Source organism: Urocitellus parryii, chromosome 3 (genome assembly GCF_045843805.1).
Source record: "Urocitellus parryii isolate mUroPar1 chromosome 3, mUroPar1.hap1, whole genome shotgun sequence".
NCBI classification, from domain to species: domain Eukaryota; kingdom Metazoa; phylum Chordata; class Mammalia; order Rodentia; family Sciuridae; genus Urocitellus; species Urocitellus parryii.
In genome coordinates, this window is record NC_135533.1 from 13,748,072 (window position 1) to 13,891,806 (window position 143,735).

The following is a 143,735-nucleotide window of genomic DNA, read 5'->3' on the forward strand; positions in this document are numbered from 1 at the left end:
AGGCTTAGGAAAGTAACTTGCCCAAGGTCCTGCAGCTCTCAGAGTTCACTGGAGTTGGAACCTGGATCTGTCTGGTTCCAAATGCTTTGCTTTAGCCCCTATGATATTCCATCTCTCCTGCTCCTTTCCCAGAACCTGGGAGCAGCTAGGGAAGCAGCCTCTGCTCAGCTCTCTTGTGCTGGCCCCGTGGATGGGGATGGGAGATGACGTCTCCCTCTAAGATTGCTGCCTTTTGTCCAAATGTGCTGGCGGAGGGCCAGGCCTGGAAACTCTCTGCTCATGGAAAGAAAGAACAAGAAGCCAGCAAAAGAGGGTGGGAAGGAGTCTGAGGGGGAGGAAAGGAAGAGGAGGACAGGAAGGAGAGAGGGAGAGAGGGGGTAGGGAAGCAAGGAGTGTTCAGGCAGCACAGCTGGAGAGAGGTGGCTGCCAGGAAGCAAGTGAACATGAGGTGACCTTCAGGTGCATTCCATTCAAGGGGCTATTTGGTGATGCAATGTGAGCCTTCAGCCCTGGCTGGAGTAGGCCCTGGGGCTGTCTGGGTGCCCAGAGGCCAGGACAGTCAAGCAGAGTGGCCCTTCTTCCCTTCTCAGTAGTACTGTTTGGTGAGGTCGAGTTAAAATGAACATCAGGAAAGCCTGCAGGGAGAAAAGAAGTCACAAGATGGTAACTGAGAGGGGCCTCTGGGAGTGCAGCAAGCCGGCCAGGCTGTGTCTTGGTGCCAGGGCATGCACGGTGGGCAGGGAGGTAGAGGAGGGCTAGAGAGGGACTGGCTGCTGGCTGCTTGGAATAAAATCAGCTCTTAACAATTCACAGAGTCCCTCCTCTGGATCCAGGAATGGAAGACTGTACCCTGCCTCTTAGGCACACACACGTTAGGCATCTGAAGTCTAATCCGATAGTATTCATTCAGCAATCATGTAGCCATAGGAAAAGTTCATCCCTCCAGACATTGGTTTCTATAAAGGGGGAAATAGTGGGGCTAGCATAAAGATGCAGTGAGCTAGGTGCGGTGGCACAAGCCTGTAATCCCATTGGCTCAGGAGGCTGAGGCAGGAAGATCACAAATTCAAAGTCGGCCTCAGAAGCTTAGCAAGTCCTAAGGAGTTTAGTGAGACCCTGTCTCAAAATAAAAAAGGGCTGGGGATGTGGCTCAGTGGTTAAGCGCCCCAGGGTTCAATCCCTGGTGCAAAAAATAAAAATGAAACAACTTATGTCCAACCAATAATGTTAGACATTCATTCATGATTGCAGTCTCATCTGAGATGTCAAAACATAAATATGTGAAACCTTAAATAAAAATATTTAAATAATATTTGGGGGCTGGGGATGTGGCTCGAGCAATAGAGCGCTTGCCTAGCGCTTGCCTATCATGTGAGGCACTGGGTTAGATTTTCAGCACCACAAAAAAATAAAATAAAGATATCGTGTCCACCTAAAACTAAAAAATAAATATTAAAAAAATATTTAAATAATATTTGAAGCCAACAACAAGAGAACACAAGGCACATATATTTAATCAAGTGTAGATACGTTAATAGAAATTCAGATGAGGGAGGAAGAACTTTAGCTTGGGGTAGTCAGGATAGCTTTTATGGAAAAAAGTTGGGATTTCAGCTAGACTTGGTGGGGAATGTAATAATAGGACACTCTATCTATTCTCTTTTGCGTGAAATGAATTTGGTCATGGTATTTTGTATGTACATGTCAGCTGCAAAAGCGTTGATCACCAGGTGCTGTGTCAAATGGAGAGGACTTTTGAGTGTGAAATAATATGGCCTCCTACTCAGTCTGGCATAGGTGGATTTCTGTTATGACTGCTTTGGTCTATTCTCTGTTTCCTTGTGGAAAAACATTTAATAGGAGCTCATAGTTAGTATTACCTGATAACTTGATAACTGGGCTTTTTTTTTTTTAATGTTTCTGGGACTTGGGGCCTGGGGATGTGGCTCAAGTGATAGCGCGCTCACCTGGCATGTGTGCAGCCTGGGTTCGATCCTCAGCACCACATACAAATAAAGATGTTGTGTCCACTAAAAAGTAACTAACTAAATAAGGAAATAAATATTGAAAAAAAAAATGTTTCTGGGACTCAAACCTAGAGACTAATACATTTTAGACAATAAGCACTCTACCACTGAATTATACTCACCAGCCCTTGGGGTTTTCTTGCTTAAAACAAAACAAACAACAACAACAACAACAAAAACCCTCAGCATCCTAGTAACAAAGAACATTTCTCAGTTAAAAAACAAAAATACACTAACTCCAGAAATCTGTCTGGATTGTGAAGAGCCTGGCTTCTCAGCTGACAAAGAGAAGCTTTGGGGGTGGGAAGAACAAAGGAAAAGGAAAATAAAAAAGAAAAAAAATAAATAAAAAAGAAAAAAAAAGATTTGATCAGATTTTTTACTGCAGTGATGAAAAGATCTGACAAGAACAATTTTAGAGGAGGAAAAGTTTATAGATGGCCAAGTCCATTGCTCTGGGCCCAACATGAGGCAGAACATCATGGCAGAAGAGTTGGTGGAGGAAAGCAGGTCTGGACATGGCCACCAAGAAGCAGAAACACTTCTGCTGTTGAGACAAAATATATACCCCAAAGGCACACTTCCAATGACCCACCTCTCCCAGCCATACCCTACCTGTTTACAATTACCATCCAGATAATTCCTATCCTCATTGTATTAGGTTAAAGCTCTCATAACCCAATCATCTCATTTGTAAGCATACATTGTCTCACACATGAGCTTTGGGGGAATATCTCACTTGGAAACCATAGCAAATATCTACAACAAGAATATGTAACCAAGGGACCCCAGTCCTCCTAAGAAAACTTCTCTACAGAAACGTGAATTACTGGGTTGGAGGGTGGAAGAGGTGAATGAGCCCTGGATAGGGCAACAGAACCTTGGATTCTGCTTCTGCCTTTGTTGGCTATACAGCCTAAGCTAGGCAAGCCACAACCCCCTGGGCCAGTGTGTTCATTCCAGCCCTGATTTCTTGCCTGTCACCATCCTATGTGCCTGTTCCGGAGCATCTTCATGACAAGGGCTTTTCTAGCTTCATTATATATCGCTTTTTGCATTCCCTTTTTGAATTTCCTTACTGGACTGGGACCTCTAAGAAGCACTGTCATTTACAGGCTGGATTCCCAGTGACCTACTGGGTCATGAGGAGAGAGCTGTTGAGGCCAGGAGGAGGATGTGGCAGGCTGGGTCAGCCAGTGCAGGCGTCACTCCCAACAGGGTCCTGGGAGAAGGGGCTCAGCATTTCCTGGAGCCAAATGACTACCATAAATAGAGGGATGGGAAAAGGATTCAGTCATCCCTTTTCCTCCTGTCAACTCAGCTCTTCCTTCTGGTCGCCAGACTAGGCCGCCTCTTGTAAATGTTTTTCATTCACATGCATTCCCTGCCAGTGGGGGATGGGGATGTGAGATCTGCTTTAGCAAACACTGTAGATCCAAAGCCAGAAGGCATACATGCATTTGTTATCCACATTAACTTCTCATCAGGCCATTTCAAATACACCAGAGTTTAAGCAGTGGGGTTTTATTGGGAAGAAAGGAAGGAGAGTGTACACCTTCTGATACTGTGGCCTAGTTAATTTCATCCGAGGGTTTGAGTTTTGTAATAACATCCCAGGTCCTCAAAAGGTTAGGTCTCTTGACATGGGCCATACTGACTTCAGATATGTCCCTAGCATCGCCAGTGTCATGAAGAGTCAGTCTCCTGAGGGCTAAAAGAGGACTTCTTGAGAGCTGCTCTAGTGACCTCTGTAGTGTAGAAAATGGTGGCCTACACCCAACCCTCTGTGCAGGCTGGACGAAAACTGGGGCTTCAGTTTCTTTAGCTGAAGTTTGCTCAGCTTCAGCCACCTGGAAGCAGATTCATCTTTAAAACAGGGACACACACACAGCGGTGGCTTTTTCTTTCCTTTTTTTCCTCACTTGGGTAAAGTAACCGAACGCAGATTGAACATGAAGCTATGGGTTAGTGTAGTATCCTTGGGTTGTTTAAGAAAAAGGAGGGCACAGGGTACCTTGTGGAACCGTGGGAACCGCGGTGGCCCGGTCAGGAGTGGGCTGGATCGAGGTGGTACAAAGCCACCTTCCCACCAGCGTGGGTCCGTTTCCACTGCCCCACTCACGGCTCCCACCGGGGCCCAGGGTGCAGAGCGCTTCCGGTTCCAGGAACGCAGAGATGGATGCCGCTCTCCAGGAGCGGACTCTGATTGGCTGGATTCGACTCAGGCCTCCTTTGCAACCAATCATCTGTGACCAGGGGGGTGGGTCCATTGCTCAAATATGGCTGCCAGCGGCCTTGTGTCCCATGGTGGAGGGAATGGGAGCTTGACGGAAAGGAGGCCTCCTTGTGCGGTAGGCGGCTGTACCTCATGCCTGCCGTATTCACTGCCTGTGCTTTGTTTCCTCGACCATTTTGCTCTCGTGTCTTAATGTCTGTGTTCACAGGAACTCTAGTCCTAAAGTTCGCGCTAAGTACTTTAACAAAACTGGAAGTTGCTCTCGAAGGACATAATGGTGCAGTACAGGAAGGGCTTCGGGGCTGGACCCAGCTTTTTTTTTTTTTTCTTAAATAATATTTTAGTTGTTGATGGACCTTTATTTTATTCATTTATTTATATGCGGTGCTGAGAACGGACCCAGAGCCTCATACGTGCCAGGGCAGCGCTCTGCCACTGAGCCACGACCCCAGCCCCTAGACCCAGCTTTTAAAGCGCAGTGATGGTATTTGTCAGCTGTGTGCTTCAGTCTCCGCTTGCCCACGTGCCTTCTTTTTCTTCCTTCCTCTTTCTGACCATTTTATTTTGAGCTATAATTCACATACAATAAAAATTCATCAGGTGTGCAATTTAATTTTTTTGTATGTATAAAGTTGAGCAATCATCATCACAATTGTGGAACACTTTATACCCCTTAGCTACCCCATCCCCCAGTTCCTTTAAATCCCAAGCAACCACCAAGCTATCTATGAATCGGCCTATTTGGAACATTTCATATAATGGAATTACATAATAGATATAATTTTTTCCCCACTCCAGTACTGGCGATTGAATACATAGGAGCATTCTACTACGGTACTACATACCCAGCCCTTTTTTATTTTTATTTTGAGAAAGGATCTTGCCAAATTATCCAAGCTGGCTTGAAATTTGCGATCCTCCTGCTTTAATCTCAGGAGAACTAAGATTACAGGCATGTGTGATGTGGATTTTTTAAACTGGTTTCTATTTGCTTAGCATGATGTTTTTAAGGTTCATCCATGTTGTGGCATGTGTATATACTTTATTTCTTTATGACTGAATAACATCCCTTGTATGGATATACCACCCTTTATTTACTTAGCCTTCTGGGTTATTTCTGCTTTCTGGTCATTATGTATAATGCTACTGTGAACATTCCTATAGAACATATGTGAACACATGTTTTTATTTCTCTTGGGAGCTGCATTATTTCTATGAGTAACTATGTTTGTGCTTAATACAGTGCCTGACAGATTTTAACAGTGTTAATTTCTTTACCCTGACCTTTCCAGAAGGTTATGAATGAAAGTTATTTCCTGCTTGCTGCCCTTAGAAGAAAGTCAGGCTGCCCCCAAAAGCATGACCCCTTAGGGTCACATTCTGAGGTTACTGTCCCCAACATCACTGAATAGAAGATTCTTGCATCAGACATGAGAGGGTGATGATCCCAGATGAGTCTAATCAAAGGTATTGAAAGAGCAAATATCAAGTTTTGAGGGGTGAAACAGAATTTGGAATAGAAAGATAAGGATTAGATTCCCAATTCTCCTATTTAAGTACTATGATAATAGGCAAGTCTGACCTTTGATCTTTTCATTTTCAAAGTGAGGATAATGGGAAAATTGAAGTGGTGGCTGTAAACTGCTCAGACTGTAGCCCATTTGTGAATCTAGTTCTTGCCTGCAGCTGGCTTTCTTGCTCTGAGGAAGAGCTAGGCCCATCTCAGAAGTTCACAAGGTCTTCAGGCACATCCAGATTTTCAAGGGTGATCGTAAATGGGTGCTATTCATTTGGGCTCTTCAGTTAATTTCAGCACCATTTATTAAAAAGTCCATATCTGAAGGTGGAACTCAGTGGTAGAGTGCTTTCCTAGCATGTGTGAGATCCTGGGTTCAGTCCCCCATACTGCCAAAAAAAAAAAAGAAGAAGAAGGAAGGTCCATCTTTGCCCTAGTGATTTAAGATGTTACCTTTGTCATACATAATAAGTTCTGTATGTCTTGACTTTTTGTTCTATACCACTGGTCTGTTTATTCTTGTGGCTATCCCACACTGTTTTAATTATAGAAGCTTTATAGTGTGTTTCATATGTGGTTGGAAAGTCTTCCCCACAACTTCCTCCCATCTCTGTTTGTTTTAATGTTTTTCTAGCTCTTTTTGCATGTTTGGTAATCTTGGCCTAAGGTATTCAGTGTCCACCTGGAGGGGCCTGATGGATGGCAGGGGTAGAATAAGGGTTGAGTTGTCTCTTGGACCTGGATGGGCTTACTTTGGTAAACTGGTTTTGTTACATTCTGTTTTCTTTTTAAAAAATTTTTAATTAGTTAATTATTTCTAATTAGGTATATATGACAGCAGAATGCATTTTGATTCATTGTACACAATTGCAGCACAACTTTTCATTTCTCTGGTTGTTCACATTGTAGTGTCACACCTATGTCCAGTCATACATGTACCTAGGGTAATGATGTCTATCTCATGCCACCACCTTTCCTGCCCCCATGCTCCCTCCCTTTTGCCTAATCACAGTTCCTCCATTTTCCCCATGTCCCCACCCCCATTATATTCTGTTTTCTTTTTTATTCATGCTCACTGGAAGCTTCTAGGGACTGGATAGCTCTCATTTTTCCTGAACCTCCAAAAAATCATGTAAGACTGTTTTTGTTTTGGCAGTACTAGACATAAAAATCAGTGCTTACCACTGAACTACACCCTGTTTTAATTTTTTATTTTGAGACAGCTCATCAAACTTGCAATCCTCTTGCCTCAGCCTCCTAAGAAGCTAGGATTACAGGGGAGCACCTCTACCCAGCAAAACAGTCTTTAATAGATTTGGATAAAGGGCATATGAAAGTTTTCTGTACTCTTCTTGCAACTGTTCTGTAAGCTTGAAATTATTTCGGAATAAAAATGGTTAAGGTCATTATGCTTCTGATATTTTTTTTTTAAGAGAGAATGAGAGAGAGAGAGAGAATTTTAATATTTATTTTTTAGTTATCGGCGGACACAACATCTTTGTTTGTATGTGGTGCTGAGGATTGAACCCGGGCCGCACGCATGCCAGGCAAGTGCGCTACCGCTTGAGCCACATCCCCAGCCCTGCTTCTGATATTCTTGACAAAAGCTTTCAGAAAGTCTACACAAGTTATGTTCATAGATCCTGCCTTGGTTCACATGTTGATTGACCCTACAAAGAAAGCCCACAAATCAGGTAGACAGAATCTGCGGTTAGGCAGGATCATTGTTGCTTTTCATGCTTCCTTAAGTGCTGATCATCCTGAAATTATGCAGACATTTGTGCTATTTACCCATACAGCCCAAAGGAGATTTGGTCCATCCTCCAGCCCAGCTCATGGGCTGCTCTTCCACAAAGGGCCCTCACCTCCACCTGTTCTACTTATCATATTGTGTTTTGTATTATAGACATTCATGTGCATCTTGTGTTTGAGAATGAAAACTCTTGGAAAGATAAATCTATTTTGCATTTCTCCCAGGCTTTGCTCCTTTCCCTGTGCAAAGTAGACACAACTATTAGTTGGAGGTATGAATTAGATAACTCTTTCCCTGTTAGCTGTCGATCCCTGTATAATCTCAATTTTGGACCCATTGATATATCAATACTGGGAAATGATTACTGTGGACCAGGATCTAAGTGTTGGTGGTCACTAATGGAGAAGAGGTCATGAGAATAAACTTTACCTGTTCCTCCGTTCAGGAAGTACTGTGGCAAAGCAAAATAGTTGTGGAGCAAAGAACTCAGAGAGCTGAGTGCCTTGCAGCTGTGGTGGCAACTGGGGGCCTTGCTGAGGGTGCCACAGGTTAGAGGGCTTGCTGAGCATGTATGAAGCTCTGGGTTCAGTCTTCAGCACCACATGCACGCACGCGTATACACACACACAAAGTATAGTTTAATGGTTTATAATATTCATGGAGTTGTGTAACCACCACCACAATCCACTCTATTTTTAAAATTCTTTCTTTTTAGGCAGTGCTGGAGACTGAACCCAGGTTCTTGTATGTGCTAGATAAGAGCTCTACCATTGTGCTGTATCTCTAGCCCTCACAACAGATTTTAGGCATTTTCATCACCTCAGGAAGAAACTCCATACCCATGAGCAAGCACTCCCCATTCTTCCACCCCCATTCCTGAACTCAACAGTCACCAATCTACTTTGTTTTTTCAGGTGGGGGGGGAGTTACTGGGAATTGAACAGAAGCATTTAACCAATGAGCTTCATCCCCAGCCCTTTTTTTATTATTATTTTTTATTTTGAGAGAGGACCTTGCTAAGTTGCTGAGGTTGGCTTTGAACTTGTGATCCTCCAGTCTTAGCTTCTCGAATTGCTGGGATTATAGGCATGCACCGTCATGCCCAGTGCCTCAGCCCTTTTTTATTTTTTATTTTGAGATAGTCTCACTAAATTGCTCAGGGTCTTGTTAAGTTACTGATGTTGGCTTTGAACTTGCAATCCTCATGTCTCAATCTCTCAATTCACTGGGATTACAGGAATGTGGCTTGGTGATTAAGTGTACCTAAATTCAATCCCTGGTACCAAAAATAAATAAATAAATAAACAAACAAACAAATAAATAAAATATGTAGGGGCTGGGAGTGTAGCTCAATGATAGAGCATATGCTTGGCGTGCATGAGGCCCTGGGTTCAATCCACAGTGTAAAAAAAGAAAAAGAAATGATTTATCTGAATTCAGACTATTTAGCCATATTTTAGCAGCATTAGCATATTTCATAACTTTGTAACCTTTTTTTTTCTGGTACAGGGGATTGAACCCAGGGCACTTAACTACTGAGCTATAGCCACAGTCCTTTTTATTTTTTATTTTGAGACAGGTTTCTTACAAAATGGCTGAAGCTGGCCTCAAATTTGTGATCCTCCTGCCTTAGCCTCCCCAATTGCTGGGATTACGGGTGTGGGCTACCACACCTGGCCTTTTGTAACCTCTATCAGAGATATAACACCAGCATTAACTGGGGAGGAATGACCAACTCCCTAAGCCTTCCACATTGTAGTAGTGTACACTTGCAAGAAAGCCATATATTATACATTCTCTGTCTTTACCCTCTATAGAATGGTGAACCCAAAGGCAACATATGGAAGTATTTCCACATTGCCAATGATCAAGGGGGAAAACATGATTTGCAAATGTTGTCAAGTAGAAAATGTGTTTCTAGCTACCAAGGTGGCCAAATTCATCTATATATAAGGATGTTCTACAGATGTGAGAAAATCCTTTCTGGGCTTACAAAAGTGAGAACAAGACCTCTTGAGCTGCCTCTGGCCTCAGGACATCACCAAGTGTGGTCCAGTTTGTATTCTTAGACTGCTCTGGCTACAGATCCCAGGGGCTTCATTTGTCAGACTGACAGGTGCAGGTCAGGAAAATACTGACCAGGTGGTTAAAAGAAAATATTTTTTGTCAGTCGCCAAATATTCACTACCAAAGGAAGTCTTGACATTACTCAGATTGTGTTCTTGATCTTGAGGCCTCTTTTAGAGTGCAAAGGAGCCTTGATATTAAAGCCAGTGTAGGGAAGTGATAATCATCTTATAAAGAAAAAAGGTTTACTTTGGAGCCAGAATAGAATTTAGTGGTTATAGTCCATGATTGATTGGTTCTGTTGTTTTTGGTCAGGTAGCACATCATGACAGGAACATATGGTATAGGAAAATCACTCACCTCATGGTCATTGGAAGTCAAAGAGAGCAAGGAGTGGGCCAGGGTCCCATTATCCCCTTCAAAAGCACACCCCCAATGACCTAAAGACCTCCCACTAGGCCCCACCTCTTTTAAAAAATATTTTTCTTTAGTTGTAGATGGACACAATGAATGACTTTATTTATTTTTATTTGGTGCTGAGGATCAAACCCAGTGCCTCACACATGCTAGGCAAGTGCTCTACCACTGAGCTACAATCCCAGCCCTAGGTTCTACCACCTCTTGATAATACCAAGCTGGGAATCAAACTTTTAACACATCGGCCTTTTGGGGACACTGAAGATCCAAACTATAGCAGAAAGAATCAGTGGAATAGCATCTAGGAGTATCTGTATCCTGGTTCAAGGAAGAAGACCAACTTGCTTTGTGCTGATAACACCTGCATCAGCTTCCTGGGATACTCTGAAATAGGAAGAATTTGATGCTAGAGTGAAATACAACTTTACAAGAGCGGGCAAAATCAATATTTCTATGCTGGTTGATATTTTTTTTTTTTAAAGAGAGAGTGAGGGAGGAGAGAGAGAGAGAGAATTTTTAATATTTATTTTTTAGTTCTCGGCGGACACAACATCTTTGTTGGTATGTGGTGCTGAGGATCGAACCCAGGCCGCACGCATGCCAGGCGAGCTCGCTACCGCTTGAGCCACATCCCCAGCCCCTGGTTGATATTTTAAATGACATGAAAATAAACTTCGTGGTTTAGCTGTATACCAACAACTCCTATGCCTTTGAATTCCCTGGGGAACTTCTGAATGCAGATTCCTGGGTCCTACTTTGGTGACTTGATTCATTTTGTCTAGGATGGGGCCATGATTCCTCACTTTCAGAAGTTGTCTCTGCTGAGTTTGTTTTTTGTTTGTTTGTTTGTTTGTTTAAGATGGACACAAGGGGCTGGGTCGCACGCCTGGCATGCGTGCGGCCCGGGTTCGATCCTCAGCACCACATACAACAAAGATGTTGTGTCGGCCGAGAACTAAAAAATAAATAAATAAATAAAATAAGATGGACACAATATCTTTATTTATTTATTTTTATGTGGTGCTGAGGATCAAACCTAGTGCCTCACATGTGCAAGGCAAGCACTCTACTGCTGAGTTATAATCTCAGCCCCTCCCTGCTGAGTTTTTTGTTGTTGTTTTGTTTTTGGTTTGGTTTGCATATATATTTTTTTTAATTGGTGATTGATCCCAGGGCCTGGTGCACACTAGGCAAGTGCTCTATCACTGAGTTACAGTCCATTTTACTTTATTTTTGAGATAGAGTCTTGGTATGTTTCCAGGCTGCCCTGGAACTATCCATCCTCCTGACTCAGACCACTGAGTAGCTGGGATTATAGGCATGCACTCCTAGTACTTTTCTTTTTCTGTCTTTCTTTTTTTTTCCTTCTTAAAATACAATCCTTAGTATCCAAGGGGATTGATTCCAGGACCCTACTGGGATACCAAAATCCAAGGATGCTGAAATCCTCTTACTAAATGGCATAGTGCATGATATAACCTATGTACACCCATAAGCTTTAAGTCATCTCTAGATTACTCATAATAACTAATACAATACAAGGAACATGTAAATAGGTGTTATGCTGTATTTTTTAGAGAATAGTAATAAGAAAAAATTCTGTACATGTTCAGTACAAATGCAATTTTCCCCCAAATATTTTGATCTCTGGTTGGTTAGAACTGAGATGTGTTTACTTCAGATACAGAGAGCTGCCTGCATGTCCACCAGGTGTCATGTGGTATCCCACCACCACAGATTCCTCACCTGTTTTAGAGTTCTCTGTCTTATTCCAGATGTGAAAATATTGGTTTGTTCTTGAAAATACAAATAAACGAATGAATAAATAAATAAACTGCAACCCATGCTAATTTTTTTTCAAATCTTTTTGTTGAAGGAGGATTATGAAAAAAAAAACAGGCACAGAGGTGCACGCCTTAATCCTAGCTACTCAGGGGTGTGAGGCAGGAGGATCGAGAGTTCAAACCCAGCCTCAGCAATTGAGCTAGGCTCTAAATAACTCAGCGAGGCCCTGTCTCTAAATGAAATATAAAAAAGGGCTGAGGATGTGACTCGGTGGTTAAGCACTCCTGGGTTCAATCCCTAGTATGAAAAAAAAGGAGGGGGGAGGAAGGAAAGAAAGAAAATAAAGCATCAATAGGTTCAGCAGTGAACTTCACTGTGCAATTAGATATAGCAGCAATCTTACTATGTGGCTACAAGTTTTGGGGCTTCCTTTTCTCAATTATTTATTTATTTATTTTGTGTGTGTGTGTGTGTGTGTGTGCTGGGAATTGAACCCAGCGGCACTTCACCACTGAGCCACATTCTCAGCCCTTTTTTGAGACAGGGTCTCATCAAGTTGCTTAGGGCCTCAACAAGTTGCCTGGCTTTGTACTTGACATCCTCCTGCCTCAGCCTCCTGAGCTACTGGGATTACAGGTGTGCACCACTGCACCTGGCTCAACTTATTTTTTTTTAAATATTTATTTTTTAGTTGTGGTTGCACACAATACCTCTATTTATATATGGTGCTGAGGATTGAACCCAGGGCCTCGCACATGCTAGGTGAATGCTCTACCACTGAGCCACAACCCCAGCCCCAATTTATTTTGGGGGATACAAATAGCTTTTGGGTATGTTTGCTAAGAAAACTGCTCAATTCAGAAGACAATTGTGTTTTATAATTGTTATAGTGTCTTCTCTATTTTTTGCCTTATTTTCATAAGCTGGGAAAACAGAGATATTAGACTATTTAAAGCTGAACACCCTGTTGGCTTTATTTGTAATGCAAAAACTATTTAAAACTTATTTTATTGGTGTATAATCTTTTATGATCTAAAAAATAAATAAGTGTGTATGTGTGTGTGTGTGTGTGTGTGTGTGTGTGTGTGTGTGTCTTGGGAGTACTGGGGATTTCACACATGCTAGGCAGTTGCTCTACCACTGAGCTACATCTCCAGCAACTATATTTTTTAATCAAGTTACCCTTAATATACATTATGCTTCAGAACTAATAAACCAAGATTCCAGCAGGAAAGGGCACTAGAAATTTTTAATTGCATGTATTTTACTCCTCACTCCACCTCTCCCCTATTTTTTTTTATTGAATAAAGTTAAATTTTAATTGAGAAATAATGCACATAAAATTCTTCTTCTTTTTTTTTTTTTTTTGGTACCAGGGATTGAATTCAGGGGGACTGGATCACTGAGCCATATCCCCAGCCATATTTTGTATTTTTTTTAGAGACAGGATCTCACTGAGTTGCTTAGCGCCTTACTTTTGCTGAGGCTGGCTTTGAACTCGCCATCCTCCTGCCTTAGCCTCCTGAGCCGCTGGGATTACAGCTAAAATTCTCCATTTTAAAGTGTAGAAGTCCAGTGGTTTGTAGTGTATTTACTGTATTGTGCAACTGTCAACAGTATCTAACTTGAGTATCCTCCAAAGCAACCCTTACCTGTTAGCATTCAAGGTCTCTCTGCCTCCCTTTCCCCTGGAAACCTCACTACCTTCTGTCTCTGAGTTTGCCTCAGGACATTTCATAGGAGTGGAACCATAGCATGGTCTTTTGTGTCTGCTACCTTGGCTTGTATGGTTCCTCTGTGTTGTTGTGTGAAATAGTACTTCTATCTGTTTTCAGGGCTGATTCCATTGTGTGGATAGATCACTATTGTTTATCCATTGGTCAATAGGTCAACATTTCCTCATTTCATTTTTTATTTAAATCACTTTTTGTTTTAGGATTTGGAAAATTTTTCTTGTTATTTTCTTCCCCTGTGGCTTAAACATGTCCAGATTTACTTTTTCTAGTCTCTAGCTCAGTGATGTCCAAACTTCTTTTTGTAGGTGACTTGAACAGCAAAACTTCTGTAAACGTGTACAGCATACATGAACTCCTTTATGGTAGTCACCATTAAACCCCAACAGAGAATGTTCTTACTGTTGGTGTGATCTTAGAGGCATCCTATTTAATTCATAATGAATAATTAAAGCCAGAATAAATATGAACAATGCTGTATTGTAAGTAGACTCATGGGCGAGGCTGAGCTTTGGACCTAGAGTACCCACCCCTCTGGTCTGCTTGCACTGAAGGCCACGTTGGCTTCAACAACCTGCTGTTTCCACAGTGTCTATGCTGGATTCCTCCAATGGCAGTGGAGGAAAGTGGCAGGCAGGCAAGCAGGCTGGGGCAGCACCCTTCCCCAGATGCTACTTTCTCTCCTTCAGATACCTGCGGGTCTGCAGCCCCTTGGTGAAAACTGCTCTCAGGAAAAGATCTGGTATCAGTCACTTGCTATATGTGGGGAAGCTCTTTATATGTGTTCAAAAATCTTCATCATTGGACACCTGTAATCCCGGCGACTCAGGAGACTGAGGCAGGAGAGTTGCAAATTGGAGGCCAGCCTCAACAATTTAGTGAGGCCCTGAATCTACTTAGTGAGACCCTGTCTCAAAATTTAAAAAGGTCTGGGTATGTGGCCCAGTGATTAAGTGCCCTGAGTTCAATCCCTGGTACAAAAATTCAAAGCAAAATTTTATCTATTTCAGAGAAGTATTTGACATTTTAGTACTTGAAGTCACTTTTAGAAAGAAAAATAACAGGGGCTAGGGTTATGGCTCAGAGGTAGAATGCTCGCTTAGCATATGCGAGGCCCTGGGTTCGATCCTCTCAGCACCACATTAAAAAAATAAAGGTATTGTGTCCAACTACAACTAAAAAATAAATATTAAAAAAAAAAAAAAAAAGGAAAGAGGGGCTGGGGATGTGGCTCAAGCGGCATGCATGTGGCCCGGGTTCGATCCTCAGCACCACGTACAAACAAAGATGTTGTGTCCACTGAAAACTAAAATAACGAAAGAAAGAAAATTGCATATTGAGAGATTAGACTAGAACTTTAAGCCAAGTGGGTAACACTTTAAGGAACTGTAAAATAATAATTTTTTTCCTCTTTAAATCTAACAGTGGCAGTCTGTAGCAATTAAGTTTTCCATGAGCTTTTGAAACGGGGACAGAAGCATTTCATATGAGATTTCCATCTCCCTCTTTTTCTCCATCAGTGTTAAAGGTAATTAGGGGAAGGCTCTCCCCCGACTTCTTAACCTCACCTAAGCCCTCTAATAAATGTGATGTCAAAGCTGAAAAAGAACCTTTGAGTCAAGAAAAGATTTTACAGGGTTCACTTTAGCAAGAAGATATAGGATTAGATTAGGACTTGACTAATAAATAGACTATAAATGTTAGAATTTTTAAGATATTTAACATTTTTCTCCAGTTTTTAAGACAGTTTTAAAGAAATGTTCAAACATACAAAAATATATGAGCTCTTATATACCCATCCTCTAACTTCAAAGTTTTTTGTAACATTTTAAGTCTAATTAAAATTATTAGTAATAATTAAGCCCATCTGGCTAACAGGAAGTTCTCTTTTTATGGAAATCGATTGAGTGGGAAAATATGTGATTAGCATTCATTCATTCATTCATTCTCCCTCTTGGTAAGCATTCTGAATCACAAAGCCAGATTGTCTAGGAATAAATAAAGAATGCTGGGTAGTGCAAACATCTTCTAAAACATTTTTTTTTTTTTGAGCTGGGGACTGAACCCAAAGGTGCTTTACCACTGAGACATATCCCCAGCCCTTTTTAATTTAATTTATTTATTTATTTTTGGGTGGGGGTGGTGCCAGAGATTGAATTCAGGGCACTGAGCCACTAAGCCACATCCCCAGCCCTATTTTTTTTTTTTTAAAGAGAGAGAGAGAGAGAGAGAGAATTTTTTAATGTTTATTTTTTAGTTATCGGCGGACACAACATCTTTGTTTGTATGTGGTACTGAGGATCGAACCCGGGCCTCATGCATGCCAGGCGAGCGTGCTACCGCTTGAGCCACATCCCCTATTTTTTTTTAATTACGTATTTTATTCATTTTAGTTGTTGATGGACCTTTATTTTTTATTTATTTGTGGTACTGAGAATCGAACCCAGTGTCTCACACATTCAAGGCAAGCGCTCTACCACTGAGCCACAACCCCAGCCCCTTGTATTTTTTAAATTTAGAGACAGGGTCTTACCGAGTTGCTTAGCGCCTTGCTATTGCTGAGGCTGGCTTTGAACTCGAGATCTTCCTGCCTCAACCTCCTGAGCCACTGGGATCACAGGTGGGCGCCACCATGCCCGACTATTTTTCTTTTTCTATTTTGAGGCAGGGTCTTCCTAAGTTGCTAAGGCTGGTCTTGAATTTGTAACCCTCCTGCCTTCTGAATCTCTGGGATTACAGGCCTGTTTCACTGCTCCTGGCTAAGACTTTTGATTTACCATATTTAAGATTCCAGACCAGCCTCCAGACAGTTCGTTTTGGTACATAAAAGAAGTGCCTAAGAATTTTCATGTCTGCCAGGGTTTCCAGGTTAACGGAACAGATCCCTAGTGGACCCTACTTTGAGAAATGGCTCCATCATCTAGACTATAAATGATTGTAATGTTTGTGGCAGTAGTTTAAGTCACAGAGCAAATTAGGCTAGGTTTGTCACCTAATTAATGGTTGTCAATCATCAGAGGCAAAAAAGGAAAAGTCAAATTTAATGGAAGCAGCTTCTTCCATAGCTCTGGATTCCCAGGTGTTGGTATACTGATTGCTGAGTGTGCAAGGGCTTCTGTGCCCTCCTGACTTCCAGCCTCTGAAATCCACTTGAACTTGCTCTCAGAAAATAGCATCAGTTGTTTGTCAGGAGCCTGTGGTTTTAGTACTAGAAGTTATTACTACCCGATGGGAAGCTAGTTCATTCAGCACCATGTGTTTGGAGGTTAAGTGCTTCTTGTGGTCTTAATCTTGAAGTTCATATGTGGTTCTCTGTGCATTTAGACAGTGGGCTTTCCTTTGGAAAAGCTCTGCTTCCTGAGATGAGTAGAGAAACTGTTCCCTTGGAGGGAGATGAGAACCTGGTTACAGCCTGATGGTGACCCAAGCACAGTCCTGGTACTCTCCCAGAGAACAGAGGCTCAGCCTTACTCATCTTTGAGTTCCCAGAGCACTGTGTACACATAGCCTGGCCCTAGTCATGATGCTGGTGATGAGGGTGTCAGCTTGAAGGAAGAGGGTAGGTAGAAAGTCCTCGCTCACATGGAACAGAACTTGGTCTGTGTGGAGCCAGAGTGCAGCCCATGGAGAGCAAGGAGCAGGGGTGTAGAGTGGCTGCTCCCTTGCTGTCCCATGTGGCCCTCTGCCAGAAGAGGACAGAAGGGCACTGTCTGTGGGCCCACTACATTGGTAGGCTCCAGAAGTCTCATCTGTGCCAAGCATTATGAGAGGGACAGTGAGTTCCTTCCTGTCCCTGAAAGGCCTTTCAGGGCTCTCCTGCATCATAGGATGGGTGAGCCCGAGAGCCTGGCTTCTTCCAAGAACTGGGCTTAGTTACAACACAGATCTATTCCAGAATGTACGGTGCTCCAGAGTTTCTGAGTAAGGGGACATCTGAACTCATGGGCAGGCCATAGCTTCATCCCCTCTCCAAACCCATCCAATTTGGTAAAGCTGACTGTCCCAGTCCTAGTTGTTCAGCTCAGGGCTCCCTGCCTCCTGTTTTCTAGTGTACAGCCCATATTCACTTATTTCTTTGTCTTTTCCTCTCTGACCTTCCCAAGAGTTATGTGCAGGTCTTAAAGCTCCGCCCTTTGATTTCTTGGAGGCAGAGGTGGCCAGGCCAGAACACTGGGCAGCTACCTTGTCACCTGACATGTATGCCAGCATGGGAGAGGGTAGAAGTCTTGGAAACTTGAAAAGGAGTTGGGAGAGGGATTCCCTAGAAGTTCCCTGGAAAAGGAACATGAGTCCCCAGTCTCTCAGTGCTCCTTGGACTGTAGTCAAGAAGGTAGCTCCTGTCCATCAGGAGAGACTGGCTCTGAGGTGTTTGTGCTTTCCAGAAACTCATAACTCATCTTACTGCCTTTCTCTGGTGGATGTCGTCTTTCTCGCCACCTCTATCGGAGTAATGTCTACCTGTATTGGAGTCAAGAGACTTGCTGTAGAAATCAGCAAGTCAGTTACTTGAGTTTATTTAGTGTAGGACACCTCTTCTTTGGCTTCCACTTGGTCTTTTTTTTATTTTTAGGATTGCTAAGATGACCTCCTAGTTTTCCTTGGACAAGACAGATGACTAGTGACCAGGGGTTTCTCCTCCTTGGTTGAGAGCAGCTGGGAGACACTCTCCTGGTGGGACTCCATGGACAAGGCGGGTGTGGGTTTACATGAACCATCAGGCCAGAAGAGTAGAGTAGCCCAGTGGAGAGATTTCCATTTTGGTGTGGGATTTATTTATACTCTTCTTTGGGGACTGTTAGCTCATCACAGTGGTTCTTAGCACCTAGTTATGTTATATTTAAATTTGGCTTTCTAAGGTTCCAGTCATCCCACAGGTTTCACTTTCCATGGTTTTAGTCACCCACCTGGTCAACCATGGTCCCAAAATCTAGTAAGTGCAGTGAGATATTTTGAGAGAGAGACGATATTCATATAAATTTTATTACAACATATTGTTCTCTTTTATTATTAGTTATTGTTTGTAACATCTCACTGTGCCTAATTTTAAATTAAACTTTATGTAGGTAAAAGAAAAAACTGTTTACATAGAGTTCCATAGTAACTGTAGTTTTAGGCATCAACTGGGGGTTTTAGAACATATCCCCCTTGGATATGGGGAGGATACTGTTTTCCTAAACTTGTAGATGACATTGGCTAAAAGATGCATATAAGGAGGTTGGTAGGGGATCTGAGACTGGGTAGTCTCAACATTGTTTCTCCTGGGGTGGGAATTTTGAATGGCACATTCCTCTTGTCCCCACTCCTGGGTGGAATCTGTCAGGGATAAATAGTGTGGAGTGTGGGCCAGAGATCTGCTTCCCTGGGAGGGTGACCCGGCTGGCAGGGCTCACTGAGTGTGCATCCCTGTTCCCCCAGGCCACCTGGAGCTCCTCTCATTGCTGACATGATGACAGTGTGCAGGCCAGCCAAGGGCAGCCAGAGCCAGACTGCAAACCTGAGCTACAGATTGGCTGACAAGTAAGAACCACCATCTCACACCCCCCCAACTGAGAGCTTGCTCTTGGTCTCCTTCCTTTTTCCACCACCTTTCCTCCTCACTGACCCCGCTTCCTTGAGCTGAGTAGGTTCAGTTAAATCCAAAGAGCGCTTCTGACAAACCATGCTGTGTTCCTTCTCAGAGTCCAGCTAGGGCCTCAGTGACTGACAAGTCATTCCAGGTGTTTGGGATCTTATATAACAAATGGAATGATTATAATGACACAGTTGCCACTATTGATATCAAGATTTATAATGTCTACTGTACTCTGGGAACATTGTGTATATTAACTTAGCAATTCATTTATTCATTCATTGACTGAATACATATTTACTGATTGCCTACTATGTACCAGGAACAGTAAACAAGATCAGTTTGGCCTCTGCAGTCAGAAAGTTCCAATCTAGAGAAAGGAGATAGGATTCTTTTTTTTTTTTTTTTTTTTTGGTACTCTGGGGGTTGAACCCAGGGGCACTTAACCACTGAGCCACATCCCTGGTCCTTTTTATATTTTATTTTGAGACAGGGTTTCACTAAGTTGCTTAGGGTTTCGTTAGGTTGCTGGGGCAGTCTTTGAACTTTTCTTTCTTTCTTTTTTTTTGTAATATATTTTTAAAAAATGTTTTCTAGTTGTAGATGTACACATTACCTTTCCTTTATTTATTTATTTTTATGTGGTGCTGAGGATTGAACCCAGTGCTCACATGTGCTAGGCAAGCATATTACCCCTGAGCTACAACCCCAGCCCAAGGCTTTGAACTTTTAATCCTCCTGCCTCCCAAGGTACTAGGATTACAGGCTTGTACCACTATGCCCTGCAGAACTCTATTTGAAGAATAAAAAAATAAAATGGAGCAAGACTGAAACCTAAATTCTACTGACTATAAAACCCATGTATTTATCTACTGTTCAATATTGCTCAGTAGCACATGATGGTTATATATTCTATCATCACTTGTCGCCAAGCATGCACTAACCCTAATTGTGTTTTTGTGTGTCTGTCCTCTCATTACGTCTTGCTTCTGTCATCATAAGAGCAGGGATTCTGCCTTTTGAGCCCTCAGGAAAAAAGCAATGGTCTGATTGTGATTCTAAAATCTGAATTCATGTTAATGTCATTAGTGTTGACAGGACAATTTAAAATGTTTTTCTCTTTTGTAAGCACTCTGTTATGAATACTAATTGTTTATTTAAATAAGGAATTCTGCTTTCATATCCATGGAAAATGTGTTTGCATTTTCACAAGTTTCTAATTTATGCTGTGTAACCAAGAACACCAGCATAATTTGTATGCCAGTGTCTCCATTGAGGGACAAGTTTTTACATAAACAACTGTTAGTCTTTGGAATGAACAGTTATAGTAACAGCATGCATGAAACTGCTGACTATTCATCCCTTACTGTGAACCTTCATGGAGTCTCAGGATCCCTATACAGTCAGATTTATGTATATTTAGAAAATGTGCCATGAGGCTGGTCCATGAATGTTCACTAATTTCAGCACTTCTAAGATCACTGTGTTTGGTTTTGTAACCTTTGCTGGTGGAAGAATGTTTTGTATTTCAAAACACATATATTCTGAGATGAATTTAAAAATGTTTTTCTTTCAAAATATTTTCTAGCATCTTCATGGCAGTATCTAATCTCCTCAGATCACACTTGGAGGTTTATATCCCCACGTGTATGACTAGGGGATAGTCAATGTCTGCCATTGTGGAGATGTTCATTCTTCTGCTCTGCCCACTACAGAGCCATTAGCTACACGGGGCTACTGAGAGTACTTGACTTGTGGCTGATTCAACTAAGGGACAGAATTTAATTTAATTGGATTTAAGTTTAAATATCCACATGTGGCTAGTGGCGAGTATATTGGACAGTGCATTTCTAGGCCATGTGTAAAATTCAGATCTGCCTATTTATGCAGACATTCGTTTAAGTAGCAGATATTTATTGGCTACCTGCTGTGCCAGTGTTGTTTTAGGTACCAGGGGATCAGCAGTAGCAAAAACAGGCCTAAACAACAAAGCATTTTCATTGCCCTCAGTGAAAGTTCACCCCAGTAGTGCTCACAGTCTATAGGAGGCTCATTCCAAGTACACCCAACTCATCATGGCTTTACCCACTCAACTCAGGATAGTTATCAAGCCCGGAATTAGCAAAGCTTTGTGACTTATTGTTCAATTTTGGGGTACTTGGGAATGGAACAGGGGCACTTAACCACTGAGCCATATCCCCAGTCATTTTATTTTTATTTCTATTTTTGGGGGTATCAATTGAACTCAGGGGCGCTCAACCACTGAGCCACATCCCTAGCCTTGTTTTATATTTTATTTAGAGACAGGGTCACTGAGTTTCTTAGCACCTTGCCTTTTGCTGAGGCTGGCTTTGAACTTGCTATCCTCCTGCCTCAGCCTCCCGAGCCACTGGTATTACAGGCATGTGCCACCATGCCTGGCAGTCCTTTTATTTTTTATTTTGAGATGGGGGTGAGGGGGTGGAGAGGTGGGTCCCTAAGTTACTGAGGATCTTGCTAAGTTGCTATGACTGGCCTTGAACTTGTGATCCTCCTGCCTTACACTCCTGTGGTGCTGTGATCACAAGGTGTGCACCACTATACCTGCCCTTTTCAGTTTTTAAATAGTCATTGTAAAGAATAAGAATAAGAAAGCAAGGATGGGGCTGGGGATGTGACTCGCCTGGCATGTGTGCGGCCCGGTTCGATCCTCAGCATCACATACAAAGATGTTGTGTCCGCTGAAAACTAAAAAATAAATAAATAAATAAATAAATTGTTTTTTTAAATTAAAAAAAAAGAAACAAAGCAAGGATGGGCTGGGGCTCAGTGGTAGAGCGCTTGCCTAGCATGTGCAAGGCACTGGGTTTGATCCTTAGCACCACATTAAAAATAAATAAATTTTTAAAATGTCTATCAACAACTAAAAAAAAAAAAATTTTAAAAAAGCAAGGAAAACTTGGACTATATAATCTTTTCCTCATGAAATTGCTCTAGGGGCTAGGAGTGGCTCAATGGTATAGCACTTGCCTGGTTTGTGTGAGACCCTGGATTCATTCGTCAACATCACAAAATAAGTAAATGAAAGAGAAAGGAAAGAAGGAAGGAAGAAAAGGAGGGAGGGAGGGAATTAAGGAGGGAGAGAGAAAGAGAAAGAAAGAGTTACTTGTTATTTGTCAGGGAAAAAAAATAACAGCCCCACCATTTATTGTATACTCATAACACACTAGATACTTTATGTGGACTGGCTCATTAAATGTTTATAGCCACCTCATTAGATGCATGTTATTATATTTTTTTTTAAAGAGAGAGGGAGAGAGAGAGAATTTTTTAATATTTATTTTTTAATTATCAGCAGACACAACATCTTTGTTGGTATGTGGTGCTGAGGATCGAACCCGGGCCGCACGCATGCCAGGCGAGCGCGCTACCGCTTGAGCCACATCCCCAGCCCATGATGCATGTTATTATAGTCTCCATTTTACAGGTGAGGAAACTGAAGTTTGGCAGACTTAAATTTAAGTTGCCCATGGTTAGTGGTTGAATTAAGATTCAAATCCAAGTCTGTCCGACTCCAGAACCCAATTGCTGCCTTTTATTCCACCATGCTGTCTGCCCAAGAGAACATGAAAGTAATTTTTTTTAAATGATGACCTCAACGTTTATGGTTTACAACTAGCATGTAACTAAGTTCTAGTCAGTCTCCATGATCAGCCAGGCACAATTAAGAATCCCTCACCCCATGTTTGTCTTTCTGACTCAGGGTCAAGGTGGAAGGTCCAACGATTGGGGAAGCCCCTCTAAGGCAACTCTTTCAGTCCTACATTCCTTCCCCCAAGACTGATCGAGAGTCACCCTTCAGAAGGAACCCCCTGGAAAGCCTAAATAACCTCATGCTGGAGGCAAGAATGGACATGTTCAGCTCAAACATGATCATCAGTGGCCCAGCTGTAGACCTTGGCCCCAACGAAGCCAGCAGGGCTGGGAGGAAGCAGCTAGGTGGTGTCCAGAACCTGCGCCCTTGCACCCGAGCTGGAGCCCGGCACAAGGCTTTTAGCATAAAGGACAAGATATCTGAGTGGGAAGGCAAAAAGGAGTTGCCCACTGCAGCACCCAGCAGGCTAGTGGATGAGCAAGAGGATTACGGGCCGTCCTGCATGTTGGAGAGAGGTAGCAGCGAGGTCGTGAGAACTCGGGTCGCAGAGGGTAAGAATGGAATGAGGCCCGAAACAGAGAGCCTGGAAAGTGAGAGGTGGAGAGGGGCAGTGAACGTTGGGGGTCCGGACATAGAGAGGAGGCCAGACCTTGGCCATCTCGAAGGGGAACCAGAGGCCTGTGGGAACAGAGGCCGGGAGCCGAGGCTCTGGAAGCCACACTTCCAGAATGACCACCTCTCGGTGCTGAAGCAGGTCAAGAAACTGGAGCAGGCATTGAAGGACGGGTCAGCAGGCTTGGATCCCCAGTTGCCGGGGACATGCTATTCCCCACACTGCCTGCCTCACAAGGCAGAGGAGGAGCCCCAGCCTCCTGAGAACCACCGGGGTGGCGTAGAAGCTGGCCGCAGGGGCCACCACTTGGATCTAGAGGACAGGGAGCCCACCTCTGAGGCTACAGAGGGGTCCCCTACAAAGCCCTTCATCAACCCCCTGCCCAAACCCCGGAGAACGTTCAAACATGCCGGAGAGGGAGACAAGGATGGGAACCCAGGCGTTGGCTTCAGGAAAGAGAAAAGAAACCTGCCTCCCCTGCCTTCCCTGCCTCCCCCACCGCTGCCCTCGTCTCCGCCTCCTGCCTCTGTGAACAGAAGGCTCTGGACCGGAAGGCAGAGACCCAGTGCTGACCACAGGTAGGTGCTGTCTGGCTGGTGCCCCTTTTTGTGACTGTGCTGTAGCTTAGATCCCATCCCAGCTGCCTGTTCTCAGCCTAATTATGTCACATTAAGTTGAGGGATCTCACTTGGAGTTATTGGAAACTGTTCATAGCATAAGGTAGTTTGGTGATTTACCTGGAAATGTGGTTACCATGCATGTTCTGTTTCTTCTCTCTCCTAAAAAAAAAAGAGTATTGGGCTGGGGATGTGGCTCAAGCGGTAGCGTGCTCGCCTAGCATGCGTGCGGCCCGGGTTCAATCCTCAGCATCACATACAAACAAAGATGTTGTGTCCACCGAAAACTAAAAAATAAATATAATTCTCTCTCTCTCTCTCTAAAAAAAAAAAAAAGAGTATTTACTTTTAAAAATTACCTTTCAAATGTGTTAAAGTCTTATAATTGGTCAGTGACTAAGAGTTAAGTGAAGAATTTGTTTGAAATTTGCAGTCTTCTAACTGGTAGTACCTGGTATCTACTTGGATCTTCCAACTCTCATGTTTTTTCTTGGAGTGGGCTTGGGAAGCACATTGTCTGGGGCTACTTTTGCCTCTTGTTTACCTTTGTAACCTTGAACAAGTTACTTCTTGAAGCCTTATTTTCCTCATTTATATATACAGATGCATCATATGATAATATGAAAATGACATTAAATAATAAAGTATGTTAATGCTTAAAAGTAAACTCTGTTCTTTGGAAACAATTGCTTTCCTGCTTTGAAACATAATTTGGGGTCCATTTCTAATTGATTTGATACCCACTAACCTAGAAATCAGGTTTAGAGCAGAACTTCTCAAAACAGTTATCTGTACTTATTGTCCTTCCTTCTTTGCCTTCTGCCTTTTCTTCACCCGCTCCTCTTGGGCTTTGGCCCTTCATCCTGAAGCTGTTCTTGCCCAAGGCCACTGGCAACTTCCATCTTGGTAAGTCCAATTTGCGAATTCTCTGATCTTTTCTTAATTGACCCCTCTTGGTATTTGAGGACTTGCGCCATCTTGAATCACTGTCTTCACTTGGCTTCTGAGTCAGCCACTTCCCTGCTGACCGGGAAGTCCTCTTCTCTGGCTTCTGTCCTTCTACAAGTCAGGATAGCACTCCTTCTCTTAAGCCCCCACACTCCAAACCAGGAGCACACTAGGATCAGACTTCTCTCCTTTATCTCCCTCCACCCTTTAAGTGATCTCATCCAATTCCATCACTTTAATGTCAATTACATGCTTACGATTCCCAAATTTAGATCTCAGCCCTGACTCCTCTCAGCTTCAGGTTTGTGTAGTCAACTTATGCTTGGGTCTACATTTGGTTGTGTGATAGTTGGGATTTAACATGTCCCATCCTATATTCCAATTCAGACCACCTCCCAAACTAATCATCATCTTGTTAAATGGCATTACCTTTCATTTAATTCTTAGACCAAAGAGCTAGGAGTCTTCTTTGATCTTTTCTTTCACACAGTCCTTCAGTTCTGGTTTTAGAACTTTAACTTGCATCTGACTACATCTCCTCCATTGCTACCCCTTTAATAACTTTGGATCCATTGCCCACCCCCAGGATATTCCTCCCTCAGCAGTCAGAGGAGTCTTCCAAAAAATATATATAGATCATGTCACTCCCCCACTCAGTGTGGTCTGTCAGGTAGGAGTCTCTTACCTTCAAATAATATAACTTCTTATGTTCTCTTCCAAGGAAAAATAAGTTTCATATTCTAAAATTTTATATATTTACATAAATTATTTCCTTTTAAAAATGAAATCATGCTGCATATACCATTTTTTTAAATATTTATATTTATTTTTTAGTTGTAGTTGGAACAATACCTTTTATTTTTATTTATTTATTTATTTTTATAAATTAAAAAAATGATTTTTATGTGGTGCTGAGGATCGAACCCAGGGCCTCACACATGCTAGACGAGCGCTCTACCACTGAGCCATAACCGGAGCCCCTATATACCATTTTTTATTTAGTGTATCATTGAGCTCTTTCAGTGTTACCACCTTTCTGTTTTGGGAGGTAGGAGGTGTACCAGGGATTGAACCCGGAGGTGCTTTACCACTGAGCTACATCCCCAGACTTTTTTATTTATAATTTTGAGACAGGGTCTTGCTGAAGCTGGCCTCAAACTTGTGACCCTTTCTTAGCCTCCTAAGTTACTGGGATTACAGGCATGTGCCACCACATCCAGCACTACCTTCCTTTTTTTAACTACCACATTCTTTCTAGCATGTTGATAAACTTATTTTATTTATCCATTCCCCTAATGATGGACACTTAGGTTGTTCCCAGGTGGCATATAATACTGTATTATGCAGCATATAGTATTAGAGAGGACTCTAAAACCAGAGTACTTACTAGTTGTGCTACTTATTAGCTGGGTGGCATTGTACAAACCACTAAATTTGCATTGGTCTCATTTTGCTCATCTGTAAAATGGTGATAATTATAGTATCCACTTCATAGGGTTTTTTAATAATTATATTATAAATCTCCTATTTATTTCCTTATTATTTTTCAAAAATGTCTTGACAATTCTTGCATGTATTTATCAAAATGTTCCCTATATCACTATCAAATTTCACACAAAAAGTATGCTTGTAGTTAATTGCAGTTCTGTGCATTTGCTAAGTTTATTCATAAATGTTTTATCTTTTTCTTGCAATTATTAATGAAATTTTTTCTCATTAGAGGGCCTGGGAACTATTTATAATGTATATTATATTTTTAAAAGACAACTTTAAAGAAATACCTTTTATTTATTTTTGTTTTTACTTTTTATTTTTTGGTACCAGGTTGGAATCCAGGCCCTGCATATTCTAGGGAATTGCTCTGTCACTGAGCTACATCCCAGTGATTTTGAGACAGTCTTGCTAAGTTTCCCAGGTTGGCCTTGAAATGTGCCACTGCACCCTGCCCATTTGCTGATATTCTAAGGTTTTTATACTAGTATTCCATATTGGAGACTGGTCAATAAAGGCCTTTATTGTACTGCCTTTATCAGGCTTTGGTACCAGTATATGTTAGGTCTGTACTTAGAAACTCATCCCATGAAATATCCAATGTCCAAGAGATGAGTGTTGGGGAAAAAGAAAGGTTGATTCAGTGGCCAAAGAATGAAGAGGGAACTTTGCTCACAAATCAGTTTCTTCTCTTCAAAGGGTGAGCGGTTATAGTATAGGAAAAATGAGGGAGAGGGACAGGCTAATAAAGGTGAGGAAAATTCTTTTCTTTTCTCAGAATAGCTGGAGATCTTCAGGAACTCAGGTGTCATCTCTTTACTCATTTCATGGTCTGGCATTTCCAGTCATGGTGACTGGTAAGAGTCGTCAGCCTTGAAGTAGGTTAAGAGAGAGACTCGGCAAGTCTAGGTCAAGTTAACCCTACATTATAGCTCTGGATAAAACATGTCTCAGATGGTCACTTGTCCATATGCAGAACTGAATAGAATCTGACCCAAAGGTTAGGGCAGCAAAGGAGACGCGTGCAACATGAAGACAGATGCCAAGCATTTTCATCCTGTTCCAGTCACTGTGGAACCTCTGAGGACCCAAGTGAAGAGTCACTGTTTTAAGCAAATGGCATTCACATTCATTCCTAAAGGGTAACCTTGGCAACCATTATCATCATAACCCCAGGTCAGAGTGTGTGGGAAAAAAAAAAAAAGCTATTGGGAGACTAATAATTTATTGCCCAGCCTTGTGACTTCTGAAATTGGTGATTTTTAAATCAACTAAGAGCAAATAAAGTTAGAGAGTCTGTTTCGGTTTACCCCTGATGACATGTAGAATTTAGAGGCTTCCTTCTTTATGTTTGGAATCCTTCTACAGTTCTTTTTTTTCGGGAGGGGAACTAGGTTTGATGATAGAAATTGAACCCACGGGCTCCTGTGTGTTAAGCTTGACTGAGCTACACCCCAGCCCTCCAACTCCCAGTTCTACATCCTTTCCCAAACCATCACCAAAGCCCAGCTTCCTTGATAGTGTCCTGACTTTTCTTGCTCCTGGTCTGTGACTTCCCATGTAGTGCTTCTGGGGCATTTTGGGGCTGTTCCTCCAAGGGGCCTCACTCCCCAGGGGCAGGTTGGTTCTGGTAAACTGGAAAATTTCATTTGGGCAGACAAATCGTCCTGGTAAATAGTTATTCCCACTATCTTTTCTCCCTCAGCTACCATCTGCTGTTTTCAGTCTTTCAGCATTTTCTTTATAACCAGCTAAAGTTACTTAGTTTCAGTCCAAAGATGAAATTTTTCTTGGCCAGTTTGAATATGGTTGCATCAGCTGTGTTTTAAGAATTTTGGCTGTAGGTTTTTCATTTTGTTTAACATAGTATAATGGAGGTGGTTAGGGCAAGATGTTCATTTTCTATTCTTTAAAAAAGGAGGGTAAAGAATGCTCTTTTTTGTGGTCCTATCTCTTAAAAAAAAAAAAAAAAAAGCCTCAACCATGCACTTGGCAGACTTGCTGCCTTCTCTGTGGCAGGAAAGCCAAGCCAAGGCTGGAGAAAGAAATGATTAAGGATTTTGAGGTTCTGAAGGTTTAGAGTTACACAGCTAAGCTGTGAGCTTTAGAGATTGTATCCAGCTTATTTTCACTGGCCAATTAGTACACCTCATCAAGAGCCAGACTAGTGGGTTCAGATCCTCAGTTTGAGAAAATGTGTTTTTCTTTGCCTTTTCTTTCTCTTCCCCTTCTTTCTACTCTTCTCTCTTCTTCCTTTCTCCCTCCCTCTTTCTCCCTTTCTTTGCTCTTCTTTCTTCATTTCTCTAAAGCCTCAGGAAATTAAATGCAAGGATTCATGCTTTCAGTCTTAAAATGGAAAATGAGAAATCCTCAAATGTCAGGAAATTCCAAAGATAAGGTTCCTACAGCAACATTAACTTGGTTATGTATGCTTTATGGCATACCTTTAATAACGTTGGCAGAAAAGCCTTAGGCCAATATTTAACAAGAAAAGTTATTTAAAGATTTCTAAGTATAAGCAACATCCAGAATTCACATGCATCTACATACTCAAAATATTTCAACTTAAGATCTGAGGATGTGGCTCAGTGAAGAATACCCACCTAGTATGCGCAAGGCTGTGGGTTCAATCCCCAGCAACACACACACAAAATTAAATTTTAAAATGTTGCATTTTAGTTTAATTTGATCATATGACAATGTTTGGATTTTTATGAAACCAAATAACTACATTGGCCAAGATTTCAACTTATCAACTGATTGCTTTGGCTATGGATTCAGCCTTTTCTTGGAGCTTTAATGTAAGACTTCAGAACTTTTTGAGGATATGGGCTTTTTGGGTCATGTGTTCTGCAAGTCATATTTTGCAGTATTGATCCCATCATTCACCTTCCGTAGGACCGAGTTTTCCCCATAGCTCCCTGGCTGGGTAGCAGTGCTCGGCTATCATTGGTTTAAAACAGTTAAAGGTAACTTACCAGCCTCACTGCAGTCTCTCTCTGTCATTATGAGCCTGTCTCTGTCAACATGGATGTCAGTCCATGAGATAACTGAATTACCATGGCTAAAATCCAAACGTTTAAAATCTTCAAAGGAGCAAATTATTTATTTGAGGTTCAAATCAAAAGTTACTCTGAAAGCTGAGAAATTTGATTTAGTAAAATCATTTATTTAAATAGTAGTTGCATTGGAAAACAGACCATGATTGCCATTATATATTATAAGAATAGTTGTCATGTGTACTTCTCGTTGGAGGGTGGACACAATGGTGGACAGAGATGGTTTTTTCTTATAACATTTCTACTTTGGATCCAAGGTAGAGAAAAGCAGAAACTCAACTTTAATGATCATGGGCATAAGTAGAGGGAAACACTGGAAACAGAATGTAAACTAAGAGCCTCCTACTGGGAACCACCTGGTGGGATGAATGGCCTTCTGGGAGGTCAGCTGGGCCCTGGGGAAGAGCTGCCCATGGCCACTTGGGATGGATAGGCAAAAAAAGAGATTCTGGCAGCTTAAGTGGGTTCTGCCCTAGCAGAATGGTTTGAAGTGGTGGCTAGGCCGTAGGCTATCCAAGCTTACTTGAGCCATTATTAAAAAGAATTCTGAGGGAAGTTTGCTCTAAAAATTTGACTAACTCAAGACCATAGCTGCTTTTTTTTTTAAACCCAAAGTAGGGATAAATTAAAAGTGGTAAATGTGCCCTTAAAGCCAGCTTTTAAAATATTCATTCACTTATTCACCTAACAGATATTTTCTGTGAACCTGTTTAGTGTTAGACATGGAAACATGGTAATGAACAAGATAGATGAAGACCCTGTTCTCGTGGAACTTATAGACTAGTAATAGTTAGAAGTATACAACTAGTTATGTATAACCATCCTCAGGCCTCTGAGGAAGCCTAAGGTGCCACGGGAATTATGACAGATGGATGTGCAGTTTGAGTGAACAAATAGTTGGAAGCCCTGCAGCACAAAGCCTTGGGTGTGTTGGAGGAACTAAAGGGTGTGAGATGAGGCCTGGAGGTCTCCTGGAGCCAGCTTTGGAAGAGCCTTGTAGACAGGGGAACGATTGGGACCTGTTACCTAAGGGCAGTGGGAATCACTGAAGGGTTTTAATAGAGGTAGAAAGAATTAGATTTACATCTTTAAGACATCTTCCTGGCTACAGCTTGGAGACTCTAGCGGCTGCCAAGTCAGAGGTCGGGGAAGAGCTTGTGGTCACCTTGTAATGTCACTGCAGTAGGATTGAGAGAAGTGGGTGGGTTCCAGGGATGCTTTGGAGGTAGAACTCTGGTTAATGTGTGGGATGTGGGTGGTGAGAGAGAGGGAGGTTTAGACTATGCCTTCCAGGTTGAGGCCTAAATATTTTGGTGGCCTTCCTGAGATGCAGCTCTGGAAGAGGAGGAGGTTCTCATCTGCAAAAGCAGATTCCCATCTGAGTTCCATTTTGGACTTTTAATTTTGTGGTTCTTGCCCATTCTTCAGTCAGCATTTCATTTACAAAACTATGGAAAAGTCATCAGTAACATTCAAAATACTACTCAAAATCACAATATTTGTCATTGATTGTTGAAATTTGGATATTACATAGGTTATAACTGCCTTTAGCAGAGTTCATTGGAGGTGGGTGTGGTAGTGCACACCTGTAATCCCAGCTGCCTGGGAGGCTGAAGCAAGATCGTAAGTTAGAGACTGGCTTGGGCAACGCAGCAATTCCTATCTCAAAAAAGAAAACAGAAAAAAAAAAATAGGTCATTCTAGCTCCTCTAAAACTGGAGTATCAACTACCAAATGATCATGGGAGGGCCTGGGAGGCCAACAGGCTGGGAGATTACACCCTCCCCAGGCTGCAGGCATCCCCACGTAGGGATTTCTTGCCTTTGCCTTATAAGTTTTTAGCATGCTGTGACCCGCAGAAGGAACTTATTAAAAATGTGGGTGGCATGGGGAATGAATGTTGAAAATGTTTAAACTAAAAAGAAGCCAATTTGAATGTGGTTATCGTTCATTAGCCTTTGGAAATTTCCTTTCTCTCAAAGTTAATAAAGATGCTAAAACTTTTTTGTAATTTAAAAATATTTTTAGAGAATTAGCTAAGTGGTTGAATGATTGATTGGCTTAAACATGTTTCTCCTCTTCAGGGAGCTACTCACCTACCTGGACCTCAAAAGGTGAAGATAGAATTCCTTGAAGGCATTTGTGTAGATTATAGAAATAATGCTTTAGAACTAACTTCCCAAACCCTTTGCTTGCACACGTGTTACCAACACATCATGATAATAGGATTACAGGCATGAGCCACCATGCCCAGTTCAAGGTGGATTTTCTAATGCTATTTGGATTGTTCTTGTCTTTTATATGTCAGGAATCAAATGCAAAGTATGCCTGAACTCTTATATTAGCATCTTGTTCTTAGAAATGTGGAAAGATCATAGAAAACATTAAACTAAGCCAGGCACAGTGGTACACACCTGTGATCCTGCTATTAAGGGACTGAGACAGAAGGAGCACAAGTTCAAAGCCAACCTACTCAACATAATGAGACCCTGTTTCAAAATAAAAAAAAAAAAAATTGAAAGGACTGAGAATGTACCTCAGAAGTAGCATGCCTCTAGGTTCAATCCCTAGTACCACACACACACACACATACACACATACACACATATACACATATACACACGCACATACACGCACAGTTTCTAAATGGTTGCTCAGTTTCCAAACATATGTCTTTAGTAACAGTGACACACAGTCGCATACCAACCCCATCCATGATGGCCATTTTGAGCAGCACTACCCCACATTCTAGAAAAGGTGTGAGGCCCAAGGGGAATATGGCAGCAAGCAGTGTCATGTAAAGAGAGACTGAGAAAGTAGTTGGGTTCTATTAGAAGCTTGCTGGTTACCTTGGGGAGCAGTTTCATAAATGGGATATCTACAGGAATGGATGGAGGGTAGAGGAAAGAAGGCAACTAAGGGTCATTTAGAATGCAAAGTCTTAGCACCTCTTCCCTCTACTTAGCTCCACCCTCACCTGCCCAGTTGAAAAATTTTGTTGAGAAAGGTGAGAAATTATAGAACCACAATGGTTACTGCATCAAATGACAGATTCTCAGTATGGGGTAAGGGTAGTGGATAAGGAAAATTTTAATTATGCACACACTCCCCAGAGGTTGGAAGGAGGCCGATGATCTCCACCCAGATCTGTCGTCTTGTTGCACATCACTCGCCACACCTGTTGCCCACAGTTCAGCTCTATGACAACTATTTCCTTGAAAGCACCAAACTTCCTGTAGCCTCAGAGCCTTCACACCCACCATAGTCCTGCAGCCCTCCCCCACTGAGGCCTATCATCCTTGAGGTCTCAGTGACATTATCCCAAGTCCTTCTCTGATGTATCCCTAAATCCAGTCCTCCTAATACTCTCATTTATAGCAGACTTTGCTTTCCCATCATTGAACTTAACACAGTTTACACTGTATTTATTTGTGCATGCACTGATTCAATATGTTTTCCTCCCTAGAAGGTAAACTGTATGAGGCAGGGACAGTGACTGTTTTAGTCACCCCTTATTTATTGACTCCTGAGCACAGTGCCTCCACACAGTACATGTCAGTGTAGAATGATTGCTACATAATTAATAGCTAACGTTTGTTGAGTGCTCATTAAGTGCCAAGGACAGTGATGAACACTTTGTAAACATCTCTCTCTCTCTCTGTCTCTCAATAGTTCTATGAGATAATTACTATCAAATGAGGACACTGAATTTATCTGACTTAAGTAGTTCACCTAGGATTAAAGGGCCTGTGAGGAAGCCATGTTCAGGTTTATTTTAAAATCCAAGCCAGGGGCTGGGGATGTGGCTCAAGCGGTAGCGCGCTCGCCTGGCATGCGTGCGGCCCGGGTTCGATCCTCAGCACCACATACAAACAAAGATGTTGTGTCCGCCGAAAACTAAAATAAATAAATAAATAAATAGATAAATAAATCCAAGCCACCAGAAAAACATCTTCCCTAGGGGCTAGAAGAAAATTGAGAGTGCAGATGAACAAGCAAAGCCACTATGAATATTTAGGTAGTCAGCTACAAGTATTTATCATGAAGCATCTGCAGAACTCTGCTGGACACTGTGAATAAAATAAAAAGAGCTGGGTTTCTGAGCCACAGAAGGGTTGTGACCAAATGGACTATGTAAGAAGAAGAGGAAAATTCAAGTCTGGAAAAGTAAAAGAGCAGAGAGATCTCTAGCTATCCCTTAGTCCTGAGGTGGCACCTCTGTATTTCACTTCTGTCTTTTTATTTTATGTGGATATGTTTATTTGCAACATGGGAAAAATATTTGTATTATGTATATATATATGTGTGTGTGTGTGTGTGTGTGTGTGTGTGTATAAATATATATATATATATATATATATATATATATATATATATATATATATATATTTTTTTTTTTTTTTACTATTTTTCACTTAGCATAATAGCATAAATATTCTTGCAAGCAAAAGCCACCAAGTCAAGGATGTGGCTTGAGGGGATGTGCCCTGCTCAAAGTGGGTGGACAGCATGTTCACCTAAAATTTCATTCAGGAAGGACCAGGTGTGTTCTGGAGAAATTCTCAGTATTTCCGCTTGGGGGTGGTTCTGTCAGGAAGGGGACATTATGGTTACTTTGGAGACCAGTGGGAGAGAGAAGAAAAAGGTGGGAGGTATTGTGGATCCTAAGATGCCTGAAGTTTTTCATGCTACATAATATGACCTTTCCTAAATATTCAAAGTTATAAAAATCATCAGTGCTTTATGGTAGAAAGCTATGTATGTGCCAGGTCACAAATGAGAGCCAGTCGCTTTGATCAGCTCTCTGAGGGGCAAGACAGGATGCCTCAGCGGGCCCTTGGGTTCCATAACTGACTATTGCCACTTAGGTTAGAGGAAAGAGCCAGTGCCTAGGCCTCTGGTCCACTCTGAACTCACCCTCACTGCTTCTCTGTTAATTGAAGTAATGTATGGTCCGTAAACACTAGAAAATTCAGGTCCGGGAAAGTAAAAGAGCAGAGAGGTCACTAGCCATCCCTCAGTCCTAAGGTGGCACCTCTGTATTTCACTTCTGTCTTTTCTTTTTATTGTATGTGGATATGTTTATTTGCAACCTGGGGAAAATATATGTGTGTATAATATGTGTATGTATATGTATATATACACATACATGTATATATTTTTTTTCTGTTTTCACTTAGCATAATAGCATAAATATTCTTGCAAGCAAAAGCCACCTTTCTTATTTGTGGATATTCACTTTTGTAAAAACAGTTGATTTCAATAATAGAAAGCTTTCTAAGAACAAATTTAGAAAGGGGGTGTATATTCTCTGAAGAAGCCTATATTGATTCAAGTTCTTGGTTTTTCCCTCCCATTTGCACAATTCAGAAAGTCCTATGAGTTCGAAGACTTACTGCAGTCTTCCTGCGAGAACAACAGGGTGGACTGGTATGCACAGACTAAATTGGGGCTCACACGCACTTTATCAGAGGAGAACGTCTATGAAGACATTCTAGGTAAGAGACCAAATGTCTGTGAGTCTGGATGTAAGAAAGAGGGAGAGGAAATGGGGATGCTGCTTGAAACACACACGTGCACACACAAAGACAGAGTGTAGTCAAATGAATGAGAGAGCAGGTAGACAGGAGGGGAGAGTGGGCCTCAGTGAGATAAGTGAGAACACGAGGCTGGAAGGGAGAAGAAGGGCTGGTCATGAACCGCACAGGAGGCAGGGTGTGGACCAAGAAACAGAAGGCCTGGAGTCACCATCTGGAATGAAATCTTGGCTCTGCCCCTTGTTAGCTGTGTGATATTGAACTGGTGATACTGTAATTTCTCTGAACTTGAGCTCCCTTGTCTCAATAGTGAGGGTGATAATGGCTCCCTTGTAGGTTATTTAAGGACTGGAGAGAATGTAAAAGACCTGGCTCCTTACAGATGCTCCCTGAATTGTAGGGATGACTGAATGAAAGAAAACACTGAAGACCAGCATGCTTTTTCAGACACTCAGGAGTATGGCACTAACAGGGCATCAGAGTACAGACTAAATGAATGTGTTGTTGGAGAGTAACTTTGGCCTAGCCCCAAAGACTCCTCTTAGATTCCAAAGTGGGGCTCATATTCAAAGTTTGTTTGGGGAGTTCAGTAATCTTCTGTAAGATCACAGTTTCAGTGTGGTGTGAGCTCAGACTGGTATCTGCTTACCGTGGGAGAGAAAGCGAGCTGGGAAGAGGGAGAAACCCATAGGTGAGTGCATGTGAGAGGCAGGTGGGGCAGATGCCCACAGACTTGCATGCATGGAGTCTCCAGTACCAGAAAATACCATGCGAGGAGAGGTGGGGCATGCACTCAGTCAGCTGAGCTGTGTAGGCGGGGTTTTCTAAAGCAGCAAGCTTCCCAAATCCAAGGAGGGTATGAACTCTGGACTTCTGCAGCATATGCCTGAGAGGTTGCTTTCAGTTATAGGGAACAAGGACACCAACTGAACAACAAAGGGAGGTCATGGACTCCCATGACCAGAATTGGCATTTTTCCTCCTCCATTTCTTACCTCCCAGAGAAGCTCCATTCTCAGCGGACTTCCCATCATCCTCAGGATTAGGGCTAACGGCTCCTTGGAGTTCATACCTTCCCCTGGGAAGGAGTACCTATGTCTTGCAAGTCTTTGCAAAAATCCTGAGGTTCACTCTGGCCAGACCAGCTTGGCTCCCTTGTTCACTTTGGAGTCTGGGAATGCCATGTGGTGTTTGCCTTGGACTGGGATGCGAACCCTGACCTGAACTCATCACTGAGGCAGCAGTCTGAGGCCCCTAGAGTGCTGAAGTCCTGAAACTGGGAGTTAAATTAATCTTACATAGCTTTAAGGGAGGGGACAGGTTGTTACCCTGGTGATAATCAGGGTCTGTCACTGAGAGAAAGGGTGATGGGCAGCAAAACAACAGACATCCCACCAGGGCTAGCGCAGGAGAGGCCAAAATGTTAGCCTCAGTGTTCTGAGGAGGAAAACTTCCCAGGTTCCTGACCCATTGCCTTTGACCACAGATCCACCAATGAAGGAAAACCCTTATGAAGACATCGAATTACATGGCCGCTGCCTGGGCAAGAAATGTGTCTTGACCTTTCCTGGTTCTCCCACCTCTTCCATACCTGACACTCCCACCAAGGTATGAGCCCTGGGGGAGTGGTGGCAGGAGAGGGGTCCCAGGTACCATGTCCCTGAACACTCTGGAGTTCAGGCCATCCTCACAACCAGGCATCTGGTTCTGTCTGTCACAACCTGGATCTTTCTATCCACTGTCTGACTGGCCTTCCTGCCTCTCATTTTCCTGGACCCCCACTGCTTGACAGAATCTCTAAAAATACCACTGAGCTTCTAGCTCAGAACTCTCCTCAAACTTTTTACATAAAAAATGGTCCATCCATATGATACAGCTGTTCAGAAGAAGGCACTGAACAAACTCTGACACACAAGACTGAAATGCAGGGTGAAGAACAGTATATTTTTAGTATTCTACCATTTGTGGGGGTTTTGAAATGAAAGTATATACAAGCATGGGAGCTCACCTGTGTTCATGGATGTAGAAGAATTTCTCTGTGAGGGATCTTAGCATGGATAGACCTTAAGCAGGTACCTTGGTGGAACTGTCAGTGCCTGACTTCCTATAGGCCACAAGACTGGCTTTCTTTTTACAGAGTATGCTTTTTTTTTTAAATTAATTTATTCATTTTATAGTAGAATGTATTTTGACACATTGTATACAAATGGAGCACACCTTCTCATTCCTCTGGCTGTACTGGTTCAGAGTCACTCCAGTAGTATAATCATACATGTATATAGGATAATAATGTCTGTCTCTTTCTACCATCCTTCCCATCCCTACAACCCAACCCCTCCCCTTATTCCCCTCTACATAAACCAAAGTTTCTTCATTCTTCCCTATCCCCCCACCTCACTATGGATCAACATCTGCTTATCAGAGAAAACATTTGGGTTTTGGTTTTGGGGGATTGGTTCATTTCACTTAGCATGATATTCTCTAGTTCCATCCATTTCCCTGCAAATGCCATAGTTTCGTTCTTCTTGTGTATATGTACCACATTTTCTTTATCCGTTTATCTGTTGAAGGGCATCTAGGTTTGGTTTCATAGTTGAGCTATTGTGAATTGAGCTGCTATAAACATTGATGTGGCTGAGTCATTGTAGTGTGCTGATTTTAAGATCTTTGGGTATAAACGAAGGAGTGGGATAGCTGGGACAAATGGTGGGTTCCATTCCAAGTTTTCTGAGATATCTCCATACTGCTTTCCATAGTGGTTGCACCATTTTGCAGTCCCATCAACAATGTATGAGTATACTTCAGAGTATACTTTTGAACCTTTTGTAGTTTTGTACCATGTGCACATAGATAATGTAACTATTCATGTACATGCTAATAATTTCAACCTCTTGCCTAATAGTTGGAGTTGATATTCTTTAGTGTGTCCTTAAGTATCTTTTATAATTAATCCCCAAGCACCCCTCATTGCATGATCTCCCACAGTTCTTATGTGCAAACACTCCCTGCCAGCAGAGCTTACCAGCTACCCTTTGATATTATCAGGCAAGGATCAGCAAACTTTTTCTAAGCAGCCAGAGAGTAAATATTTTAGGGTTTGTGGGATAGGTGGTCTCTGTTGTAGCTACCTGCATTATAGTGTGAAGCAGCCATAAAATGATATGTAACAAGTGAGAATGTCTGTTTCAGTGAAACTATTTGGAAGCACTGAAATTTGAATTTTATTTTTCAACCATATAAAAATGTAAAATCTGGGGCTGGGGTTGTGGCTCGGTGGTAGAGTGCTTGCCTAGCATGCATGAGGCACTGGGTTCGATCCTCAGTATCACTTAAAAATAAAATAAAAAATATTGTGTCCACCTTTAACTAAAAAATAAATATTTTTTTAAAAAATGTAAAACCTGGGCTGGGGATGTGGCTCAAGCGGTAGCGCGCTTGCCTGGCATGTGTGCGGCCGGGTTCGGTCCTCAGCACCACATACAAACAAAGATGTTGTGTCCGCCAAAAACTAAAAAAAAAAATAAATATTAAAATTCATTCTCTGTCTCTCTCTCTCTCTAAAAAAAAAAAAAAAAAAAAATGCCCCAGTCTCTCTCTCTTTAAATAAATAAATAAATAAATAATGTAAAACCTGTTCTCAACTTGTGGCAGGTCAGATGTGGCCCCTGGGCTGTAATTTGCTAATCCCCGGCTAAACTCTGTCTGTCTATGCCTTTGACCACTCCCTCCGCTCCCTCCATCCTGTCCTTTGAGGAGCAGCTCATTAGTGCCTCCTTTGGGGAGTTGGTTAGGCCATTGCAGCACCTAGAAGTTTTTCACCTTTGATGGCCTGTAACACCCAGAAGCCATATCATTCATTTCACATGAATTGTCTATTGCCTTGTGACATTTCTTACATTATGATTGGAGTTTGGATTTAAATCATGTAATGTGTCTTAAAAACATCTCCCTAAGTAAGGACAAACTACTCAAGGTCACACAGTTTATATTCTGTTTCTTTGTGTCTTTCCTAAGGCCCTAGTAGTTGTTACAAATATTCAGTTTTTTAGAAATAAAAAATTACCAAATTCAGGCTGTAAGTGCCCAATTATATCCCATTGCAAGGATCTGTTTTCAGCCTGAGAAAAGCAGCCATCTTCCTATTGAGCCCCACAGGGTCAGTGTTCGCTGTTAGCTGGGGGCTGTTCCACATGAGGCTTGCCTTCTGCACTTGGTGGTCCTAACGGGAAGCTCCTGCCACCATCTTCCAGAAGAGTTGAGGTAGAAGCCATCATGAAGGGTATGGCTTACGGACCCACGTCAGTTACTATAATACTTGTCCAAATCAATCAACTGCCATTTTCCCCATCATGTGGAAAAGAGAGTAGTTGTGAATAATTCATGACAACCAATAACTAGTGGTTTCTACTTCCCTTGGAAATGTGTTTGTGTTTTCATTGGAATATGGACATATCCAACATCTAGGAAATCCTTTCCCCATAGTGGAGGAGGCTTGCTTGGGAGAAGAAAGCTCCATCCCACCCTCCTGGCTCATCACTCCACAGGGGAGTGCACTGTACCTCCTTTTAAGAACAGTGAGGAACATCTGCCCAGAGCAAACGCATTCAGAGCAGGGTACACCTCCCTGGTACCAGAAACTAAAGGCTGAGCAGCCCTTTCTTCCTGCTCCTGCCAGACAGAGAAAGCCCAGAGCCTTTGTCACCTAAACAGCTAGACTAGGTTGGTGGCGGTGGCAGCCAGAGCTTGCAGTCCAGATACATCTGTCCTAAGGAGAGAGAATGTGGTTGACTGGTGCATGTATCTGATTGCCACTGGTACTTGCAGGCTGTTTGGGCCTCTGCAAGTCATCAGCAGGGCCCCATGTCCACACTCGATACTCTACACTCCCACATCTGGTGTCTGGTTTATGCCCCCATTCTGGGGGAAAGCTTCAGGCTTCGCCACTTCCTCCATTGAGTTCATCAAATATTCATTGAGCATCTGTGGCATCTGGGCTGCATCTAGGACCTTAGAAGCAGTCTCAGCTGAAGCAGTCCTTCTATGTTGACCTCCTCTGCCAGCCATAGAAAGGTCGTAAGCCATCTTTGGGATGTTTCTTTCATTAGCTCCTGCTTGGTCCCAGCAGAGTGGGAGGGTCTGTCAGACAGACTGTCCTCAGAAAAGAACAGATGTGCAGCTGGGGCAGATGCTGAGGCCTAATGAACACAGAATGCAAGCTCTTTTTAGAAGACAGCCTTCTACTGTGCCTTCTTTTCTTGCTGGGTGTTACCCACCATTCCCATGCCTAGTGAAGCACAGAGAATACAGCAGGAACAAATTTTTACAATAGAGGAAACCTGGGCTAATATGAGACACTCATTTTGTTGCTTTTGTCTTGAGGTAGGGTCTTACTGCATTGCCTTCAAATCCTGGGCACAAACAGTTGTCCAACCTCAGTCTCCTGAGTAGCTAGAACTGCAGGCATACACCACTGTGCTTGGCTAGAGATACTCTCTTCTACATATGATACCATTCACAGATAAGACTGAGCGAGCCGGGGGCAGTAGCACACACCTATAATCTCAGCAACTCAAGAGGTTAAGGCAGGAGGATTGCAAATTGGGGGCCAGCCTCAGCAAAGGCCCTAAGCAATTTAGGCATTAAGCAACTTAGCAAAACCCTGTCTTAAAATAAAATAAAAGGCTGGGGATATAGCTCAGTGGTAAACCAGTGTTCAATCCCCAGTACTCACCCCCCAAAAATGGGTTAATGAGCCAGCACTTGTGTCCAGGTTAGCTCCCTCTAGAAGGTGCAGGGCTTCCTTACCACCTGATCTTCCCCACACAGCTTCCTGAAATAATGCAAGAGGCTTCACATGAAGTCAGACATCAGGCCAAGAGGGTCCTGTCTGCCTTTCCCTTTTGGACACTACAGATCTTTTGTGGTGCCCAATCTCTAAAAGACACTTGGTGTACATCTGTGACAGAGCTACTAAATAGAGGCATGACAGAGTTGGGCACTGTATATGTTGGTGTGAGGTGCTTTTATCAAAAACTGGAATCTTCTCTGGACCAAAGTCTAAAAATATCACCCTTAGGATCCTGTAGTGACTTCCCTTTATACTACAGTTAGGATTTGGCACACCATTGCTGGCTGCCTGATTTTTATGAATGAAGTTTTATTAGGACACAGCCATACTCATCCGTGTCACATTGACTGTGGCTGCATTAGCAGTTAACTACCGTGGCACAGTTGAGAGTTGAAATGGTAAGAATGTGGCCACAGCCTTAAATATTCTCTGGCCCCAGTTTGCTGGCCCCTGCTAAATCCAGGATTCATAACTTTGTTTTCAGAGGCCTTCAATAAACAGACATCTTCCTTGTGTTATCTCCCCCTTCTGTTTGTGGCCCTCACTTGGAGCCATGAAGACTCTCTTTGGTCTAATTTGTTCTCCTCACCCCTAAGCCTGGTCTCAGACTTTTATATGCTTCATAATGCTCCCCCACATAGTCCCTGAGTCTCCCCTTTGTATTATCTAAGAAACTACTGGAATCCCACCTCCTCATGGCAGCTCCTGGACTTTCGATGCTTATTTGGATTCTCTGTGACAACCCAGACCCTTTCTCCAGCATTGTGACTGCTGGGTGATGCACTCCACACACAGCCTCTGCCAGGCCTCTTTATGTCTTTTTTTTTTTTTTTTTTTTTTTTTTTTGGTACCAGGGATTGAACTCAGGGGCACTCAACCACTGAGCCACATCCCCAGTCCTATTTAGTATTTTATTTTTAGAGACAGAGTCTCATTGAGTTGCTTAGCACCTCACTTTTTTGCTGAGGTTGACTCTGATCCTCCTGCCTCAGCCTCCCGAACCACTGGGATTACAGGCATGTGCCACCCACTCAGCCCCTCTTGACATTCTTTAGAAAGTTGTGTGCATTGTTTTGATTTCTTCTTAAATCTTTCCATAGGTCAAATCTCCTTTAAACAATGTCACAATCTAAATCTCTAATGAAAACAAATACTACTGCCAACAATTTGATAGGAGTTTTCAATCTAGTTAAAGAATTAGGTTATTTCTTTGGATATCATTGCAAATGAAGTTTGGCCTTTAAGGTCCTTGTTATTTATTTATTTATTTATTTATTTTGGTGCTGGGGATTGAACCCAGGGTCTTGTGCATGCAAGGCAAGCACTCTACCAACTGAGGTATATCCCCAGCCCTTCATTTTTCTTTAATACTGTGCATGGTAGGCAAGTGCTCTACCACTGAACTATGTCTCTAACCCTTTAAAAAAAATTATTTTGGGCTGGGGATGTGGCTCAAGCGGTAGGGTGCTCGCCTGGCATGCGTGTGGCCTGGGTTCGATCCTCAGCACCACAAACAAAGATGTCGTGTCCGCCGAAAACTAAAAAAAATAAATATTAAAAAGAATTCCCCCCCCTCTCTCTCTTTAAAAAAAAATATATATATATATATATTTTGAGGTAGGGTGACTTTGAATTGAGATCCTTCTGCCTCATGGGTTGCTGGGTCACAGGAAAGCACCATCATGCCCAGCTATTTGTTTTTGTGCCAGTATGATTAAGATACCCACAGTGACCTAAGAAGGCCAATACTTCCTGTACTGAGCAATTTATTGATACTTGAAGACCAATGATAAAACAATAGAACCAGCCATTGGGAAGACTAGGGGTCTTTATTCTTGGATATCTTGAAAATGTTCTGAAGTCATTATCACTTACTATTCTAGTTTAGAATGAGAAGTTAGTGGAACAAAATAAACCTATTCTTTGAGGGTTTAAAATGTGATCAATGTAGCCAGGCATGGTAGTGGACACGTAGTCCTAGCAACTCCAGAGTCTGAAGCAAGAGGATCTCAAGTTCGAGGCCAGCCTTACCAACTTAGAGAGACCCTGTCTCAAAATAAAAAAAAAATAATAAAAAGGGCTGGGGGATGTGGCTCAGTGGTAAGGTTCCCCTGGATTCAATTCCCGGTACCAAAAAAAAAGCTATGATATATATGACCTTAAAATTTGAGTGGGAAAGCTCATTCATTAAATAGAATAAGTTAGATTGCAGGAAAATATTTAGATTAACATACCATAAAACAAATTACTGATGGATTAATGAGTAAAATATGTTCAAAACAAACCAAGAAAATCCCGAAAAAAATGGAATTAATGAAGAGATTAAATGAATTACAAAGGTAAAAAATTAACAGATTTTCATATAAGAAAAAAGTTATGTGCACACTGGGTACTTGAGGTTTAGCTCAGTGGTAGAGCACTTGCTTAGTATTTGTGAAGCCCTGAACTTGATCCTGGGCATCAAAAAAAACAACAACAATAAAAAAAACCTGAAAAATTGCATGTAATCAAAATATAAATAAGCCACATGGGAAAAGCACAGTTGTAGCAAAACTTAAAAACAGTTAATATCTGTTTGATATGAGCTCATTCACAATAATAAGAAATACCCTAGGATCCCAAAAGATAAATAGGCAAATAAACACTAAAGAAAAATGCAATTAGGGCTAGGATTATAGCTCAGTGGCAGAGCACTTGCCTTGCAGGTATGAGGCACTGGATTCTATCCTCAGCACCACATGAAAATAAATAAATAAAATAAAGGTATTGTGTCCATCTACAACTAAAAAAAAAAAAATTATAAAAAAGAAGAAAGAAAGAAAAATGCAGTTAGGGCTGGAGGTATAGCCACTTGCCTAGTGTGCCTGAGGGTCCTGGGTTCCATCCCCAACACCAGGAAAAAAAGAAAAAGAAGAAGAATGTAGTTAGCCCATTGAAGTATGAACAAATATTAGTGTCATAGGGAGAGGAAGCAAAATAATATTGCACATCTATTGAATTATATCAGGCACTCTGCCAGCTGCCTTATATACCTTTATCTCATTTAGTTCATTCATCAATTTTAAAAAGAGACTTAGTAACTATGCAGTATTGTAAAATGTAAGACCTGAAAGTACTGTTCGAAAAGACTTAAAGTGTTTCTTTTGTTTTGTCTAACTAGTATTTATTATTTTAGCTGGCAACTAATGGGGCACACCCATAATCCTAGGACTTGGAAGGCTGAAACAAGAGGATCCCAAGTTTAAGGCCAGCCTTAGAAATTTAGTGAGACCTTGTCTCAAAATTTAAAAGAATAGGGGCTGGGGATATAGCTCAGTTGGTAAAGTGCTTGCCTTACATGCACAAGGCCCTGGGTTCAATTCCCAGAACCCAAAAAAAATAAATAACAACCAAAAATTTGAAAGAATAAGGACTGGAGATATAACTTAGTGGTTAAGCACTCTTGGGGTTCAATCCTCAGTACCCAAAACAATAAAAAATTTTTAAAGTGTTATTTTAGTACATTTATATGGTTCTGAATTCAAGAAATATGAAAGTATACAATGAAAATCTGCTTACCTTTATCTCCCTTTTCTCTCCTCCACCAAATCCACTGTGAATCAATTTCTTGATCCATGGAGAACTATTCTTCCAGAACTATTCTATGCATAAAGAACACGACACAAGTTTTGTTTTGTTTTGTTTGTTGGGCAGTGCTTTGGGCAGTGCTAAGGATAGAACCCAGGCCCTTGTGCATGCTAGGCAAGTGCTCTACCACTATGTCATACCTCCAGCCCAAGAATTTTTTTTACAGTTGCATAGTATTTTATTGTATGGATATGCCATAATTTATTTGGCAGTTTGTTTCTTTTCTTTTCTTTTCAGTTATACATAGGCACAATATCTTTATTTTGTTTATTTATTTCTATGTGGTACTGAGAATTGAACCCAGTGCCTCAAATATGCAAGGCAAGCGCTCTGTTACTGAGCCATAACCTGAGCCCATTATTTGGCAATTTCTTTTGAGGGCATTTAGGTTGTTTCTAACATTCTATGATTATAAACCACATCACCGTATACGATATACTTTGCACAACAACATAGCTTTCCTTGAATAAGTACAAGTATGTCAGTAGGGGGAATTCCTAGAGGGAGAATTTCTTGATTAAAGGTCACATGTCATTTTGTTAGATGGGAATTGTACCAATTTATATTCCCATCAACAGTGTATGGAAATGATTTTTTTTCCTTTCACCTTCAACAAAATGAATATCAGACCTTTTTTTTTTTACCTTTGCTAATCTTTAAATGAAAAATGTTCCTTCAGTGGAGTATAATTTTCTTTTATGAGTGAAAATAAGAATCTTTTTATATAACTAAATAAATTGTTGCACTTTCTTTTCTTTAAGCTTTCTTTTGCATGTTTTTCTTTTAAATTATTGGTCTTTTTCTCATTAATTTGTATTATTTATCAGGAAAATGAGGGTTTTTTCTGTGTGATGAGTTATGTTTTTGTTTGTTTGCAGAGCTGGGATTCAAACCCAGGGCCTTCCTCATGCATGCTAGGCAAACAATCCACCACTAAACTACACACCTAGCCTCCCCTCCCTTTTGGGGGGGGGGGTATAGGGGGTTGAACCAAGGGATGATTAACCATTAGGTCACATCCCCAACCCTTTTTTTTTTTTATTTATTTTTTGTTGTTGTTGGAGTTGGGCAGAACACCATTGTTTTGTTTTTGTTTTTTTTTTTTTTTTTTGAGAGAGAGAATTTTTTAATATTTATTTTTTAGTTTTTGGCAGACACAACATCTTTGTTGGTATGTGGTGCTGAGGATCGAACCCGGGCCGCACACATGCCAGGCGAGCGCGCTACCGCTTGAGCCACATCCCCAGCCCCCCTTTGTTTTATTTATTTATTTTTATGTGGTGCTGAGGATCAAACCCAATGCCTCATAGTTGCCAGCAAGGGCTCTACCACTGAGCCACAACCCTAGCACCCCCAGCCCTTTTTTAAATATTTTATTTAGAGACAGGTTCTCAATGAGTTGCTTAGTGCCTCGCTAAGTTGCTGAGGCTGGCTTTGAATTCACAATCCTCCTGCCTGAGCCTCACGAGCTGCCAGGATTACAGGTGTGTGCCACTGCACTCAGCCAGCCCCTAAATTTTTTAGCAAGTTTTTTTGTCTTTTGACTTTAAAAAAACTTGTCTTAGTCTAATTGGAGCTGGGAATGCGGCTCAGTAGGAGTGCATCTGCTTAAATGCGCGATGCCTTGAGCTTAATCTTCAGCACAGAAAGAGAGGGAAAAATATTGAAGTCCAAAGAAGTGAAATTCCTTGCACAGCGGCAGGGTCACAGCCAGACCTCTAATCCCCATGTCTTGTATTGTCAGAGAACCTCATCTGTAAAGTCCGGGGACTGAGCCAGGTGACATCCACTTGTCTGAAAAGACAGGCCAGTTTAGATTTACTCCTTTGTCACACAAATTTTCCACGATTGGGTAAGTTAAACTGACACTTGTTAGCCTACATAAATCCCACATACTCTGGGAAGGTAGACCAGCTCCCCTTCTCAGTTGCATGGTCCCTGTCACTGGCACCACCAGTTATCACCTGGTTAGTCCCTGTGTATTGGTTTACTCATCTGTTCTCCTTTCCTCACACAGCAATCATTCTCCAAACCTGCTTTTTTCCGGCAAAATTCAGAGAGGTGGAACTTCAAACTGCTGGACGCTAGGAAGTTGAGTCGGGATGGAACTGGGTCCCCTTCCAGAATTAGCCCCCCCTCCACACCCAGCAGTCCTGATGACACTTTCTTTAACCTTGGAGACCTACAGAATGGCAGGAAGAAGAAAAAGATCCCCAAGGTAATGCGCACAACCAACTTCATGTTCCAATATGCAATCCTCCTTCTCTGCAAAGGAAGGCTGCAGGGCAGGCTGGGCAGAGACCCAGCCACTGGGCCCTCTGTTCATTCTGTCACCCACAGGAGGTGACATGGTAAAACCAGAAGGCTAGGATATCTCAGCCTCTGTCCTAATAATTATTGTGGTCTTATATATACACTTCCTCTTAGCCATGTCTCTCCCTGCCTTAACCGTTCTTCAGACCCAGTGTTCTCAGTGCCTGTACTCAAAAGGCCATAGCCTTCTCCTTCTTATCCTGAAAAAGTAGACCTCCATCCATCATGCCTAGACCTGAGACTTTGTCAGGAGCTGGTGCCAGTATGTGCCCTGAGGCAACATTTGCCAAAATACATGTTCTGACCAGGCATAGTGGCTCACACTATAATCCCAGTAACTTGGGAGGCTGAGGCAGGAGGATCACAAGATTAAAGCCAGCCTAGGCAACTTAACAAGACCTTATCTCAAAATAAATAGTTGGGGGCTGGGTTGTGGCTCAGCAGTAGAGTACTCACCTAGCACAGGCAAGGCCCTGGGTTCAATCCCCAACACCACATAAATATAAATAAATAAAGATATTGTGTCCAGCTACAACTAAAAAATAAATATTTAAAAAATAAATAAATAATTGAAAAGGACTAGGGACTTAGCTCAGTAGTAGTGTCCCTGAGTTCAATTAGCAGTACCACAAAGAAAACAAAAACAAAATGTCTCCTGGTAAAAAAATAAAAAATAAAAAAAATTTAAAAATGTCTCCTGGTCCCTGCCTTCCAAAAGTAAAACATGCCCATGGCTTGGTTGTACATCTTATGTTCTGTTGGTTATGTTGTCTTTTACTCAGTTTAAGCCCTGTAGTGCTGGTCTTTTCATTGACCAGTTTGGTACTGTAGGGGAGGCATTTCCTCTATCTTCTCAGGGAAGATTTGCCTAAAAATTAAACTAACTTAAGGCAGGTTAACAAGAACAATGCATGTTAATTTTTTTTAATTTTTTTTTTTGTAGTTGTAGATGGACAGAATGCCTTTGTTTTATTTGTTTATTTTTATGCTGGGCTGAGGATGGAACCCAATGCATCACATGTGCTAGGCAAGTGCTCTGCCACTGAGCTACAGCCCCAGCCCCTGCATGTGAATTTTAATTACATGTATGTGGGGAGCCTTCACAAGAAAATGAAAACCCAAAGAAGTTACTGGGCTTAAATACTTACATTCTGAGTTGAAAAAATTGTGGGAAAGTAACTAAAAGGTAAGGGTTAGTTTAGCAAGGCTGGTTTGTACAGGTTTATCTTGGCCTCACCTTTCTGTCTCTAGTGATAAGAATGTTTCCTCTCTCCCAGTATAGGGAGGGCATCTTTCACATGGGAACTTTGTGTCCAGCTTCCAGGAAGAAGAGGGAGGGTAAGAGTGCCCACCTTACACCTGTGATTTTTAAGATGGGCACTCTCACCCAGAACCCAAAATAATCAGTCTGCCAAAGCAGCCTGTTCTGAAGTAGGCAGGCTGTTCAGGACCCCTTCTGTACCAACTTGCTTTGGCAACTGTTAGAGTGGGAAGTCCATCGAACTCAGAGCCATGGGCTTTAGGAAGTCATGAACATCATAAAACTTTGTGCAGATAAGTTTGGAGGTCTGAGGGGACAGGACATTTTCTATATAAGTTGCTGAGGCTGGCCTTGAACTTTTCATCTTCTTGCCTTAGTCCTCAAATCACCAGGCTTACAAGAATGTGCCAACACTCCTGGCTGTTCATTCTCATCAAATAAGTGGAAGGATGTTTACTATAACTGTCTTCTTTCTTACTGGTTTTGGATATTTTGGGGGGAGATTCTGAATGGGTTTAAAAACCTACCCCTCAAAATTTGACCCAGTGACATTTGGTTCTATTTTTTAGATTATGGTAAAATATATATAACATAAAATTTATCATTTTTTTTAAGAGAGAGAGAGAGAATTTTATTATTTATTTTTTAGTTTTTCGGCGGATACATCTTTGTTTGTATGTGGTGCTGAGGATCGAATCTGGACGGCACGCATGCCAGGCGAGCGCGCTACCGCTTGAGCCACATCCCCAGCCCAAATTTATCATTTTAATCTTTTTTTTTTTTTTTTTTTTTGGCACTGGGGATTGAACCCAGAGGTACTCTACCACTAAGCTACATCCCCAGTCCCTTTTGTTTTTATCTTGAGACAGGGTCTTCTTAATTTGCTGAGGCTAGCCTTGAACTTGCAATCCTCCTGCCTCAGCCTTCTGACAGAAGTTGCAAATGAGTACCACTCTGCCCAGCTCATTTTAACCATTTTTAAGTGTACCATTCAGTACATTCATTGCACTCATATTATTCAGCAACCAGCACCCCCATCCTTCTCCAGAACTTATTTGTCTCCTAGACAGAAACTACCCATTGCACAATAAGTCTCCATGTCCCCCTGCTCAGCCCCTGGTATCCACCTTCCTACTCTCTGTCTCTATTGATTTTACTATTGTAGGTACCTTACATAAGTGGAATCATTTGCCCTCTGTGCCTAGTTCATTTCACTTAGCATGATGTCCTTAGGGTCCTTCCATATTGTAGCATATGTCAGACTCTTCTTCCTTTCTGAGGCTGAATGATATTCCATTGAAGGCATATTCTACATTTTGTTTACCCATTCATCTCTCACCGGACACTTGGGTCGTGCGTACTCTGGCTATCATGAGTAATGCTAACAGTTCATTTATACAATGTCTGCTTTTGTGGGAAATGTAGTTGGAACACTACATTTCCACAAAAGGAAGGAAAGGAAAGGAAGAAAAAGGGCCAGTTCAGGAATGTGAGCATGCCAGGGGATGGCTGGATAGTCAGGGTAAATACAAAGTAACTGTCACACAGGCAAGAATTTGAAGGTTATAGAGGAGGCTCATTTGAATCAGGTTCAAGGCAATAGGCAAGGAGGGAAGCACTGGTTGGAAGTGAAGGTCTAAATGGCTATCAGAAGTCAGAATGCTCAGGTGTCTAAGCATGTGACAAGGCATTGGGTTCAGCAGACAACAGGAGCACTGACCCAGTGCTCCGCCTATGGAGAGATGCTGGTGAGCCATTCTGGGGAGCTGATCCAAGGTGGGAAGAATAGAGATGGGGACTGGCAACAGCTGATCACTGCACTCTCCTGGGACCTGTCCCCGGTTACGCATCCCACTCCTGTTCTTCTCAGCACACCAAAGAATTCCCCACACTTATGGGTCAGCATATAATGCAGCTCCCTTTAAAATTGCTGGTTGGTTTGCTTCAACTGTGCATAGGTAGACCTCTTTCTCTCCCAGCTAGGTTATCTATAGGCTTCCACTTGCTGAAAGGAGCAGGTGATGCTGAAAAGTCTGGGGTAAGGCACCCCAGGGGTTCCATCAGGAGAGGTTCTGCTGCAGGCAACCTGGAGAATGTGCCTTTAGTGATGTGTGTGGAGGGCCTCACCTTGCAGCACTGGGAGAGGTTTAGAGAGTACTTCACAAGTCTAAGGACAATTAAGAACCTTTATCGGGGCTGGGGATGTGGCTCAAGCGGTAGTGTGCTCGCCTGGCATGCATGCGGCCCGGGTTCGATCCTCAGCACCACATACCAACAAGGATGTTGTGTCCGCCGAGAACTAGAAAATAAATACAGACACATACCCAGCTAGATGCAGCAGAGTCCGGAACACTTAAACCAGATTAAAAAATAAGATTTAAAATAATCACAGAACACAGAAAATAGTTACTACTATACATTTTTGTTCACTAACTTATACAGACAAAAAAAAATGTTAAGCCAACATAATGGCATGCACCTGTAGTCCCATCTACTTGGGAGGCTGAGGCAGGAGGATTGCTTGAGCTCAGAGGTTCAGGGCCAGCCTGAGCAACAAAGTGAGACACTATCTCTAAAAATAACAACAAAAAGTTATATGACATTGAGGGCTGGGGCTGGGGCTCCTTGGTAGAGCACTTGCCTCACATGTGTGAGGCTCTGGGTTCGAGTCTCAGCACCACATACAAGTAAATAAAAAATTTTAAAAAATAAATAAAGGCCTATTGACAACTAAAAAAAAAGGCTATGTAACGTTGAACATAAAGCTATATAGCTATCTGTGTAAGAAGTAATAAGGGAGCTAGGGATATAGCTCAGTTGGTAGAGTGCTTGCTTTACATGTACAGGGCCCTGGGTTCAATACCTAGCACCACACACAAAAAAAAAAAAAAAGGAATAAGAATAATTTTCTGATTGTGGCTCAGAGGTAGAGCCTAGCATGTGTGAGGCACTGGGTTCAAACCTCAGCACCAAATAAAATAAAATTAAGACATTGTGTTCACCTATAACTAAAAAAATAAATTTTTTTTAAAAAAAGAATAATTTTCTAAACCACACAAAACAACTGATTTTGGAGTTCCTCTGTGTGCAAGGTTCTGAACCACCTGTGTCATGAACATGTTCTCTGTAACAGCAAAACCTAGGTCCCAGCAAAGCAAAATATGTCAGTCCACACTCACCAGATTTCCACACTCTCCAGATTTTCAGGAGAGGAGGGGAGCAAGCACAGGTAACACCAAACACTTATTTGGTCACCAGCGAGAAGAGCACTTGCCTTTAAAGCAGGTCTGCATTCACCCAGGCAGCTGTCATAGGCAGCAGACAGCTCATCTGCTCTGGAAAATGGTGGGGCCAGAGAGCAGGGGCTCTGGTGGTAGTAAAGGGTGGAAGCCATCTGGGCCAGGTAGCCTTCTAGGAGGCCTGGGATATGTCACAGGTGCACTTTCTTCTCCCCCAGTACTGAGGATTGACCTACATCCCTAACCCTTTTTTTTTTTTTTAGATGTTGGTGGACCTTTATTTTATTCCTTTCTTTATATGTAGGGCTGAGAATCAAACCCAGTGCCTCACACTTGCTAGGCAAGTGCTCTACCACTGAACCACAACTCCAAACTCCCAACCCTTTTTTTTTTTTAATTTTGAGACAGGGTCTTGCTAAGATGCTGAGGATGGCCTTGAACTTGGAATCCTCCTGCCTGAGTCAGTGGGACTATAGGCATATGTTCCAAGTGTACTTTTGCACCACACATGTGCTACTCTGGGAGTACATGAAGGACCTGTGAGTCAGGAGGAGTGCTCCCATGCGGTGGGATGGTGTGCTCCAGTACAGGGCACAGCTCCATGTATGCCCAAGTGGGGACCCAGGAGCCACTCTAATCCCTGTTCCCATCCTGCTTGGAGCTATACAGACATTTTTTGAAATGGTTCCCACCATAGGCACCCTCCCTGGGAAATGTTTTTTTCTGTCTCTTCCTTTCTTATTTTGTTTAGGGAGCAAACACTCCTTCCCCAGCTACAGTGACATCTCAGGGTGAGGCAGTCACACCATGAGCCAATGAAATTGTCTCCTCATGGTCCCAGCTGGATGAGTTAGCTTGTGAGACAATATCGGCCCACGTGGCAGTGAGGGGCAGCCTCCTCTGGTTTTCTTGGCAGTCACATTCCCATGTGGCAGAAAAGAATGCCTAGAAGAGCTGTCAGGCAGTGGGAAGTGTGTCCCTCCCCCTCCCTGGCCCTCCATCATCCTAGGAGAGAATGGGCAGCAGAGGAAGGCCAGCCGCACCTGGGAGGGGGCCAGGGGCTGCTAACACTGGCTTTCCCTCTTCTGTGTCTGGCAGCTGGTGTTGCGAATCAACGCCACTTACGAGGCCCGGAGAGGAAAGAAACGGGTGAAGAGGCTGTCCCAGTCCACGGAGAGCAACTCAGGAAAAGGTGGGCCCCCAGCAAGCCCCTGGAATCATTCTCCTAGAAGTTGTGTCCTCTTGTTTCTGGTTTGCTCTCCAGGGAGGGGAACAAGTTGGTGCTTGGTAACTTTCTGCCATTGTCCTTAGGATGGCAAACAGCAAGGAGCTCAGCCTGGGTGGTACATGCTCTGGCTTCCTCCTCCGCCTCCTTCCAGTCATCAGAGGCCTGGATGCCCTGGCCTGCCACGGTAGCTGTATTCTGGCTCAGCAAGCCTGAAGGGCCAGTGTCGCTTGCTGTAATATTTGATATAAGAGCCATCTTAACCCGAATATTAATTTGGAAATTACTTAGTATTAATTTGGGGATATATTGAATTAGACAGAGTTTGTGTCACATTTAAACAGATGACAAAACATTTCCTCTAAACTAGAAATTGGGGGTCTATTTCCTGCATTAAAAGAATTCACATTTGCAACTTCCTTCCTTGCCCTTTTGGTCTAGTGACAGACGAGAACAGTGAGTCTGACAGTGACACCGAGGAGAAGCTGAAAGGTGAGAAGAGCAGCTGCTATGCGGGGCACACACAGGTGACTTGGAAGCCACAAAGATGGCCCTCCTCCCTTGTGTAAGGGAAAGATGTGTGCTGCCCAGGTTGCTGTACAAGATGTGAGTGTCTGAGAGGACAATGGGACCCATAGGTTGTGCAGAGGCCAGCCAGCCATGCACCGGACCACAGGGACGGTGCTGTTACCCAGCCTGCAGCTTGGGGCATCTTGCTCCTCATGCGTCTTATGAAGTTGTTGAAATAACTCATCCCTGCGGGTCTGACATTTGGTGATCCACGTCCAGGCTCTACTGAGTTTTCAAAGATTTCTCAGGCTCCAGGGAGAAGCCAAAAAAAGCAAGTCAGGGATGCTGAGTAAAGTGACCTGGACCTGTCCACTGGGCAGCCTTGCCTCATTCACCTCTGCCACAGCTGCTCCCTGGCCACCTCTGGAATGAGCAGTGTGTTTCCATTGGCAGGAGAAGAGGGAGATGTGAGGTCCCAAGTCAGTCAAGCCTCTGCCAGTTGAGCCACACAGGATGTTTACAAAGCTCACAGCCCCAAGAGCACGATGGCCTGGCTTTTATCACATCACATAAACTGAAAGATGAGGGGGATGGGGTACAGGAGAAGTTAGTGTCCCCATCCCAAAGACAGATGGAGGCAAGGTCTTCATCAGCCTCTGCCTTGAGGCCAGACAGCAAATCCCTGGCCGAGTCCCGCAGTCTCAGACTCCCCACCCTGATTGGTGCTGCCCATCAAATGAGAGCTGCGCCTCCCAGAGATTGGCAAGGGTCCAAAAAAAGAGTTTTCTACTAATTTGTTAGTTGTAGAAGCACTCTAGGGATTAGAAGAAGGACCGGAGCTGGGGGTTACATGACCTGTGTACTGCGCGGCCACATTAGCAAGTGAGTCACTGCAGGGCCCTGGTTTCTGTCTCCCCAGCTCACAGCCAGCGCCTGGTCAACGTGAAGTCCCGCCTGAAGCAGGCCCCTCGGTACCCACTGCTTGACCGGGAGCTCATTGAGTACCAGGAGAGGCAGCTCTTCGAGTACTTTGTAGTGGTGTCTTTGCACAAGAAGCAGGCCGGGGCTGCATATGTGCCGGAACTGACCCAGCAGTTCCCTCTGAAGGTATGGGGAGACCCTGTGGGCTGCCCGGGGCTGCCATATTCTCATAGATTCAGGGAGGTGGGAAAGTCTGAGGAAAAACTTGGGTCTAGAACCTTAAAAATGTACCCTACTTAGGTCTAGCAAGTTTAAAAAAAAAAAAAAAACTGCTCCTAGAGAATGACCAAAGTTCCTTGGAGGACAGATTCAAGGACTCAAGTACAGGCAAAAATACTTTCTCACTCCCTGACCATCCCACCACTCTGTTCTCCCTTTTTTTTTTTTTTTTATGGTATCAGGGATTGAACTCGGGGGCATTTAAACACTGGGTCACATCCCAGTCCTTTTTATTTTTTATATAGAGACAAGATCTCTTAGGGCCTTGCCACATTGCTGACACTGGCTTTGAACTAGTGATCCCTCCTGCCTCAACCTCCCAAGTCTCTGGGATTACAGGTGTGTGCCACAGTGCCTGGCTCCCATTCTCTTTGTCCTCCCCCAGTCTTATCCAGCCAGGTACAACTCTTTCCCACCTATCCTGCCTTCTTCCCTCAAGCCACACAGCTTTCCACAGGTAGTGTGACATTTGTGTTTGTGCTGAACATGTGCATGCGCATCTGTTTGTGTATGCAGGAGAATTCCCATTATCTCATGATTCATGGGGATGTGGGTTTGGATTTACCATCTATTAAATCACGGTACCTAAAATAATGATGCTACTTAATAAAGCCTACAGTGATTTGGCAAATAAAATATAAATTATTCTTGACTTTGACATTAGTATTAAAGTGATTCTACCATATTTTAATCCAGTTCAGGCAGAATTTATGAAGAACATCTGACATTGAGGGGCTGGAAATGTAGCTTAGTTGTGGATACTCGCCTAGCATTCTCAAGGCCCTGGGTTTAGTCCCTAACACAAGGAAAACAAACAGAAAAGCTGTTTTCTGCTTGCACCTGAGAGATTACAAAGATGAATGAAATGGGTTTTCTGTCCTCAAGGAGTTTACATTCTGACAAGATGACATAAGGTAAGCATACCAAAAGCATAAATAAAAAAGGCAGACAGGACTTCATAAAGTAGAATGTGATGGTCATCACATCATGTGCACTCAGTGGGGGAGCATCCTGCTATTTCGGAGTCTCACTACCCCAGCCTAATCCCAGCTCCTGTGAGCCTGGGTCCCAGCCTTCTGCCTCTCCTTCCACAAGCCAGCCTTTCTTTCTTCCTGCCTACTGCGGACAGCACATCAGTCAAGACCCCTCCTTGGCATTGAGAGAAGTGATGAAAATGGAAGCAAACCACGGGCACAGGCACAGGTCCTCCAAACTGTCATCTATTCCTCTTCCTGCAGCTGCCACACCTCTAAGGAATGAGCCCTGAAACCCCACTGCCATGCATTAGCCTGCTGGGGCGCTGCCCCATGGAGAAGCTCAGGTGGACTGAAACCAAGGCATGAAGGACTGTCCTGTCATCCTTGGGACCCAACACATCAGTGTTGCAGGAACAAAGCATGAAGTCATGAATTAATTAGTTAGTGAATCACCAGAACTGCTGACTGTTTACCATTTCTAGCCTGGAGTCTCCAGACTCCCAGACATTCCCATGAAAACCTTTTTTTAGTAGAAAGTTATAAAATCACTGTTGAAAAGAGACTAATTCAGAAATGTGTAAAGGAAAAAAAAAAAAACATCTATAATCCCACTACACTGAGATCATGCTTGCTAGCTTTTGTTATGTTTTCTTCTAGCCTTTTCCCATAGTATAATTTTCTTTTGGGATCATACATTGTGTGATTTTTTTTTTTTTTTTTTGGATTAGGGATTGAATCTAGGGGCACTCTACCACTGAGCTCCCCCACCCAGCCTTTTTATATTCATTTTTATTTTGAGACAGGGTCTTGCTAAATTGCCCAGGTTAGCCTCAAACTTGCAGTCCTCCTGCCTCAGCTTTCTGAGTCACTGGGATTATAGACATGCACTGCTATAGTTAGCTGCAAGGCTGGTTTGGGGGGTTTTGTTTTGTTATTTTTTTTAGTGGTGCTGGGGATTGAACCCAGGACCTTGTGCACATGAGGCAAATAGTCTACCAACTAAGCTATATCCCCAGCCCCTACAAGACTGTGGCAAGCAATTGAAACAAAATAAGAAATTGAAGGAAATTATTACAGGAGGAATTTGTTAGACATTATAAATTCGTAACCTCAGAAATTCAGATATATGGTATTGCAAATGAATGAAGGTAACTTTAGCACAATGTTTTCCTTTACTTTTTATACAGGAAGTTTAACAAGTGTAAACCTATAAAAAACACACAAACAAAAAACCTGACATTTCTCAACACTTAAAATTACAAATTAAAAGGCCAGATGTAGTGACACATGCGTTTAACCCCAGCAGCTCAGGAGGATTCTAGTTCAAAGCCAGCTTCAGCAAAAGTGAGGCACTGAGCAACTTGGTAAGCCCCTGTCTCTAAATAAAATACAAAATAGGGCTGGGGATGGCCCAGTAATCGAGTGTCCCTGAGTTCAATCTCTGGTACCCCTCCCCAAGAAATTACAAATTGAGGGGTTCAGGGCTTAGCTCAATGGTACAGTTCAGGCTTAGCATGCTCAAAGCCCTGTATTCGATCCCCAGCACCAAAAAAGAAAGTACCAATTGATAAATTGACATGAAAGCTTGAGTAATAATTAGATAAATGATAGAAATGATAATTAGAGAATTATAAATTATTCCTTTTTATCTCCCAAACAGATTCCTGTTCATTCACAAAAGAAGCAAACTCATGGACTTTGTCTATAGATCAGATTTTAATTCATCTTGTTCCTTAACAAGATATCCACCCAGTCTGTGGTGTGTCAGATACTGTCCTGAGTGCTGGGTTATCAGAGAGAGATTAAAAAAAAAATAGGAATAAAGAAAGGCCAGGGCTGGGGATGTGGCTCAAGCGGTAGCGTGCTCGCCTGCTATGCGTGCGGCCCAGGTTCGATCCTCAGCACCACATACAAACAAAGATTTTGTGTCCGCCGAAAACTAAAAAAATAAATAAATATTAAAATTCTCTAAAAAGAAATTAAAAAAAAAAAAAAAGAAAGGCCAGAGATTACAATCACTTTTCTTACTCTAACACTAGCTGTGCAATCTGAACAGATCATTTACCTTCTCAGGATGTATTTTCTGATCTCTGAAGTGAGAATGGTGGGCTGGATACTCTTTGAAACTAGTCGAATTTTACAGTGTAATATAATTTTAGTGTCTATATTGACTGTAAATAGTGTACCATTCTTTGGTGGGCCCAGAGATTGGGAAACCAGCTCGAAGCTCTGGATCCTGGAACCTGCCATCTGGAGGGCTTGCCATGGAGCTTTCCCTTATCTATTGGAACACATTTAATAATGGACTTCAGTTGGAACTGCCCCTGGGGAAAGGCCCCACAGACTGAGCACAAACCCTTCCTAAGGGAGGAGGTTAAGTAAGGGGCAGTCACAGCTGCAGAAAGGTGGGAGACAGGAGTCTCGTCACTGTCCAATGCCAGAGTTTATTCTTGAACCTTCTTGCACCTTTCTCTCTACAGTTGGAAAGGTCTTTCAAGTTCATGAGAGAGGCTGAAGACCAGCTGAAGGCTATTCCCCAGTTCTGTTTCCCTGATGCCAAGGACTGGACTCCTGTCCAGCAGTTTACCAGGTATGTGCTGGCCTCTCCTCTTTTCACCCCCAAAGACTTTTAGGCAGGAATTAAGACATGGGATTATGGGGGCTGAGATTGTGGCTCAGCAGTAGAGCGTTCGTCTGGCACATGCGAGTCCCTGGGTTCAATCCTCAGCATCACATAAAAATAAAATAAAGATATTATGTCCAACTACAACTAAAAAATAAATACTAAAAAAAAAAAAAAGAGAGAGAGAGAGAGAGAGAGAGAGAGAGATGGGATCATGGATGGCAGACCCCCTAGGTCAGTCATACCATTAAGCAAACCTGATGGGCTCTGGCCTAAGATTTCCCCTGTGCTATTTTTAACACTTCCCTGAAATGAGATCACATTGCTACATGGGCAGTTATAGGGCCTCAAAGGCAGTCTGGGTGTATGTGTGTTTCATGTGGCTTATGAAGGGAATTCTTAGTCTGGGCAAAGAAGGAAGCAGGCATTGCCTGTCACCACCCTTACCCAGTGCTCCTGAAACATTTCTTCTACCTGTTGCTTGGATTGCGATCAGTTTACATTTCTACTTTAGCCCACATTTTAAGATGCCAGTATTTCCCTTATCTGCTGCTTCCACAGTTGACCAAGCTCAGTAGGCCACCTATCCTGTGTATCCTTGAAGGTGGCCTAGCAGTCTTCAAGAACAGTCCAAGCCTTAGGATAGTTGATACAAACAGTGCCCTGAGAGAGCTACACAAGGGCCAGTGCTGAGAGGCCCAGAACTGTCCTGTCCTCAGCTACTCCCTCATGGCGTCACATCCCTCACCCTGAGGCTTGCAGAGGACAGTGCCTATCCCTCCTCCCTCTACTCAGCCATAATAGTAAATGATAGTTGTATTTTATTCAATGGGATGGCTCAGGTGATAGAGTGACATGAGAATTCAGCATGAAAAAAAAAAAAACTCATTTTCTCTCACAACATATGGCATTATAGATCTTTGCTTGCCTGACATTTACTCCAAAACTGTGACCACAGTCTCAGCAGAGAAGGACAGCAGGTTAGAAAGCAACTCTTCTTGACAGCCCTCCAGCATATCCCCTGGTGCCCTCCGTGTGGCGCCTCTTGCTTTGTTCTGCTTCATGAGCTTGTGTGCTTCCCCCCACAGTGAAACCTTCTCGTTCGTCTTGACTGGAGAAGACGGGAGCAGAAGGTTCGGTTATTGCCGGAGACTACTGGTTAGTAGTTTGTTCTCAATCAGCTGCCCTGTGTGGATGGCCAGGTCTGAGATGTGCATATGCTGCAGGAGAAGGAATAGGAGGTGTGGCAGGTTCCCCAGGGCCGTTACAGACAGATTTGGGGACTCATCTGAGTTTTTTTCGTAGGTGGAAGTAATATCTCCATTTCTATCAAAAGGAAAATACTTTATTTTCCCACCAAATTAAAGACTGTCCTCCTCTCCTTTAGCCATATGTCATTTTAATGTAATGTGCTAAACAGACCCTGAGTGCTTAGTGAGAACGTTCAGAATGGTTGCTAAGGAGAGAAAACTCAAATAATTCAAGAGTGGCCCCTATGGAACAATCACCTTTAAAAGTCAGAAACTTGTTCCAAGGAAGTGATCATGCTAAAACATTTTATAATTTGTCTTTTTGAGGCCCATTCTTTTAAAATCATTAGAAGTGATGAATCTTTTTCCACTGCAAGCGTATTTGAGTCTTTGAAATTGGCTAAAAATTGTTGAGTCAAGTAATGCATGGCACATAGTAGGTATTCAATACATATTTGTTCAATTAATTAATGGGTAAAAAATGTGGCTAACAACTGAAAATGTTGGGGGCTGGGATTGTGTCTCAGCGGTAGAATGCTCTTCTAGCACGTGTGAGGCCCGGGTTCAATCCTCAGCACCATAAAAAAATAAATAAAAACAAAAATAAAAGTTTTTTAAAAAATTGAAAAAGTTAAGTGGGATAATAATTTCTATTGTTCAAATTACTTTTAAATTATTGAGACTGATTTTTCTTTTGGTTTGAAAATTAGCTTAAAAGTCTATTTTCAGGGCTGGGGATGTGGCTCAAGCGGTAGCGCGCTCGCCTGGCATGCGTGCGACCCGGGTTCGATCCTCAGCACCACATACCAACAAAGATGTTGTGTCCGCCGAGAACTAAAAAATAAAAATAAAATTCTCTCTCTCTCTCTCTCTCTCTCTCTCTCCTCTCTCACTCTCTCTTTAAAAAAAAAAAGTCTATTTTCAAAAACATCTTCAGAAATTATTTTTCACTTGGAATTATCATTATCATAACAGATATTCTCAAAATAACTCCTCAGTAGTAACTACAGTGATATGGGTAAACAAGTTAATAAGCTTCTTTCCTTTGTAATTCTGTAGGCCATATTGAGTACCTGCTGTGTGCATAGCACCGTTAATTTGGGCCCTTCGGGAGAATGAAAATATATATAATGTGTAGCTAGAAGTGCTTCCTGACTGATGTGGGGTGCTAATAACTGCTCACCTCACTGTTGTTCAGAAGATACCTCATGATCTTCTGGCACATGATGGACAGCTCAGGGGACTTTCCTCCCGGAGGTTGCTAATGCTCCTCTTGTCCTTCTGTTTCTCTACTCAAAGCCTGGAGGCAAAGGGAAGCGTCTTCCTGAAGTGTACTGCATTGTGAGCCGCCTGGGATGCTTCAGTCTCTTTTCAAAGGTGAGAACTTGGCCCTGGGAGGAAGCAGGGGGAAGGAGAGGCAGGGCCCAGAGGACCTGGGGACAGACCTCCCCAGCTCCTCATGACTGTCTTCTCTGTTTGCCTTCTTGTTTCTTTATTCCCGGCCTCACCTCATTGTCACCTCTGTCCTCTCATCTTTGGTTCTGGAGGATGGGCCCAGAAAGTAGAAGAGGGGAGAGGGTAAGGTAATGGAGTGCAGGGAGGGCCAGGCAGAGGAGCTGCCCAGAACCTGCCAGGTGTTTTACTTTCCTTCTTTTAAGCATTATTTGTCATATTGGTTTTTGCTGGGAAAAAAAAAATAATCACAGAGATTCATGTATGTATGTGTAGCTTTCTGAATCTTAGTGTTGTATGCATATGTGTGAAATTTATTATTTTTTAAGTGTTCTATGTTTATCAAAATATTAATAATTTGGTCTATTCTGGAAAATGAACCACTATATCACGACATGAGAAATGCTATATTAATTTAGCTCATCCACCCAATATTCTATATTGATATAGAACAGAATTTTTATCCTATGTGATGCTGATATCAAAAGTTGGGTAAAGGGGACTGGGAATATAGCTCATTAGGGGAATGCTTGCCTAGCATGCTCAAGACCCTGCATTTAATCCCTAGCACTATAAAATTTTTTTTACTATATATAATCCAACCTTCATTTCCTGTATTCATCAGACATGAGTATCTAATCCATTAATTTATTTTAAATCCTGCCTGTATGTGTGTGTGTGTGTGTATATATATATATATATTTTTCAGTCTGAGCTTCTTTTTCAGTCCCTAAATCTGTGTGGGTGGATATATGCTTCCTAGAAGCATTTCTGAACAAAAGTCTACTTCCTGCTCACTCTCCTTCTGAGTTCAGTAGAAGCCTGAGTTATAGGGATATAGAGGGACCTCTTGCCATAGTAGAACTTGAACTGCTAGACTTCATGCCATCAGTGTGATCTGAGATGTGGTATCTCTCTCTGCTGCACCAGGGGGCAGTTGCTTCTCACTCAGGTTGGTCATTTATAGCTCTTGCACAGTTGCATATTGCTGCCCAGGTCAGCCTTTCACAGGGGTGTGCTCAAGTGTGGAACTGGGCTGCAGGTCATAGCGTTTGTGGTGAGAAGGCCTGTGGAGCTGGAGGTGAAACGGCTCCTATGAGCAAGTCCAGCTTTGGCCACCAGCAATAATGCTGTGATCAGTACTCACATACACATGTTTATATGAACATGTTTTCATCTCTCTTGGGTAGGAACCTTGGAGTGGCTATGTGCTAGGTTGTATGGTGACTTTGTTTAACCTTTTGAGAAACTGCCACAGTTTTTAAAACTGGCTTGACTAGTTTACGTTCCTACCAGAAGCATATGAGGATTCTAATTTCTCAATTTCCTTTTCAACACTTGTTATTATTGTTTGATTAAAGCCATTCTAGGGGCTGGGAATGTGGCTCAGGCGGTAGCGCGCTCGCCTGGCATGCGTGCGGCCCGGTTCGATCCCCAGCACCACATACCAACAAAGATGTTGTGTCCACCGAGAACTAAGAAATAAATATTAAAAAATTTTTAAAAAAATAAATAAATAAATAAATAAAGCCATTCTAATGAATGTGAATGATAACTAATTGTGATTTTGATTTACATTTCCCTGATGACTACTTCGAGTGAATTTTTAATTCCACAAATAAATCATGTATCTGTTTATGTGTTATGGCCCCTTAGAGGGCTACAATCCTTTATAACATCTAAGTTTCTTTACCACCTTCCCAAGAACCAGTTTTTACCCCATTGGGGACAGTATCAGTCCCACTAAGAATGAACACAGCAGCCCAATAAGTCACATGCCAAACCCAGAGTGAAGAGGCAAGGAACTATACTTCACCCTTTAGTACTAGGAACTACAAAGTCACACTGCAAAAGCAGCAGATACAGAAGGGAGAAGAATTGGGACCGATAATGCCTTGAATCAGAGTACTTATAATCTAAATGTGGCCTGATGAGGTCTGCAAGGCCTCTCCATAATTCTCGAGTCACCATGGCAGGCCCACTCCCTCAAGGATTGAGCTACACCTTGGTGCTCTGACTTCGGAATCGCTGAGCTGCTTTCCTGATCCTTGCAGATCTTGGATGAGGTGGAAAAACGACGTGGAATCTCTCCTGCCCTGGTCCAGCCCCTCATGAGGAGTGTCATGGAGGCCCCTTTCCCAGCCCTGGGCAAAACCATTATTGTTAAGAACTTCTTGCCGGGTTCAGGGACTGAGGTGAGTAGTGGGGTTCCTTTCCTCTCTAGGAAAATGGTCCAGTCAACCAAGTCCAGTGGTCAGAAGGGCTGGCTTTCAGCAAACAATCAAATTCAGTTATCTACCTTGCTCCTCGGATGGGTCCAGATTACTTCCCAGAAGTTCCACACTTGGTCCAATCCATTCAGCCCAGGCTTCCACCCCAGGGCAACCTCTAAGAACCATGCTGTGGGGGGCACATGCATTACTTTGCATGATGTTGGCCTTACTGGTCACTGAGCATCTTTACCTTCTCTTAATTGCCCATAGTCATTCATAAATCTTATTTGAACCTATTTACATTTTGTATCTGCATCCCCCTATAACTTTTCATATTTATTTTTCAGTTTTCTGCGGACACAACATCTTTATTTTATTTTATGTGGTGCTGAGGATCAAACCCAGCACCCCGTTCATGCCAGGCGAGCGCGTTAACACTTGAGCCACATCCCCAGCCCCAATACCTTTATTTTATTTATTTATTTTTATGAGGTACTGAGGATTGAACCCAGGACCTCGCATGCACCAGGTGAGCGCTCTACCCCTGAGCCACAACCCCAGCCCTGAAGGAGCTTATTTTTACCCTTCCCATCTTCTTCATGTGGCCCCATGGACATCAGAAAACTGATCCCATTTAGCCTCAAGTCTCTACTTCCAAAGGCCCTGGCAAAAGTAGGTCACCTCTGAAGACAAAGGAAGGATGAAGTTGAGACTGGGACATTCTAAACAACCCAGTTTCCCAGCACAGAGAGCTGTTGCTAGCGAGCCTGAAACCGTCCCATACCAGTTACAGGTGGTTCAGCCATGGGGTGTAGCAGGAGGTTTGCCGTGAGTGAGCCCAGTGTAGATAGAACACTGGGTATGTACAATGCTAAGAGTAAATTCTAGTCTCTGTTCAGCTCACCATGGAGGAGTCAGCTCTTTAAAGGGGAAAAACATGGGGTGAGAATGTCACTCAGTGGCAGAGCGCTTGCCTAGCATGCATTAGGCCCTGGGTTCAAACCGCAGTTCTTCAAAAAAGAGAAACACATGAGTAGCAACTTGATAGATTCAGGAACAGCAACTATGGAATGATGTACACACTGAGTATAGATGAAAATGTATCAGAACATGATTGTAATGGGACTAGGGAGAATTAAGAAATATCTGGCTGGGTATGGTGGTCCACACCTGTAATTCCAGCTACTTGGGAGGCTGTGGCTGGAGGATCACAAGTTGGAGCCAGAAAAAAAGAAAGAAATGCCTTCTCAAGAAGTGCGTCTTAGTAGTGCTGCTCAGGCCTGTGCCTGTGATTCTGTTCCAGCAGGTAATAATCCCCGTGAGACAATGGCATTTTCAGTGGGGACACTAAAGTCTAGGCCATTTTCTAGTAGTGAGAATTCTCCATGGGGAGTCTAGATGTGTTCTTAGCAAGGGGGAGCCTCCTGATATTTTGGGTAAAGGGCTACTGATTCTGACATCCACTTTTCTGGCCTCCATTCAAACTGTCCTCTGTTGAATGTGAGGCATTTGCTTCCCTCCCCAACTACCTCCTTCTCCTTCCCCAGTCCCTTTTGTTTTCCTCTCTTTTCTTCCTGTTCCCCTGCCAGTGGGTCATCCATGCTGGGGACCTCAGAGCCCCAGGGACTGTGTACACCTGGGAAAGGTCTGGCTGACAGGTGGCCTGCCTTCATAGCTGCTCTGTTCCCTGGCAGGTGATCGAGCTGTGCCGCCCACTGGACTCCCGGCTTGAACACGTGGATTTTGAGTCTCTCTTCTCCTGCCTCAGTGTCCGCCACCTGGTCTGTGTTTTTGCCTCCCTGCTTCTGGAAAGGAGGGTCATATTCCTTGCAGACAAGCTCAGGTACCACTTTGGATCCTTCTGCTGGAGTGTGTGAATGGCCTTAGACTTGAAGTGTGTAGAACAGGCCAGGTTCAGGGGAGAGCTCCTGTGGGTAAGAGTAGGAGGCAGTGGCTGCTGATGTTGAAGGCCTAGAAGACACTAGTGACCTAAGCCAAGGCAGGCTCCCTGCCTACTTGCCACAGGTTCTGTTGTGCACTAGGCACTCTGTTATGTGTGAAAAAAACAGTGGGGTAAAAGGCACAGACCTGTCCATAGTTCTCAGTCCAATGAGGGGAACAGGAAAGTAACTGGACACACCATGTTGGGAAGGCTCGTTAGATGCAGTTAGTTGTGGAAGTGGATGGAGGGCCCTTGTTCCCAGGGGAACTCTCTGTACAAAGGCAAGGAGGCAGGAAGCCTCACACATCACATTCAGGACTGCAGAGGAGCACTCTGTGGCTAGAACAGAGAAGGTGAAGCAGGCAGAGGTGGAAGGATTGCAGGGCAGAGGAAAGAGTGCAGACTCACCTAAAAGGCGTCCCTCTCCTCATTACTAAAGGAAATCACACAACATACACAGCACTCACTGCCCCTCAGGATGCCACCCAATCCCCGTGGTCATAATCCATGATTTACAGATCAAAGAAGATCTGGAAGAAATGCAGAGAGGTGTTTGGGTGATCTCTGAACTTCCAGCAAAAGAAGATCTTGCTTTTTCGTCATTTCAAAACACCGGCTCTTAACCTTCTTACCTTCTTCGCTTTGGACTGAGGGCACAGAAGCCAGAAGTGTGCGTGCAGGTGGGAGCTACAGCTCCAGGAAGGGCCAAGGTGTGGAGTCCTCCAGCCAGCCAGGCAGAGGGGGCCACTGAGAGGTGCATCTGGAAAGAAGATATGGCAGAAGAAGAGAAACCAAGTAACAGTGGCTTAAAGAGGAAATAGGACTGAACTGCAGAAAACAAAAGAGAAGAAGAAAAGAAAGAATGGAAAGGACAAAATGTATCAACATGGAATTCATCAGGGAGCGTGGGAGGAAATGGCATCCAGCCCTCCCCTCCACTGCAGCCATCTGGTCACCTTCATGATGCTCCTCTTTGGACAGCAGCCATTTGGCTATTCCCCGATGGCCCCCACCCTGTGTTTGAGTTCACTTTTAAATGTCACAGTTACTGTACTCCCTGTGCACTTGTGTCAGGAAGCAGGCCCTGTCTTTAGCCTGCAGCTGGTGCTGGGTGCTTGGCAGCTCTCCAGGCTCCCTGGGCACTGGGGAATTCAGCCAAAGAGTTCTCAAGGTTGGGCCCTGGATACTAAGGATGAGGAGTAACCCTTCAGTGACCAGGATGGGGTTTCATTAGCACTATAGTAACCATCTTGATTCTCTGGAAGGCTCACTCAGCCCCTCATTCTCCCCAAACAGTTGGATTCTCAGGCTTGGATTTGGGGGAGAGAAAAGTGATAGATTTCAGAAAGACCTAGGCAGGAAGTGGAAGTCCAGCTGAGCAAACCTGGTGTCTGCTCGGAATAGAGCTGGGGACACAGTCCCCGGAGAGCTCGTATCTGGGATGAAGATGTTAGACTTGGGGAGGGCCCAGACTGAGAAAATGCCTGAGTTGATGAGTGTTGCTGGAGTGGAGCAACCAGGGGGTACCCCACCCTCATGAGAGCAGGAAACCATCTAGTTTCCTGGACAAAGTGCAGTGAAAGGAGAGATAGGAACAGAAAGGGGTGGAAATGTAAAGATGCATATCTCCTTGAGGGGCAGTAGAGGTAATCTCAGAAGGCTCAGTGCTTTCTACAAGGTGTCTGGGGAAGGACACAACCACCTCTACCTTACCCTTGGACAAATTTCTGGGTGGACAGCCTGGATGCTGGTCCAACCCCTCCACAAAGCTGCTGTGAGGAAGGACAGAGGAACAAGGAATGGACCCTGCCCAGAGTCTCTTCCCCGGCCCCACTCCCTACCCTGTCTGGGGCAGCCTTATGGAGGAGACAGGTTACCCACAGGGCTTCATAGAAGGGACTTTGAGTTTGTCTCCTTGCCCTGCCACCTGTTCTCCTTGCCTGGGATCGTACCCTTAGAGATGTAGTCTTTCAAACAGCACGTGCCCAAGAGAGGGGCAGGTAAGCTGTCAGCTGTGCTGCCTGCAGTTCTCACTATGCCACACGCTACACGTCATGTGCTTCTTTTGAAGCAACTGTTAAATCCTAGGTGCTGTGGAGTGGATTTTTGTAAGGGAGGAAGAAGCAGCTGGAACGTGGATAATTTCAGTGTTTCCTCTGGGCAGAGCTAGGCCATGGTACAGTGTGTGCGCACGTGTGTGTAAAATGCTTTAATTGCATTTTTAAATATCTTTATTTTTACCGGGAATTGAACCCAGGGGCACTCAACCACTGAGCCACATCCCAGCCCTATTCTGTATTTTATTTAGAGACAAGGTCTCACTGAGTTGCTTTGTGTCTCACTTTTTCTGAAGCTGGCTTTGAACTTGCGATCCTCCTGCCTCAGCCTCCCGAGCCACTGGGATTACAGGCTTGCACCACCACACCCAGCTTTTATCTTTATTTTATTTATATTTTTTTATGTGCTGCTGAGGATCTAACCCAGTGCCTCATAGATGCTAGGCAAGCACTCTACCATTGAGGTACAACCTCAGCCCCCTGAATTGCATTTTTTATACCTTTTACAGCTCCCAGTCATGCATGTCCCTCTCTTACCACACTCACAGAGGAAAGACCCTGAACTTCCTTAGCCCTGGGCCCTGGGTCTCCTCATTTGTGACACAGGGGTTTACCGAGCCCAGGCCCCTAGTGGTTCTTTCTGGGCACTCTGGTGTCTTGTTTTCCCTGCAGGCAGCTGCTCTTTCCCTATGTGTTCTCTTTCTTATCCAGTAAACTACATTTCCATCTTATACTGCCTCATGCAGATTTGAAGGGGTAGGAAAATAGATATTAAAAGACCCAAAGAGTTCCAAGATAGGAAGAGAAGAAAACCAAGCATGAGTGAACCTGATCACAGTAAGGACAGCAGGTACAGCTGGGCCGGCCGCTTTCTCAGAGGCTCACCTGCATTCTTCAGTGCTCCCCGCAGCCCTGTCAGGTGGGTGTTCTGATCAGAACCCTGAAAGGCGCAGAGGTTCAATCACTTTGCACAAGGAAGCCAGTAGTGAGAGAGGTGTCTGACTCCAGAAAAGACCAGGGAGCTGGCCAGGCCACCAAGATCTGAGGGTGGGTGACCTGCAGGGTATGGAACTCTATCTGTCCACAGAAATGTAGAAGAAAAAGCTTTGTAAAGCAGGCCACTAGGAGCCATTAGAAGCTCAGCAGTCACTTTGAAGCTGACACCAGGAAGACCAAGCTTTCTTCCTCAGAGGCTTCCTTCCCTCAGTGGCCTTTGGCCTTCCAGCAGGGGCTACAGTAAGGTAGGTGTGACTGAGTGGCCCCCACAGACTCAGCTCTGAAATTCCTAGACTCCATGGGCCAGACTGCTCCAGGCCTTCTGGCACCATGCTCCATGAAATTTTCCAAAAGTCTCTGACTCTGAGGACCATGTAGAAAAATCTGTATCCACCCTATTCTGTTGGATTTATGGAAGAGTAGCTGTAGGGAATTAAAAGGTTCTTGGCCAGGCCTCGACAAACAAGGGTTAGGGGAACAGTGACTGGCTGCAGGTTTCCTGATCTGGCAAATTCTGTGAAAAAAGTGGTAAGTTACAGCTGCTCCCCTCATCCTTAGGACTCTGTGCACTGCACACATGCTAATCCTTAGCCCCATTCAGCTAAAAGTGGGAGGAAGCCTCCTTATTTTTCTCTTTTCTTTCTGTGGCCCCAGTCTTACTGAGGACACAGAACAGAGCATGAGAACAGGACATCTCACAAACTCAGTACACCCATGACATCCCAGAGTGGGCCTTAGCCTGCCCCTAGCACTGTCCCCCATAAACACAAACACAATGTATTTCCTTGTCACTGCTGGGGAGTCAGCCCACTGCAAGAGGAAATTGCAGGGAGCTGTGGCAAATACTGTATGAGTTGTAAAAGGGTTTTAAGTCAAGCCAAAAATCTATCAAATTTAGAATAACATTTTTGCTCTGTTTCATCTTTAGGGTGGATATTGAGTGTTTTTAAAGGTCTGTCAAGCGAAAGTTTGACAGATGGAAAAGAAAGAATGTTGTTTTGATGGCTTGTTCTGTTGCCATAACAACCCAGATAAATATTACTCCTATCTTCATCTTCCCTATGATAAACATTTTGTTTTTTAGTTTACTAATTTTAGTTCCAGAAAGTTTTGGCTAAACCTATAGACCAGGCTGAATAAAATCAGAACTTAAACAAGTTCACATAAAGAATTTTAGATGGCACAAAGCTTTTAATGTTCAAGGTTATTTTCTTTTCATAGTGCAATAAACCATAAGCCGAGTGAAAGCCTACTGGCTAATGACAAATAGGATTAGGTGATCAGATCTTGGCAACTATTGGCGTTTAAGCCTTGGTTTTGACGTATGGTTAACTGCATCAGTTTTCATAAACTTAAATGATCTTCTAGAATCAGCTGCCCTTGGCAATGTTTGCCATCTCAGAACACAAGGTTTGAGAATATGTCCCCTAGGCAGATGAGTTTGCTGCCCCGTTGGTGCTTGGTAGCCAGAATACACAGGTCAGGTTGGTCCTCAGTAGTTGACAAAGTCTTGGAGACAAATACATTTAATTCAGCAAACTTCTATGAAGAAACCAATTTTAATATCATAATGGCAAGTTCTGACTTAACACTTAGTATTAGCCATCTATTTTTATACACGAACACCAAGAAGATACCATTTGAAGCAAGACCTAAAGGATAAATAGCCACAGATACTATAATCTTCTAATCCAAAGCCATCACTCACATGTCCTTGGCCGAAAGCATCTTCCGGTTCTTCTGTTGGATTCAGCTCCCACCCAGCCACACTAGCTTTGTGTCAGCTCTTCCCCTTTGGGACTTAACTTCAGTGCCTCAAAACCACTCAGACTCAGTTATCAGTTTCTTAGAGTGAGATGTCACCATCGTTCTGTCCGGACTCTGCTAACAAACTCTACAGTGACCTTCCTGTGACACCCTAGTTCTTTTTGTGGCCTCAAACAAAACTCCCACTTCCAGTCCCTGGCTTGTTTTCTGTCTTATGAGGAGAGTTTGTAGATGTTAAGCTGGAAGGACATTGGAGATTACCTTTTACAGGAGACTCTAGAGACATGAAGAGCTCCTCCTGAGATTACACAGGAGGTGACAGAATTGGCTTTCCTGAGGCCCAGCCTGTGTCCTTGTAAATTCAGCGACACATTACTTCAGGGTTTCTTTTTTTTTTTTTTAAATGTTAATTAAAGCTTTATTTATAAACCATTATCTATTGTTTTTAACCCAAATACCACCTAAATTTCAGCTATTGATTTCACTCCATTGAAATCTAGTATTCTTACTAAGTATGCTGTAGTCTAGTACATCATTCCATCATTTCCAATTCAAAATATCCTATTCAGATATTTTGCTCTCAGAAAGAGCAATTTTTTCCTCATTGTTTGCTAACCTGTTATCTTTCTATAGCCTTTGAGGAATAGTTGTGTGATACTTCAGGGTTTCGAAGTACAGTCATGGAAACATGGCAGCCGCTTCTTGGTGACACCCACTTTCTGCAAGGCTTCACCAGGCCCAAGATCAGACCCCAGTTTACCTTTCACTGCTCTTCCTGGGAGTGATGCCCACAGGAGCTGGGGGGCTAGAGGGCACTGACTAGATCAGCCCTCAGTTCCTAACTAGTTAGTTAGGAAAACTTACTGATTCTTTGACAGTGTCTTAAGGAAGCTCTGTGCTAGATTGTCACTGGTCCATAGATGAATTGGAAGCCTGCAGGGTACAGGATCCCTAAATATGGCACAGAGGCTTAATAGGGACCAGAATGGAAGTGTCTGCTCCAGGGAAACTTTAGCGTTTCACAAGTGCATCCTGATATTCTGGAATAATACTTTTCAGCCTTCAGCCCTCAGAAACTACCACCCAACAGCAAAACGCTCAGGGGCCTGACCCTTCCTGCTATGCCCACCATTGAGCCCCGTGGCCCACTACCCTCCCACTGGGGCCTTCTCTTCCCTCTCCCTCTTCTGTACAGTTGGTCACAGCTGTGGGAGCTGGTGTTTCTTTCCTCCACCCACACTGTAATGTGAGCCAGCTGCCAGGATGCTCTTCCTCACCCTTCCTTCAAAGACAGCCCCTCCTCCAACCAGCTGATGCCCAGGGAGACTGCTCCCAGCTGGCTTGAAAAGTCACCCTCAGCCTCCCAGAACCATTCCCTTTGCATATTCCTAAGAGACCCCTGGTCCCAGCAGTGCTCACCCTCCTGCCTCAAGTCAGGGAGGAAAATTTCATTAGAACTTGCAGCACCGATTAAGGAAGACATACCCTACCCTCACTACGGTTTTCTCTTCTCTACCTCTCGGGGAACTGCTGCCACCACCAACTGTATTATTTGCAGGATTTGACCTTTCCTTTCTTGTATTGCACAAGGCAATTTTTTTAAGAATAATGACGTGGGCTAGAGAGCCAGAGAAATGAGACACTCCTCGAATAGATGCCTGCCTGCTGCTCTGCTCTGTGTGCCCAGCGCTCCCTTTGTGCTCCAGCTACCTACAGAGGTGGTGATGATAACCAGGTGTGGAAACTTGGCTCCAGCTGCAGGGGCAGATCTGACAGCCCCTAACCTACACAGCCAGCAGTATACCTGTTGTCCCCGTCAGAACGGAGTGCAGTTACCCCTTAGCTCAACGTCTTCCAGTTCACTGAATGAATTTCATCTGTGACTTTTATTTACGCATCCTATGTATCTAGCGCCAGCATTGCTTAGCACGTTTCCTAACCTCAGTCCAACCACCTTCTCTTCCACCTGGTTCACACTCACTCACTGAGGTGATGCACACTTGTAATCCTAGCTACTCAGGAGGCTGAGACAGGAGGATGGCAAATTCAAGGCTAACATGGGCAACTTAACAAGAGGCTGTCTCAAAATAAGAAATAAAAAGGGTTGGGATTGTCACTCGGTAGTAGAGCATCCCTGGGTTCAATCCCCAGTACCAATAGATAGACAGATAGGGCTGGGGGTTATAACTCAGTGGTACAGTGGGTGCCCCTGGGTTCCATCCCCAGTACTGGGGTGTGGGGGGGAATGTGGTACATTGTTATTATTAACTATAGTGATCATATTGCATATTGTACAATAGATCTACAATTTCTTCTATCCATGTGCTAATGTATATTTTAAACATGTTTCACGGGGGTGCTGAATTCAAGAGGAACACATTGAAAACTAAGTAGTTTGAGTTGTTTTATTTTGTTCTGCTTTGACTTTTTTTTTTTTTTTAAAGGTACCTGGGATTGAACTCAAGGGCACTGTGTTTTATTTAAAGACAGGGTCTCACTGAGTTGCTTAGCACCTCACTTTTGCTGAGGCTGGCTTTGAACGCATCATCCTCCTGCCTCAGTCTCCCAAGCCGCTGGGATTATAGGAATGTGCCACTATGCCCAGCCATGATCATTTGTTTGGAAGAGGGATTTCCAGGGTTGGGGATGTGGCTTTGTGGTAGAGCACTTAGATGACATGTTTGGGGCCCTGGGTTTGATCCCTAGCATTGCAACAAAAAAAAAAAAAAAAGCAAGAGAATCAAAGAGAGAGATTCCCAATATTTCTCCATGTTTTGTTTTAGTACTTTAAAGGGTTACCTCTAAGTTATTTAGCATATTGTCCTTTGGTCAGGATTCTAGGTAAGGGGTAACTGTATATGAGTTTCACTTTTACAAAATGGAACAATTGTGGGCTGGGGTTGTAGCTCAGTGGTTGAGCGCTTGCCCTGGGTTTGATCCTCAGCATCACATAAAAATAAATAAATAAATAAAAAGGTATTTTTTTAAAAACTTCAAAAAAAAGGAAAACAAAATGGAACAATTGGATTGTTGTCCTGTAAGTACCAAAGGATAAATCCTCATTTTCCCTGATTGCATCCAGGCTTTCTTGAGGCTTAATACTTTATAAAATACAGCAGTTTATCCAACTCAAAATTCCAGTGGCTGAAAGGTCCAAACAACATGGTGTCAGCTCCCCGGCAAGGGTCTCCATGGCCCCATCAATGTGATGGAAAATTGGAAACTGGCCCAATACATGAGGGGCAATGAGTTGGCAAGAAGCAAGAGAGGAGGGAGTGGCCGGCCTCTGTCTTTTTATAACAGCTCACTCTGGTGGGAGCACACCAAACCCCTTCCTGGGCACAGCTCGACTCCGTGAGGTGGTGAGCCCCATCACTGATGACCTTGCCCCAGGCCCCCCTCTGAAAGTTTCCACTACCTCACCACTGCCACACGGGGGCCAGGCTGCCAGCTCATGAACCCTTGGGGGACAGATCACATCCAAACAGTAGCAGTGATTTGGGGTTTTGTTTGGGTGGGGGCATTGTTTTGTTTTGTTTGTATGATTTTCATCAAAATTGTACAAGGGTGGATGTGGCTTTCACAGGGAAGGACACTCTTGGGTTGGTTATCTGGGCAGGGCATCAGCCCCTGCAGCTGTATCCTAAGGCCTTGTGCATAGGCTCAGAGCATCTCCGATCCCGGTGCTGGGACTGAGTGACTGGGTATGTGTAATCCCTGTGTGATGCTTCTAACCAGCATGCCTTGGGGAGAAGTCCAGACGCTCCTCTCCAGCCTTCCATGAGGCTGCCTGTCCTCATCCTAGCTGAACCGGGCTTTCTTTCCCATCTCTCCCTCTGCAGCACCTTATCCAAGTGCTGTCATGCCATGGTGGCGCTCATTTACCCCTTCAGCTGGCAGCACACCTACATCCCCGTGCTGCCACCTGCCATGATCGACATCGCGTGCTCACCCACCCCCTTCCTCATTGGGCTGCTGTCCAGCTCCCTGCCGCTGCTCAGGGAGCTGCCACTGGAAGAGGTGAGCCCCAGCCCATCCCCAGTGGGGTGCACAGAGCCGGGGGAGGGGGGCAGTACTGGGAGGGCTGTGCCAGCAAGTGAAGGCTCTTCAGAGCCAGGAGTGTCGGGAGCAGGCAGAAAGCTGTCCAGCCACTGCTCCGCCTGTGACAGGTCCTGGCTCAGGTCTGGTTTAGTCCACCCTCGGGTGGCTACAAACACTGTGTTTTTCTTTCTAAATTAAATGACTGAGGTTGGGGGGGTATTTCAGTGGGAGAGTACTTGCCTAACTTGTTGCCAGGCAGGCCCTGGGTTCAGTCCCCAGAACTGCAAAAAATAAAGTAAAATACAAATAAATAAAATGAAGAGTGGAGCAGCCATTGAGAAGGACAACGGTGAACAACCTAGCAAGCCATTAGCTCTGCCTTCAGACACAGCCGTTTGTCCTGTCCCCCTCTTCCCTCCCACCCCCAGTGCAAAGGGAGGAACAAACACAAAGAATTAGCAGTAACTGGAATGTATTTTTTATTTTGTGTGGTACAAGGAATTGAACCTGTGGCACTCTCCCACTGCACTACACTCCCAGCACTTTTTATTTTTTATTTTGAGGCAAGGTCTCACTAAGTAGCTTAGGGCCTCACTAAATTGCCAAAGCTGGCCTCAAACTTGTGATCCTCCTGCCTCAACCTCCAAGTCCCTGAGATTACAGGTATGTGCCACCATACCCAACTTCAAATGCATTTTTGATCTTATGACAAAACAGACAATGACTGTACACCTATGAAAGGTCCTTTGTCATTTCAGTTAAAAAAACAACCTCCAGAACATTGCTAATGGTCAAACTCTGGTTCTTAGATTAGTATCTCAGGAAGAAAGTGCTGCTTGGCACTTCTGGAGTTATTTAATCCCAACCCCTTTCTCTAAAGTGGCTACCCCTGTGTCCTGGGGACTTCCAGCAGTCAGAGACCAAACCTTAGGGGACTGAACAGTGCCATTCAGTCCTAAACCTAGTAGCATCTGTCTCTCTATTTTTCCCCAGGGCTCAAGATACTGGTCCTCTAATTGCCCAGGGTCCTAAAGGTGAAGGGTTTGTGCAGGTGCAGTGTGAGCTTTACATGGTTCATTTGGGCCCCAGAAGAGGGGTGTGTGGGACCACCCTCTGATCTGCAGCAGTTCTCTGAGCCCACCTGTAGCTGGCTGTGGTTGGGAGACCATCCAGACCCCTTGTCTTCTTCCATCATAGCCAGGGCCTCTACTAGGCTCAAGCAAAGGTCCCACTCACAGGGGCAGCACTTACCTACTAGGCCTCACTCCCCGCACCCTGGCCCTTGCACCGCACCCTGGCCCTTGCACCCCACCCTGACCCTGAGGAGGGGGGGAGAAGGTGCTTTGTCCTGAAAGCCTTAGCTAATGAAAGGCCGCTGCCTGCAGCTTGGTTGAATCGCTCTGCTTGTCTCTCCTGTTCCTTTGAGAGAAGTGACAAGATTCAGTGGACAACTGGGAAGAAAGAAGGAGAAGCCCCAGGTGGGGAGTGGCAAAACTGAGAGGGACAGGAACAAGTGGGGACCTTCAGCATCTTTTACCCACCTCAATAACCAGCACACTTTAAAAAAGAACCCAGGAACTTCTGTCTTGGCCCATCAGAACCAGACGGGAGCCATCAGGCAGCAGAGGGACCTGGTGGCTGCTTTCTCCCTGTCCGCCATCTGTGGTGGCAGTCGCAACACCAGGAGGCCAGCATGGCCCACCCTTCACCCCAGATGCCTCTTGGCCAAGGAGGAAGAAGGCTGAGTCCACCTTTATCCCAGAGGCCCTGGTGACAATACTTGTCCCTTTTCCTCTGTCCCGTAGGTCCTGGTGGTCGACCTCATCAACAGTCGGTTCCTCAGACAGGTGAGTGCGAGGGCCAGCCCCACCTGCTGCTCCCTTTTTCTTACCTGTCTCTTCCTGGGGTTCAGCTCCCTAGCTCTGGGCAGGCTCTGTGGTGGGCCTGGGGTTGCTGGTGGAGCTGGACAAAGACAGCCTCAGGCCAAGAGGCGAAAAGAAGGGTGATTCTGTGTGCTCTGACACGAAAAGATTTTCTAACATTCAGAATCAGGTGCAGTGGCACATGTCTAGTCTACAGTGACTCAGGAGGCTGAGACAGGAGCATCACAAGTTCAAAGCCAGCCTCAGCAATTTAACGAGACCCTGTGTCAAAATAAAAAAATTTAAAAAGGGGCTGGGCATGTGGCTCAATAGTTGAATGCCCCTGGGTTCAATTCCTGGTACCAAAAAACAAAACAAAAAAAAAAATCAGGACACAAATTGTAAGCATTATTTTTATAGAAGGAAGATATATATGTGGGTTTTTTTGTTTCTTAGAGAGAGAGAGAGAATTTTTTTTTTTTAGAGAGAGAGTGAGAGAGGAGAGAGAGAGAGAGAGAGAGAGAGAGAGAATTTTTAATATTTATTTTTTTTTAGTTCTCGGCGGACACAACATCTTTGTTGGTATGTGGTGCTGAGGATCGAACCCCGGGCCGAACACAGGCCAGGCGAGCACACTACCGCTTGAGCCACATCCCCAGCCCTATATATGTGTTTTTAAAAGATTAAAAGGAAACCTATAAATATTAAAGTACAAATAAATTTTTTTTTTGAAAATTGAAAGGAGGGTCTGGGGTGAAGCTCAATGGTAGACTGCTGTGCGAGGCCTTGGGTTCAGTTCCAAACACTGCAAAAAGAAAGATGATTTCAAGAAAAACTTACTGACACATTAATGCTGATTTATTAGGAAGGGAGACTGAGAGACAAGTTATGAGTGATTTTAAATTGTTTTAATAAACTTTCATATATTTCTTTATTTCTCTTTTTGTCATTGTTTGTGTGTACTAAGGATTGATTCCAGGGGTACTTTACCACTGATTTATCACTGAGCTACACCCCCAGGTCTTTTTCTTTCTCTTTTTTGAGACAGGGTCTCCCTGAGTTGACCAGACTGGCCTCCTTCCTCTGCTTTCTGAGTCCCTGAGATTACAGGCATGCACCACCACACCCAGCTTCACATATTTTCTGTAGCGATTTTAAATTACTTTCATTATCAGAGGAAAGCAGTGCACATTTATTTTCTTTTTATCATTTACTCAAGAAGTCTAACTCCCATTAGATCTTGCAAAGAATAACAAAGAAAGGCTGGGAATGGTGAGGAGGCTGAGGCAAGAGGATCACCAGTTTGAGGCGGGCTTCAGTAATTTAATAAGGCCTTGTCTCAAAATTTAAAAAAAAAAAAAGGGCTAGGGATGTGGGTCAGTGATAAGTACCCCCAAGTTCAATACCCAGTGCCATTTAAAATGGCAAAGCAATAATAAATAATAATGACAGAGCCAGGCACCATGCCTCATGCCTGTAATCCCAGTGGCTCAGGAGGCTGAAGTAGGAGGATCTAGAGTTCAAAGCCAGCCTCATCAAAAGCAAGGTGCTAAGCAACTCAGTGAGACCCTGTCTCTAAATAAAATATAAAATAGGGCTGGAGATGTGGCTCAGTGGTCTAGTACCTGTGAGTTCAATCCCCAGTACCCACCCCGCAAAAAAAAAAAAAAAAAAATGATGACAGAAAGTCTTCCTAGGCATTCTGATGGGTAGCTGTGAGCTTAGAGTAAGCACCCTGAGGAAGAACTGAGTAGCGTCAATGCCTTTCGTCCTTAGTTCATCTGCTTTCACTCCCAGAGGCCCCAGAGTTGGCCCTCACTGAGGCTCTCCCATCTGAGCCCAGATCACAAGGCCAGCTTTGGATCACACTGGTCTTTTGAACTGGACAGAATTCCCCCATGAACACAAGCTGCCCTACAGGGTGTGGACAGTGGAAAATACCTATTGAGTGTCCGTGAAGTGCCAAGCACTTGCACAAGAGAATTGTATGCTTTTAATCTTGGAGATGAGGCACATATTGATTGGTAGCCCATTTTACAAATGGAGGAGAAACTGAGGCTCACACAGCTTATAAAAAGTAGGATTGGAACTCAGACCTCAGGTGCTGGTTCCAAATCCTGTTCCTTCCACTAACCTGGGAAGTGAGCCAGCCTGCCCACCTATGGCCATTGTGTGGTGGCTCCCAGGAGCACTAGCACAGTGGCCCACCTGCTTCTGCTTTACAGATGGAGGACGAGGATTCCATCCTACCCCGGAAGCTTCAGGTGGCCCTGGAACACCTTCTGGAGCAGCGGAATGAGCTGGCCTGTGACCAGGATGGAGGGCCCCTGGACAGCACAGCTGGTAAAGGCAGCTCCCTCCAGGACCACAGGGGCCTCAGAGCAGCTGCACAATGGCCCGCATTCCCCTGGGGAAATTTTTCCATCTCCCCCATTTGGGCACTAAAATATCTGTGTAAAGGGGGAAAGAAATGACTTAACGTTAGGTAACTTTTCCTAGATGACAGTTTGCCACAGCTAGCAATCACTTGGTCACTAATTGGCTTCACTCAGGCACTAGCATGGCCGTCTGCCTTCATTGCCTCTGGCCTTTCCCCTCCCTGCCAGGCCCTGATGCCAGCCCCCTGAACCAGGTGGTGTCCGAAGCCTTTGTGCGCTTCTTCGTGGAGATCGTGGGCCACTACTCCTTGTTCCTGACGCCCGGGGAGCGCGAGGAGAGGACCCTGCAGCGAGAGGCCTTCCGTAAAGCTGTCTCCTCCAAGAGCCTCCGCCGCTTCCTGGAGGTCTTCATGGAGACCCAGATGTTTCGGGGCTTCATCCAGGAGCGGGAGCTGCGCCGGCAGGATGCCAAGGGTTAGGGATTCTTCCGCGTTGGGGCCAGTGAGCTGGAGATTCCAGAAGAGCAGGGAGGAGGGTCACGGGCCTGGGCGCAGAGGCCAACAGTTTTCTGGCTCCCTCTGGCCTCCTAGGGGAGCTCCTTCACAGGCCTCGGAGCTTGTGAAATCACCCCTCTGGCCCGCCCTGCCCCTCCCTCGCTTCTCTTGCCTCCCTCCTGGCCTTTTTTGTTTGTTTGTTTGTTTGTTTGTTTGTTTTTGTTTTGGGAACCAGATTGAACTGGGGGGGGCACTCAACCACTGAACCACATCCCCAGCCCTATTCTGTATTTTATTTAGAGACGGGTCTCACCCAGTTGCTTAGCACCTCACTTTTGCTGAGGCTGGCTTTGAACTCTAGATCCTCCTTCCTCAGCCTTCCCAGCATCTAGGATTACAGGCGTGAGCCACCATGCCTGGCCCCTCACAGCCTCTTGTAGAGCCACATTCCAGCGTCTGGCAAGGTCCCCTTCCTTTTTATTTGTCCTTCCTGATGAAACCCAGGAACACCCTCTCCTCCCCTATTTTCAGGCCTCCACTCCCCTCCACTCTTCTTTTTGCCTGCTCTCCACAGATGGGAAGGGGACAGTGGAAAGGGAAACGGGGCCCACAGACTTGGGCAGCTTGTCCCTGCCTTTGTCTGCCTGGGTTCCACTCGACTTCCAGGGAGAGAGGAGGGGAAACCATCCCAGTCTCTTTTGCACCTTGTCTTAAGCCCTCTGGGGAATCTAAAATCTAGAAATGCTTGCAGAGCAGTGGTAGATGGGAGTTAAACCTGGGCAGGGAAAGGTGTTGCCTTCCCCAGGGATGCTGTGCAGCCAGCAGGGAAGGTTCACGTGAGCACCTGGAGCCAGGCAGGGTGTACTCTGGTCTGTGAACTCAGAAACTGAGTAGAGCACCCAAGGCCTGCATCCCCACAGTCCTTTAATAGGAAAGGCAGATCAGGCAGGCTTCAGGTGGTTCTGATAAGGGGTACTTGAAAGGAGAAGAAAATGGGTCAGAAAGTAGAAGTCACAGGACACACCCCAAGAAAGAGTTCTTTTAAATAGAAGACTACTGGGAACATGGAAAAGTGTTTACAGTTCACTGTGTGGTAAGAGAGGTGGGAGACAAAGGCTTAACAGGAATGTGGTAGGAAGCCCTGTCCCTAAAGAGTCCTCAGAAAGGCACAGCATGTGGGGTCAGAGCGCAGGGGCCCAGAGAGGCATGTCTAGCCTCCCTGAGGCCCCAGGCAGGCCCGATTTCCAGGGAACTGCACCACTTGGCCAGGGTCCCCATTGGGAAAGTATGCGGAAACGGGAGAATTTAGGGACTCCTCCTGGTTCTTCTTTGAACCCGAGACCCTGGCATAGGGTGTCTGTTGAGTAAAAATGGGATTTCACGTATGAGCTTGCTTTATAGCTTTCCAAAAACGTCTATTGTGCAAGGTTGGGCAATTGTAAGAGGGGGGAAAAAAAACCCTTATAAAACTCATGATTCAGAGCATGTTTATAGGATCAGCTTCATCTCAGAAGCAAGATTGCTCTTTCCTGTGGTGGGGAGGAAATGGGCTGGTGTGGAAGTGCAATGCGGAGGAACTAAAGTGGCTGGCCATCTCTTGTTGCCAGGTCTGTTTGAGGTCCGAGCCCAAGAGTATCTGGAGACACTCCCCAGCGGAGAGCACAGCGGTGTCAATAAGTTCCTGAAAGGACTGGGTAAGCCTGGGTCTCATCCCTGGAGCCAGAGCCTGTCCCTGAATAATCCAGAGCTCCACCACCCCCGCCTGGAGGGCAAAATGGTCATTTCAACCTCCTATCCTAATCTGCCCCCAAAATGGAGACCAAGGAAGCAAATCCCTCCTTTATTGCCCCCCACCCCCGGCTGTCTTGCTCTTCTTTCACTATTGTCGCCTTCACTCCTAGTCTTCTGGGGACAGAGCACTGTAGGAGGCAGCAGAGCAGCCTCCAGATGCCCCTGAAGTGGACAGGTAGGCAGCGGCAGGACTGCAGTTCCCCTGGCTCGGAGGCCCTTGCTGGGAAAGGGAGAATGAGGAGGAAGAGAGCAAAAGCGTTGAAGAGGGAGGTCCCAGGAGGCAGCCCCCAAGAGGGGCCCAGTACCTCCAGCTGCTGGAGTGTCCCTGGGTGGCTCCTGGGAAGTGTGCTACTCCGGGCTTCGTCATAACCACACCAGACACCAGCACCCTCTACAGCTCAGGGGGTCTTCCTTTCAGACCCCCAAGTGTTAGACTCCTGCCATCAGAGCAGCAGCAGGTACCTGAGAAGCCAGAGGGGCAACTCTGAAAAGGGGAACCCCCACCTCTCCAGAGCAAGGGGAGGCTCCGGATAGCACCATATCTGGGGTGATATCATTTTTCCCCTTTTTTGCTGCACAGGGAATTGAACCTGGTGCTTTATCACTTACCTACCCACTCTTTTTGTTTGTTTGTTTGTTTTTGATTTTGTTTTTTAGTTAGAGATGGACATAATACCTTTATTTTATTTATTTATTTTATGTAATGCTGAGAATCCAACTCAGTGCCTCTCCCGTGCTAGGAAAGCCACAACTTCAGCCCCCCACTCCTTTTCATTTTTTGAGACAAGGTCTTACTTAATTACTAACCATCTCACTAAATTGCCTGGGCTGGCCTTGAACCTGTGATTTTGCTGTCTCAGCTTCCCAGGTCTCTGGGATTTCAGACGTGTGCCACCTAGCCCATACCTGGGGTGAAGAGGGGCAACGTGTAACTCACCTTTCTTTGTCCACCTGATGAATGTTCTCATTTTCTTTTTTAGGCAATAAAATGAAGTTTCTCCACAAGAAATAATCAACTCAACCTCAAGGGAAACTTCCTCCCAGTATGACCACCAGTTTTAAACACAGTTCCCCGTGGCCTTTCTGAAAGGTGGCCCCAGGTTGTCCCAGCACAGAATCCAGGGCAAGTGCAGCCACCAGCTGTCCGAGGCACTTCTCCTTCAGAACTGCCCTGCAAGGGAGCCACCCACATGCAAATTTGGTGGTTGGTTTTTGGATTTGGGCTTTTTAATCTCAATATTAAAAAAAAAAAAAGAAAGAAAGAAAGAAAGAAAAGTGTTCAGGTTTCCTTTTTATTATGCCAGGGCTAAGAAAACTCTCTGCCCTACTTTATCTCCCCCTGGGTCCAGAGGAGGGGAGGAGATGGGAAGGAGCAGCTACTGAGGAATAGGATCGGGTGTGCCCGGGAACAGGTGGGGGCTGCGAGGGGAGGGCAGAGTGAGGACTGGTGACCCCTGCAGACAGATGCCCCCGGGTGCAGAATCGGCCCTTTCTTGGGTGGAATGGAGTCCAAGCAGAAGGAGTGGCTCTTCCCAGCTGGTCAGTGATGCCACCTGGTGGCTGAGGCCACAGACCTCTGTCTTCCCAAAGAGACTTGACTCTTAACTGCCTTTTTTCTCTTAGAAGCCATAGAACCACCCACACTCATGCAGCCCATGACTTTTAGTGATACACAAAAAGAGGAAATCTTGTAAACTGTTAATAAAATGTTGTTGGGGTCCTAAAATTTATGCTATAGGGTTGGGAGGTAGCTCAGTGGCATAGTGTTTGCCTCACATATGTGAAACCCTGGGTTCAATCCCCAGTTCCAAAAAAGAAGAAAAGACCCCAAGTAAAGTTTATGATTCTGTATGGATCCCAGGCCACTAAGCTGTGTGAAGAGCTCCCATCTCATTTCAGGGGCCCATCTCAGCCTAAATGACAGTACCATGCAGGATAAATGGGAGCGGCTTTTGTCATTGATGATGTAAACAAGAGCCAGGAGCAAGGTGGTGGGGATGGCTTCCTTAGACTTACACAGCCAGAGATTTTTGTGTCCTATGGACCAGAAGAGGCAGGGTCCAGGAGGAGCCACAGTCTGAGAGCTGTCCTGTGGGGGGGCAGTAGGGAAGTAGCCCCATGTGCAGCACACACAGATTCTCAGAGTGGTCCTCAGGGCCAGCCACCACCCCTGCATACCCTATTGCTGGGTCCCCTCTGAATGCCAGGAAAATGAGGAAGAGTTGTTGACACCCATTCTGCATTAGATGTTCTTACTTCAACTGGAGTCAGGGCCATACCACTCTACACTTGAAGCCCAGGTGGTGCCACTATTTGTGTTTTCAAGGGAGAGGACCTGTGGTTACATCAGATTCCCAAAGACTTCCCCAAAATGGTAGGGACCAGGCTCTACATAAAAATTAACCCAAGTAGGTGGGGAAGCTGGAATAAGATCTGAGTGTAGGAATTTGTATCTAGCAAGCTCCTCAGATTTGTTAACTTTATTAATAGCAAAATTCTGTGTATTTTTATATTGCTCAGAAATTATCTCTTAACATTTTGGAATATACTTTCTTCTCTAACTTATTTTCTATTATTTGTTTACCTAAGACCTTCAGTGAATAAACATACATCTTTATCAACATTCCTAATGATTTGTAATACTCTATTTTATGGATATACTAAAAGCAGTCTCTCCAATCCTTTACTGTTTTTTTTTTGTTGTTGTTGTTGTTGTTGTTGTTGTTGTTGCTGTTTGTTTGTTTCTTTTGTTTTTCAGTGCTGAGGATTATTCTAGGGCCTTGCATATGCTAGGCAAATGCTCTACCACTAAGCTACTTCCCCAGCTCTTTTTTATTTATTTTATTAATTTTATTTTATTTCAATACCGGGGATTGAAAGCAGGGGCACTCTACCACTGAGCCAGAGAGCTACATCTTGAGCCCTTTTAATTTTTATTCTGAGATAACGTTCACTAAATTACCCAGGCTTGGGCTGGGGATGTGGCTCAAGTGGTAGCGCGCTCGCCTGGCATGCGTGCGGCCCGGGTTCGATCCTCAGCACCACATACAAACAAAGATGTTGTGTTCGCCGAAAACTAAAAAAAAATAAGTAAATATTTAAAAATTCTCTCTCTAAAAAATAAAAAATAAATTACCCAGGCTTAGCCAGGAGCAGTGGCACAGGCCTGTAATCCCAAGGACTCTGGAGCCTGAGGCAGAAGGATGCCAAGTTTGAGGCCAGCATCAGCAACTTAACCCTGAATCAAAATAAAAAATAAAAAGGGCTGGGAATGTAGCTTGGTGATAAAGCACCACTGAGTTCAATCCTCAGTTAAAAAAAAAAAAAAAAAAAACCCAAGTTGTGCAGGCTGGCCTCAAACTTTCCATCTTCCTGCCTCAGCCTCCCAAGTTGCTGGCATTACAGGTGAGCATTTTTGTTGTTCTTTTTAGATATATGACAATATATCTAAATATATATGATATATATGACAATAGAGTGTATTTTGACATTCACAGAGATAATCGTTCTAATTAGGTTGTACATGACGTGGAGTTTCACTGGTCTTGAATTCATATATGAACAGTGGAAAGTTATGTCTGACTCATTCTACTGTCTCCTATTCCCATCCCCACCTCAGATACCTTGTTTTTTAATGTCAAGTGCTGCCTAGGAGACCACACTAATAAACCTAAGGTTGCTTGGAGAGGATGAAGTCAAAACAAAGGGTTGGAGAGCTGAGGGACACTCCTCCAGGAAGCCTGACCAACCTCCCTGTGTGACTGGACAGTGCATTCTCCCGTCCACCAGGTCTCTGTCTGTTCCCCCTGGCAGTGCTGGACAATCCTGCTAAGACCTTGAGCTTTAGCATTCTCCACCCCATCCCTTAAATTTTATTGGGGTGAAAGTAACATAACATAAAAATTAACCATTTTAAGGTGAGCAGTTCAGTGGCATTTACTGCATTCTCAGTGGGCCGTCACAACCTCTCTCCTGTTCCAGAATGTTTTCTTTACCCCAAATGGAACTCACCCTACTCAGAGCTCAGAGCTCAGCAGACTTGAGTGGACGGGAGGGGCTGATCCACAGAGGAGGAACTCTGGCCCAAGCAAAGATTAGAAAGGCAAAAGGCAGGTGAGCAGGGCCATTACTGCAGACACCTGTCAATGCCAATTAGCTATACTCTGTGGCTTGCCTGGTGACCACACCTTGGCCTCACCCAGCTGCTGAGTGGGGTTCAGCTGCCAACTTCTAACTTCTTTCTGGCTACAATTAACAAAGAGCTGGTGCCAGCTTCCTCAGCAACAGACCAAAGGGCAGTCTCAGCTTTGACAGCCCCAGGCTCCCTGCCTGCCCGGGTGTTACTCTCCTCTTCCTTCACCCAGCATAATCCCAGGAGAGCTGACAGTTAAGTCCTGCAACCAACCTCTCAGTGGGCTGAGCCTCCCCCTGCTCAGCTAATCCCTGTGTCCCACCGCCATTGTGGGCGGAATGTGGACTGAGTTGTTTTTCTGGAGCCACTGAGACCCACCCGCACTCCCTGGCCAGCCTATGGACAGATAGGAAGAGGCTTATGTAATGGGGCTTTAGAGAGCAGGACAGGACAAGCCACCCTTCAGGACTCCAGCAGAGCAGCAGGCTGGAGCTGCTTCCCATCCGGCTCCTGAAGCTTCCCTTGGACCTCTGGGGCAAGGCTGCTCTCCCCTCCCTGCCGCACTTTGGCTTAAGGGAAAGCTCTGGGTGGAAGTACCCCTACCCCTAGGCCCAGCACCCTGTACCCAAGTTGGGATCAGCTGTGTCAAGGTGACACTGTGAGAGGTGATTGATGACTCTTCCCTTCAGCATGCAGTCCCTTGGCCCATGTCCTGGGTTCTGGCCAGCCACATACCCCTTATGGCTGGTAAAGACTGTGCTCTAGGGGTGAAGCCTCAAGATGGCCCATATCTCTAGCTACCTCTGAGGGAGAAAGTGAAGGAAGGGTCTGCCACACCAAGTAAGAGCCGGCTATCCTGCTCTTACAAGCCACAGCAAAATTAAAACAGGCCTGGGGGGCTGGGGATGTGGCTCAAGCGGTAGCGCACTCGCCTGGCATGCGTGCGGCCCGGGTTCGATCCTCAGCACCACATACCAACAAGAATGTTGTATCCGCCGAGAACTAGAAAATAAATATTGAAAATTCTCTCTCTCTCTCTCTCTCTCTCTCTCTCTCTCTCTCTCTCTCTCTCTCTCTCTCTCCCCTCTCTCTTAAAAAAATAAAAATAAAGGCATATGCCCTCATTTAAAAAAAAAAAAACAGGCCTGGGGCTGTGGCTCAGTGATAGCGCGCTTGCCTCGCATATGTGAGGTACTGGGTTCCATCCTTAGCACCACATAAAAATAAATAAAGATGTTGTGCCCATGTATTACAAAAAAATATAAAAAAAAAAAAAAATAAGGCTAAGCCAGGCATGATGGAGCATGCCTATAAACATAGCCACTCAGGAGACTGAGACAGGAGGATTGCAAGTTTAAGGCCACCCTCAGCAATTTAGTGAGGCTCTAAGCAACTTGGCAAGACCCTTTCTCAAAAAATTTTTAAAAGGGGGCTAGGATCATGGCTCAGTGGTAGAGCACTTGGTATGTGTGAGGCACTGGGTTTGACCCTCAGCACCACAAATATATAAATAAATAAATAAATAAAATAGAGGTCCAACAACAATTAAAAAAATAAAAAGGACTGGGGATATACTTCAGTGGTAGAGCACCCCTGAGTTCAATCCTCAGTATAAAAGAAAAAAAAAAGGTGAAAACATTAAACTTTATGTCATGGATATGTTACCACACACCCACACACACGCTCCACAATAATAGTTCAAAGGCCTTTCTATTGCGATGAGTTGCATGAACTTACCATGAATGCAGTTATGTGAACCTTGGGCATGTGTTACCCCACCTGCGCAGTGCTATAGGACAAAGGCCAGCTGCTTCCTCTGTGCAGGCTTTTCCTTCCATTCCACGCTATCTGTCCTAAGAGTATAAGAGTACCTCCTAATAAATCTACATGCTAAACTTAAACGTTTCTCTCTTAAAACTTAGCTCTGTGGGGCTGGGAATGTAGCTCAGTAGTAGAGTGCCTGCCTCTCTACATGCGTGAGGCCCTGGGTTCAGTCCCCAGCAATGCAAAAAAAATAATAAAATAAAAACTTTCATTTTCTTCCTATTCCAGGACTGGTCTAGGGAACTGAAGGAATTCTTTAACCCCTCCCCTGAGGTTTGGGAATAATAAGTAGAACCTCAAGACAATGTGCTTCCTACCAGGCCGTCTGCTCCATTGAATTTTGCTAAAACTTGGCCTCTGTCCCCTCCTTTCCCTGCTGTCTGCCGGTCAGGTCAGCCCCTCCCTTGCCCCACCCAGACCCAGAACTCCATCTTCCCTTCCCACAAGGCCTCTCAGATAAGCTGCCACAGAGAAACTGGCTGTGGTGATAACAAGTCAAGGTCCTGTCACCTGCTCTTGAGCTGTAACCCCCAAAGCAGGCTGAGACCGGTGGTAATGGGGAGGTCCCTGAGTTGAAGCTCTTACCAAACCCAGGACCTGAAGAAGTTCATCTCACGGAACAACCAATAGCCGAGAGATGAGTGTTGGGGAGACGGAAAGGCTTTCTTCAGCGGCCAGAGAATGGAGAAGAGGGAGCGTTGTTCACAAATGGAGGGGTTGCAGATATAGAATACTTAGGTGCGATCAGGGAGGGAGGGGCGCTGACAGAGGGGAGGAATGTTCATATCCTTTCTCGGGATAGGTGGAGAACACAAGTGCCACCCGTTTTCTCTATTTTGGGGTCTGGTGTTCTGACATGTGGCTGGTAGGTCTCTTTAGCCTTGAAGGTGGGGCAAGACTAGGTCAAGTTAACCCTGTACTGCAGTTCTGGACAAGACATGTCTCAGCTGACCAGCAGGTCCACATGCAAAACAGTAGGATCTGACCCAGGGTTAAGGTATCAAAGGACACAGACACAATAAATAGGAAGGCAGGCATGCCAAGCATTTTCATCCCATTTCAGTTACCCACGGGGACATCCACAGGCCCAAGTGAAGAGTCACTGTTTTAGCAAAAACAGCCTTCATGTCCCTGAAGAGTACCTAGGCAACTATAAATGTCACACCGCCCAGGTCAGAGATGTAATCTACAGCAAAGCTAGTGGGCTTTGTGACTTTTAAGTCAACTAAGAGGAAATGGGTTTGGGGCTCTAGCCCAGTGGGCAGAGTGCTTGCTGAGCAAGTGAAACTGTATTTAGGTTTTTCCCCAATAATAGTGTATGTCCTGAATATTATCCTCTGATTTATCATCCCCTCCTGACTCTCCTCCTAACCCCAAGTAGGTCCCCAAACACTAGAACCTCCCTTTTCAATTTATACTGCATATGGAAAATACTGATTATTCCTAATTAAGCCCCTGCTCTTGACCTCCAGGACATTGCCCAGCTTGAACTCATACCAGTCAAAGAGATCCTTTTTTTTTTTTTTTCCCTGGTGCTGGGGATTAAACCCAGAGCCTCACACATACTAGGCAAATGCTCTACCACTGAGCCACACCCAGATGAGATGAGAAAGCAATCATTTTAGAGTGATGAGAAGTTTTAGAATTCGATAGCAGTAATGGATGCAAAACAACTTTGTGGCCCTACTAAAAATCAACCAATTTTACTGGGCATGGGGATGTGGCTCAAGCGGTAGGGCGCTCGCCTGGCATGTATACGGCTCGGGTTCGATCCTCAGCACCACATACAAACAAAGATGTTGTGTCCGCCAAAAACTAAACAATAAAATTAAAAAAAAAAAAAAAACCAACCAATTTTACCCTTTAAAAGGGTCATAAACTGGGGTGTATAGCTCAGTGATAGAGCATTTGCCTAGATGCATGAGGCCCTGGTTTCCATCCCCAGCACCCTTCCCACCAAAACACACACACTTGAACTTCGCAGCTAGTGATATAGTTCAGCACTAAAGTCCTCACTGACATGCGCGAAGCCCTGGATTTGATCCCCAGCACTGCAAAAATATATAAATGAGTGAGCTTTATGGCATGTGAATTATATCTTGGTTAAAAATAAAAGACAGGTCTGGGGCTGGGGTCAGTAGCAGAGCACTTCTCTAGCCTAGGTGAGGCACTGTGTTCAATGCTTAGCACTGCATACAAAAATAAATAAAAGCATGCTCTCCATCTACAACTACAAAAAATAATAATAATAAAATAATAAATAAAAGACATATTGTCCAGGTGGCACACACCTGTAGTCCCAGCTACTCAGGAGGCTGAGGACCTCTTGAATCTAGGAATTTGAGGCCAGCCTGGGCAACATAGCAACACCCCTTCACAAAATAAATAAGCAAAAAATGACAGCAGCTTTGGACGGATAAACAAGGAGAAGTAAATAAACCTCGGTGTATGAGATAAGCTAGGCTGGTAACTGCCCAGTTGCAGGATCAAACCCTTTGCAGGAGACTTGGGTGGTGCCCACACCCCAACACACTGAAACTGGTAGGGACGGCCCATACCTCAGCTAGCAACTGAATTGCGACAATGTAAGTGTATTTTTACTGGGACAACTGGCTGCATCCTTCCAAAAGACCCTGCACTCCCTCCCCCGGGTTTCTTCATGCTTTGTACTCAAATCCCAGCAGCATCTCCCTGATTAATCCTCTTTGTCCAGATATACAGAGCTGGCTGCTTCCATTACATTAAAAAAAAAAAAAAAATTTTTTTTTTTTTTTAGTTGTTAATGGACCTTTATTCATTTGTGGTGCTCAGAATCAAACCCAGTGCCTCACACACGCTAGGCAAGCGCTCTCCCACTGAGTCAGAGCCCCAGCCCCATTACATTTTTTTGAGTGTATGTGCCAGGGATTGAACCCAGGGGCGCTTAACTACCGAGCCACATCCCCAGCCCTATTTTGTATTTTATTTAGACACAGGGTCTCACTCAGTTACTTAGGACCTTGCTAAATTAATGAGGCTGGCTTTGAACCCCTGATCCTCCTACCTCAGCGTCCCTAGTGCTGGGATTACAGCCGTGCACCACTGTGCCCGCTCACTTCCATTACATTTTGCTGCAAATCAACTTTGCTTCCAGCCTGCGGAACTGGAACCAGCTCAAACAATTGGTCTTGACCACACCATCCTCTCATCCACAAGATCCCATTTACAAGTGCCTCACCTCCCTGAACTGGAAGTCACTGCCAGGCTCCTGACAGGGTGCATGCACTCTACAAAGGAGACCAGAATAGCACTGCAGCCTCCTGCCTCTAGAGAGTGATTGACAGCCCGGTCCCCTGGCACACACCTGTGACCCCAGAGGCTCTGGAGGCTGAGGCAGATGTATGGAGAGTTGAAAGCCAGCCTCAGCTAAAGCAAGGTACCAAGCAACTCAGTGAGCCTCTGTCTCTAAATAAAATACAAAAAAGGGCTGGGGGCGCTGAGGATGTGGCTCAAGTGGTAGCGCGCTCGCCTGGCATGCCTACGGCCCGGGTTCGATCCTCAGCACCACATACCAACAAAGATGTTGTGTCCGCCGAGAACTAAAAAATAAATATTAAAAAAAAGGGGGGACTGGGGATGCGTCTCTGTGGTCGAATGCCCCTGAATTCAATCCCTGGTGCCCCAAAAAAGAGTGACCCACAAGCCGGAGTAGTTTCGTCACTTTTTCCCAATTCAAACCCATAGTGGCCTCTGTGTGGCTGGGGAAGAGCCCCCCAGATGCTTTTGCACTGTTGTGGAAAGTGAAGGACAGGACTTGAGACGAGAGAGAGGCTCCCACTGCCCTGGAAGACCTGCAGAGCCAAGGAGCCAAGGATAGGGAGGACAGTGACACTGGAGGTGGGAGCCTGGCCATCTGTGCAGGCATCTGGGGATGAAGCCAATGGCACTCTACTGCTGAGTTACAGCCCCAGCCCTCTTTATTTTTTTTTTTTTTAATTTTGAGACAGGATTCCCCTAAATTGCCCAGGCTGGCCTCAAACTTGTGATCCTCCCTTCTCAGCCTCTAGAGTTGCTGAGATTGTAAGTGTGCACCACTATGACCAACTCCTTTTCGAATATTAAAAAAACTGGTTTGTTCTGAAGATTTTTCAAATTTTCCCTGATCCAAATGTCATTTGGGCTTGGTGTGGTTCAATCTCTAGTACCATGGAGACACACACACACACACACACACACACAGCATTAGCTGGGCATGATCATGCACAACTGTAATCCCAGTCACTAGGGAGACTGAGCAGGAGGATTGCAAGTTGGAAGCCAGCCAAGGCAGTTTTGTGAGCGCTCATCTCAAAAAAATAAATAAATAAAAGTTATAAGAGTGAAAAGAGCATTCACAGTGGTGCATTCCTACAGTCCCAACTACTCAGGGGCCAAGGCAGGAGGATTTGCAAGTTCAAGGCCAGCCTCAGCAATTTAGTGAGACCTGTCTAAAAATAAAATTTTAAAAAATAAGGAAAAAATTTAAAAGCCTTAAAGGTTTGGGGATGTGGCTCAGTGGCAGGGCACCTGCCTAGCAGCATGTGCAGAGACTTGGGTTTGTTCTGAGTACCACAACACATACACACACACACACACACACACACACACACACACACACACATGCACACACAATGTATCACCATTTCAAACCTACCAGATGATCAAAAATTGGTCAATTTGTAATTGAGATATAATTTACCTCACATACTATAAAATTTACTGTTTTTTTTTTTTAGTTTTTAGTTTTTTAGTTGTTGATAGACCTTTATTTATAGGTGATGCTGAGAATCGAACCCAGTGCCTCACACATACCAAACAAGTGCACTACCGCTGAGCCCCAGGCCCAGCCCCCAAATTTACTCTTTTAAGATATACAATTTGGGGCTGGGCCTGGGGCTCAGTGGCAGAGTGCTGGCCTAGCATGCATCAGGCACTGGGTTCGATCCTCAACACCACATAAAAATAAATAAAATAAAGGCATTCTGTCCATCTATAACTACAAACAAATTTTTTTTAAAAAGATATACAATTTGGTGGGCTTTATTACAATCACAAAGTTGTACAACTGTCGACATTATTTAATTCCAGGCCATTTCATTACTCCCAAAAGATTTCACTGATGTGACCCACAGCATGGCTGATAGCAGGGAGGAAGAGGAGCCTGGGGACACGGGGTGCTTTCTGGATGGGCACTCAGTTTGAAATGTGAGAATGGGGAGCCACAGGAGATGATGGGAGTGAAATAGAATAGCCATCGGGAAAAACTGACATATCCAAGTGACAGTCACCAAGCACACACCCCGTGACCCAGAAATTCCACTCCTAAGAATATATGCAAGTGCATACTTTTGTGCTCAAAATTGAAAAAATTCTCACAGGCATAGTCACAGCAGCATTATTTGCAATAGCCCCAAACCAAGAGTAATGGAATAAACAACAGTGAGATGTATAAGTAAAAGAATTATAAGCAGAAGTGGTGTGACCACAACGGAAAGCTGTCCAACACGAGAATAAACTAGCTGCGCGTACCAATGCAGATTCATCTAGAAACAGGATATTACGCCAAAGAAGCTAGAAACAGAGACTAGATATAAGTATGATTTCATGCTAGCCAACCTCTGAGCCCCATCCCCAACCCATAACTTCATTATTTCTAATGGCTGAGTAGAACTCCATTGTGCATGTGTGTATCACAAATGTGAGATATATATGTGAGACATATATATATATATATATATATATCACAATTTATTAATCCATTCATCAATTTACAGGCTTCTGGGTTGGTTCCATAATTTAGCTGTTGTGAATTTTGCTGTATAAACAATGATGTGGCTGTGTTGCTGTAGTATGCTGATTTCAGATTTTTTTGGAAAATACCCAGGAGGGGGACAACAGGGTCATATGAAGGTTCCATCCCTAGTTTTTTGAGGACTCTTCATACTGCTTCCCTGAGTAGTTGAACTAGCCTGCAGTGCCACCAACAATGTCTAAGTGTTCCTTTCTCCCCACAACCTCGCCAGCATTTATTGTCGTTTGTTTATTTATTTATTTATTTATTTGGTACCAAGGATTGAATTCAGGGGCTCTTGACCACTGAGACATACCCCCAGCCCTATTTTGTGTTTTAGAGGCAGGATCTCACTGAGTTGTTTGGCACCTCACTTTTTTTTTTTTTTTTTTGTGCTGCTGGGGATTGAACCCAGGGTCTTGTGCATGCCAGGCAAGGCACCTCACTTTTTTTTTTTTTCTAGTCTAATTCCTTAGTTTTTGATCCATTTCGATTTGAGTTTTGTGCTGGGTGAAAAGAGTCTAATTTAATTTTTCTATATATAGCTATCTAATTATCCCAGCACTATTTGTTAAAAAGCTGTCCTTCCTCTAAGATATATTTTTAGAACCTTTGTCAAATATCAGACAGCTGGCTATAGGGTTGTGAGTTTGTCTCTGTGGCTTCTATTCTGTTCCATTGCTCTTCAGGTCTATTTTGGTGCCATCTTGCTAAATTGCTTAGGGCCTTGCTAAATTCCTGAGGCTGGCCTCCAATTTGTGATTCTCCTGCCTCAGTCTCTTGAGTTGCTGGGATTACAGTCATATGCCACTGCACCTGGTTTAGGGGAAGGAGTATTTTCAGGGTACACAGGCCAAGGCTTCAGGGATGTGGTAATGTTCTCCTCTTGATGTTAGTGGGAGTTATCCGACGACGTGTGTTTTTGCAGGAAGGAAAACCTTTTCCTCTACTGCCTTCAGTTCAGTGACTGAGAGCCTCCAAATTAGTTTAACAAAAGACAAATTAAGCCGGCTCAGTGGCACATACCTGTAGTCCCAGTGGCTCCTGAGACAGGAGGACTGCAAGTTCAAAGCCAGCCTCAGCAATTTAGAGAGGCACTAAGCAACTCAGTGAGACCCTGTCTCTAAATAAAATAAAAAAGAGGGCTGGGGATGTGGCTCATGGTCAAGTGCCTCTGAGTTCAATCGGTGGTACAAAAAAAAAAAAAAGACAGATTAACCAGAAAAAAAAATGTAAGAGTTTTATCAATATACATAAGACTTCTCAGAAAAGAAGTGAAATTCAAGAAAGCATTTTGACATAGGGTGTTTTTTAAATTTTTTTTTCTTAGGTGTCAATGGACCTTTATTTTTGTTTATTTTGTATATGGTATTGAGAATCAAACCCAGTGCTTCACACATGCTAGGAAAGTGCTCTACCACTGAGCCACAACCCCAGCCCATTGGCCTAGGGTCTTACGCACTAGTTTAACCAAAGAAAGGAAGTTGGGACTTAAAGACTTGATTAATTGTGAGGAAGTGATTAAGAACATGAGGAAAACTAGTGGAGATTTGAGTTATTTTCATAAGTTTTGTTTATGCAGACTCATCCTGAGGCCCACTCTGTCTCTGGTGATAAGAGTTCTCTCTTCTTTCTGGCAGGAGAGTCGGGGACCTTTCACAAGGAAAAATTCATGCCCTGCTTTAATGGATAAAGAGCCTGGCATGGTGAAACATGCCTGTAATCCCAGCAGCTCGGAAGACTGAGACAGTAGAATCACAAGTTCAAAGCCAGCCTCGGCAACTTTGCAATTTATTGAGACCCTGTCTCAAAATAAAAAAATAAAAAGAGCTGGGGATGTGGCTCAAGGGTAACTCACCCCGAAGTTCAATCCCAAGTATAAAAAAAAAGAAAAAAAAAGAGTGGTGTAAGAAGAGGGAGGGGACAACGAAGTAGCTATTGCCCCTTATCCCAAAGCAGCAGACCTTAAAGTCAGGGGCACCTCAGCTTAATGTCTTTTTTGGTGTGTTCAATTTGGGGGATTGAAACCAGGGGCTCATGCAAGTAACTCTACTAGGGAGCCACATCCCCAGCCCTCAATGGCTGTTTATAGCCTCTGGGCCCCTGATTTGGAAGCTGACTACAGTGTGGTGAGCTGCTGGATCTGTCTTCCTGATACGCAGCCGCACTTCTCCTGCAACTCTGGCGTATTCAGGCTTCAACACAGAACAGGCCCTGCGCCACGCGCACCTTATCTGTGGCAAACACTCTGTAAAGCCATTTTCGAATGTGTATGTACATACATGTGTATATGTTTAAGGTACTGAAATATGCATAACTACATTTACCATGTCAACTATGTTTAAAGGTCCAGGACGATAGTCATGCATTCATATCAGGCAATTAGCCTAATAGTCACCCTCCATCGAGGCACCGCGCTAGCCAAGCATAGCAGCACACACCTGTCATCCCAGTGGCTCAGGAGGCTGAGGCAGGAAGATCACAAATTGGAGGTCAGGGCCTGGAGTATAGCTCAGTTGGTAGAGTGCTTGCCTCACATGCACAAGGTCCTGGGTTCAATCCCCAGCATCACAAAATAAAACAAAAAACGAACAAACAACAACAAATTGGAGGTCAGCTTGGCAAGTTAGCTAGACCCTGTCTCAAAATAAAAAATGAAAAGGACTGGGGATGTAGTTCACACACCTGAATCCCCCACCCAACTCCTAAGGCAAACAGTCACTGAAATTCCACTCAACATGACGAATGAGTCCCTCCTGGCCTCACAGAATGTCCTGTCCTGTGGGGAAGAGGATGTCAACACCATATGATGTGTTTGAAGGTGGTTATAACCCACAGTGCGCTGGAGCCCACAGGGAGCCTGAAACCCAGAGCAAGGGCTCTCAGTGAATGGACCATTTTACTACACACCACAGTGTGTGTGTGTGAGAGAGAGTGTGTGAGACTGGGTCTTGAACCCAGGGGAGGTCCACCTCTAAGTTACATCCCCAGCCTTTCTTATTTGTTTTGAGATGGGTGTTACCCCGTTGCCCAGGCTAGGCTCCACCTTCTGGGGTTGCTGTGATCAAATACCCAACAAGAACAACTTGAGAACCGGCAAGGTGGTGCATACCTGTGATCCCAACAACTCAGGAGGCTGAGGCAAGAGGATCTTAGGTTCAAAGCCAGCCTCAGCAGCTCAATAAGACTGTCTCAAAATCAAATATTAAAAGGGGCTAGGGCCAGGAGCAGTGGCACATGCCTGTAATCCCAGTGGCCTGGGAAGCTGAGGCAGGAGGATCATGAGTTCAAAGCCAGCCTTAGCAAGGCGAGGCCCTAAGCAACTCAGTGAGACCCTGTCTCTAAATAAAATACAAAAGAGGGCTGGGGACGTGGCTCAGTGGTAAACAAAGCAGTAGATGGAAGTGAAGGCCTAGGGATAGACATGAGAGAGGGCATCTAGGGCAAAAACTAGGAAGAGATCACTGAGGAGAAAGAGGGGTGGAAAAACTGGAGGCCATGTGAGCCACATGAGGGGTTGCTGAGAGCCATAGCCAAGCAGGAATGACGCATGGCATTTTGGGTTGAAAGGTGACCCTGCTCAGGGATTAGGGTGGCTCAGGGTTTAGGGTGGATCCTGCTGGGAGTAGGGTAGCTCCAGGATTAGGGCGGATCCTGCTGGGATTAGGGTATATGCTGCTGCCTCAGGCGCCCTTTGGAGTTCCCCTTGAGTTCTCTCGGGGTTCTGAGAGAATTGGTGTGCAGAGCTGGGTGGAGGGAGTATATTCCCAGGTAGTGTGTGTAGAGTGTCGGTGAGAGTTCGGGAATAAAGAGTTGCTGTTTGAATCTACAAGGCTTTGTGGTGGCTCGGTTATTTTGTGCCCAGCCAGACTGCCGCAAGGGGTTCATTTCATTTTATTTTTATTTTTTGGCACTGGGGATTGAACCGCAGGGTGCTTAACCCCTGGGACACAGCCCCAGTCTTTTTTATTTTATTTATTTATTTATTTATTTATTTATTTATTTATTTATTTATTTTTGAGACAGAGGCTCATTAAGTTGCTTAGGACCTCGATAGTTGCTGAAGCTGGTCTCCAACTTGTGATTCTCCTGCCTCAGCCTCCTGAGTGGCTGGGATTACAGGTGAGTGCCACTGTGCCTGGCCCTACCTGTGGATTTTAAAGATACCCAGCTTTATGTCTGATATGGATTGGTGTGGAGCGGTGGCCATTGCCAAAGGTGCTGATAATGGCCAGAGCCTATTTACTAGACTCAGTCAACAGGGCTGATTTTGTTGTAGGGGCGAACAAGGCAAGGCACTGAAGACAGCAGGAAATAGTTTTATTTGGCTGCAGCCAGGTTCAGAGGGCACAGCTTTTGCTGTAATCAATCAATCCCTGAACCCGAGTTCAGGGAGTTTCAGAGTTTTATACCCAGCATGTAAGGGGAGGGGCTCAGAAGTTCACAGTCTGCAGAAGTTCACATAAAAGCAGCTTTTCCTTTCACTGTTCTGGGCAAGTTAACTCTTCAAGGACAACACCTGAGAAGGGGAGAGCTTCTTCTTCCCTCTCTTTCCTCCCCCTGCCAGCTGTTACCATGGGCCCAATTGTAACTTATCTTGTCTACTTATGTAGACATCTCTGTGAAGCCCAGCTCAAGGCCAGAGGCCTTGTTTGCACATTTCTTCAAAGTACTATACTGGATACGTTTGTGAAAACTAGTAAGGGGCTGTCCAGGACCTGGAGTGCTGGTATCTTCCCGGCCAGTGGCCAAGTAAACAGGGTGACACGAAAATAGGAAGTTTATCTACACTGGACTCTTGCTGACAGTCCTAAAATCAGCCGTGGTGAAGAGGGCTTCTCTGTGGAGAAAGGGGTGCCCCTTCAACTTGTTTTCAGAGCCGTTTGTGGGTAGGAACTTTACATAGCTTTGGGCACATCCCAGGAGCGAGGTGGGTAAGCCGGCAGAGCAGCAGCTCCAGCTCCCTCTGGCACAGCTGGACTGTACTCTGACCAAGCCATCCCCTGCCCCTAGCCCTCCAGCCGGTCCCCAGGCCTGCAGAACCCAGTCCCGTCCCCAGCTGGCTGTACCTTTTCCTTCTAGCCCAGGACTTCCTGCTCCAGGGATATGTGCAGACCTGTCTCCAGCTTCCCTCCCACACCATCCTGCCGGACAGCTCTGCCTGTCCTACAGCCAGTGGCAGGGGCGCACACCGCCAGCTCCAACTCACTTAAAACTGACCCCCATGGTGCCTTCACTTCCACCCTCTCTCCCAACAAGGTTAATGTTGCTGCTGCTGCTGCTCCTCCTCCTCCCTTCTTCCTCTTCTTCCTTTTCCTCCTCCTCCCCCTCCCTCTCCTCCTCCCTTCCCCTCCCCCTTCCCTCTGGAGATAGTGTGGAGTCCCTGAGTCCAATCCTCAGAACTACAAAACAAACAAACAAAACCCCCAGGTGTGGCGATAGGTGTCTACAATCCCAGTGACTCAGGAGATGGAGGCAAGATGATCCTGTTATGCTTGAATTCGGGACCCCCAAAGACCACCAGAGACCCAAGATAGATGTAAGTAGCAAAGAGGTGTTTATTGCAAGCTAGCTCGGTCCTCCGCGCGCACACACAGCAACTGGTGACACTGAGAGGCCAGGGTTTGCAGCATTTTTATACATTCTTTGGAGAGGGCAGGGACTTCATATACATCATAGCAAATCATCACACACCGCGGGAAAATCAACTAACAACTCTAAAACATGATTAGCACATTCACTGGCGGGAACAAGTTGGGTAGGGGTGATTGGTCAGTACAAAAGGGGTCTTCATTTGAACTGATTGGTTTAAGCCAAGAGGGGTGTAGTGCTGAACTACATGGTTTCCCAACATGTCATCAACCACCATAAAATACTGGGAGGGTCATCTGGCATCCCAGGTATTTCCCTGTCTCATGCTGATTGGTGGCTGCTAGGGGGCTGCTATGGATCCCCACCTAGCCTGACTGAGTCAGGGACACCTGGCACAGCAGATCTCTCCTGTAGATAAACAACTTAGCAGGGTGGGACTGTGCCTAGGAGTGCTCTGTGGGTTTTTCCAAGGACAAAGGCATGTCCCTTCCTTGGACAGGCTTTGCTCTGAGATAGAGGCTGGTTTTTCAATCCCAAGTTCAAGGCCTTGGCAACTTGGTGAGACCCTGGGCACAAAAGAATTGTATCTCATAGAAATTGAGAATACAATGGTGGGTACCGTGCATTGCCTCCCATCCAGAGATCTGTCCTCTCTCAGCTCAGCTCCATACATCAGGATGGTTTTCAAAATCTGTCCCGTCCGGCAGGACACATCAACGTGGGCAGCGAACCTAGATGGGGAGGAATGAAGGGACAAGAGACACGAAAGGTGACAGCAAGACAAAAGTTCTGATCAAGCTGCAAACTTTTATTGTTCACACAGGGGTATTTATATGCTGGGGATGGGGAAGCTCTCTAATCAGCAATTGCTGGATGTGGGTGGGTATTCATATGCTGGGGATGGGGAAGGTCTCTAATCAGCAATTGCTGGATGTGGGTGGTAAAACTGCCAGCTGCAGGATGTTCCAGGGAGATAGGTAGCTGCAGGATGCCTCCCAGGCAGGATGTCTCCCAGGGGGCTGTCAGGCTAATCTTTGAAGGAGAATGTCCTTCTAGTCCCCGACAAAAATCAAGAAGTAGGGACCAAGTAGGAGCCTCTTCCCAGAAGCTTTCTTGGGCCAGAACAGGTCATATGGCCATTTCTTGCTGCAAGGGAGGGCAGAAAAGCTAGCGTTTGACTTCTGCTGGCTTGGAGTGGCCACGTGGCTGGAAGGATGAAAGGAAGAAATATCTAGAAGGGAGATTTGTATAGACAGGGAGTTGGAGTGTAAAGGTAAAATTTCTAAGCTGATTCTAAGCTGCAAGAGTCTGAGTTAAAGTGTAAAAGACTGGGCATTGTAAAGTTTCTAAATTGAAAGGCTTGGGCTAAAAAAAATAATAGACCAGGTATTGTTAAAATTCCTCTGCTACCCCCGGAACCTGTAATCTCTGTAGCTGTTAGGACAATACCTGAACTGCCCAGTAAATATTTCTATTGATTCCCTGGTTGTTTATTAGCTAAGGGCTACAAGTAGCTCAGCACGTAAGCATCCAGGCCACAAAGCCAATCAGTTTAAATGTGTACCCCGCTTAGGAGTGACCAATCACCCCTGCCCAGACTGTTCCCACCAATGAATGTACTAATCATAGCTCAGAGTTGTTGTTCAATTCTCCCGTGCCTCAAGATGATTTGTTCTGATGTATGCAAAGCCCCCCACCCTCTCCAAAAAGTGTACTTAAGCTCTGCTTGACCTCTGCTCTGGGCTGCTCTCTTTTCTCCAGTGGGCTCGGAGCCCTAGCATGCTGGTTCAATAAATCCCCTTTTGCCAATTGCATGGAGCTAGTCTCTTGTGGTCTCTTCCTCCGACGACGTTTCGCCGGTCCCTTACAGGAGGGCCCAATAGGGGGGCTGTGCTAATTTGCCATGGCTGCTGTAATACCACAGACTGGGTAATTTAGATGACATAAATTTTCTTTTTAATTCTTTCTTTTCTTTTCTTTTCTTTTTTTTTTTTTTTGGTACTGGGAATTGTACTGAGCTACATCCAAGCCCTTTTTATTTTTTATTTTGAGACAGGGTCTCACTAAGTTGCTTAAGGTCTTGCTAAATTGCTGAGGCTGGCCTCAAATTTGTGATTCTTCTGTCACAGCCTCCTGAGTTGCTGGGATTACAGGTGTGCACTACCACACCCAGCCAGAAATTAATTTTCTGGTGATTCTGCAGGTTGGGAAGTCCAAGATCAATGTGTCAGCAGGAATGATTCTCCTGAGGATGAATCCTCCTTGGCTTGTTGTCATTTCCCTCTGTCCTCATGTGGTCTACCCTTGTGTGTCTGTGACTTAACCTCTTTTTATAAGGACACCAGACATGTTGGATTAGGGCCAACCCCAATGACATCATTTAAACTTTGTTACAACTGGGGATTGAGCTCAGGTATGCTCTACATCCCTACCCCTTTTTATTTTTATTTTGCTAACTTGCGGAGGCTGGCTTCATACTTGCCATCCTCTTGCCTCAGCTTCCCCTTTTGGAGTCACTGAGGTTACAGGCATGCTCCACCGTGCCTAGCAACTTCCGAGGTTTTCTAGAAAGGGTGGAAGATCTGCATAGCTGGAGGGATTGCCCAGGAGCCAAGCAGGTGACCTTGGTCAGGTGTGGTCTGTCCATCCTGATCTCAGGATTGGCCTGCAGGGGCCTTGCAGGTGATAAGAAAGCTGCTGCTGCTGTTGGTGGTGGTGGGATAGCTTTGATTCATCTCTGTTTATCAGGTCAGACTTATTGTTCCTGGAATCCCAGAGGACTCATGGCAAAGGAGACGGATGCCAGTGAAGGCAGAGGTGCCCAGTCTGTAGCCTGCTCTCAGTCACCCACTGGACATTTGCATGGAAAAGTGAAGAGTCTGTGTTCATGGTACAGATACAAGAGTGTTCTCCACCCTGAGGTTATTTTATTTATTTATTTTTAGAGAGAGAGATTTTAGATTTCACTCGATATTAGACCCCAATTTATCTAACTACACTGACTACCTAACTTTAAATCTGGCTTCATTCCCCCCTCTAATTTGGGAACTCCTTACTGCTGTGAGGAAGGGGGACGAAGATGATCTCTCTGGCTTCTTCAGGCTGAAAAGGGACGGTGTGGGGCAAGCAGTTTGGAGTCCCCCTTAAAAATATCGGGTCTATCGAGTGGTCCATGCTAAAAGTCCAATTGAGAAGTAATAGGCTGGAGGGCCATTCGAGTGATAGGTGGTCTATAAGAGAAACAAGAATTCATTAGTACTGGAACCAGATTGATGCAGCAAGAAATGCCACAGCACAGAAATATGCCAATGAGTATAATGGCCAAGACAAAGATCAACAATGTTTTCTATCAGGCAATACCAGGAACTAGGAGTTAAGATACTGTTTCCACGACAATGTTGCTGAGGACATGGCTTCTATCTAAGCATGTAAATCTTTAAGGATATTTGTCACATTGCCAGAATTATCAGGGATGTAAACACAACATTTAACTTTTAGGGTTACAGTTGTCCTTCCCTTAAGATATAGTTTAATAATTTAATATCATCTGATCTTGCAAAATCCTTTTACTAGTATGACCTGTGTCTAATAGAGAAATCTTTAATTCTGCAAACATTAAGCCTACCTGCGTTGGTTAGAAATAAAGGCCTTAGACTAAAACTACTCTAGCAGTCCCTTTTGATAGTTATCAGGCATTCCTACCTAAGAGTCTCTTTTGCAGCCTCCAGTCTACTTATTTATGGAAGTTACATTTAACTATTATTATTATTTAAGATGTCCAGGAACAGCTGTGCTTTGGCTTTGACTGTCTTTGCTAAGTGTTTAAGATGAAGCAAGTCAAACTGACTTTGTTTCCATCTATTGTTAATAGTCAGCTGAGTCTCTCCTGGGAGTCCTCGGGAACTTCACAGCAGCTTCTCAGTTCTGCTAGTGCCATTTGCGCTAGGATGGGTCCAGGCCTTGCTTGACCACGTGGCTTCCCTCGGAAGCATCAGGGATGTCTCCCCTCTTTGATGACCCTCCTCTTTTCAGCAAATGCACTGATTGGCTTTCTGTCCTCCACTGGTCTCATTAATCTCCCTGATCAGGAGGTTATGTGGCCTAGAGTTGCAGAGCTCTTTGGAGAAGTACCCTATCCCTGATTCAGACTGACTCAGAGGGCAAGAGCCAAATATTGGTTTTCTTGGCCCTTTAATTTAACTTTAATTTTAAAACTTAATCTTAAACATCTAGCAAATAAACTTCAACAGCCTTATACTAAGTACTGGGCTTTAGTACCTATCTCTCTATCCTGTAGGTGATAACTCCTTATCTTAAGTTAACCCAGGTTGTGAGTTCTTAAAGCAGTACCTCTTTAAAACATTAACAGGCAATCTTTAGACCATCTAAAAGCAAACTACAAAACAAAACTAACTAGGATAAAAACATATTTAGTTTATGTAATAGCTACCTTGAATTCTGGCAGAGTTATACATTATAATCCCCTGTTTGAGGTCCTGGCAATCGTGACAAAAACCAACTTTTGGACACAACCTTAAATGCACTGAAATCTGGCCTACTTCTTTCATAGGCGGGGCTCATCATAAGTCTTAAATACTATAGTTCTGAAGCTGATCTTTGCTTTTTAGACATCTACATAAATTGTTGCTCAAATTTATATGAATATTAGCTAACACAATATAATATCACATCTAAAACATGAATTAAAGAAAGGCTGAAAACTTTTAACCTTTTGTAGAAAAGTAGCAAAGTACTTTTGTGTTTTACAATAAAACCTTTACCCAGATCAGGCTCTTATTGACTTAAAAATACATTTAAATTGTATCTCAGTGTAAAAAGTAACATGGAACTTTACATAACTTATTGATAATAAGTACAGTTATAGAACACAAATGATATAAATAAATTTCCAACATGTTTTTCTTTTAAGCCTAAATTACCATACACTTTTAGAATACTAGCTTGATATAATGCTCTTTCTAAAGCTTCTACCTTATAGACTTGTATACCTGGAAGATATGAACACATTAATGGCACCAATTACATTGATGTTTTTATATTAACCAAGTTTAGCTTTTAAAGAAACAACATAGCACAATTCTCTAAAATAACAGCACTTGTTTAACCAGCTGTTTAATTTCTTTAAGATTACTTGCTCAAAAACTTACACAGACCTTCTTTATCACTTACTTAAACCCTGTTAATTACTTAATCATATAGTCTCTTATCCAGAAACACACTTTCCCTCTATTAAATCCATACCTAGAACCTTCTAGTTTCTCTTTTTTATCTGTTAACCTCCTTCTGTTCACATTTTGAAACAATACCTGTAAACCTTTGAATCTAAGCAGATTATTTCACAGACATCAACATTTTATTAGGGCCTTTTTGAACACCTAGAAAAGCTTATAAGCTTAATTTTAAAGACATCTTTACTTTCATCTGTTTACCCAATTTAAATTGAACCATTTGAATCACGTGAATCAAAGATATTTGGATCCATTTTTAAATTTTTCATGAGCGCTCCTCATCTGTCAATTGTCATATCACTGCAGGATATATGGACATATACGCATACAGACATACCGACATACAACACGTAACACAAGTATAACACATAACACAATGGTGAAGGCCTTGCAGTTTCCTCAGGTAAAATCTCATTGCAATGTTAAAAAAAAACTCCAGTTGATCAAAAATAGAACTTATCAGAAAAATATTAACTTGTCTGTGGGAACAAAATCATGAGCTCAAAGAAAAAAAAAAAATTACAGAATCTAAAACAAGCAAAAGTCCTAAAAAGTTGACCGGCCAGTAATTAGTAAATGCCATACAATTTACTCTTTGGTTTAATCTAGTTTGAGTTCAGGTAAAAGACACCTTTACTCTTTTTTTTTTTTTTTCCTGGGCCTGAGCTCCAAGCTGCTTCTGTTTGCATATCAGTTTAAAGCCCTGGCTGAGGTCTGGAAGGGACTGGGAAAACCGGAATTCTTGAGCAGAAACTTTATGCCTAAGGCATTTTAACCATAAGTCACAATTTATCTTCCTACACTAGAAAAATTTACTCACACAAAACTGAAAATAGGATCTTTCTTAATATAAAAGCCACCATCAGAAGAAGTTCCTTCAGGATCATTAAGCTACTTTCTTTGTTCTGAAGTTCCTAAAGTAGTATTAAGTTACATTAAATCACCTGGAAAAAAAAATCCACACTACCATGTATATCTAAAATTAAGCTTTGAAAATTCCCAAGACTGTTGCTAGTTAATGTCATTTCAATGAGCCAGACCAACGTTTTAATTCAACACTTTTTCCTAAATCTTATACACTGAGAGAAACAGATACCAAATCATAATTTACTATCCTTGCCCAAATCAATGCACTGTATACCTAGCGAAATCTCCTTAGGCTACCCAGTTCAAAGGTTGATAAAAAATAAAACTGAATGATTGGGAGTTACTTGCCAACTTGGAAGTAGAGTTCTTTTAATTTTCTATCCTAAGTATTTAAGTTCTCTGGCATGAATTATCTGAAATCACAAACTAAACAATTACTTAACCCTAACTTTTAACTGTAAGATTATGCAATGCTTCAAACTCATTTAGATACCAGATGAAACATCTTTTAGACACACATTTAGCCTAGATTATCCCCAAGAAACAATCTATAATAACCTTTAAAACAGACCAGATAAGAAAAATCTCTCCAGGTTTTGAACTTCCATTTAATTATGACTCCTATCAATGGCACCTTAGATTTCCCATGAGTGGACCAGATGTTCTCACATAGGGTCTCAGTGTGACTGACTTTACTGCATTTAGGTGAGGTGATCCTTACAGTGAAGAGAAAAAAATGAGGAAATTTCCCCAAAGCGAAAACCGCTCTGGCAGCTGCTGGGAATTCCTCAGTTTTCCCTTGCACTTACAGGATTGATTAGCTTCTCTAGTTTGGTTTGACCTTAGGCACTAGGCATCTCTTAACCTTCCAGTAGAGTCAGTTTTTAATTTGCCTTAGGTCTTAAAGGGGGAAGGGTGTATCTCCACACCTCTAAGGCAGATTGGAATTTGGGACTCTGCATTGGTTCAAAGTAAAACAATGCCATCACACTTAAGAGAGACACAGACAAAAAGACACACAGGGACACACACAAAGACATAGATTCCCTTTTCAGATTGTCAAAAAAATGAAAATGGGTGCTGGCCCCAAGCCGACTGGGGCCTTCCCTTCAGACAAACGGATTGGGAGAGCACAACACCAGATTGGGAGATTAGTTCTCTCGCCAGGGTGTTGGGGTGGAGACAGACAGGACAACAGAAACAAAAACATAAAACACAGAATTCGCAGCGCGGCCACAGAATTCGCAGCGCGTCGTGGATTGCTACCTAGAAACTAAAGGCTCAGGCGGACCACGGATCCGTCAGCTACAAAACACTTTACCAAATACTTCACAAAATACTACAGGCAATCCACTCAGAGCCCAGAAAGGGGCTAGGGTCTCCCGACCATGGGGGATGGACCCGGGGGGTTATTGGTGACTAGATCTACTTGTTCTTCTTCCTCCGAGGAAACCTGGATGGAGTCAGGAGCCGGTATGGGTTGGGGCTGATAGGGTGGGGGTGGGGCTTCGGAAGGAGATCCTGGAGCAGGCTTAGGCGGAGAGAAAGGGGCGACCCAAAGGGGGGGGGGTCAGAGGCCAAATTTTCCCAGGTAACGATATAGAGTCCCTGAGGACCTTGGATGAAAACCTAGGACTTCACCTGTAATATAAGATCAAGGTTAAATGTTCCTTCTTTAGGCCAGCCCACATTGAGTGTTGGCCATTCCGCAGTGCAGAGTGTTATCCATTTCTTCTTTTTGACCTCTACCGAGAGGTTATCTGCCTGATTCCGGACGTCCTGCCAATGGTCCCTGCCAATGGTCGAGGGTGAGACTCAAAGGAGTCGTGATTGATTGCCCCATGTTGGTTTTAGATGAGGAGATAGAATACAGAGACGGAAACAATAACACAATAATCACAATAACACTACAATCAGACCGAATAGAAAGAGCGCTGCCCAACTTCAAAACAAATGGCTTAGGTGGAGCAGAAGCCCCACCGCTGCCTACAAAACCAAATGGCTTAGGCGAAGCAGGAGCTTCACCGCTGCCTACAAAGTGCTCCCCGGGACGTCTCCCGGGGTGGCAGGGGAGAAGTCCGAGTTCGTCAACTCCTTCTCAAGCTGCCCAAAATACAAAGCGACTACGCGTAATCGTACAAATGCAGCGCATAGAAACAAAGTATCAGCCAAGAGTTACAAACATTACAGACATAGAAGTGACACCAGACAACACGACAAACACGACATGAGCTGGCCGGCTTACCTCCCAGTGATGCTGGTGGTCCTCGGGCAGGGATCCGGACGGGGTGGGGGAGGGGTGTCTCGGTGGGACCTCCAATGAAAGACAACCCCGTTAATGAAAGACCCCCGTTTCCCTGTCCAAGGAGAATCACACGAAACACTGGCTGCAAAAGCACGAGGTGGTTTATTGGGACACAGGCGCCTGCGGGTGCCCAGCAGAACCTCAGCCGGAGCTTTGGTGAACTGGCACACCGGGCTTGGGGATACAGAGATTTTTATAGGGTTTGGGAAGCAACAGGTTTCTTATTGGTTTGTTTAAATCTAGCATATAGGCCACCTAGGGGGTACAGGTCTGCATTCCAAAAACCACAGGTCTGCATTCTATTCTTTCTGTTCCTGCTTATCTGTTCCTGTTTATTCATTCATGCCTCAGGATGCGGGTGCTCTGTTCTTCAACCGGTTGTCCGGAAAGCATGCCTGGCGCCTGAACCTGTTTATGGCCTGCCTGATATCTTGGTTTCATATCTTGGCCTTAGGTAACTGGGCTAACTGGGCTAGGGTCTTTCAGGTCAACAGCGGTAACAATAGCTAAACTGTGGAACCAATCAAGATGCCCTTCAATAGATGAATGGATAAAAAAAAATATGGCATATATACACAATGAAATATTATTCAGCAATAAAAGAGAATAAAATCATAGCATTTGCAGGTAAATGGATGGAGTTAGAGAACATAATGCTAAGTGAAGTTAGTCAAACCCCCAAACCAAATGCTGAATGTTTTTTTCTGAAATAAGGAGGCTGATTCATAGTGGGATAGGGAGAGGGAGCAAGGGAGGAATAGATGAACTCTAGATAGGGCAGAGGGGTTGGAGGGAAAGGGAAGGGGCATGGGGTTATAAATGATGGTGGAATGTGATGATCATTATTAGCCAAACTACATGTATGAAGACATGAATTGGTGTGAATATACTGTGTATACAACCAGAGATATGAAAAATTGTGCTCTATATATGTAATAAGAATTGTTGGGCTGGGGTTGTGGCTCAGTGGTAGAGCACCTGCCTCACACGTGTGGGACCCTGGGTTCAATCCTCAGCACCACATCAAAATAAATAAGTGAAATAAAAAATAAATATTAAAAAAAAAAGAATTGTAATGCATTCTGCTATCACATGTGAATAAAATAATTAATTAAGAAAATATAAAAAGGGCTGGGGAGGGTTGTGGCTGTGGCTCAGTGGTAGAGCACTTGCCTTGCACAGGTGAGGCTCTGGGTTTGATCCTCAGCACCACATAAAAATAAATAAATTAGGGCTGGGGATGTGGCTCAGTGGTAAAGTGCCTCTGGGTTCAATCCCCAGGGATGAGACCTGTCATAAAACTGAGGCAACCACAAAGGCTCCCCTTCACCCCAATTCTTGCAATTATACCAGAAAGTTTTCAGACATGTTGCTCAGAGAAGCAGGCATGAGTTAATGAGATAGGAAAAGGGAAAGGGGACACTAAGGGACAGAGTGGGTCCTCTCAGGAAAAGGATAGCACATCTCTCCTGCCCTCCACTTTAATCGAGGGTCTCAGGGAAATTTCCAGAATTCCACCTCCCCACCCCCATCCCCCCATCCTCTTTTGACTTTTGACTGACAGCATAGAAATATGAGTTTCAAAGAGATGGTGTGGTGCTCACAAGCTTAGAGGTTTTAAAGAAAGTGAGTCTTCCAGTTTGGGCCTTAATTTCCTGCCCCTTTAACTGGTTCATTAACCTTTGAAAAGCCCTCGGAAAGATTCCTTTGTGAAGGTCTGGATGTTTTAGGGGCCAGGGTGATGCTGGGTGTGATAGTTTCAGTGATAAGGGAAGGTCCGGGCCACCTGGTATGGTGTGACAAGATCTTGAAACAATAGATTTTCTTAAAGGGATGGAATCAAGATGGAGGAGGTTTAACATATCAAACCCCATCTCCAGGGGCTTATCTGTCAGATAAGCCTCCTTTATTGTCCTTTCTCTGCCTTTCATTCATGGCTTCCCAGCCAGTTCCTTCTGCTTCTCACCCCATGGGAAGTGAACCCAAGGCTGCTGCACTGTAGCAATGGTCCACTGTATGCTTTGAATGTAGCCCTTGCTGCTCTGCCACTGCAACTGATTATTAAAATGACATGTTTCTTTCTCTTCCTCTCCCTGGTCCTTCCTCTCTCTCCCCTTCCCTAACCTCAGGGGACACCTTTCTTCCCCATCCAAGGCAGAGTTATGAGTCCTGGAGCACACACCCAGCACAGGAAGGAAGTAATCCAGATTTGGGGGATGGCACCAGAAGATTTTAGAAAAGAGCTTCTTCCAAATTAACAAGTGAATTGCAACTCCTACAGAGAACAATGGAATGGAGCCTTTGAGTCACCTCCTCAAAAACGCAGTTACCTTGGGACTGGAGTTCCTAGGTTTTTCCTTTGCTAGCAATCAAAATTCTTTTCCCTTTTTCTCAAAACTGGCAAATTTATTTTCCTCCGTTGGTACTAGGGGGGTTGAACCCAGGGTGCTTTAAAACTGACCTACATCCCTAACCCTTTTTATTTTTAGACAGGTTATTGCTGAATGACCCAGTCTGACTTTGAACTTAAGATCCTCCTGTCAGTCTGCTGAATAGCAGGGATCACAGGCCTGTGCCAGTGATTTTTTTTTTTTTAAATAATGAAATTTTAGGAAAGCTTTTTTACATTAACCCACATTGGCTAGGCATCAGGGGGAACAGGGAACTTTTAAGGAAGTGGATCCAAGCTACATTGCATGTGTTCTCAAAGGCACACAAAAAAGAAAGACAAGGTAAGGGGTTCTAGGGTCTATAAAAGAGCAAGACCCATCTGCTCCTGCAGGGCCCCCTTCTCTCTGGAGAAATCTCCCTTCCTCTGTGCTTAAAACTTGCTTTCTACAGTTGCCTCCACATTTCTTGGTGTTTAATCTTCAACATGGGAACAGAGTCGGGGGTGGAAGACCTGTTCCTGATCTCTAAAGACTGTATCAAGTCTACCTGGGCACTGTTTAACTTTCAGTAATTACATTAAGCAAATAGAGATACAATATCTTGGGGAACCTATAATTTAGGGGATTTTCCATGTTAGTCTAAAATCTGGAAATGGATGGAATCTTCCAGAGCCTGTCTAGAGATCACCAGACTGATGTCATTCCTATGTACCTTTCCATACCCACACCTCCACAAGTTTTATTTAAAAGAAGAGCTGGAAACCCCCACTGCATCTCGCACTCCTGAGATGGCCCACATTCTCCCTGGAATGCATATTCATATTCCTTGCTTTATCCTCATAGGCCTCTTTTTTTTTTTTTTTTTGATACTGAGGATTGAACCCCAGGGCATTAACCAAGCCACATCTCCAGCCCCCCCCCCCTTTTTTTTTCTATTCCATTTAGAGACAGGGTCTCGCTAAGTTGCTGAGCCTGGCTCTGAACTCACCATCCTCCAGCCTCAGCCTCCGGAGCTGCTGGGGTTACATGCATGTATCACCAGGCTCAGCTCATAGGGCTTTCTTGATGTGCCCTTGGCTCTCCCTTGAATATCTACTTTCCTAAACCTGTCTATGCCTCTGACCAGTGCAAGGTCAAATTCTTTTCCATCAGGTAAGCCAAGAAAAGAACTCCGCTGGTACTGAATCCAGTTCCTCCTTTTTTCCAGGGATTCCTTGGACGCCTCTCCAGGGTACCTCTTCTGTGGTAGTGAAGCAAGAATTCAAGACAGGCAGTGAGTATAGACTGGTGATCAGGTTGGGAAGATGGCAGCTGATTCCAAGGGAGTGGAATGTTAATGTCTTCAGGACACATCCCCCTCACTCCAGGCCAAAGTCTCCTGCCTCTGGGGTATTGAAATGATAAAACCTCCAGAGCCCTTCCCCCAGCTACAAACTGTTGTCTAGGTGGCCTGATCCCAGGGAATTTTTCCTCCCAACAAGGGGTTATTATGAATGCCTGCAGGGCCGCTCCCTTCCTGCCTGGACCCCTGGGCCGCTTCATTCCCGCCCTTGGCCCACTTTTTGATTCCAAGTCACGTAGGCCTAGTCCTGTAGGCAGGATGGGGAGAGGGCAGAAGAATAAAGAAAATCTAAAATGTATAAAATGGGCAGGACCTCCCACTCCCGGGGATACCAGGACATCAGTAATGGCCCCTTTCTCCCTTCAGGGAGAAGTCTGTGTAACTATTTTTTAAATAAAACTTACTTTCTACAAACTTGCCTTGGCTGCTTCAAACTTCAACATTTGAGGAGGCAGAACTCAGCACTGGAAACTGACAGTGTCAATGGGACTAAGTGATTAGTTAAATCATCTTTAATTAAGAAAATACTGTAAAAAAAAAAAAAAGAAAATACTGTAACACATAGATTAACAATGTGTCTGATGTGTAGAATAGAATTTCCAGCTTGGGCAACAGTGTAAACTAGGGCTGCTGGTAATGACGGACTTCACAGTGATTGGGCAGGATGCTGGACATTTGTCTTAGACTTTAACTTTGGAACAGTTTGGTGAGCAAGCGTATTTCCTCTGTAGTCTTTTCTTTCAAATTAAAAGTTCTTTCAGGGAGGGTCGGACTCCCAGCACCTACTCAGTAACAAGCACCAGACCAGAAACTAGAATTCCTCAAGCTCCAAGCTCTGTTCTATTACCTGTGAGTTGTGAAATTCCTCTGATGCTGGGTTTAGGGGGAACATCTGAAATTTGGAACTCTGTTTCTTGGGTTCTATCACCCTTCTACCTTTAGAGGGTTTGGGATTACTTCTGAAGATCAGACCCAGGGCCTTCCAGGATGTGTTATTGAGATTCAAATATTTATAATCTCAGAAGATCACACTGACATTGAATAAGAATAGATAATGGTCAGGCAATCAGGGTAATGGGCCCCAGTTCAGGTCTTGTTCAGACCAACCCAGTAGAAATGCAGATGGGCCCTTCAAGGCCTTTTTCAAATGTAAAGACCACTCACTCCACCTAGCTAAGCTGTGGAAGACCTTCCAGCCAACTCCTTTGTCCCTGAGCAGTGGGGAGAATGGAATGTGGAGATGAATCCCAGTGGGAGTTATAAGGTCCTTACTTAGCATCTGGACAGCCATCTTGAGTGACAGCAGGCATTTTAAGGAAAAAGTTTTGCTTTCCTCCCCAAGGGCCTTTCTGAGAAAGACTCACCACTCCCTCATACCAACCCAACCCCTAACCACCATTAGGACCCACCCAGCTCTGATTCCTGAGCCTCCCCCATAAGAGTCCTGGAACCCAAGCTTATTTTACTTCTCTCCTATAGAGAGATGGCCTTTATCTGTCAGCTCCGACCGAGTATCTCTGCCTGGTCTCTGGCTTTCGTTTCTACTTACCTGTCTTTCATTCCTCGATTTCCCTTCAGGAGTTACAGGAAGGAAGAGAGGGTTAAAACTCAAAGGCAAAAACTCAAAAGCATTGATACTTTTTCAATATCTTTTTAACATAGATTTTGATCAATGCCCCTACTAGAAGCTATCTAGGTCCCTAGACTGGTGCATTTAAGAGGAAAAACTTGCTAACAGTTCCCCCTCACTTTCTCTTTCCACTTATATAAGTTCTGCTCCATTTACTCTTCCCTTCTGGCATTGTCCATGGATTTTATTCTTCAATTTGTTACCAAAAGCTCAGTCCTTGTCCCCAATGCCAATACAATAACTAGGACACGGTTTTGAGAAAAAGGAAAAAGAAGGTTTATTGCTTTGTTAGCAAAGGAGAAACACAGGGGATTCCTATCTCAGAGGCTGTGATTTTGTTCACCCACCGGAACAGGGAGGTTAAAGAGGTGATTCAAATACCACATTCCCCCGCCCCCCTTTCTTGGAGTTGTAATTCACTTGTTAATTTAGGAGGTAGTCATTCCTGAGGTCTCTGGATGCTCATCAGCAATTACTTGGTTCCCTTGCTGGGTGTGTACTCAAGGACAGATAACTCGGTTTGGGATGTGGAAGAAAGAACCAGTTTCCCCTGAGATTAGGGAGTGGGAGAGATAAGGGAAGAGCCGAAAGAGGAAGAGAAATATGTTCTTTTAAAACCAAGTCACTGTGGCAGAGCAGGAAAGGCTACATTGGAAGCATAAAGTGGACAACTGGTACAAAATTTGTAAGACAAAAACCCAGTTTCCACAGAAGTAGGGAATCTACTTTTATCTCAAAACTCCAGTTTCAATATTGTCTAAGTTATGGCCCGCTTGAACAGACAAGAATCCATCATTTACAAAAGCATTAGCCTCAAATTGAATAAATGTTTTTAAGTTTAAGTGAATCCTTTCCTTTTTGTTTTGTACTGGGATTGAATCCAGGGGTACTTTACCACCTTTTTATGTTTAATTTAGAAACAGGGTCCCACTATGTTGACCAGGGCCTCACTAAGTAGCTGAAGCTGGCTTTGAACTTGCAATCCTCCTGCCTCAGCCCCCCAAATTGTTGGGATTATAGGCATGTTGGGAATACCACTGCTGCTGGTTATGAATGTCTTTCTTAATACAAAGCTTCAGTATTTCTCCTCTTCCTTTCAGAAAACAATTTACTACTTGAATGATAAAACCCAAGAGCAAAATAAGAGAAATGAAAGGGCTGGGGCTGTAGTTCAGTGGTAGAGTGCTTGCCTAATATGTACAATGGCCCTGAGTTCAGCTCTCAGTATGGAAATCTCGATATTGGAAGGACAAATGAAGTGGTGTGGTAGGAAAAAAAGCTAGACTAGATGAATTGGAAAGTTGGGCCCCACCAAGGTCAGATTCCTGTGGTCCAAGAGACCACAGATACAAGCAAGAGCTTAAAAACCCAACTGATAGAAACATCTGTGACTCAGTGTCTAGACCCTCTCCAAAAAAGGACAAACTGCAGCTTGGTAACCTGACTGGGCTTGGGCAGGGGTGGGGGTGGGGACGTGAACACCACATGCCCAGTTAAGAACAAACTGTTTTCGAAAACTCCAGCTTTAGGTCTTCTAGGCCACTGCCACTGCCCTATAACTTTATCATGTAAACCTCTAGGCAACAGAAGTCCATTGGCAACTCTTCCTGGGGACCTGGGGTAGCTCACTCTCTCTTCCTTCCTTCCCCTTTCTCTGTTTCCTTCTATAACTTTAATAAATCCTGTTACCTTGCTCTCACCCTTCTTGTCTGTGGAGTTCCTTCTTTGAATTCACAAGACAAAGACACTACCCAACCCGTACTCTATGTCAGAGTTGGGCAGGGGAATTCATTCATTAAAAAGGCAGTAATACTGGGGAGATAGCTCAGTGGGAAAGCACTTGCTTAGCATGCATATGGCCCTGGGTTCAACCCCCATCACCACATTAAAAAAAAAAAAAGATTTAAAGATTTAAGGGCTGGGGATGTGGCTCAAGCGGTAGAGTGCTTGCCTGGCGTGCCTGAGGCCTGGATTCCATCCAGCACCACATATGAAGATGTTGTCCGCCAATAACTAAAAAATAAATATTAAAAAAAAAAGGCAGTAGTTATTCGAAAGTAGAGAAGTAGTCATTTTGCTGCTCTGGTGTGGCCTTGGGAGAGACACTGTTTCCCATTGGCTTTGCCACTCTTCTTGCAAGGTACATCATGGTCCCATTGTCAACAGGCTGATTTTTCTTTTTTCAAAGTACACAGACTGTAAAAAAGTACACTTTAAGCTTTTATGAAGAAATGTGTGGGTAAGCTCAGGATTACTATGCTGCATCTGAATGGATAGGGGGCATTAATGGGGACACAGTTGTGCATCTGAATGGATAAGGGGGCATTAATGGGGACATAGCTTTAAATACAGTTTTGGCCTGGGTTTAACCTAGCACTGGAAAAAAAAAGTGGGGAACAGGTACAAACTGGTGGTATATATAGCTCAGGGCTAGAGGCCTGCTTAGCATGGGATAGGCCCAGTAAGGGCATACTCTTTTTTTTTTTTTTTTAAGATATACTTATAAAAAGAAAGAAGGAAAGAAGGAAGGAAGCTGGAATATCCTGACACCTTTAGCTTTTCATTATCTATTAAGTATTATCAGTAGGGTGGAACACTATGTTCAGTATTTTTTTTTTGTTGTTATTTTTATATCAATTCTCATTAATTTTCACAACCACCTCTGGATAGGCCCTCTTTCTTCTTTTTCTACTCCTTTTCCAGAAGGAGATAGAAGAAGGATCAAGAGATCAGATAATTTGCCAAAGACTGAGCTAGGAAGGGGAGAAGCCTAGATAGGATGAAGATAAGCTAACTGCAGAGGCTTTGTTTAGCCATTACAATATTCTCTCCGGTCCAAAGAGGTTGAAATAATGACCAGTGAAACTGCATATCATGTACAACCTCAAGAATGGGACTTTATAATGTGTCTACTGTCATGTCTAAAAAGAACACCAAAAAATGATTACTTGAAAGTATAATATTATAAAAAGCTTTATAAATAATAACCATAAAAAAAGAGGGTGACATACTTTGCCAAGAAATTAGCTGCCTTCCCAATTCTGGTCACACTGTGATTCAATTAATTTTCCTTTAAAGGATAAGGTGGGGGAAACCTGGCTTAAGTTACACTGCTGACAGGAGAAACAGGAGATAGCATTTGTGTTTACTACGAACTAAGCAATAACACAGTGTAATCTATCAACCTAAATAACAGACTCTCCAAAGATTAGCATGTTTTTCCTGGAATAGACATTACAATGGGAATGCATGTGCCATTGTAAACTATTTGTGTATACAAGGCTAATGCGAGCGGAAAACTCAAAGACAAAATAAGGATCACACAATTTTCTTGAAATAATCTTTGGTTACACGTTCAATAATAAGGCAGGCAACAGTCCAAGGCTGAACCAAGTAGTTGTTGGGACAAACATCCTTGAAGAAATACCTTTTTCAGGTGCAAGGTTGTGGTTCCGGCAGTGCTTAGTGACAGTTTTTATCAGGCATCTATGCCTGTCAGCCTCCTTCTTCATGCCCTCCTAGCTTTATTTGATACAGGGCTCGACATCTCTATTTTGATTCTGACAACTCTCAGTAATCCCAGTGAAGTAGGGTCTGCTGTTATCCTCATCTGAGAGAAGTGGAAAGATATAAGCAATATCAAGCCCCCAAACTCACACTTGGGACATGGGAAAGCGCGGATTTAAACCCACGTCTTCCCTCCCCAGGCGACCCATTTCCCCTCCCTCGGCTAGGAGGAAAGGCTTTGCTAGTGAACCTCGGTCGCCCGGATTTTGAGCACCCGGCACACCTGGATGGAGCCGCGGAGCCCCGCCCTTTCTCTGCGGAGACGTCAGCTCCGCCAATCAGCGACGTCGGGGGCGGGCCGGGGGTGCCCACGCCCGGGGCCCGCGGTCCTAGTGGCCAGAGCTCCCCGAGACGCGACACGGGGCTCGCGCGGACCCAGCGGGCGCCCGGGCCTCGATCCCCTCCCATCGCCGCCTTCTCCCCTCAGCCGGACCGGAACTATGTGATCCCGGAAGTTCCGGGGCCATTGCTGTGTGGGATAAACAGTAATGGCGGAGGCTGCGGCTCCCGGAACAACAGCCACAACATCAGGAGCAGGAGCGGCAGCGGCGGCGGTGGCAGCGGCCTCCCCCACCCCTATCCCCACAGTCGCTGCCCCGTCCCCGGGGGCGGGAGGAGGGGGCGGTGGCAGCGACAGCAGCGGCGGCGGCTGGACCAAACAGGTCACCTGCAGGTAGGACGTTGCGTGGCGGAGCGCCGGGCGAGGGGCGGGGGCCGGGGGCGGGGGCCGTGGGCGGGGGCGGGCGGGAGGGATGGGCCGGCGTTTCCGCGACCCCCGCTGACTGCTCCGGGACCGTCGCTGCGTCTGTCCCCGCCGGCGTCCGAGGCCTCAGCGTGGTCCGCAAAGGTTGGTAGCGCGCGATCTCTGCGGGCCGCCACCTTCCGGGCCACCCCTTCTCCGGCGCCCTGGCACTCGGGGAGAGGTAGGCCGACCCCTGGGGCTGGCTTCGGCGTGTCGGGGCTGTGTGGGAGGACGCCCCCGCCCCACCTCGGGCTCCGGAGGTTCGGGAAGCGGGCGCGAGGTGGTCGCTCCCAGCCGGGCTCTAACGGCCTCTCCCGGCCCGGGAGACCCCGCCGAGGGCTGCCCGTCCCCGGGGGTCTTTGCTCCGTGTCATCCGTTTGTAACGTCTTTTCTCCTCTCTCCGCCCCGCACCCCCCCGCCCGAGAGAAGAAGCTTTTGTATTTCTTTGTATGTTTGTCGGGGTTGGCGGTTCCGAGCTTTGTCTTGGAACCCAGCGGTCGGGGCTCGGGGTCCTCTCCACCCTGGCTTTGAGGAGCTGCATTATTACTCTCGCCCAGGGCAGTGTTGCTTTTTCCAAATCCACGCATCCTGCTCGTGAAGGGAAAACCCAAGGAGAGAGGTTTGGCCGAGGTTGGGTAAGCCAGAGGGTCTGCGAAAAATGAGTGGATGGCCCAATGCAGACGCGGACGCAAGAGCGTGTTTTAGGTGTTATATTCCGGCTTCAAAGCGCTGATCGGCAGCGACTGTAGTAAGCTTTCTTTTATACAACTCAGGCTCGGGTTTTCTTCTGGCCAAGATAGTTTATATGCAAATATATCAAAAATCCCCGATCATATAGAAGTCACGGTTGTAGCATTAAAGACGAGATTTGAGTGTTCCTAGTCTTTCTTGTGACACATTGATGGCCACATTGAAGCTTTCTCGATCTTTTTTTTTTTTCTTAAATACTTATTTTTTTAGTTGGATACAGTATCTATTTCATTTTTATGAGGTGCTGAAGATCGAACCCAGTGCCTCACTTATGCTAGGCGAGCTCTGTATCACTGAGCCACAACCCTCAGCCCAGCTTTCTCGATCTTTATATGATATATGTAAGGTATGAATGATAGTCTGATTTTCAATCACTGGATGCAGAAAAAAAAATTTCAGGTAACTCTTAATCTGTAGATCCTATTCAAATGCGATATCTGAAGGAATGAAAAAAATTTTTAAAGTTCCTATTCATGGAACCGATTATTCGAATCTTTTCTCTTTACTAGGATATAGTTGATTTTATTTTTCTTTTTAAATCTTGTTTACATATTTATTTTGTACCTGAGATTGAACCCAGGGGCAAGAGACAGGGTCTCCCTGAGTTGCAAAGTGCCTGCTAAATTGCTGAGACTGTTTTGAACTCTAAATCTTCCTGCCCCCGCCCTCAGAGTCGCTGGGATTACAGGCGTGGGTGGGTTCCCCAGCCTGTTTTTAATTTTAATTTTGAGGCAGGGTCTTGCTAAACTGGAGTCTTGCTTTGAACTTGTGATCCTCATACCTCAGCCTCCTCAGCCGTGTGCCACGGCGCCTGGCTCCCAAGCCTTTTTTTTTTTTAAACATTTTTTTTTGTTGTTGTAGGTGGACATAATACCTTTATTTTATTTTATGTGGTGCTGAGGACCAAACCCAGTGCTCATGCTTGCTAGGCGAGCTCTTCCTCTGAGCTCCAACCCCAGCCCTCTTTATTTATTTTTATGTGGTGCTGAGGATGGAATCCAGTGCTTCACACTTGCTAGGCAAGTGCTCTACCACTGAGCCACAACCCCAGCCCCCCCCCCCCCCCCATTAGCACAAAAGGACTGGACCAGAACTTTATTTAAAGCTTTTATTCAGGAAAGGAGTGACACCTTTGATGGACCCACCTTCCTGGTGGAAAATGATCCACTGACAACGTCTGGGTTTATAAGTTATACCGAGAGGTGACTTAGTTAATGAGCATATCAGTTTGGGCACTAAGGAATTTTTTTCTTTTTAACTGGACAATGGAGGGTCTGGGGTGAGCCGCCAGCATCTGGAAAGGATCTGTTTTGGGAGACATCAATGCTTAAGTCCAGAGTCTGTCTTTTTAGGTTTGATGGTCGTCTTCTCCCCAGGGCTTGTTTTGTCACTGGTAAAGAATGTATTGGGAAAGAATCAACGTTATATCAATGTATATGTCTTTTCCCTGGCATTTTCCCAAACCATTTTGGGGTTTTTCATTTCCCAGCCCTTTTTCATATTTTATTTTGACACAGGCTGTCACTGAGTTGCGTTGGGCCTGGCTAAGTTGCTGAGGCTGGCTTTAAACTCTGAATCTTCCTGCCTCAGCCTGGTGAGCAGTTGTGATTTCAGGTGTTTGCAGCACTACAGTTGCTTTTTATGTGCTAATGAGTCTTTAAAAATATAAAACGAGTGTAACTTTTGAATTCCTGGACTTTCCCACAATTCATTTTGCAGAGCCAATCCACCTCTATACTGTGAACATGATGCAGCTTGAATAGAAATTTTTACAGCTCCATAAGATACCTTGATTTTATCCAGCATCTTCAGCCTAAATATAGTCTGGCCACAGAATACCCATCACCAACCTGGCATTTCTATTCTTGTCTAATTTGTTTCTTGACCCCAACTTTACATCTCTGAACAGAATTCATTGTTACTGTCAACACTTTGTTTTTGTTTTTTCCCCTCTCAGTTTTCCCTGTTTCTCCTTTCCTAGTTCCTCATAGGGGTTCTAGACTCATCATTCCCCTGTGCCTTCCTTTACAATATTATTGTGTGCTGTACTAGGGACTGGACCCAGGTGTACTCTACCACTTATCTACATCCCCAGCCCCTCCTAGTTTTTTTTTTTTTTTCTTTTTTTTGGTGCTGGGGATTGAATTTTATTTTTCATTTTGAGATAGGTTTTCCTCAGGTTGCTGACCTTGAACTGGTGATCCTCCTGCCTCAGCAGTTGCTAGGATTACAAGTTTGTGCCCTGTCTTTTTTTTTTTTTCAACGAGAAAGAGAGAATTTTTTTAATATTTATTTTTTAGTTTTCGGCGGACACAACATCTTTATTTGTATGTGGTGCCGAGGATCCAAACCAGGGCTGCGCGCATGCCAGGCGAAGGTGCTACCTCTTGAGCCACATCCCCAGCCCCGTTGCCCTGTCTTTAGGATCTTTGAGTTAATGAAATTGCTTTGCCTTTCCTCTTGGGTGAGTGGGAATTTGTTGCCCCGGAACCAGTAAATTTCTAGTGAAAGCTCAGTCTTCGTCCTGGATGCCAATCCAAAAAGGAAGACAAGGTCTTGAGGGAACTCCTGACCCAGAGCCTGTGATTCTGCTTATCATTTTTTTTTTTTAAGAGGTGATTCAGAGAAAATGACATTAGGAAGGCGAGATCAGGGAGAAGGTTGGAAGAAAGAAAAAAACATGTAAGTTTTAATGTGACAAGGGATGTAGTCAAAGCATCAAGTGAACCCTTGTTACAGAATTATGTATTTAACAAATTTACATGCTGAGCAAACATAATGTGAGAAAATAATGAAAAGAAATAGTGTTAATGTAGCAGTTTTTCTTTTTCCTTTTTTTGGGGAGGGTATAACTTTGACTATAACATTAGCTTGGGAAGGGGCTGTTTTTAAAAAACAAACAACAAAAAACACAAAGAAACTAAAGCCTGGCATGGTGGCAAACACCTGTAGTTCTAGCCACTTCAGAGACTGAGACAAGATCCCTTGAACCTGGGGACTTCCAAGACAGCCTTGGCAACATAGGACCCTGTTTCAGAACAAAGGAATGGAAAAAACCTACAGGTTAATTGATATATCTTGGGGTTTGATATTTGACATTGTTTTCTGTTGTTTCAGGTACCTACATGTTTTCTTTCTTTTTTTTTTTTTTTTTTTAAGTTTCTCAGTGCATTGGCCTATAATCACAGCTACTTGGGAGACTGAAGCAGGAGGATAAGAGTTCTAGATCAGTTTGGGCAATTTAGCCAGACCTTTTCTCAAAATTAAAAGGACTGAAAATGAGGTTAAGTGGTAAAGAGTCCCATGGATAAATCCCCAGTACTGGGTAGTGCGGGGGAGAGTTTTGTTTTGGTTATAGGAACAGCAACTATGAAATCTTTATTCCTATTAGCTCTGAGAGGAGGACTTTTGTTTTATCATTGTTTCTGCAGGGCTTTGCTCAGTGCTTGGCATAGAGTATGGAGTTAGCACATGCTTGAGTTGATCATGGTAAAGTCATACCTAAAATTGCCCAGTTTAATATAAATTTGTAAATTTCCTCTGCTTTTCATTTTTGAAACACATATAAACTGGTAAAAACAAAGGACTTAATGGGCCTTTTTTTTTTTTTTGTACTAGGGATTAAACCCAGGGTGCTTTACCATTGAGCCACATCCCCAGTTTTTCCCTTTAACTTTGAGCCAGAGTTCCACGGAAGTTGTTGAGGTTGTCCTTAAACTTGTGATCCTCCTGCCACAACTGGGATTATAACAGGCACTGGCAGTTTGTGCCTAGCTAGAACATGTATGTCTTCTTGGACTATCTTATTTAATCATCTTCACAAATTTATGTGAAAAACATTTGCGATGCTGCTTATTGAACCCAGGGTCTCATGTTTGCTAGGCAAGTACTGTACCACTGAGCATACTCCTAGCTCCATCCAGTCATTCAATAAATAAGCATTGGCCGTCTGCAGTGGGGACACAATACTAAATGTTAAGTGAATGCAGAAGTATATAGTATAAATATTTTTGGTATGTTTGATAGCTAAATCTCCTTTGAAGACAATTCAAGGTATAGTGGTGTGTTCTGGTAGTTGCTAATTTCTCTTCATAATAGATCAATTCTGTATTTAGGAATTTGGGTGAGTATTTTCTATACTTAGGATATAAGCATCTTTAAAGTTTGACATTCTTAGGATAAGGATGTTTGGTTTTGACTGATTATAATCATCTGTATTTTCTTGTTACTCTTAATGCTTCTTTTGAAATTCTCATTGTGTTTTATTTCTGTTGCTTAAAAAAAGCTTAATACCTTTGCTGAGAAACTGTATTATGCTGCCACCATCAGGCTGTTCTTGATATCTTTTATTAGAGGAATGCTATAAAATAGAAATGCTCCCCTTGTAGTTGTCTTGAGTGTGGGGTTAAAACAGTTAATATTTAAAGAAAAATTGCAATTTTCCAATTATAATTTTGAATTTATGTACTGTTAATGGAATGCTTCTACAGTGATGAATGTTCTGGAGGTTGAAAATACACAAATTACAATTTGATTTGTCAGTTTTTTAAATTTATTTATTTTTTTTAAAGCATGCTTAATATAGCTTTGAAATAAAGGAAATCCTTCTAGAAATTCTTTTTTTTAATATTTATTTTTTAGTTGTAGTTGGACACAACACCTTTATTTCACTTGTTTATTTTTGTATGTGGTACTGAGGATCGAACCCAGGGTCTCGAATATGTGAGGCCAGCGCTCCACCGCTGAGCCACAACTCCAGCCCCAGAAATTCTTATTTAAGAGCATGATGTGCATAGTGAATTTTATTACTTGCAGACTATATAGTGTTTTGTGATGCTGTCTTGCTGTGTTACCCAAGCTGACCTTGAACCTGTGGCTCAAGTGATCCTGCCTGAGCCACTTGAGTAGCTAGGAATATAGTTACACTCCACCATGTCTGGCTTATAGGTTTATTTTTTTATCCCCAATACTGGGGATTGAACCCAGGGCCTCACACATGTTAAACAAGCGCTCTGCCATTGAATGATCGACATCTGCAACATATAGCGTGCTTCTTTTAGTATCAGGAGGGGCACTTAAACACTGAGCCACATTCCCAGCCCTTTTTAAATTTTGATACAGGGCCTCGGTAAATTACTGGGTCTATCTTTGAACTTGCAACCCTCCTGCTCCAGTGTCCGCAGCCCATGGGATTGCCGTGTGCGTATGTAACACTGGCCCCAGAATATAGTATGTTTTTTTTTCTTTTTTCTTTTTTTTTGTGTTCAACTACAACTTTATTTTTTTTATGTTTTTTAAAATTAATTTATTTTTTTATTGTTAGTTGTTCAAAACATATAGTATGTTTTGATGGGTAATGGAGACAAGATACTTTCAGACAGCATTGAAAAAGTTGTCTTGCCCTGGGAAAGAAAATTAATTTGCTATTGACACCATGATTTAACATGACACCTGGGTGTCTTATGTATGTATTAAGTGCATAGGTAGTATAATAAATTTGAAACAGACTAGGGCTGGGGATATAGCTCAGTTGGTAGAGTGCTTGCCTTGCATGCAGAAGGCCTTGGGTTCATTCTCCAGTACCACCAACAAAAACAAGAACAGTAAAAACAGAATAAAACATGTCTTGACTCAGGAATTTTCTATCAAGTTTGAGAAACAGTGTATATACACTCATGAAAATTAAATATTACCAAGCGAGGAGGCAGAGAATTGTGAGTCCAAGGCAATTTACCAACACCTAGTCTTATAAAAAGGGGTGAGGGTTTAGCTCCATGGAGAATACCCTTGGGTTCAATCCCTAGTACTACAGAGCAAACAAAAATATGTATAGATTTCAGGCTGGGGATATGTATGGCTCAGTGGTAGAGGGCTTGCCTAGCATATACAAGGTCTTAGATTTAATCCCCGGCACTGCAAAAACAAAAAAGAAAATGACATGGTGGATGAATTTATTAAATGTCACTTTAGGCCAGACCTGGATTCACATGCTTCTAATCCCAGCAATTTGGGAAGCTGAGGCAGAAAGATCACCAGGTCTTAGGCCAGCCCCAGCAACTTGGTGAGACCCTGTCTCAAAAAAAAAAAAAAAAAAAAAAAACAAACAAAAAACCAGTCTGGTAGAGTACTCCCCTCAAGATTCAATCCCCATTCCCCAAAGCCTCCTTTTTAACATGTCAATAATTTCTAGAAATCCCCAGAGAGATTATGATGCCTAGAGATAGTAACAAGGGTGCTGTTTGGTTCTCTTATATACCCTTACAGGCTATTTATTGTTGTTTTTGTTCTCTGCCTTGGTGACTATGCTTAGGTTTCCAGAGGTACTATAGTCCAGTAGAGGGATTTTATCTAGTACATTTGTCTTTATTTCTGGATAGTATCTGCTTGGACTCGGAATCTTCACAGTGAAAGTAACTAGAAATCATGTGACTTACTGGGCACAGTGGCACACACCTGATATCCCACTTATTTGGGAGGCTTAGGCAGGAAGAATTACATTGGGGGTAATTTAGTAAGACCCTGTCTCAAAAAAGTGTGCCTGTGTATCCGTGTGGGGGAGGGGTGTTGCTCAGTGGGAGAGCGGTCCTGGGTTCACTGCCAAGTACTTAAAAAAAAAATCAAACGATCCAACTACTCACAGAAACCATGCTCACCCTGGGCAGTGATAGATGTCAAGGTGAGTTTGGACATTACTTTTCGGTGATAGCATTTAAAAATAAATTACTGTCTTTCACTGGTTTTGTTTTAGGGAGCAATTCTTGGCAGGGTTGCCTGTTATGGGTTACTTTATATCATACTCAGTCTTATACAGAGATGGGTTGCCCGTAAAGGATTCCACTGTGAGCACTATTTATTTTGTTGAGTGTACTAGTAGTATCACTGAGACAAAAGGCAAGTAAGAAAATAAAACCCAGAGATATCTACCAAAATGCCATGTAAAATAATGCCTGGTATTTGACCCTAACCAATTAGGATTTTATATGCTAATATTTCTCTTGATTTCTGCAGTATTAGGTGATACAGTGGCATCTTAAATTCCTTCAGTGATGCTGTTTCTGCAACTCCATGATGTATTTCATTTCTGTGGAGTTTCTCAGTCCTTATGTTGAACCAGATTGATATTGTAGCTTCCCGCATATTTTCCTTTGTGAGAATGTGCTCGAAAGGGTAATTGCTTTGTTGTCTTCTGGCTGCACTACCTCAGTTCCTTTAAATCCTGTGTGGCACAATATGTAGCTCTCTTGCCCTGTTGGGTTGCCTTACTCTTTTTTAAGTTATTTGTTCATATGTACCTCTTAGCTGCATTGTTAGAAATTATAGAGTTTGATAGGGCAGAGGAGTGATGTGGAAAGAAAGATATGGCATAGTGCCTTCCAGTGTAGGCACTATGCCAGTTACTTCACATATATTGCCTGCCTTTTTTGTTTTTGATGTTCTTAAAAAATGGAGAGTGAGCTGGGTACAATGGCACATGCCTGTAATCCCAGTGACTCTGGAGGCTGAGTGAGGCATGAGATATCAAATTCAAGGCCAGCCTCAGCAATTTAGCAAGATCCTGTCTCAAAAAAAATAAAAAGGGCTGGGGAAATGTTTCAGTAGAATTTAAAACAGGAAGGAGTAAGAATCAAATGTATTTTATTTTAATTTTTGGTTCTAGCGGGGCACTTTACCAGTGAACCACATCCCTATCCCTTTTTATTTTGAGAAGTGTTTTAAATTAAGTTTCTGATGCTGGCATTGAACTGGCCATCCTCCTACCTCAGCCTCCTGAGTCACTGTGATTAAAGGTGTGTACAACTGCAGGGTCTCACTAAGTTGCCCAGGCTTAAGTTGTACACACCTTTAATCACAGTGTACAACTGTACCCATCTTGTTTTATTTTTTTTTTTTTTTTTTTTTTTTTTTTTTTTTTTTAATATTTATTTATTTTTAGCTCTTGGCGGACACAACACCTTTGTTTGTTTGTGGTGCTGAGGATCGAACCCGGGCCGCACGCATGCCAGGCGAGCGCGCTACCGCTTGAGCCACATCCCCAGCCCCCATCTTGTTTTAGATTCCTAAATGATTTGTTACTGTTTTAAGATAATTTGGCTTACAAGCTATACTAAGTTTTTAGCCAAGTGTTTATAGGCCCTGCTGCACTGTGCTAGGCCTCCTGATTTAGAGATCAGTTCTTATCCATGGTGTTATAAAAGTGGTAAGGAGAAGTGTTGGAGTACCTTGAAACGACTGGTTGAGAAAATAAAGGTCACCAGCGATCAGAATGAGTATTGGAAGATGTACTTTGACATAATCAACAGCATCATAAGCCCAAGTGCAACAAACAATTCATGAATGAGAGCATGGCAAAATAGGATTTAAGAACAAAACAGAACACACCTGTAATCCCAGCTACTGAGACTGAGACAGCATGATCACAAGCTTGGGCAACTTAGTGAGACCCTCTCTTGAATTGAAAAGGACTGAGGATGTAACTCGGTGGTAGAGTGCTTGCCTACCATGGGCTTGCCTAGCAAGGCTCTGGGCTCAATCCCTAGCACCTAATATCTACTGCTGTGCCTGAGACTTAAGAGCCATCCTCTCTTCCCAGCTTGAGGTCTCTGGGTAGAACTTTCTTTCTTTTTTTTTTTTAAATACATACATGACAATAGTGGAATGCATTACAATCATAATTATCCATTCACAACACCATGAGCTTTTTATTATTATTGTTATTATTTGCATTATAGTTCTTTTTTTTTTTAAATATTTATTTATTTTTAGTTCTTGGCGGACACAACATCTTTGTTGGTATGTGGTGCTGAGGATCGAACCCGGGCCGCACGCATGCCAGGCGAGCGCGCTACCGCTTGAGCCACATCCCCAGCCCCTGCATTATAGTTCTTAATACACCTTTATACCACTGGGTAGAACTTTTATCAAGCCTTAAAATTATATCAGTATCTCTGACATTTATTTATTTAATACCTTCATTTTATTTATTTTTATGTGGTTCTGAGGCTCGAACCCAGCACCTCACACATGCTAGGCAAGCACACTCTACTGATGGGCCCCAGCCCCTGTATCAAACACACCCCAAAGACAAACCAAAGTCACAGACCCCTTTGTCTTATGTGTGAAGTGTGGGAGTAAATGGTTTTGCACTGAGCTGTTTTCCAAGGCAGTGCTTCAAATGAATAACTTGTTACTTTGAAGTATGACTATCTTGTAGTGCTTGTAATTGGTTGTTGACTTTCATTTCTTAAGTCTTTTTGTCCATTTATGAAGTCAGAAATTACCTATCGGTACAAGTTTGGTAGAAACATTCCGCCAAGGGCTGGAGATGTGGCTCAGCGGTAGCACGCTCGCCTGGCATGCGTGCGGCCCGGGTTCGATCCTCAGCACCACATACAAACAAAGATGTTGTGTCCGCCAATAACTAAAAAATAGAATATTAAAATTCTCTCTTTCTCTCCCCCTCCCCCCACTTTTAAAAAAATTTAAAAAAGAGTGTGTTATTAAAAAAAAAAAGAAACATTCCGCCAAAACTTGGGTCTAATTTTGTTAATTTTATTTTTGGTGCCAGAGATTGAATCCAGAAGCATTTCAACACTGAGCCACATCACCAGCCCCCCCATATAACTTAGGGTCTCAGCCTCCCAAGTGTGTCTAATTTTATTATATTCTTTTCATAAACAAAATAAATAGGGTTGTGTAGTGCTCAGACAGCTGGATAGCTTGTGGAAAGTAGTTTTGCAGTTGAGCAAAAGTCCAAACCTGTGTTAGATAAAGTTAAAATCTAATAGCAGTTGAAATTAGGTTAATTATACTTGTAATTTGACTTCTTATAATTTGTTATGGACTGTAATCCTAGAATACTAAGGGTCTTGATAATTATGACAGTTTGCACCAAGATTTTTTTTTTCTTTTCTTTTCATGTATCTGGGACTGTCACATAGAAGGTTTGTAACCTGTGAAAAGAACTGTTCATTTTTAAACTTGGAGTAACCTTTTGTGGTGGTGGTGGTCGTGGGGGGGGGGATCCAACCCAGAGCCTTGCTCATGCTGAGCACATGCTCTTAGGCATGTCTACTGAGCTGCATCCCCAGCCCAACCCCCCACCCCACCCGCGCTGCCTTCTGGAAAGCATCTTAGATAAATGTGAATCTACTTTCTATAAATATTCTATAAATATTCAGTTCACTAGGTGCATTGTGCTTTAACATCTCCACCTTTTTGCCTACCATTTTCTGATAAATATATGACTCATCATAGCACTGTCCTACAAGGTCAGTCTACAAGTTTTCTTACTTTATACCAGCCATGTATAGATGAGAGAGAGAGAATTTTTTTAATATTTATTTTTTAGTTCTCGGCTGACACAACATCTTTGTTGGTATGCGGTGCTGAGGCTCGAACCCGGGCCACACACATGCCAGGCGAGCGTGCTACCGTTTGAGCCACATCCCCAGCTCCAGAACTCAAATCTTTATAACCCTGCTTAGTAGAAAGAGATCGAGAAAGGACCGAAGAATTAAAAACTGAACCCCAGATAGGAGGCAGTGATGGGAAGTTGGAGGAGTCGGTTCACTTTTTGGATCAAGGTTGCCAAAAAAAAAGAAAGACTGTTATCATTTCCCTAGCCCATCCAGGACTTTTGAGAAGAGATTGCTGGGTCCCACGCCCAGTGCTGATTGAGTAGGCCCTAGGTAGAATCTGCATTTCTAGCAGATTCTCAGGTAATATTCCTGCTGCTGGTCTAGATTCACTTATATTCTATGTGTGGTTTTTGGAAGCTGCTTGTTCCTCCACCTATAATTCTTTTTTTTTTTTAAATTTTTTTAGTTGTGGATGGACACAATACCTTTATTTTATGTATTTTTTTTAATGTGGTGCTGAGGCTCAAACCCAGTGCTTCACACATACATGCTAGGCAAGCTCTCTACTACTGAGCCACAACCCCAGCCCCTCCACCTGTAATTCTTAAAAGACAGTTGGCAGGGTGGTTTCCCTTTTCAGTCTATTTGGGTTCTTTGATTTGTTTTACAGATAGAGCTGCTCCTAGGGCTAAAGTTAGTGGAAAATAAGAGGCTACCTCCCTAGGAGTAAAATGAGGACAGTAGTCAGACTTGACGTGCAGTCATAAGATGAATGTTTAAAATCTAAGTTGTTGCCCAGTTCTATGGGCAGCTTATGGTAGTACTCAAATGGTTCATTCTGGCACATGATCTAGGTATACTCTATTAATTTCGCACTATTGTGTATTTACTAGAAGAATATATTAGTAGTGAATCTTTGAGGACTGGCTTTAGCCTTTTTTAATCTAGTTTTCTGGTCCTTTGTCTCACAGGTATTTTATGCATGGGGTTTGTAAGGAAGGAGATAACTGTCGCTACTCGCATGACCTCTCTGACAGTCCGTATGGTGTAGTGTGCAAGTATTTTCAACGTGGGTACTGTATTTATGGAGACCGCTGCAGGTAAGAATCTGTTCATCAATTAATTTTTTATTTTGTTTTGATACTAGGAGTTGAACCTAAGGACACTTTATCATCAAGTGCATCCCCAGCCTTTGAGATAAGGTCTTAACCAAGTTGTTTGGAGCCTCCTAAATTGCTGAGGCTGGCCTCACTTGGCAGTTCTTCTGCTTCAGCCTCCTGAGTTGCTTTCTTGAGCCAGGGCTCCCAGCTAAGTTCATTTCATTCAGGGATGGGTTGGGAGAAAACGATGAAAGTAATTACATAATATTTTTTATACCTTTATTTTTGATTTATTTTTCTGTGATGCTGAGGCTTGAACCCAGTGCCACACACACTGCTAGGCAAGTACTGTACCATTGAGCTACAGCTACAGCTGTAGATGTATAATTTTTTTTTTTTTTTGATGCTGGGGATCAAACCCAGGGCCTTGTGCATGTAAAGCAAACACTCTACCAACTGAGCTATATCATCAGCCCTAGATGCATAATTTTATTCCACTTATTTTTTTAGTTGTTGAGGGACCTTTATTTATTTATATGTGGTGCTGAGAATCGAACCCAGTGCCTTGCACATGTTTGGCAAGCGCTCTACCATTGAGTACAACCCTAGCTCTAGATACATAATTTTAATAGCTTCATTATATAATGTATTTAAAACAGTGCTTTAGGGCTAGGTTATACCTTAGTAGAAAGAGTACTTGGCCTGCTATGCAAGGGGTCCTAGGTGTAATTCCCAGCATGATAAATAAATAAATAAAACTCCCTAGAAATGTTAGTGTATGGAAGGATATCCTAGAAGGAATGTATTACTTTTTTTTTTTCATTGTTGGGAATTGAACCCAGAACTGTGTATGCTACGAAAGCATATGTGGTTGTATATGGCATTTGCTTTTCAAAACAAAGAATGAGGCACATGTTTGACTAAATTAGCTGGGATTCAGTCATTCTCTACTATTATGAATTATGGAGAGTGGATTCTTAGGCCTCTGGAATGGTGCATTAGACTCCTCACTCCCACCCCTGTCCTGGGCACAAAACCTGGAGCCTCATACTTCATGCCTTCTACCATGCAGCTAAACCTCTAGCTGTTGGGTTACTAGTTAGAGGGCTTGTCATTTTGTCTTACTTCCTGAATCCTATAAACTTGGGAGCAGTTACAACTTAGGGAACACTTTCAGAAATGTCTCTAATACCTTTCTTAGAATGTTAGAAAACCAAGAGGTATTAGTTATTAAGTAATCTCTACCGTTATTCATTGAGTTCCTTACATTGGAATTCAGTGGTGGGTTCTGATTAGAAACTAGGCACAGTTTTTTGTTGTTGTTATTTTAAATCTTCACTGTTAAGAAAATGTTTAGGTATTTAGTTATCCAGTGATGTTAAGCAAATTGCCCCAAAATGTAGCAGAGTAAATCAACAAACATTTGTTATCCCACAGTTTTCTGGAAGTCTGAAATCTGTGAGTGGCTTGGCTGGGTAGTTCTAGCTTAGACTTTGAGGAGATGGTAGTGAAGATTTGACCATTGTGACAGTCATCTGAAGGCCTGATGGGAGCTGGAGAACAGCTTGTAAAGTGGCTCACTTTCATGGCTGGTGGCCAGGGGGACTTCATAGGGCTGCTTTAGTATGTTTACAGCTTAGCAGCTGTCTTCTCCAGAGGCAGTGACTCCAGTGGGGGCAAGAGAAGCCACAATGCCTTTTATGACCTAGTCTCAGAAGTCACATGTTGTCACTTCTGCTAAATTCTGAACTATATCCAAACCACATTCAAGGGGAGAGGAATCAAGCTCCACCTTTTTGAAAGGGATGCCTGTTATCAAAACGTTTGGACATATTTTAGATGATTATATTTGGTAAGACTTAGTGACAGTGTCATAGCCAATTCTATTGACATTAATAGAAAAAAAAGTGTCATCTATTGGGTTCATGTGCTAGAATACAAAAGTAACAGTTTCTGCAGATGTTCTATACTAGGCTAATTATGGAGGAGCTAGATTTCTTGGACTGGGTTCCAGACAGTTGAGAACTGTTCCAACAATGACTAGGGGAGACGCTAAAAGTGCCCATCAGACTGGGCCCTGTGTCGCATGCCTATATAGTCTCAGTGACTTGAGAGCTGAGGAAGTTCAAAGTCAGCCTTATAGCAACTTGTCTAGGTTATAAGGAACTTAGTGAAATTCTATCTCAAAAAAAGGGCTGGGGATATGGATTGGTTCATTGGTTAAGCACCCCTGGGTTAAAACCCTGGTAAACCTTTCCCCACCTCCCACAAAAAGTGCCCAGCAGATAGCTTTGGAAAATAGACTGGGACAGAAGTAGTGTTCATCTGATTGGACCATACAGGTGGAATGAATGGGAAATTGAAGGTAAAGATTGTAGAAATCTGGCCTAGGTCTACCTGTTAGTCATTTTATTTTTCATGCAGTTTTGCAGTTCCAAAGGGCATTCTTTTTATCTTCAGTCTTCCCCTGTATTCAGAGGGCTTCTTTGTAGGAAAGGAGACTGAGAATTTTGACCAAGGAGTGAGGAGGTGCCCTGTTTTTTTTTAAGTTGTATATGAACACAATTCCTTAATTTTATTTGTGTGATGCTGAGGATCAAACCTCGTGCCTCATGTGTGCTAGGCAATTGCTCTATCACTGAGCTACAACCCCTGCCCAGGTGTCCAGTTTTGATGAGGCTGCAATATTTTAGCAGATGTAAGTTTCCCAATGAAGGAAATTTAGGCTTTTTGATATCTGTGTTAATAGTAAAGAAGTGACTTCCTGTTGGAGGCACAGGAAGGAGATTTGCAAGTTCAAGGCAGCCTCACCAATTTAGTGAGACTCTGGATTATTCAATCCCCAATATTTAAAAAAAAAAGAAGAGAAAAAAGAAAAAGAAACCTGAACTGAGATGAACGTGCCCAAGCAGTTTATTTTGTAATCAATCACACATTAAGAACCATTCTATCTATTCAGTATAAATAAAACAAGGTCCCTGCCATCAAATGAGAAGGTTTTAAAAAACTTAAAATGAAGGTTTCCTCTAAGCTGGGTATGATGTTGCATACCTGGAATCCCAGTCCTTTGGGAGGCTGAGACAAAAGATTGACAAGTTCTTGGCCAGCCTGACCAATTTATTGAGACCCTGAATCAAAATAGAAAATTAAAGGGCTGTGGGTATAACTCAGTGGTGGAGTACTAACTTAGCATGTTCAAAACAGGGCCCTGGATTCAATCCCCACAATATAAATATACATAATTTTAAAATTATCAAACAAAAGCAAGTTTATTCTGAGATTTGAGGGCTTGGGTGGTAGCAGGGATTCAACTCAGGATCTCTCCACCACTGAGTCACATCCCCAGACCTATTTTGTGTTTTATTTAGAGACAGAGTCTCACTGAATTGTTTAGTACCTCGCTTTTGCTGAGCTGGCTTTGAACTCACGAACCTTCTGCCTCAGCTTCCCCAGCCACTGGCATTATAGGTGTGAATAGCATTATATGCCCAGCTATTCTGAGATTCTGTTAATGGATAAATGTAGATTAAAAAAAAAATCGTGGTGCTAGGGGTCAAAAGCAGGCCCAGAGGCATGTTAGGCAAGTGCACGACCACTGAACTATATCCCCATATCCCTAGTAGTCCTTCACTGATCTTTGACAATGAAGTGAAATGAAACAAATGAAAGAGCATATTTATTTTTTTGGTGCTGGGGATGGAACCAAGGTCCTTACATACACAAGTACTCAACTCATTTATATCCCCAGCCCATGAAAAAGCCTATTCCTGATAGTTCCTTCCCCTCAGCTCATATAATTCCACCCCAGAACACAGTGCATTGGGTTTTTGAAGCTGATAGCAGGATTCTCATTTCACTTAAACTTCAAGCCAAAAATGGTTACCTAACCTAAGAGTTGGAATGTGAATGTTTGGGGTAATAGAATATAGTGATTAAATACAGAGCAGCTCAGCTCAGCAAAGGTTTGCCAAATTCTTCTTTCTTAGATGTAAGCATAAATAGACCCATGGTTAATACTGTTTCATTGTGAAGGCTGTTAGGTAAGGTAGATATTTGAGAAGTTAAGATTTAGATTTAGTACATAACAAAATTAATTTATTTTGTCTGAATGAAAATAGTAGCACAAAAGCCTGAATTATCAGCATTTTTCTCAAGCAGTAAGTTCCTCCATGAAGGGAGTAATTGTTTTGTTTTGTTTTCTGTATTTGGAGATAGGTTTAGTGATTTACAGATTGAAAAGGGAGGAGAGACTATATGGGGCAAAAGTTTGGGAAATACTCCATGAAAGACTATGGGAAAAGGAAATATAAGAAAGTACATATGTATCTTTTAAAGGTGATTTGTACACTTTTTTTTTTTTCTTTTTTGTGGGGATTGAACCCAGGGCCTTGTGCATGTGAGGCAAACACTCTACCTACTGAGCATTACTCCCAGCCCTCAGTGTCCATTTTGGTTTGATTAATCATTCACTTGGTTTGGGATGTGGTTTCTTTAGCAGAGTTACCATGGGAACTGTAGGTTGTTAACTAGCTGAAACTTCCTGATCAGTTAAATTTGAAGAGTAATAAGTGGTTTATAGCAGGGGTGGGTGGCCTATAGGCCAAACTTGGTTAAAGGCTGTTTTTTTTTTTTTTTTATTTTGTTGTTTGTTTTTGTATTGAGAATTGCACCTAGCCTTGCTCTACCACTGAGCTAGGTCCCCAGGCCTGTTTTATATTGTGAGAGTCTTGCTTGAGGCTGGCCTTGAACTTGTGATTTTACTGCCTTATTCTCCTGAGTGTTGGGGATTATAGGGGTAATCTGGCAGAAGGCTTGTTTTTTGTTGTTGTTGCTCTGCAGCTTATTTATTTCACTAAATAGTATATTTTAGACACTATTCCACATCTGCACAGCCTCACTCTTTAATGACTATGGAGTCACTTCTGTGTTGCCTAGATGTCAAGACTTTGTGTGTGTGTTGGGCGGGGGTTGCTGGGGATTGAATCCAGGGCCTTATGCATGCAAGGCAAGGACTCTACTACTGCTGAGCTATATCCCCAGCCCTAACTGCTTGCTTTTTACCCCCCCCCCCCCCCGCCCAGATATGAACATAGCAAGCCATTGAAACAGGAAGAAGCGACTGCTACAGATCTAATTGCAAAACCTTCCCTTGCTGCTTCCTCAAGTCTCTCATCCGTGGTTGGACCGCTTGTCGAAATGAATACAGGCGAAGCAGAGTCAAGAAATTCAAACTATCCAACAGTAGGAGCAGGTTCAGAGGACTGGGTGAATGCCATTGAGTTTGTTCCTGGGCAGCCCTACTGTGGACGTAGTAAGTATTCTAAAGAATAATATAAAGAGGTAGTTCATCAATTAAACTGAGTTTTCACAGTCTTCCTGCTTCCAGTCTTCATATTTAGCCTAATTTATCACTTTAAATTGGATAACCTAGGACTTACAGATGGAGTGAAACAAACTTTTTGAATCCCAATAACAAGCCTTATCTTGGAAATGTCATTATTAGAGAAAAATATCTTGAAAGAGTAAAGAAATTAAGCTGGACATGGTGGTGCACACTTGTAATTGGGATGCTAAAGCAGGAGAATCAAGTTTGAGGCCAGCCTTGGCAACTTAGTGAAACCCTGTCTCAATAAAAAGGGCCCAAAAAAGCTGGGTGTGGTGGTGCATGTCTTTAATCTCAGCTACTTGGGAGGCTGAGGGAGCAGAATTGAAAGTTTGAAGCCCACCTGGACAACGTAATAAACCCTATCTCAAAATAAAAAAGGGTGGGAATATAGCTCAGTGGTAGCATTTTACCTAGCATGTAGGAGGTCCTGATTTCATTAGTGAAGAAATTAGTAGACTGTTTTTTGAGTTTAATTTTTTTTTCTTTTCAGTTAGGTTCTCAGTACCTTATAGTTCTTAATATGCCTTATCCTTTTGGACCTTTACTACCCTCTTACACATTTTCAGCTGCCCCTTCCTGCACTGAAGCACCCCTGCAGGGCTCAGTGACCAAGGAAGAATCAGAGAAAGAGCAAACTGCAGTGGAAACTAAGAAGCAGCTTTGCCCCTATGCTGCAGTGGGAGAGTGCCGCTATGGGGAGAACTGTGTGTATCTCCACGGAGACTCGTGTGACATGTGTGGGCTGCAAGTCCTCCACCCGATGGATGCAGCCCAGAGGTCACAGCACATCAAAGTAAGTCTTCCGGGAGACGCCTGTGTTTTCAGGTGTAAGAAGCTGTATTTGCCCTTTCACAATGTCAGTTCATTTTAGAAAAGTGTTTGATGAATTGAATGGTTTTCAGTAAGTAGAAGTGTTTCTTCTCTGAGCTTCTTGAATGCTTTATCAAGAAGTTATACTTCTAGAGGCTAGGGATGTAGTTCAGTGGTAGAAGCCTTTGGTTAGCATATGCAAATCCCTAGGTTCAATCCCTAGCATCAAACCAAAAAAGAAACAACAAAAAAAAGTCTTGCTTCCAGAACCTCAAACTATGGGCTTTTAAATGTTTTTCTTTTCTTTTTTCTAATAATAGCTTTTCTGAGATTAACATTCCATATGATTTACTTTTAAAATTCACATTTCAAATTGGGTATGATGGTACCCATCTGTAATCCCAGTAACTTAAAAGAGGCTGAGGCAGGAGTATCACAAGTTTGAGGCTAGCCTCAGCAACTTCATAAGACCCTGTCATAAAACAAAAAAAGGGGCGGCGGTGTGGCTCAGTGGTAAAGTGACTCAATACCAAAAAAGAAAGAAAAAAAAAGTCCTTATAACAATATATTGAGGGTAGTAGGACCTACCTCTGAAGACTGTAAAAACAAAGGGTTTTAGGAATAGACAAGGGAATGTATACTAACATTAAGTGGTTATGTGGGATTATGGGTGGCTCTTCTGAATTTTGTATTTTCTATAATCATGTTTCTTATATAGATTAAAAAAGTACTTGATGTCCACATGAAAATTTGTAGATAGGTTTTTATAGTAGTGTTATTCATAACAGTCCCCAAGTGGAAACAACTGAAGTGTGTCTATCATCTGATGAATTGATAAGTAAAATGTATTCCACCCAGATTGTAATATTTATCAACATTAAAAAAAACAAAGTACTAAGAATATCACATAACATTGAAAACATAATAAGTGAATAAAGCCAGTCATAAAAGACCATAGAACTGGCAAATCCACAGAATAGTGGTTGCTGAAATGGGTTTTTTTTTTTTTTTTTTTTTTTTAAAGGGTGGTGGGTGGTGGTGGTGGTGGTGGTGGTGTTGCTGCTGCGGCGGCGGCGGCGTACTAAACCCCCCCCAGGGCCTTGTGCATGCAAGGCAAGCGCTCTACTTACTGAGCTATATCCCTAGCCCCAGTACTTGGGGATTTTGAGGGAAAAGAAGTAACTGATAATGGGTATGGGGTTTCTTTTTAGGGGTAATGGAAACATTCTAATATTAATTTTAAGGTAATTTTTTGTACAACTGAATATCAAAAAAGATTTAATTGTAAAAAAAAAGATTTAATTGTACAATTTCCTAAAAATGTTTTAGTTATAGAATGATGCAATATCTTTATTTTGTTTATTTTTATGTGGTGCTGAGGATGTAACCCAGTGCCTCACATGTGCAAGGCAGGTGTTCTGCCATTGAGCCTAATTGTACAGTTTTTAAATGGATGAATAACATGGTGTGTGAATTATCTCAGTAAAGCAGGGTTTTTTTGTTTTTGTTTTTTGTTTTTTCTTAAGGCATATTAGGGCCTGGGAGTATGGCTCAGTATTAGAACTCTTGACTAGTAGCTGTGAGGTTCTGACTTCAGTCCCCGACACTTCCAATAAATAGCATATGAAGATTATGTACCTGGTACATGATTTCCTTTACCTTTATTTTCTGACAGTTTTTAAATTAGAATCTTAATACTGATAACATTATCCAACTAGAAGCCAGAAAATCTCTTAAGCATGAAAAACCATCTTTAACGTAGGAAAAAACAGTGGAGCTTCAAGTTTAGGATAGAGAATATAGGGTAATTTTTCAGTTTCTGAAGTTGAGTCCTCACAGTTTGATTTTACAGTATTGTGGAGTCTCATAATGTCATTTCACTTACGTTCACTTGTGAACAAAACTTACTTTCAAGTCAAATTAGGAAAACATTTCATGTGATGATTTGATTGTCTGAACATTCATGAACTGTGGAGTGGAAGTCTTTCAGGATGCTTCTCATCTCTTCCTTCTCCTAGTCTTGCATTGAGGCCCACGAGAAGGACATGGAGCTGTCTTTTGCTGTGCAGCGCAGCAAGGACATGGTGTGTGGGATCTGCATGGAGGTGGTCTATGAGAAAGCCAACCCCAGCGAGCGCCGCTTTGGGATCCTCTCCAACTGCAACCACACCTACTGTCTCAAGTGTATTCGCAAGTGGAGGAGTGCTAAGCAATTTGAGAGCAAGATCATAAAGTGAGACTCCTCCCCAATCTTCGTTTGTGCTTTCTATTTTGGGGAAGAATTTAGTACCTTGTGCCAACTTTCAACCAGATGGACCGCATTTAAATGCATGCATTTTATCTTGAAATTGGGGTATTCTAATTGGGATTTCTTCTTTGTATTTCAGCTAGCTGCTAGGTTAGTTGGTCTACTTTTATTTGAATGAGGAAACCCTATGTATCAGTTAGTAGAATCTTTGTGCTTTTTCTGAGGAGATTGTGTTTAATGGATTAGCCAGTTTAGGCTCCGTGAACAAACTTATCTAGCTCCGAATGTATGTTTCCTGACGTTTTACATTTTCCACTTTTCCTATTCCATCCATTAAGCTAGCCAATAATGATTGTTCTCATAACTGAACAAATACTACATAATCTAAACAGAGCAAAGTTACAAGAAATAAATTTATTTAAACGAAAGAAAAAGGAGTCTGTGTGAAATGTCTTCTTTTGTTTTGTTTTTTAATCTAAGTTGTTATTTTTAAAAAATGAACTGGCTAGCCATTGACTTGAATTTATGAAGGACTTTGTCTTGCCTTCAAAGAAAGGGTCAGTTGTTTGACAGTATGTGGAACCCTTTCAGGAAATGCCCATGTGCCTCTCAGTTAAGCCCTTAAGTCTGGAGGTGACACACCAGGGTGTGTCCTTAAGAGTGGGTCTGTAAAGGGGGATTTGCATTGCAGCCTGTTCATTGTTTCCCAGGTCCTGCCCAGAATGCCGGATCACATCTAACTTTGTCATTCCAAGTGAGTACTGGGTGGAAGAGAAAGAAGAGAAGCAGAAACTCATTCAGAAATACAAGGAGGCAATGAGGTATGAGCACTGCAGCCTTTTCTCAAGCCGAGAGCCCAGCAGCTTGGGTTCACTTTGGAAGATCAGTGCTGCACTACACACTCCTACCTCCTTCCTACCCTTTCTTTTGCTTCCCAGTACAGTTTATTTTGTCACCCTCATACCACTTACCCACTTTGTATCTTGCTGTATAACACAGTCCTTGAGGTACCTGCCAAGGGACTGCGTTATAATGATGTCTCTACTGTTGATAGCTAAAAACCATGAATGGGTTCTACCTTATTCTGAGTCATGTCATAGTTGTCCTATATTAATTTTTATGTGTTGGCTTTCTAGAAGATTTTCCTTTCTATTGGAACACGATCCTTGAGTTGGTAAACAGCATAGATTCGAACAGTGACTTTGTGTTAGTGTTTCATGCCTTAGCACACGTTTGTAAAAACACACTTTGGGGAGGGCTGTGAACTGATATCCGGGTTCTACCCTTACTACCTGTTTAAAGAAACCCTGGATATAGGCCTGAAGTCCACTGTGAATAAGGGTTGCGATATTTTCCTTTCCAGCAACAAGGCGTGCAGGTATTTTGATGAAGGACGTGGGAGCTGTCCATTTGGAGGGAACTGTTTTTACAAGCATGCGTACCCTGATGGCCGTAGAGAGGAGCCACAGAGACAGAAAGTGGGAACATCAAGCAGATACCGGGTAACTCTCGCTGTTTTTCTAAAGAAGGGGAAATTCCACCATCAGTTGAGTCTGAACATTGGGGAAGGAAGGGGAAAGCCAAGATTAGCACTCACAGCTGGGAGTGAGACTGGAGGAGAGGATGAAAGGAGGAGGCAGACCTTGGAAAACTGGGAGGGATAGGAAAGGGAAAAAAAGACAGCATGGAAGGCCCTAGCCTAAACTGTTAGCAACAAGTACCCAGAGGGGAGGATTGGTAAGATGGATCATAAGTAAGAAGTCTGGTTCGTCATTCCCTCTGTGCTGGATGGTTTGCCTTATAAGCAACAGAATAGAAGACACTACTCAGCAGTGCTACCCCTATCATGGCCTTGTTTTTTACAGGCCCAACGAAGGAACCACTTCTGGGAACTCATTGAGGAAAGAGAGAACAGCAACCCCTTTGACAACGATGAAGAGGAGGTTGTCACCTTTGAGCTGGGCGAGATGTTGCTTATGCTTTTGGCTGCAGGTGGGGACGACGAGCTGACAGACTCTGAGGACGAGTGGGACTTGTTTCACGATGAGCTGGAAGATTTTTATGACTTGGACCTATAGCAGCTTTGAGTGGCACGGGAACTGGTCTGCGAGCCTCAGACAGTAGCTGTCCCCTGTGCCGCGTGGCAGTGCGTGTTGCTCTCCTAGGCAGGCCTCTCCACTCCAGGTGCTGTCGTGATCACTTACCCAGGGCCTGCTGCTCCCCTCCCCTTTCCCCAAGGAGTGTCTGTTTTCTCTGTTTCAAAAAGTTACAAAAATAAATCTTAAAGTTAGTTTTTTTGTAACATGAATTTAACTGTCAGACAGTTAGGGTAGGTTTGTTGCGTCTGTTTTCAGCCAGGTTGTATCTATGGACTTTCTGCACTCATTTCCAGGACCCTAGGTTCAAGAGCAAAAGCACCAGCCGTGCTTTGGGGTCCAAGAGTAGGGGTGACGGGTGAAGGCACCTAAGCTGGCTGGCAAGTAGCCTTCTGCAGACTTAGGAGGTAGGTCCTTGAGGTTTCTGGTAAAATGTGCACATCTGTTTTTATATCAGTTCCCTCCCCTATAATCCCCTCCACCACATGCTTGTTCTGTGGTTTTGGTCTCTTGTTTAATTGCACATAAGGAGTACTACTGGGTAAAGAGAACCAGGTGTGAATGTATTGATTTTAGCATGCTAGGAACATTTGAAAGAACACACATGAAAGATAAGTGGCACACCATCAGTGCAGGATTGGCAGTTGACTCCCAAGGACTTGGTGTGAGCATGAGCTTCCTGTCCCTGCATAGATAAAGTATTTTTAGCCTTAGTGGACAAACTTGGTTTAGTGGTTTCAGCCTCATGTGGCAGGTAGATCTTAAAGGGCAAAGCAGTGTGTTGGAGATAGTTGCTATAGCAGCTCTAGCTCTGTCTATATGCTAGAGGAATGGGGTCAGCCATAGTGGATAAATGACTGGTTATCCCATGTATCAACACAGACTGGGTCTTGGGTGCACAGTTTTATTTAATGTTTCATGGTGTAGCCTTTCCAGTCCAGGTACTTTTGGAAAAACTTTTGTCCTCTGTTTGAGGGGTTCTGTTGTCAGGTTTTTGTGTTTGTTTTTGTGGGTATTGCCTCTTTCCACCCCTGAGCTTTGCAGGTAGATGGAAGTCATTCAAAACTATGTTCTAAGGTGTTTATTGTAGTGGAGTGATTGGTTTGCAGTAATAAGTCACACTTTTTTTCCACTAAAGGGGAGGGCGTGGTAATCCACAAGACAAGCTGAAGTTAAGTTGTTAGAAGAATTCCTTGATGGGAAAGTTTACCTTTGCATTTTGTTGCTTTGTTTCCTGAAAATAACTTGGGAGATGCTCCTGATTTGTCCATCTACTGCTTTGGTTCCTTGGATCCCACTCATTCTTTCACTTTAAGAAAAAACAAGTAATTGTTGCAGAGGTCTCTGTATTTTGCAGCTGCCCTTTTGTAAGAAGCACTTTTCCCAAATAAAACAATTAAAAAAAAAAGTTGGCTGTTTTGTGTAATGAGCTATTTCAAAACATGCAGGTATCAGGAAATAATATGTTCTTTCATTGACTCTCTCATCTGTTCCTCAGCCACATTTCTTGGGTATAGATTCACTGAGAAAGTGACACCTTCTTAAGTCATCTAGCCTGCTGAGAAATGTTTGGGAGACACAGGGGAAGCTTACTGGCTGGCACCATCCAGTTATTCTCCTGTGGTAGAATCTGCAGGACTGACTGACTCTAGGCTGCCTTGGTCAGCAAAAGGCACTGTGGCTTTCCTGGTACCCTGTGCTTGTAGTGGAGCCTGCTTCATTTCCCAAGTAAGTCACTTACAAGTCACCACATGATTGGTTTTTTGTTTGTTTTGTACCAGGGATTGAACTTGGGAGCACTTGGCCCCTGAGCCACATCCCCAACCCTATTTTGAATTTTTATTTAGAGACAGGGATCTCACTGAGTTGCTTAGTGCCTTGCCATTGCTGAGGCTGGCTTTGAACTCATGATCCTCCCGCCTCAGCCTCCTGAGCTATTGGGATTACAGGTGTGCACCCCTGCACCTAGCTCATAATTGACATTTTGAAAGAATATTTTTCTTCATAAGAGAATTTTTTTTAATATTTATTTTTTAGTTATTGGCAGACACAACATCTTTGTTGGTATGCGGTGCTGAGGCTCGAACCCGGGCCACACACATGCCAGGCGAGCGCGCTACCGCTTGAGCCACATCCCCAGGCCCCCCCCCCTTTTTTTAAATGAATTAAAGCCAGATGTGGTGGATACGTATTTGTAATCCCAAGCAACTTGGAAGGCTGAAGCAGGAGGATCACAAGTTCAAGGCCAGCCTCTGCAACTAAGTGATCCTGTCTCAAAAAATAAAAATGGCCTGGAGGTACAGCTCAGGTGTCGAGTGTGTGCTTAGTATGAGTGAGGCCTTTGGTTTCATTCCCAGTGGCACAAAAAGAAAAGAAAGATGGAATGGAAACTATCCTTAAAAATACAGTCACATTTGCAGGGGGCTGGGCAGTGCTGGGGATAGGCCTCATGCCTGCTAGGCAAGTTTTCTATCACTGAGTTAACACCCCCAGCCCAATTTATATTCTTATGTAAAAAATACCACCTTCAAAAACTAGTTAAAAGGATTCATTGAGGGGTTTTGGGGATATAGATCAGTTGGTTGAGTGCTTGTCTCTCATGCATAATGCCCTGGGTTTGATCCCTAGCACCAAAATAAGTAAAATAATTAATTTAGAAAAGGATTTATTGAATTAGTATGCTGCAGTGCTGGGCGCATACTAATTGCTCTATTGTTTTTGGGGTGAGGCAATTGAGATTTATCCTTGGCTATTTGAGTACAGTTATTAACTGTAGTCACCCTGCTGTGCAAAAACTTGATTCTTGCTGGGCACAGTGGCGCACCCCTGTAATCCCAGTGACTCAGTAAGCTGAGTCAGGAAGATTGCAAGTTCCAGGCCCTAAGTTGAGGCCCTAAGCAATTTAGACTGTCTAAAAAGTTAAAAAGGTGCGTGGGCAGCTGGGTATACAGTTAAGTGATAAAACTCCTCCCCCTCCCAAATCCAAAAAACTAGATTTGATTCCTCCTGTCTAACTGAAACTTTGTATCCTTTACTACATTATTACTTTTGGTACTGAACCCAGAGGTGCTTTTCTGTGCTATATTCATAGCCCTTTTAAATTTTTTTTTTCCAGAAGGTCTAAGTTGCTAAGGGCTCACATTTACACATATAAATGAGTTTGTGTTGTATTTGTCTTCCTGTGCCTTGCTTGTTTCTTTTAGTGTAAACTCTACCAGGTCCATCCATGCTGTTGCAAATGGCAGGATCTCATGAACCTTCCTTCTGAAAGAACCCTCAGAACTTGATATTTCCCGCCATGATTCTTTTCTTTGGCAGTTTGAGGGGTGGCACCAACCAGGGCCTTCTTAAGGCTGGGCACAGGCAGGGTTTCTTCCATGGGAAAATACTGCTGTCTCTAACAGAAGTTAAACAAGATTTTTTTTTTTTCCCCCATTTTCAGGTAACATGAGTTTTTCAAGAATTCCTTTGTGTTATATTTGTGCCAAGGTATGGAAAAGAAAAGGGTTTTATTCTCAAGGGACTAGTAGAACATGAGGAAAAATGTACCCCTTTTCCTCTGGGTGGTGTAACCTAAAATATCAATTATGTCTAGGGACCATTCAGCTCTGGCCCCCTTCTCTGATGTCTGATGGGCAATCGTGAAGATGATTTCACATTGACTTTGTCTTGCTTTATACTTTCAAAAGATTTCACAGCCATCCCCTTTTTTGTGCCACTTGAGAGTTCATGGTCTAGAGTGCAGTTTAGTGGCAGAACACATGCTTACATGCATGTGCTCAATCCCCAGCACTGCAAAATTCAAAAACAAACAGTGAAGCAACCACATTGAATCCACAGCAAATGGAATCCAAAAAGGATCACGTAATCAAGGACAGCTGTGGCTCAAGTCCAGGGCTGGGGTCACCTGCTCAGCATAATCACCATTTACCATTTACCAGGCTGGGTCAGTCCTGAAGGGTGGAACAGAGCTGCCAAGAGCTGTCTGAGCTTCTAGACTGAACACGGGTGGGGCAGAGCATGTGCACACCAATGTATGCACCTGAGCACAGGAGGCCCCTGTTGGCCACTGACTGAGGAAGACAGTCTTAACTGGGTAGAAAGAATTTGGCAGTGGATGGGGGCTGAGGTAACTCACAGACCTTTAATACAAATTCTTACTTTTCTCTGGAAACTGGGAGTTTGGCAAGTGTTCTCAAAGCTTCCCCTTTGTGAACAAAGGTGGAGGAGGGAATGAGAAGGGTGCTGATGGGAGGGGCTGCAACTCCAGCAAAAATGAGGTCATGTGGGGGCTGGGGTCCTGGCTCAGTGGTAGAGCGCTTTCCTTGCATGTGTGAGGCACTGGGTTTGAAATAAATAAAACAAAGGTTGGTCAACAGCCAAAAAAATGAGGTCCAGAACTTCTGTGGGATTTAGCATAACTGCTCAGGTGCTTAAGTGGGGTGTGGAGCATCCCATCACCCAAGACCGGATGAGAAGGATGCCTGTGGATATATGTCTCCCAGGATGTCCCAGGCTGGAAGGACAGCTGTTCTAGAGGGGGGCTTCAGGGGTTCCTAGGAGACTGCTCTTTCCCCCTGATGTCCTTAGCTTCCAAGGAGCTGAAGGTGCTTGCTGAAGGCCCAATTCAGGGGCACTTGTCCACTGAGCCAGGTCCCCAGCCTCACTGAGTTGCTTAACAGCTTGCTTTTGCTGAGGCTGGCTTTGAACTCCTGTCTCAGTCTCCCAAGCTGCTGTGTACACCTGCACAATTCAGGGGTTTATCTCTGGGTTTGTGTGATTATGCAAATCTGCAAATGCCTAAGAGGGCTGGGACCTCAGGCTGTCACTGGCCTATGGAGGAAAGCTCCTATAGAGACTGGGGTCCCAGCTTTGTTCCACAGCAGCTGGCAACCAGAGGCACCTTTGACAAGGCATTCATTTTGGGACACATACTGAACAGGTTGGCTGAACTAGGAATGGAGGTGCTCAACAGGAGGAGTGAAGACTTGCAAGACACAAAGTTTCTAAAGGGTACCTTAAGTACCTTTTAGAAACTCTGTGTCTTGCAAAGTTAAAAGGAAAAGTGCTTGGTGTTTTGGAAGGCAGAGCAGGGGGAAGGCACTGCCCTTCATCTTGGGGTATTTAGTATGTTGATGAATCCTGAAGGTCAGAATTTAAGATTGAACTCCTAGGGACCAGGAAATGTCTAAGGGAGCTAAGGACACCTCAGGTGTCAGTGGGCTGGTGGGAGGAAGAAAGGTGGCCTTAAAGACTGATTCTGGGCTGAGAGTGAGCTGGGTGGTATTTGGGGGTGCATGCTGCTCCACCACCATCTGTACCAAAAGGTTTAGCCTTTTAAACACGAAGCTGAGATACTCAGAGCAGGGAAAGGGAGGGATGGCCAGGGACTTCTGGGAGAAAGGATATGGGGACGTCCCTGGTTAAGTGCAGCATCCTGCAGTTGGGTACATCTTCTCTGTAGCACTGAG

General features: G+C 43.7%; 2 protein-coding genes and 2 non-coding genes across 5 annotated transcripts; 3 read left to right on the forward strand and 1 right to left on the reverse strand.

The window, feature by feature from the left end:
- Positions 1-18,988: 18,988 nt before the first annotated feature.
- Positions 18,989-81,264, forward strand: Dennd2a (DENN domain containing 2A). The gene is made up of 19 exons (XM_026405395.2): positions 18,989-19,051; positions 22,846-23,928; positions 34,836-34,963; positions 36,488-36,609; positions 46,494-46,694; positions 52,388-52,481; positions 52,956-53,006; positions 53,944-54,131; positions 57,682-57,791; positions 58,913-58,982; positions 60,374-60,451; positions 62,581-62,721; positions 64,434-64,582; positions 73,344-73,521; positions 75,348-75,389; positions 77,630-77,747; positions 78,011-78,256; positions 79,884-79,970; positions 81,048-81,264. The coding sequence occupies exons 2-19, from the start codon at positions 22,976-22,978 to the stop codon at positions 81,077-81,079; spliced, it is 2,988 nt and encodes a 995-aa protein (XP_026261180.1). The 5' UTR covers positions 18,989-19,051; positions 22,846-22,975; the 3' UTR covers positions 81,080-81,264.
- Positions 81,265-94,333: 13,069 nt separating this feature from the next.
- On the forward strand, positions 94,334-94,406 carry Trnav-cac (transfer RNA valine (anticodon CAC)). Its single transcript has one exon. It is a non-coding gene; the product is annotated as a tRNA-Val (tRNA).
- Positions 94,407-115,093: 20,687 nt separating this feature from the next.
- On the forward strand, positions 115,094-138,458 carry Mkrn1 (makorin ring finger protein 1). 2 transcript variants are annotated; one of them, XM_026405376.2, is made up of 8 exons: positions 115,094-115,447; positions 127,596-127,724; positions 132,806-133,035; positions 133,677-133,903; positions 135,939-136,153; positions 136,879-136,989; positions 137,532-137,670; positions 138,034-138,458. In XM_026405376.2, the coding sequence occupies exons 1-8, from the start codon at positions 115,263-115,265 to the stop codon at positions 138,244-138,246; spliced, it is 1,449 nt and encodes a 482-aa protein (XP_026261161.1). In that variant the 5' UTR covers positions 115,094-115,262; the 3' UTR covers positions 138,247-138,458. The 2 variants fall into 2 exon arrangements, with proteins under 2 accessions (XP_026261161.1, XP_026261164.1); XM_026405379.2 differs by lacking the exon at positions 115,094-115,447 and adding an exon at positions 115,614-115,697.
- Trnav-uac (transfer RNA valine (anticodon UAC)) lies at positions 128,123-128,193 on the reverse strand. The gene has a single exon. It is a non-coding gene; the product is annotated as a tRNA-Val (tRNA).
- Positions 138,459-143,735: the final 5,277 nt, after the last annotated feature.

What these genes read in the sequence shown, in the direction of transcription:
- Dennd2a (XM_026405395.2), top strand. Translation starts at nt 22,976, where the DNA reads ATGCTGGAGGCAAGAATGGACATGTTCAGCTCAAACATGATCATCAGT. An exon ending in GCGCCGGCAGGATGCCAAGG is followed by an intron (nt 78,257 to 79,883) that starts GTTAGGGATTCT and finishes TCTTGTTGCCAG; the next exon opens with GTCTGTTTGAGGTCCGAGCC. An exon ending in TAAGTTCCTGAAAGGACTGG is followed by an intron (nt 79,971 to 81,047) that starts GTAAGCCTGGGT and finishes TTTCTTTTTTAG; the next exon opens with GCAATAAAATGAAGTTTCTC.
- Mkrn1 (XM_026405376.2), top strand. Translation starts at nt 115,263, where the DNA reads ATGGCGGAGGCTGCGGCTCCCGGAACAACAGCCACAACATCAGGAGCA. An exon ending in AGAGGTCACAGCACATCAAA is followed by an intron (nt 133,904 to 135,938) that starts GTAAGTCTTCCG and finishes TCCTTCTCCTAG; the next exon opens with TCTTGCATTGAGGCCCACGA. An exon ending in AAATACAAGGAGGCAATGAG is followed by an intron (nt 136,990 to 137,531) that starts GTATGAGCACTG and finishes TTTCCTTTCCAG; the next exon opens with CAACAAGGCGTGCAGGTATT.